Source organism: Lithobates pipiens, unplaced genomic scaffold, assembly GCF_037356315.1.
Source record: "Lithobates pipiens isolate NorthernLeopardFrog02 unplaced genomic scaffold, aLitPip1_a1.2 Scaffold_18, whole genome shotgun sequence".
Classification (NCBI taxonomy): Eukaryota; Metazoa; Chordata; class Amphibia; order Anura; family Ranidae; genus Lithobates; species Lithobates pipiens.
Genome location: NW_027507758.1, coordinates 54,602,965 through 54,747,143, shown reverse-complemented (window position 1 = coordinate 54,747,143; position 144,179 = coordinate 54,602,965). Strand labels below are relative to the sequence as shown.

Below are 144,179 nucleotides of genomic sequence, written 5' to 3'. Positions count from 1 at the left end.
TCTTGCCATCGCAGAGGGAGCAGAGGATGAGACATCTGCGGGAGGCCTTGCAGAAAGGTCTGTGCAACGTGTTCCCAGAGACTGGGAGGTTACAAACTCCTGGTCCTGGACAACGTGTTGCTGAGGCATCGGTCAGAAGGAGCGGTGGAGAAGGTGGCCGTCTGACTGATGCTTTCAGACTATTTTTTAGTCCGCAGCCCCAAGGTATGATCGGTTCCAGCAACCATCGCCAGCGTCTGATTTACATGGTGCAGGAATACCTAGGGGCAAGGTCAGACTTGGACACCTTTCCCACCAAAAATCCTCTGGCTTACTAGGTCTTGAGGATGAATCACTGGCCAGAGCTTGCACAGTATGCAATTGAGCTACTGGCCTGTCCTGCATCCAGCGTTCTTTCGGAACACACCTTCAGTGCTGCTGGTGGCTTTGTTACCGATCACAGGGTGTGCCTGTCCACCGAATCAGTTGATCGACTGACCTTCATCAAGATGAATCAGTCTTGGATAACCCACAGCTACCAAGCACCTGAAGCTGATGTAACCGAATAATTTTTTTTAAATATCACATCCCTTCAAGACTGCCTATGCTGATGCTGAGTGACTGTCCTGTTATGTTGATTGTCTATCCTCTTCCTCCTCCGCTGATATGTTGGAAGAACATTTCTGGTTCTGGGTGATGTCATCAGCCCAACTTTTCCGCCCCTGTTTAACAGGGGCATTTAATTACAATTTTTGATGCAATGCTTTGCAGCAGGGCCAATTCCTGCAATAAAACTAGAGTATATGGGAGAGGTTGCAGTGTGGTGGCACCAGCACCAGTGCCATCAGCCCAATTTTTCTGCCCCTGTTTAACAGGGGCGTTTAATTACAATTTTTGATGCAATGCTTTGCAGCAGGGCTAATTCCTGCAATAAAACTAGAGTATATGGGAGAGGTTGCAGTGTCGTGGCACTAGCACCAGTGCCTAAGGCCCAATTTTTCTGCCCCTGTTTAACAGGGGCGTTTAATTACAATTTTTTATGCAATGCTTTGCAGCAGGGCTAATTCCTGCATTAAAACTAGAGTATATGGGAGAGGTTGCAGTGTCGTGGCACCAGTACCAGTGCCTAAGGCCCAATTTTTCTGCCCCTGTTTAACAGGGACATGTAATTACAATTCTTGATATAATATTTCACAGGAGGGCCCATTCCTGTGCCCACCCAGAGTAACTGTGAGGACTTATAGTGTTGTGGCACCAGCACCACAACCACCAAAGGTCAATTTTTCTACCACTGTTCAACAATGGCATGTAATTACAATTCTTGATATAATCGTTCACAGCAGGGCGCTCCAGCGCCCACCAAGAGTCACTTTGAGGGCTTACAATGTTGTGGCAAAACCAACACCTTGTTCCGTCATTTCTGCAGAGCATATAGAGCAGGTCCCTACTTTCAAACATCCAACTTACAAGCATCTCCTACTTGCAAATGGAAGGAGACAACAGCAAGTGAGATGAAAAAAGATGTACGACAAAACAAATTATACAGGGGTGATAACCCTTCCCAATGTTTTCCAAAAAGCTTAAAAATAGTTTTTTTGACTGGAGCTACACTTTAAAAATGTACCAGTTGAAAATTACAAACAGATTCAACTTAACACAACAAACCTACACAGTCCCTGTCTTGTTTGCACTGCCTGTATACTGCTGTTCTGAGTATAAAGGGCCTGGGGGCCACACGCATTTCCTTTTTTTAATATGGGTACGGGGTTCCCCTTAATATGTGTACAAGACCCAAAGGGGCTGGTAATGGGCAGGGAGGGCTACCCATGCCATTTTTCTCAATGATTTTCAACCATATTGCAGGAACCAGATATAACATTAAAATCGCAAGCAGTTTTAAATGATGTTATTTCCGTTTAATGTCATTTTGTGCAGGGACTGTTCTAAACACGGGAAACACGTGGCACTTCACAGGCATACTACAGACACCCCCCAGGCATTTAAAGGAATATTTCACTTTTTTTTTTCCACTTTAATCGTCATTAAAATCAGTGCTCCCGCCAAAACAGCCATTTTTAAAAACATTTTAGGCATTGACCTATGTCCCCTGGGGCAGGAGCCAGGTCCCCAAACCCTTTTTAGGACAGCATCTTGCATATTAGCCGTTAAAATTAGCACTTTTAATTTCGAACGTTCGAGTCCCATAGACTTCAATGGGGTTCTAACGCTCGTACGAATTTGGGGTCCGTTCGAAAGTTCTGGTGCGAACCGAACCGGGGGGTGTTCGGCTCATCCCTAACCGCCGGCTTCATTCTCAACACTGATGCTCTGGGATGAACGATCCGCGATCCAGGCTTGCCAATCAGCCATCCCAGAGCAGGAGGCTACGGGCCACATCACATGTGGCCCCCGGCCACTGGTTGGGCACCCCTGCTCTAGATGATCCACGAAGTAACCACTCGCAACTGGATACTTCACCTGTCGGATAAATCCTGGTTTATGGATTTAGCAGCCAACAAGTGATTCAAACTTAGCAAAGTCTCTGCCACAGACTTGGTTATAAAACTTTAGATGAACACAGAAAGTCTGTCACAGGAACTTAGTTGTAACCAAAGGATGCAATTAGGAACTTTCTTACAGTACCAGTATCTTGCAGCCAGTCTGGCGATACCGTAAGAATGCAGATTTACTTGGTGTCCTTTCAGCTTAGCTTCCAGGCTCTTACCGAGCAGCCATCCTCGTGCATGGCCCTCTTCTGAAGAGTCCTCCCCTGGTTGAGTTTTGAGTTGCTGGGCCTCTTCAAACCCGAGATGGTACCAGACCACCTTGAAATCCTCCTTCCAGTTACTGTGCCTCGGACTAGCCAGTCTCGAGACTCGAAAAACGGATGGATCCGCACCCCAGGCCATGAGGGCCTCTGGGGGCTGGTCAGGAGGACCAGGACCATGGAGTCAGAACAAACTTCTGGACCGGAACCCAGAACCACGTGACCTCAGCACCTTAAGTACCCTCTCCCGGAATACACAACGAGACAACGCACCCACTGATTGGCTCCGAGAGAGAGATTGGTACCCAATACGTCCAACTAGACTGCTTTCCAATGCCTGTCAGAGATGATACATGCACCTATGACTAGGCAGAACATATTACAGTCCAGCCAAACTGATGCCAGAATCACAATTTACATAATTTAACCCCAAGACCCAACTATGCTCTTAGAAAAAACTAAATTTACAAAACATATGCATTAAGATAAAAAAAACTTTCTGCGTGCAGCAGCCCCCCTCAGCTCCCCTAATGCTTAACTGAGCCCCATCTCGATCCAGTGATGTTTCATGAGAACCTTGGCTGCCCGGGACTCTGCCTCCTAACTGGCAGCATTAGCTCCCGCTGCTGTCAATCAAAGTCAGTAAGCCAATGAGGAGGGGGGCTGGGGCCAAGCCACAGCTCCACGTCTGAATGGACACACAGAGAAGCGGCTCGGCTCGAATGCCCCCATAGCAAGCTGCTCAACTTTATTATCACTTTAAAGAGGACCTATACTGTGCTCAAAATGGCAAAAAGGAGGCCAAAGGACATGTCACCAGTATTGCCAGTGGGCTTCCCACAGTAAATCTTTTTCCCACAGCTGACCTAACATTACTGGTTCCGCAATGTGGGTCTGTTTAAGGCAGCCATCTTGGTGGAGCCAGGAATTTGCTTCTTCAGTTCAGATCTGTCCCCTTGAATACTGGTGATCTGGTGGCTAGTGGAATAATAAAACAGCTGGAGAGATGGAAGATCCACAGAATGTATAAAGCACCAGTAGGGAGATGCATGCGGTGCAGTTCCTCTGATGCACAGCTTCCTCTCCAGCAAAGCAAAATGTGAACAGTAGTGACATCACCAAATCTCATCAGACTAGCAGTCACAGGCACCGTGCCTCTGACACTGCAGATATACAGCCAAGGGGCTGTAGGCAATAGAGTACATAGACACACTTACATGTCAAAGTGCACTACTATTTTTTGGGAAAAATTTACAACAGATGAGTAAAGGTTAGGGTACTGCTTCGGCACAAATCACATTTTCAGATATAACCTATAACAGTGGTCATCAACCCTGTCCTCAGGGCCCACTAACAGGCCAGGTTTGCAAGATAACTGAAATACATCACAGGTGATATCATTTTCTGCTCAGTGATTGCAGTATGCGAGTCTGCATCTCCCCAAGGTAATACATAAAACCTGGCCTGTTAGTGGGCCCCGAGGACAGGGTTGATGACCACTGACCTATAACATAGCAAATCTTAACATATTGATTTCAGGTCCACTTTAGAGAATCCCTATCGGTGTTCACATTCCTTCTGCCAATAGATTATCTTGCAGAAATGCATGCAAATGTCTAGGAAATGATCAGCCATGTTTTATCACACAGGAATGCAGAACAGACACATGTTTATTCACAGTATGTTTAGGCTTGGGATGGGATAGATATTTCATTGTTCAGGTTGAGATGATAAAGAAGACATAGATGGCCACAGCTTATATAAAATACTGTACAAACTTAGTGAAAGAATGGTAACCAAAAGTGATAATACAAAGTTCCAAGTGAAAAATTTTGTTCAAAAACTTCATGCAAGTATCCCAACGGCGAACAGGATGAATGGTTGAAAAGAGAGATACCACCACCGAAAGCTGGGAGGCTTACCAGAATGTTTGAACCCACAACAACGTATGTTCAGTGAGTCAAACAGACTTATGCAGTATAAACCGCCGATGAATGAATAATGGAATCCCCAGATGATTGAAACGGCAACACCAAGGTATCTTCAAACTGGTTAATGTTGATATAAATGTATCTCATGGGGGACAACACTCAAATGTCTGTGGAAGCAATATATATGAGGGGGAGAACAAAGAAGGGTCACATAGCATAATTCTGTTTAAATGAAGTGGACGGAGAGGAAGATGAGGGCACAGCAGTCTTTGGGAGAGAAGATGAAGAGCCTTATGTTTATGTTGTGTTTGGTATTTACTATAAGATTACATGAATGCAGATTTGCCAAATCAGAAGTGTTGGGAACCATTTTTGATCTCATTTTGAGAATCATTCCTGGAGCTGCCATGTTTTTTCAAGAAATTCAGTATTTGGTTTGATGACATTTATTTCACTGGTGTCATTACTTAGTTAAGAAACAAGAGAATACCCTTCAAAATGCTGGACTATTGTAGGCAATACGGACAAATAACTTCTGAGGCACAAATATATAAAAATACCAATTTTATTGGAAAACAGAATAGAACCGTCTAAGAAAGGGAATAGGGAATAGGGATTAGGTATATACAAAAGCAGCACATTGATCAAAGGAACCTTTTTTGATTTCTTATTCTTCAGTTGTTGTATGAAGGTTTTCCTTTGATCAATGTGCTGCTTTATTATATATACACCCAATCCCTATTCCCTTTATCCTTCTTAGAAGATTTTATTCTGTTTTCCAGTGGTTATTTGTCCGTATTAACTACGATAGCCCCGCATTTTGGAGGGTATTCTCTAGTTCTACTTCCATTGGGATGATGACATTCTCACAGCTCCCTACCATATATCTCTTTTTTAATCAAGTCATTTTTTTGTTTTATTTTCAATTTACCATAAAACTCAAAACACACAGAGCATTCCCACCAATCATATATCTCTTTACTTGAGGTTAAGCACACTCGTATTAAATGTATTACCATAATTATAGAATGCTTCTAGTGGAACCATAATCTTTATATATAAATATACTTTATTATTATATATTTATATTATTATTTATATATTTATGTATAAATATTTATATACTGATAATAACACATAGCATTTTTATATTATTCCTCATTTAATTCACATTCACCATTATAGAAGTTGTGTAATATTAGCTCATATTCTCTTTGCAAAACCCACAAGCCACTCTGCACATTCCATAATACACCTCTGTTCATTTCTTTACAATTTACTAATTGTATCCTCTATTATTTATTTCACTCTGATAACAGCCCTATAGAAGAGGATTGGTTTTATCCCATAAGTGTAGGATCATTTGTATTTCATTCATAATAAAAAGATTATATTTGGATTGTTTCCTTTTTGTGCCTGTATTCTTTTAGTGGTGCTCTGTTATACTGATCAATGTGATTTAATATGGCGAGGTTAGATCTGAAAGAATACAAAAATTCCTCAGTAATTGATCCAACTCTTCAAAAAAAAAGAACCCCAAAAAACATAAAAACTTTGAAACATTTGGGTAATATTGCTGTAATAAGACAACCCTGCAAACTGTGATCCTTAAGTCTAAACTAATTGAGCTCCCAATCTGTAACTTATGCAGTACTGTAGAGTACCATTTTTTCATGTAGCCAGCTGCACAGAATCCTGGCAGCAAGTAGGAGTGGGCTTCAGATGTCCACACTAGTAATGGCCGCTGATATTAGATAAAAATCTTGCACTTAGCTCAAAGTGTTAAAAATTGGACTACTGCAACTTTAATAACCAAGACACTGGGTCAAAAACAAATATTTAAAAGAAAACAAAAGTGCACTGTCCTTTTAAATCTTATACCGAATGATCCAATCAAACCAAAATCAAACTGTGATACTCTTATCATGAAACATTATACTTAAAGCAGAGTTCCAACTGTATACAATTTTATTTTATTTTTTTAAGATTAATATCTTTGGATTAGAACTCATATATATGTAATGTTTTTATGATCTATCGCCGCTCAATTGCCGATTTTCAATCAAAACATATCTTTTATTATTGTCTCCTGGCATTATCCATTTTTCTTGTGGGAATGTGAAGCCCACAAGCACTATCTTCTGGGATACAGTGCTCCTGAGCGACCAGCATGCACCGCCCATTCTCGCGCATGCACAGTGTGTTTGGTTTGCAGCGCCATCAACTTGTGACATTGACAACACAACGGACGGGGTTGTCGGAAGTACCAGCCCCTGTTGTGATGGCAACTGTCGTCATTGTGTCACTTCCAGTTTCGGAAAATATCACAATCACGAGTGGCTGCCATCCACACTGACTCCTGGGAATTATGACACAAAACTCCCAGGAGACAGTGCGCCGCCAGATATGACGGACATATCCGACTGTATCAGAAGCCAGAAACCGGATGGAAAACAACAGTATCTGGGTAAGGAGCCATTTTTTTTTTTACAATGCTTTATCTATATGGTTTAATAATCATTTAGAGAAAAAGTTCTAAAAGTGGGTGGAACTCTGCTTTAATGTAGTGTAAGATAAGGCATATTATGAAGCAAACAATATAGCAACATATTCATGTCAATCAACCAATTATTGAGAAAATAAAACAAACCAATGAAAAATAAAGTCTCTGAATGCAACAAGTCCTTATATATTCACTGATGACTTGAGTGCTCAGTGCTGACGATCTCTCTTTTTCTTTTTTTTTAATTGTATTTTTATAAATTTTTGTGAAGCATACATAACAGAGAGTATGATTCAAGTATGAAAAGCAAATAGAAAACATGACATCCGTCAAATAACATAACATTGGAAGATATTAATACATCATGGCTTAATTCTCAAAACTGTAGGTACAACATTGCAAACAATAATGCATAAGAAAATAAAACTAGATGAAAAATAAAGAAAATGGAGAGTACCAAGGAAAGTACATCCAATACAGATCAAATTCTGTATGCACAAGAGGTATCTGTCTACAATTCCGGGGGGACCGCGTCAGGACAGTGGTCAGAGTCATCCCAAGCCTTCCATACTTTATTAAACCTTGGCAATGAACTATCAATCATTGCAGTCAGATAAAAGAAAACAAGCTATAAAAGCTATGGCAGACAGAAATTGCATAAATATAGGGGGGAAGTACACATCCAATATCATGATATAGCATGGTTTCTGAAGATAATTCTTAAAAGTACTTAAAGTGCTCCCTAAGGCCGCGTACACACGCGGGGACTGTTCGCTCAACTTTGTCCGTCAAACAGTTTCAGCGGACAGTCCGCTCAAAATTAGCATGGACGGACTTGGCCACACACGACGAACGAACAGTCCGCTGAAACCGTGCGCGATGACGTGAACGGCACGTACGACGGGACTAGAAAACGACGTCCTATACACTGCAATGCAAACTTCGGCGTGTAAATCCTTTCTGAGCATGCGCGGAACTTAGTTTGACGAACAAGCCTACACACGAGAGAACTGTTCGCTGAAACAATGTTTCAGCGGACAGTTTTTCGGAATTTCCGAAAAACTTTGTTCAGCAGACTGTCCGCTGAAACTGTCCGCTGAAAGCCCACACACGAACGGACTGTCCGCCGAAACACTGTTCAGCGGACAAAGTTGAGCGAACAGTCCCCGCGTGTGTACGCGGCCTAAGAGAAAAATGTCCGCTTACCATCCAATGTTGATCCAAGTTATAACAGTATTCTATTTATATTGTGCAAATAAAGGGAATCACAGGGGTGCTTTTTGCAGAAAACTGCAAAAGAGACTGGAGCTTAACTTTAAAGTAGATATTTTGGATATAGTATAGGAGTGTTATTAACCCTGTAAAGTTCATTTTTGTCATCTTTGTCCCATTTGGAGATTTACCTGCACTTCCAGTCCCATAACCAAAACAGGAAGTGAGAGGAAATCCCTGCGAATTAGGAAATCTTTTACCAACCCCCAGGTCCCTAGAACTAGTGTCCCAATTGGAAAATTTCCCCTCTATTACTTTTCTGGGGACACCCCAAAATTTGGGATTTTCTTTTACGTTCACTTTCAATGAAAAAAGGCAAACAAGACAAATTGAGAGGGTGAATCTCCCTAACGGGCGCACAGACAGAATTAAAGACTAACAGGGGTTCTAATGCCTCTCCACTCCATCCAAAACAAAAATAAAAGTTTTGTCTTTAGGTATACTTTTAGAATGCTTTCATAAATAGAAGTATTAATAGTTTATTTTTAGCAATTGTGGAAAAATGGAGCAATGGAGAGTAAATGAACAGAAGAGAAATTCAAATCAAATCATCAAATATTTGATAGCTTGAAGTTAGTATCATCCTCCCTAAAGGTACCAGAAGCACATACTCTCAAACAAAAAACTGGTAAATACCCTCTCCACAGGCCAGTGGCAGCTGGTGCTCAATTTTCTTGGGGGGTGGCCCATGTTCCCCACCCAGCCAGCAAACCAACCACCCCCACCCCCTGCACTTACTCCATCCAGGTCACGGCTTCAGCGGCTTCCCCCCTGCGGCTCCGATCGAGTCCTGGACGTTGATTCTCCTCCTGGCCAATCAGGACTTAGGACTTGCGGCCAATCGAGTCTCAGGACCCGCTTCCTGATTGGCTAGGAGGAGAAGCAGTTAGACATTAGCGAATATTAATTCGCTAATGTCACACAGTTGGGTGGACTCACCCCGAGCCCACCCTTTTTGAAGCCAATTAGAGCCTCAGGCTCTAATCATGTGCATCAAAAAAAAAAATGAATTGAAATCCAATGCGCCCAGTGCCCTGCATGTAGATTAGGGGTCGAGCACATGAATTAAGGGGGCAGCACCCCTGCGCCCTGTGTGAGCGGTGGTCACAGACATAAACAGAAATCACTGGGACACTGGAATATTTCTCCTCACCTCTTATGAAAGAGTAAAATTTCTCATCAACGGTAATTTACCATCATCTTCTTCCCTGGTGACAATAAGCATCAGGACAATCAGAGTGTGGAAATCTCCCCAGCGAGGGATCAGACAGGAATAAAAATGTTATAGGACTTTTAGCCATTTCCATCTGTAAAAAAAACTAGACAATGTGTTTTTAGATAAATATTAAATAAATAGATAATTGAATATTAAATAAAAAAAAATAAAAAAACTATCAGGTAGGATTTTTTCTTAAAACTGTTTTTATTGTATAGTAGTAACACAAAACATCAAAGATAATACAGTACTTTCCATATATCAATATATAAAGGTACAAATAGAATATACAGTGCCTTGTGAAAGTATTCGGCCCCCTTGAACTTTTCAACCTTTTGTCACATTTCAGGCTTCAAACATAAAGATATAACATTTTTATTTTTTGTGAAGAATCACCAACAAGTGGGACACAATTGTGAAGTGGAACGAAATCTATTGGATTTTTTAAACTTTTTTAACTAATAAAAAAATGAAAAGTGGGGCGTGCAAAATTATTCGGCCCCCTTGCGTTAATACTTTGTAGAGCCACCTTTTGCTGCAATTACAGCTGCAAGTCGCTTGGGGTATGTCTCTATCAGTTTTGCACATCGAGAGACTGAAATTCTTGCCCATTCTTCCTTGCAAAACAGCTCAAGCTCAGTGAGGTTGGATGGAGAGCGTTTGTGAACAGCAGTTTTCAGCTCTTTCCACAGATTCTCGATTGGATTCAGGTCTGGACTTTGACTTGGCCATTCTAATACCTGGATACGTTTATTTGTGAACCATTCCTTTGTAGATTTTGCTGTATGTTTGGGATCATTGTCTTGTTGGAAGATAAATCTCCGTCCCAGTTTCAGGTCTTTTGCAGACTCCAACAGGTTTTCATCCAGAATGGTCCGGTATTGACTGCATCCATCTTCCCCTCAATTTTAACCATCTTCCCTGTCCCTGCTGAAGAAAAGCAGGCCCAAACCATGATGTTGCCACCACCATGTTTGACAGTGGGGATGGTGTGTTGAGGGTGATGAGCTGTGTTGCTTTTATGCCAAACATATCGTTTTGCATTGTGGGCAAAAGTTCGATTTTGGTTTCATCTGACCAGAGCACCTTCTTCCACATGTTTGGTGTTTCTCCCAGGTGGCTTGTGGCAAACTTTAGACGAGACTTTTTATGGATATCTTTGAGAAATGGCTTTCTTCTTGCCACTCTTCCAGATTTGTGCAGTGTACGACTGATTGTTGTCCTATGGACAGACTCTCCCACCTCGGCTGTAGTTCTCTGCAGTTCATCCAGAGTGATCATGGGCCTCTTGGCTGCATCTCTGATCAGTCTTCTTCTTGTCTGAGCTGAAAGTTTAGAGGGACGGCCAGGTCTTGGTAGATTTGCAGTGGTCTGATACTCCTTCCATTTCAAAATGATCACTTGCACAGTGCTCCTTGGGATGTTTAAAGCGTGGGAAATCTTTTTGTATCCAAATCCGGCTTTAAACTTCTACACAACAGTATTACGGACCTGCCTGGTGTGTTCCTTGGTCTTCATGATGCTCTCTGCGCTTTCAACAGAACCCTGAGACTATCACAGAGCAGCTGCATTTATACAGAGACTTGATTACACACAGGTGGATTCTATTTATCCCCATCAGTCATTTAGGACAACATTGGATCATTCAGAGATCCTCGCTGAACTTCTGGAGTGAGTTTGCTGCACTGAAAGTAAAGGGGCCGAATAATTTTGCACGCACCACTTTTCAGTTTTTTATTTTCTAAAAAAGTTTAAATTATCCAATAGATTTCGTTCCACTTCACAATTGTGTCCCACTTGTTGGTGATTCTTCACAAAAAATTAAAATTTTATATCTTTATGTTTGAAGCCTGAAATGTGGCAAAAGGTTGTAAAGTTCAAGGGGGCCGAATACTTTCGCAAGGCACTGTAGTGGTCCAAGATGTTATAAGATGTTTAAGAAATAACATAGTCCATTAACCAAATGGCAATCATAAAAGTTATGGGTGCCCTGGAGAGACTATCACCGGACAATTATCCTGTATGTCCATAAGTTTGGCAAGTACTGCATCACAACAGAACATTTAAAGAAAACATAACCATAAGTATTCCCCACGGGTGCGGATTCAACCAGGAAAAAAAAAATAATAATAAAAGAGAAAAGAAAACTGGACTGAGACAGGTAGACAAATTTGTCCCTACCACCCAGAGATGGTAATTAGGTATCAAGAGGTAAACGCATATATTGAGCTCAAGGGTCCCAAGTCTTGACTCAACTGCTTGACAGTATCCCTCAAAATTCTAACAAATTTTTCATGGCTTATGATCCATGATATCTTCTTCTTAGTTGGTGCAAGGTACACTGAGGGCTGTTTTCATGCTCTACCAACGGTCATTTTGGCAACTAAGAGGATGAAAAAGAGGATTAAAAAGATTAAACGTTGAGAGCTTGTAATAATCTTAGCAATTGACGCCTTGAGGAGAGCGATTTGCTTCCTCCCACCCTCAGGTGCCACATTTGGCAACCTTTGAGGGAGGAACGGGTACCTGCTTTTGACAGGTAGATGTCCTCACTTCCAGGAGACCTGGCTGCGATGAGATGCGGCGAAGTCCCCCAGAAGTTTGGCCCCCCTCCTCCTTCCTCCACTGCCGGGCCAGTTAAAAAGTTCAGCACGCTTCCTGCATGTGCAGTAGGGAACCAGCTGTGAAGCTGAAAAGGCTTCACTGCTGGTTTCCCTTACCACAAACGGCGGTGACAGCACCTGAGAGCTGATTGGAAAATCGGCTGGGGTGTCGACATCGCTGGATTCCAGGACAGGTACGTTTCCTAATATTAAAAGTCAGCAGCTACAGTATTTGTAGCTGCTGACTTTTAATTTTTGGAGCGGGGAGGTGGCTGGAGCTCCACCTTAAGGGGAAGATACCTTTCCAATAGCATCTGATCTGTCATTTAGGATTTTTATGACAGAAGGGACTTTTTCGGTTTCGTCTGTCATATCTGCTTTTCCCCACCTGTCAGTGCATTCGCAGCTCAGTGTACATTTACGACACGTCTCTTTGCTGTGATGATGTGACTCCCATGTGCAGTCCAGAGAGCCAAGAGTCTGAACCTATAAGAAAAACTGTGAGAAAATGGAAGCCCCTATGACTGGAGGGGAACATTTGGCAGGTAAGTCTGACATAATGTCCTAAGATGCAGTGCATACACATTTTTAAGCATTTTAGCATAAAGCCACCAGGGGATATATTTATATACATTTATATATATATATATATATATATATATATATATATATATATATATATATATATATATACATATATAAATTTTTTCGTGCAGAGGTTTTATACTGTTTTAATGTACCACATATTTCTGTGCTCTATAAGCAGTTTTAAATCTTGCTCTCTTCAGGTTGCAATGCTCCACAAGACGTTTTGAGGATTCCATTCCATTCCTCTAGTCATAGACCTAAGGTGGTCTTCACAGTGGGCAGACCTACAGTGTGCAGTGCATTTAAACCCCCTTTTAAAGCCTATTAGACCTACTAGAAGGAAATAATTACAATCATTGCCATGGAATACACACAGCTGTCTAGCTATTTGTTGTTAAAATAATGATTGCTTTCAGATTATAATTCCCATGAATAATACATTTTCTGCATTAAATTTTGAAACACTGGACACGTCTACAAGTCACAAAAGCTGCCAATTAATTGAAAATATTTGCAGAGCTCACAGCAGTGTACAGGCTTTAAGAACTTCCAGCAGCATGCTATATAGTGATGATTTATTCGCAGCTCAGGAAGAAAATGAAATAGTAAAAAAAAAAAAAAAAAGAAAAAAAAAAGACGTTTGCAGACAATAATTCCATGCTGGATGTGTTTTCTTTTTGTCAGCGTGAAGCCCAATCCTGAAAAGACTCATTATCTTCGGCTATACATACTTCATACAGGCCCCCTGCCACTTCCTTCTCTTTGAACATTCACCTTAATCAATGGCGGTGTTTTCCCAAGTGGAAATGGGGATATAAATAGAATACAAACTCTTTATTTTTATATGAAGTACATTTCTCAGAGGAACTTTGCTTGACTTTCCATTCAATAAAACTGACAAGAATTTCCAGATTTGAGTGAAAGATCAAATATTGATACATTTACTTACACTATTCTACTTACTCATACTCTGTCTACTTACTTACAAGTTTTGTATATTTTTATTTTCCATGCGGTATACACATTATTAGCCACTGCGTTACATAGTTAGTAAGGTTGAATAAAGACGCCGGTCCAACCTGAGTGAGTGCGGGGGTGTGTCTACACTTGTCCCTATCCCTGTACATTGTGTCTCATTAAGATGCTCATCTATTATATTATTATTTATTTTAAAGTACCTATATAGCGCCATCAATGTACACAGTGCTCCACATATACATTGTTAAATAATTATTATTGTTATATTATTATTATTATTGTAATTATTATTATAAATTGTGATGATTTGCTGCTCTAGAAAGATGATGTGCCTTTAAATAATAAAGAAATGTGTATAGAGAGCTCCCTGTGTATGGGAAACCTTCCTATTAACTATTTTGTGACTATAGTGTCAGTCAACCAATAATCAACAATAACCACTAGGCGTTTGCTCTATAGCCGAAAGACGGCTGCAGAGCGGACGTCAATTGCTGGGAGGCCGTCCCTGGACTTCCTCCTGTTTACTTCCGTAATGCGCGCTGGCGCGAGCACGCATCGGGTAAGTCCTGTGCTGGCTGTGTCCCCTGGACATAGCCAGTCACAGATCGCTGTAAATGGCAAATCACAGCGGCCGTTTACAGCGATCGGCGTGCCCAATGAGAGATGATCTCATATGTAAACATATGAGATCATCTCTCATCGCCGGCTCTCCCTCCTCACTAGTGATGGCCGAACGGTTCGCCCGGCGGTCGTTTCGCGGCGAATTTCGGCTGTTCGCGGTCCGCCTGTTCGGCGGACTATTGGCGCCGTTTGCCCGGCGGACTTCTGTGTTTACTGTGTAAAAGAACTTTGACCTATGATGACACATCCATCATGGGGTACAGGACAGCCAATTGAGACATTATAGCACATGGACACTTGGATATTCCCCCGAACTTATAAATACACCCGATCCGGCGGCCATTTTACATTCTTTCTTCTGTCACTATAGGGAGAGGTTGCTGTGTGGAGCAAGGAGAGATTACAGTGACCCAAATCGCTAGCTATTTGGTACACAAAAGTTCTTTTCAGGACTGGTATAGGTGTTAGGTGTAGTTCAGGATAGGCAGTGCTGTGCTAGTGATTGTTGCAGCAGCCTGAGTGTCTTTTGTCAGTGTAGAGAAAGGGACAGGACGGTGTGTGCTGCAGGGACAGCCAGTTTAGTCATTAGCTGTTACTATCAGGTCCACAAAAGTGCTATTTCAATTATTGTTCCAGTAGCCTCTGTTTTGTCAGTTTATATAGGGACAGGCAGGAAGCAGTGTGTGAGGCAGTGAGAGTCAGTTTAATCAGTAGCTGTTACTATTAGTTCCACAAAGGTTCTTTTCAGGACTGGTATCAGTGGTATGGTAATAGGCTTGTACACGTATAATATTCTTTCTTCCAAATATAGAAAGAATATTATACTTGACTGCTGCCCTTCTGCTGCAGTCTGCTAATCATTCACAACCCACTTGTTCCACAAAGCTCCTTATAAGGACTGGTAACTTGGTCTGTCTAGGGTGCTACAGTACATAGGGTTGAGTGAGGTACAGTCTGCCATTCTATAAGGACTGGTATAGGTCCACAGTACATAGGGTTGAGGTGCACTACTGCTGACCGCTGCCCTATACTGCAGCAGTCCTTCATCGGTATAGGGACTGACGTACAGTCTGCTAATCACTCACACACAACCTACTTGGTCCACAAAAGTCCTTATAAGGACTGGTAAGGTATAGGGTGCTACAGTACATAGGGTTGAGTGAGGTACAGTCTGCTACTCTATAAGGACTGGTATAGGTCCACAATACATATGGTTGAGGTGCACTACTGCTGACCGCTGCCCTATACTGCAGCAGTCCTTCATTGGTATAGGGACTGACGTACAGTCTGCTAATCACTCACACACAACCTACTTGGTCCACAAAAGTCCTTATAAGGACTGGTAAGGTAAAGGGTACTACAGTACATAGGGTTGAGTGAGGTACAGTCTGTCATTCTATAAGGACTGGTATCGGTCCACAATAAATAGGGTTGAGGTGCACTACTGCTGACCGCTGCCCTATACTGCAGCAGTCCTTCATCGGTATAGGGACTGACGTACAGTCTGCTAATCACTCACACACAACCTACTTGGTCCACAAAGGTCCTTATAAGGACTGGTAAGGTATAGGGTACTACAGTACATAGGGTTGAGTGAGGTACAGTCTGCCATTCTATAAGGACTGGTATCAGTCCACAATAAATAGGGTTGAGGTGCACTACTGCTGACCGCTGTCCTATACTGCAGCAGTCCTTCATCGGTATAGGGACTGACGTACAGTCTGCTAATCACTCACACACAACCTACTTGGTCCACAAAGGTCCTTATAAGGACTGGTAAGGTATAGGGTACTACAGTACATAGGGTTGAGTGAGGTACAGTCTGCCATTCTATAAGGACTGGTATCGGCCCACAATACATAGGGTTGAGGTGCACTACTGCTGACCGCTGCCCTATACTGCAGCAGTCCTTCATCGGTATAGGGACTGACGTACAGTCTGCTAATCACTCACACACAACCTACTTGGTCCACAAAGGTCCTTATAAGGACTGGTAAGGTATAGGGTACTACAGTACATAGGGTTGAGTGAGGTACAGTCTGCCATTCTATAAGGACTGGTATCGGTCCACAATACATAGGGTTGAGGTGCACTACTGCTGACCGCTGCCCTATACTGCAGCAGTCCTTCATCGGTATAGGGACTGAGAGTTTTGTCACAGGGTCATTTAAAAAATGACGGGCAGAGGAAGAGGCAGGCCCTTCCGCAGGGGTGGTAGGGGAAGGGCAGGAGCAACAGGCTTGAACCAAAGTGGGAAGTTGCAGAAGGTGCGTTCAATTACTTTAAAGGACGCACCAGACTTGGTTGAGTGGCTCGCTCAGCCTTACTCTTCTGCACCCTCCTCATCCTCTCGATCTGTACCCTCTTCTTCACTCTCTGCTATGTGCACCCCCAAAGACACTACCACCAACAACACCACCACCACATACCTTCCGCTTGAGTCACAGGAATTATTTTCCGATCCATATCAAGACATTTCTGATGCGCAGCCACTCTTGGTATTGGATCAGGAAGAGGAGGCAGCAACAACCGCTACTCAGCAGTCTGACGACAGTACCCAGATCAGCCCAAGGTGGAGGTTGGTTCCCGGTGTTGCTGCCTACTCCGAGATCTCTACTTATAGCGGTGGGGAAGGTGACGTTGATGATGACGTGTCTAGTGATGTCACGTGGGTGCCCACAAGAGAGGAAGAGGAGGGGAGTTCAGAGGGAGATATGGACCAGCAGATAGGGAGGAGAAGCAGGAATAACTTACATTGCACAGGAGGGACAAAGCAGACTGCAAATGTATCAGGAGCGAGTCGTCGACCATGTACGGTCACATCTGGTGCTCCCAGGACACTGGCACATGGCTCCGCAGTGTGGGCTTTTTTTAACGTGTCCGCTGCTGTAAAAAAATGATGACGCCGGATAACCCTCTTGCCCAACGGTTGACGGCTGGCTTGTCAGAACTCATAGCCCGCCAACTACTGCCATATAAACTGGTGGACTGGGAGGCCTTTCGCAAATTTGTGGCCATTGGAACACCACAATGGAAGGTCCCAGGAAGGAAGTATTTCTCAGAGAAGAGCATCCCAGAGCTATATGGCCATGTTCAGCGGCAAGTGAATGTATCTCTGGCACACAGTGTCGGTGCCAAGATACATCTGACCACAGACACGTGGTCTAGCAAACATGGGCAGGGAAGGTATATCACTTTTACTGCCCACTGGGTGAATCTTCTGACGGCCGTCAAGCATGTAACCCGTGGCACCCGTGTAGATTTGGTTTTACCGCCACGGATTGCATGCAGGCCTGACTCTTCTTCTCCTCCTCCTCCTACTCCATCCTCCTCCCTCTCCTCCTTGGCTGACTCCTCCTTTTCCGCTGCTTGCGTCTCTTCCGCTGCGCCGCCCAAGCTCCCCAGAACCTATTCGGCATGCCAGGTGAGACGTTGCCATGCCGTGCTGCGTCTGTTGTGCCTTGAAGCCAAGGGTCACACTGGCCCGGCACTCCTTTCAGCTTTGCGTTCACAGGCAGATCAGTGGCTAACACCGCTCAATTTGACAGTTGGTAAAGTGGTGTGTGACAACGGTGCCAATCTGCTTAGTGCATTGAAACAGGGCAAAATCATGCACGTGCCATGCATGGCACACGTCTTAAACTTGGTCGTGCAGCGATTCCTTGTCAAATACCCTGGGGTCCAAGACATCTTGCGGCAGGCAAGGAAAATCTCGGCCCATTTCAGAAGATCTTACACGGCCATGGCTCGCCTTGCTGACATTCAGCGGCGACACAATCTGCCGGTCAGACGTCTTATTTGCGATTGCCCGATGCGATGGAACTCAACCTTCTATATGCTTGATAGGCTGCTCCAGCAGAAACGTGCAGTTAACGTCTACCTGTATGAACTCTGCGGCAGAACCGGTTCTGGGGAGCTGGGTTTTTTTTCACCGCGCCAGTGGCTGCTCATGCGCGACGCATGCAGACTTCTGCGGCCATTTGAGGAGATCACCAAACTGGTCAGTCGCAGCCATGGCGCCATCAGTGACATGGTACCTTATGCCTTCTTTATGGAGCGTGCATTGCGTCGTGTCATTGATCAAGCTGTGGAGGAGCAGGAGCGGGAAGATGAGGAAGTCGCAATGCTGGATGAATTCCCAGGGGGGGCTACTCTATCTGAGACAAGTCAACAACAGGAGTCTGAAGAGGAGTCAGAGGAGGATGGTGCCGGGGTGGATGAGGAGGAGCAAGAAGAGCATGCTTTAAACCTTTCTGGGATCCCTGTTGTGCGTGGATGGGGAGAGGAGAATGAAGAGAATGACATTATCCTGGATGATGAGCAGGAGCCAGGCCACAACACCGCTTCCACTTTAGTGCAAATGGGGGCCTTCATGCTCCAGTGTTTTAATAGGGACCCCCGTATAAAAAGCATAAGGGTCAAGGACCAGTACTGGGTGGCAACGTAGTTAGACCCCCGGTACAAACACAAAATGGCGGAAATGTTACCGCCGTCACAGAGGGCTGTCAGAATGCATCACTTCCAGGCCTTGCTTCAAGAAATGCTGCATTCTGCTTTTGCGTGCGCTGGCAGATGAGCAATTCTCACTCCCAGAGAAGGAGTTGCGGGTACCAATCCAACAGCGCCTGCAAGAAGAGGCCGGTTTGAAGATGTGTTGGTGACTTCGGATATGAGGTCATTCTTTCAGCCGACCCATCGACAGGTGTCATCCGGATCCAGCATCAGGGAACGCCTAGACTGTCAGGTGTCCGACTACATCGGTTTGCCCAATTTGCAATCGAACTGTTGGCTTGCCCCTCATCCAGTGTCCTGTCCGAAAGGACGTTCAGCGCAGCAGGGGGGATCGTGACCGATAAGCGTACTCGCCTAGCTCACGACAGTGTTAACTACCTCACATTTCTAAAAATGAATGAGGCATGGATCTCGGAGGAATTCAACACATGTGACCAGTAGACCATGTATATGTCTATAAACAATTTTTTTAATCGAGCACAGAGACCTTCTTTCTTCATTTGGCTCACTTCCTAGTCCAAAAAAAGCACACCGTACTATATGCCCGTTTCCTCCTCTTTGAAGAGGTTGAGCGGTGTCATATTTCTACTGGGGCTGCTTATTATGAGGGGCTCCCACCATCCCTGTGCTGTGCTGACATCCTCCTGGGGCTGTACCTCTGCTGTGCATATTATGAGGGGCTCCCACCATCCCTGTGCTGTGCTGACTTCCTCCTGGGGCTGTACCTCTGCTGTGCATATTTTGAGGTGCTCCCACCATCCCTGTGCTATGCTCATTATGAGGGGCTCCCACCATCCCTGTGCTGTGCTGACTTCCTCCTGGGGCTGCTTATTATGAGGGGCTCCCACCATCCCTGTGCTATGCTGACATCCTCCTGGGGCTGCTTATTATGAGGGGCTCCCACCATCCCTGTGCTGTGCTGACATCCTCCTGGGGCTGTACCTCTACTGTGCATATTATGAGGGGCTCCCACCATCCCTGTGCTGTGCTGACTTCCTCCTGGGGCTGTACCTCTGCTGTGCATATTTTGAGGTGTTCCCACCATTCCTGTGCTATGCTCATTATGAGGTGCTCCCACCATCCCTGTGCTGTGCTGACTTACTCCTGGTGCTGCTTATTATGAGGGGCTCCCACCATCCCTGTGCTATGCTGACATCCTCCTGGGGCTGCTTATTATGAGGGGCTCCCACCATCCCTGTGCTATGCTGACATCCTCCTGGGGCTGCTTATTATGAGGGGCTCCCACCATCCCTGTCCTATGCTCATTATGAGGGGCTCTCACCATCCCTGTGCTATGCTGACTTCCTCCTGGGGCTGCTTACGGTGCAGGTGTCAGTGCTGTATATCACGGTGCTGATGTCAGTGCTCTCTGTCACGGTGCTGCTGTCAGTGCTGTATATCACGGTGCTGGTGTGAGTGCTTTATGTCACGCTGCTGATGTCAGTGCTCTCTATCACGGTGCTGGTGTCAGATCACTCTATCACGGTGCAGGTGTCATTGCTGTATGTCACGCTGCTGATGTCAGTGCTCTCTATCACGGTGCTACTGTCAGTGCTGTATATCACGGTGCTGGTGTTAGTGCTTTATGTCACGCTGCTGATGTCAGTGCTCTCTATCACGGTGCTGTTGTCAGATCACTCAATCACGGTGCAGGTGTCATTGCTGTATGTCACGCTGCTGATGTCAGTGCTCTCTATCACGGTGCTGCTGTCAGTGCTGTATATCACGGTGCTGGTGTGAGTGCTTTATGTCACGTTGCTGATTTCAGTGCTCTCTATCACGGTGCTGCTGTCAGTGCTGTATATCACGGTGCTGGTGTGAGTGCTTTATGTCACGCTGCTGATTTCAGTGCTCTCTATCACGGTGCTGCTGTCAGTGCTGTATATCATGGTGCTGGTGTGAGTGCTTTATGTCACGCTGCTGATGTCAGTGCTCTCTATCACGGTGCTGTTGTCAAATCACTCTATCACGGTGCAGGTGTCATTGCTGTATGTCATGCTGCTGATGTCAGTGCTCTCTATCACGGTGCTGCTGTGAGATGACTCTATCACGGTGCAGGTGTCATTGCTGTATGTCACGCTGCTGGTGATCATCTCCTGCACCCTCTTCTTTGCCTACCCTGGTCCCTGACCTTCCCTCTCCTCCATTGCCTTCATGCGCTCCACAGTCCTGAATTGTCACAACAATTTCCCATATAAAAAAAGAATGCTTGTAGTTGTTGATCCCAGATTCACCTCATACATGTGTTATGTCATTGGCCATGTGGTGGGACTATGTTTGCACAGCTATTAATTATTTTGTGGCTGCAAATTTGACCTGTAGGTTTGCGAAGTTCGCCTCCCATTGAAGTCAATGGGGCCCGCCACGAACGTTCCGGTTATCGGCCGCGTTCGCGGTTCGCGTTCGCGAAACGTCCCATCGGAAGCTCGTCCGTCACTACTCCTCACACAGACAGCGTGCAAGGAGGGAGAGATTAGCGGCTGCAGCGGCCATAAGTAATCTGTCCCCAGTGTGCCATCTGTCCCCAGTGTGCTAATAAATCTGTCCCCAGTGTGCCACCTGTCAGTTCCATTTGCCCCAGTGCCACCTGTCAGTGCCATTTGCCCCAATGCCACCTGTCAGTACCATCTTCCCAAGTGCCACGTATAAGTGCCATCTGTCATCAGTACCACGTATAATGCCATCTGTGATCAGTGCCACATCAGTTCCACGTGTAATCAGTGCCACATAGTGCCATATGTCATCAGTGCCATATCACTGTCACGTGTCATCAGTGCCACATATTAGTGCCATCTGTCATCAGTGCCACGTATTAGTGCCATCTGTCATCAGTGCCACCTCTCAGTGTCACGTGCCATCTGTTATCAGTGTCACGTGTCATCAATGCCACGTATCAGTACCATCTGTCATCAGTGTCAGTGCCACGTATAAGTGCCATCTGTCATCAGTGCCAAGTATTAGTGCCATCTGTCATCAGTGCCACGTATTAGTGCCACCTGTCAGTGCCATGTATTAGTGCCACGTGTCATCAGTGCCACATATTAATGCCATCTGTCATCAGCGCCACGTATTAGTGGCATCTGTCATCAGTGCCACATCAGTGTCACGTGTCATCAGTGCAACGTATCAGTGCCATATGTCATCAGTGCCACGTCAGTGCCACTGTCCTGGTGCTCCAGGGCCTTCAAAAGTGTAATAGTTAGTCAACAAGTTAGATGTGTAATTTATGCTCCTAGAACACGTGATGGCGCTCCCTGCATGTTGGGCCTCTCTAAGTGGCCAGGCTGTGGAAAAGTCCCACACATGTGGTATCATAATACTCAGGAGGAGTATCAGAATTTATTTTGGGGTGTCATCTGTGGTATACACATGCCATGTGAGAGGAATGACCTATTACAATGACAATTTTGTGAAAAATCAAAAAATCAAAAAAAAATCTTCATTTTGCAAAGAATTGTGGGAAAAAAATGACAACACCAAAAAGCTCACCATGCCTCTTACTAAATACCCTGGAATGTCTACTTTCAAAAAAGGGGTCATTTGGGGGGTATTTGTACTTTCCTGGCTTGTTCGGGTCGCAAGAAATGAGATAGTCCACCAGTACATCTGATGTGATAAATTTTGTATGATTTGCACCATAGATTGTAGACTCTCTAACTTTCACAAAGACCGAATAATATCCACTAATTTGGGTTATTTTTTACCAAAGATATGTAGCAGTGTAAATTGTGACCAAAATTCATGAAAAAAAAATAATTTGCAAAATTTTATCACAGAAACAAACAAAAATGCGTTTTTTTTCAAAATTTTCGGTCTTTTTTCATTTATAGCACAAAAAAAAAAAAAAACCAGAGGTGATCAAATACCACCAAAAGAAAGCTCTATTTGTGGGGGAAAAAAAAGGACAAAAAATTCATTTGGGTACAGTGTTATATGACTGAGTAATTGTCATTCAAAATGTGAGCGCACCGAAAGCTTAAAATTGGTCCGGTCACGAGGGGTGTTTAAGTGCCCAGTTGTCAAATGGATAAGTAATGTGCAAGTACATCCACATAAACATCAACAAAAACATCAAAAATAATCAATAATATGGAAAAAAATCAGAAAAAAGTATCAATAAAAGTCAGTGATATATAATCTTCATATTAGCAAATAAATCGTCCATCATGAAAAAAAAAAGTGCCAAAGTGCTTGTTATTTCAAAATAAAGTACAATTCGTGCCCCCCTTCTGTGTGTCCACACACTCACCAGCTGCTATGGACTCCCAGTGATAGGAGTCATTTTCGCTTATTGAATGTCCTATGTGTGTCTTTGTAGTTCTCCTCCCTATCCTTGTTCCTCCTTATTCCTCGATATTTAGGGCATGCATGAATGCATGAATAAATGGCAGAAGAAATCCACATAGTGTAATTCCCTTATTTATGATAAAATTCAGCAGGTTAAAACATATCCACTCACACTGATTTGGTAATAAACAGGCATGAAAAACCCGGAACCGTAAGTTCACAACGGCATGCGTCTCACCGGCCAGAAATGAAGTCACCACCTGAGGTCAACTGATGCATTTCGCCTTTCCCACAGGGCGTTATCAAAGGCTGTCCCCTTAGAGCTCATAGTCTATATACTAGTATTTAAAGAGGAAGTCTTTTACTGACTTTTACCTAATGGTAAACCTATAATAAGGCTTACATATAGATAGTGTAATCGTCTCCTAAACATGTACCGTTTAGGAGATATTTACATTATATGACATCACTGACACATGTGCTCTGAAGGAACAGCCACCGTGCCGTTCCTTCAGAGCCCTGTGCCGTGAACAGCGAAGTGACGTCATCGCCGCACTGGACAGTCACAGAACCCACAAAGCAAGATAGGTGAAGATGGGAGCCCCTACAACACTGACTTTGGAGCAGCTTCGTTTTAAGGTAAGTTTCACATAATGTGCTAGTATGCAATGCATACTAGCACATTGTGACTTTACCTTGCCAGGGAAATAAAAAACGTCCAGCAGTATACAACCGCTTTAACATGAATATAATTTAACCATCATGTGGTGCCATACATATTTGTGTTGCATTTTCATCAGCGGTGTTTGTGCAGTTCTTAAGCAGGCCGAATGATGTTCGTGCTCAGGGCTCAGGGTGGGCGCTGATGTCTGTAATGAAAAATACAAAGTGTTATAGAACTTGGGGAACTAATTATAAGGAGTTAATGTAATATTAAAGTCTTGTTTTTTTTTTTGTTTAAAAATAGCAAACATGTCATACTTACCTCTGTGTAGTGGTTTTGCACAGAGCAGCCCAGATCCTCCTCTTCTCGAGTCCCTCGCCAGCAGTGTTGCCAACCTACCAGATTGAAATTTACAGACTCAACACCCGAAATTTACTGGCACAGCCAAGTTTTTACTGGCATTTCCAAAAATAACAAAATTACAGTTTTAATACAAATTTCAGTATTTAGGCTACAAACAAGTACAAGATGCAATTAGCAATGTGATTTAAGGTAGATTTTAAGGCAAAAACACATTTCTTATTTTATTTTCAATATAGTAAGTAGGTCAAGGACAGGACTCGAGAGGCCAAGAAATCAGAATGGGTATGACACCTCACCGATGCAACATGTCTCTCTTCATGCCAGATGGTCCCTTCAGTCCACTCCAATCTAAACATCACTGAGAGTGCCACTCCCGTCTTGCCTTGCTCATGTCCCACAGACCTGTGCATGAGGCTCCGGCCACTGCGCTTGGCTCCCTTGAACCATGACATCACATGACACGCTTAGACAAGACAGGCTCCACCCAAACACACTATAGCAAGCACTTGGATAGTCTCAGCCGGCTCCAGATGAAGCGCATGAGCAGAGCCAAGTGTCATAGCCATATTTTTAACTGTCACTGACATTTAATGGCAGGGGGAAAGTGACAATTTTTTACTGGCTGCCAGTAAAAATACTGACGGTTGACAACACTGCTCGTCGGTTCTCCTGACCCCTCCCTCCTGCCGAGTGCCCCCACAGCAAGCAGCTTGCTATGGGTGTACCTAAGCAGAGCCACTGCTCTCTGTGTACATTCAGAAATGTGGCTTGGCCCCCTCCCCTCTCTCTCCTCATTGGCTCACTGACTTTAATATACAGCTGAAGGATGCAATGCCTGCTGCTGTCTCAACCAAAAAGGAGGGAGAGTCTCAGACAGCCAAGGCTCTCGTGCAACATCGCTGGGTCAAGATGGGGCTCGGGTAAGTATTAGGGGGGCTGCTGCACGCAGAAGGTTTTTTTATCTGCCGTCAACTTTGCATTAAACAGCAGTTTCAGGCTACCTTTTGGAGCATTAGCAAGCATTATCTCTGGGTCCCTACTTGGGAGCAGTAAGCTCCAACAACAAGTGTCATCATGTGATAGTGCTCCAGAGTGCCAGGGCACCCTGCTTGAGAAAGTCTACTCTAAGGCATAGCTGCTCCCAATGTATTCATTGCTTTACATGTCCTTAGATAGAAGTCCCTGTTAGGGACAAACTCAAGGCAGAGGTGCCTTGACACAACAGAGTGACGTCACATATATTCAGGTCAGAATTTTCTATAAGTCATGCTAGGCTCCTGCCTAAAGGCGCTAACTTCATAGAGGTGCCTGAGACTGCCGGGACCAGCTGTCATTTTGACCTGGTCTGTGTTAATGATGTTAGCATACAAAACCACTTTGCTGCTTAATTTATACAGTACTTATTTAGGAGCGCTGGGAGCAACTCTTGTATAACAGAAGCCCTAAATGCAGTGGCGTCAATTCCGATCAGTAGCAGATCCATGAGCAGACTTTTCTGCTGAATCAGAGGAGAATATAATGGATCTCCCTTTTGTGACATCAGGTTATTCCTCCAGCCCAAAACCAGACCCATATTATGTCTATAGACAGGTAGATGTAAAGAGATGAACGTCCATCTGTAGACATGTGTGGTTCGTTTTGCTCCGAATCGAAATTCTGTACATTTTTTAGTTATTCGTAAATTCAGATGTATCCAAATTGCAATAGTAATGAATTTAAACAAATACAAAATAACAAACCAAAATTTGGATGAAATTTGAAGCTAATTCTAAAACAAATTTGAATTGAATTAGAAAACAAATTTGATTAAAAATGTAATGAATTAGATATCGATTTTTGAAAAAAGAATATAAAATGATAAAGCAATAGAATAAAAATGAAAGAAGAGTTAAGCAGATTGTTATAAATTATTTCTATTTTATTCTATTTTGTTGTTTTTCTATTCTATTCTTTTCTATTCTTTTCTATTTCATTCTAATCTTTTCTATTCAAATTTGAATTCATTCTTTTCGCTATTCAAATTTCGGAAGATGGATATATATATTAATTCTTATTCTATTCTTTTCTATTCTATTGTTTTTCTATTCTATTCTTTTCTATTATATTCTCTTTTTTTCTATTCTAATCTTTTCTATTCAAAATTAGAATTAGGGAAGATGGTTATATATTTTTTCTATTTTATTCTAATTTTCGAATTGTCAGACAGTCAGTATCAATAGCCTAATGCAACAGCTGCATTAAAATCGAATTTGAATGTGTTTTCAAATACTGATTCGCACATTTTTTTTTTAATGTGGTCAAATTTTTGGGAATTCAGTTGAATTTTTCAAATTTGAATACAAAAGAAATTCCAAAAACAAATAATAGCATAAATGTAATGAATTTAGCAAAACGAATTTATTTAAATAACGAATCAAAACAAAACAAAACACATTTTTCGTGTCTATCCATCTGCATTACTTTACCTCTAATGCATCACATTGAGGCCCAAAAAATGGAAATATATGCAAACTTCTTTTTTTTTCTGACCTAGATGGACTCTGAAATACTGACAGCCAGACGTGACCTGAACGGCCATGTGAAAGGGCCCTAAGGTAAAGACCAGGGTATTTGCAAATGTTAGGAATTTATGTGTAAAAACATTTAAAATATCCCCTTTGAAATAACAGGTAACTATAGAATCCAAAGGAATAACAGTTTAATATCCATCGTTTTTTGATACAGGGTTGCATGGTCAATTTCAATCTTGTGCTAATGAACAGTTTAACAAACATGTTGACAATCACTGAGTAAGGTAAAAACTGCCATATCTAAAAGAAAAAGAAAAAAATAGAAAACAAAGTTACAGTGCATATGTTAATAAATTCTCCTACTTATATCAGAACTATATCCAGTTAACCAACACAAACTTATAGTTCTTATGCTGCTATCCTTATTAAATAGATAGGAAGGTATATTGTATTTATTTGTTTTAAAAAAAAAATTATTTTTTTATTTCTTCAGTTGTTTCCTGGTTCCTGGCCTAGACCAAAAAAATGGCATACATCCTAGGAGTCTTCATGGGCATTTTTTTTCTTTGAGGAGAGGAGGAGGGGCTTTCTCAGCTAAGCACACCCAGCACAACAGTTTGGTCATAAAACCCTCCGACAAAGGGGGGAACATTGTGGTGATGGACATAGAACACTGCAAAAGTATGTGTATGAAAATAGTATTCCCGAGATCAACAATACTCAATCATCAAGGTATTATCTCTCAACAGATTTGGGAATACATCCTTACACCATTTCCGTGGGAGGCATGTTTCTATGCCTTGCCTAAGACACACAAGAATGTGAAGGACCCCTCGGGTCGTCCCACTGTGTCCGGAAATAGATGTATAACCAAAAATGGCAGTCGCTACATCGACTCTATTTTATGTGTGCTGACCATCCCCTCTTATCTACGCAATACCTTGCATCTTTTACAAATACTTGACGATATGCAAAGTTCCATATGCAAGTTCCAGCCTTGGCATTATTGGTTAATATTGATGTTGAGGCACTATAATGCAGTATCCCACATAAACAGGGCATTGATGTAATCAACTCAATTCTCATTCAGATGGACTGGCGAGAGGGTCAATTTCATAATTTTGTGGCAGATTTACTATTTTTCATTTTGTCCCAAGATGCCTTTTGCTTTGCAGTCTCCCACTGTCTCCAGGTGCAGAGCGTCGCTATGGGCACATGTTGTGCCCCGGTGTACGCCAATCTGTATCTGGGGGATGGGAGCGACATATTTTCTCAGGCGATGGTCTTGTGAAGTACCTGTACCATGTCCTTTCATGGCACAGGTACATTGACGACATCTTCATTGTGTGGGATGGCAGTCTGGAATTTCTACTTGAATTTCTCACAAAATTTAATTCCAATGACTTGAAATTACAGTTTACTATGATCTGTGACTGTAATAAAATTCTCTTTTTTGATATAATGGTTCATAAAGATGAGAATGGATATTTATCCAGTGGCTTATACCGCAAGCCTACATTAGGCAACACTATTCTATTTTGCGCTAGTGCTGGTCCTGCACCCCTAGTGCATTCGATACCCTATGGACAGTACCTTCGGCTAAAGCGTAACTGCAGTACCACTGAAGCCTTTGAGATTGAGGCAGGCCTGTTGAGAGCTTGACTCAGAGTGAGAGGATATAGAGAAAAATGTTTAGCTAAAGCATATAAACAAGTGAGACGCAAGACTAGAGATTCATTATTGTTCTATAAAAAGGTTGTAAACACAAGCGGTAATGTTCGCTTTGTTACACGTTATAGCTGTCAACATGAGGGCTTTAAAACTGTACTTCAAAAACACTGGTATCTGTTGACTAGTGATCCAGTTATCTCCAGGTTTGTCCCTCCACAATCGTTGGTAGTGTACCAACGGGCCTCATCTTTTAAGGATAAGTTGGTGCACAGCCACTTGGATGGACCAAGTTCTAAAACTCATTCACTCAAGGGCACTTTCCAATGTGATGGATGCCCGTACTGTAAGTAAATCAATACGGGCCAAAACCTGATCTTACCGAATGGGAATAGATATTTCCCCAAAAAATTAGCAAATTGTCAAACTGAGGGGATTGTGTACCTCATAACCTGCGAATGTGGGGCGTCCTACATGGGGAAGACCTTTAGGGAATTTTGGAAACACATTTACGACCGTACTTATGCCATTGAGATATGCGATCTATACTCCCCTATAGGTAGGCATGCTGCCCAGGACCATACATATGGTTCTCCCAAAGTCCAATTTTTATGCCTTGAACATATCCCACAGGATCCATGTGGAGGGGGGGGGGGGTAAAGGGATAGGGTTATCCTCCAGAGAGAAATGAGGTGGATATTCTCACTAGTAGCCACCAAGGCCCCTGGTTTGAATGAAGCCACCTCATTCAAGTCCTTCTTACCCATTTAGGGTGTGGTAATTATGTAATGATGTACTATTGTATATGTTTGTTAACTGTTTTTCCATTTAGGGACCTGTGCTATGTGTCATGCATGATGCTGCCTTCTACTCTGGGCACATGATAGTGTAGCCCATGGGGAGGATTTCTCTTGATGCCATAGGTCTCCTTCTGCCTAGGCATTTGGAGACAGGTAGGATTGGTGTCCTCTTTTTTCTTTGCCCCAAGTGCCGTGCTCACTATTCCGTGGACATGACGTCACTACACTGGCGCTCACACTCCAGCATGACGTTAGCATGTTGAAGTCGCACCACATGCACTGTGTGGGTGGGGCCAACCCAGCGGTCTGGACTATTTAGTCTGCACCATACCTTGGCCACAGTGCAGCCTGCCAAGTTACAGGCCACCTGATGTGTTGAGTCTGTCTTCCTCTCAGAGTAAGTTATCTTGCATTTTAAGGTCTATAGGCCTATGAGTGATTGGTCTCTGGGTCTACATAGGAGAGATCTTACTAATTATATATACACTGGGTCATAGGTCATTCACAGTTGCACAATTTATTTTTGGAGTATGTTAAATTTATTTCTAATTTCATCATATAATTATTTTATCTCATCACGTTAGCACATGGGCACCTTCATCACATATCCATTTATTTTATTTTACACAATATTATTATTATTTTTGTCATATTCTTTGGATTTATATTCATTGTTTGGTTAGGTTTTCATTTGGTCTATTTTATTGATTGTTTAGCTGTGGGTACTTCTCTCTGTGGGACTGATATCCTTCTCCCAGGCTCCGGCTTCTCATTGGGTTCCATCTCCCCGCCCTCACACAGCTCCTGGGGGGAAGACCGGTGGTAAGGGTAGCATTCTATGCATTCAAGCATCAATTTTTACTGTTGTTCTGTTTTGAAGTTTTCTTTTAAAATTTAGGGTGGTACACCCACCTGAATACATCGATTTTGTGTCCACTTTATAGCTAGTCATATACACGGCGCTAGGAGGCCAGGATTTTTTCATCAAAGTGGAACATATTGGACACTATGTGTGAATATTTGGAATCCCCCTTTTTCCCCCTCCCTTTTTTTGCACCGGTTTACTTATTAATTATGCCCTTGAGCTCCAGGCATCTCTCTGTACTTCTCCGAAAGAAGCGAGACTCCTCTTGTGAAACTCATCAAGACCCAGCACAGCTGTCCTAGACTGTTGGCAGTCACTTTCATGACATATCCAGGTCTTACGAAAAAGTTTATTGCATGAATGTAAAATCTACTAATATGTTGATGTTTAGTATATTTTCTTCTTTCTGTATTATGTGTTTTTTTTTAATATTTGTCAATAAATCATTTACAAATTTTACTTTTTGAGGTGTGCTCTTTAAAAGTCTCATGGACAATTTAGTTTTTTGTTGTGTGCAACAGAATAGCCATTGTCTGCTTTTGTCTCTGGATTCCATTGAAAGAATGGAAACTCCTTGTCTAGAAATGAGAGTCATATTAATATCGTCAGACATATTGGGACCACAGTTTCTGGGATTTAGAAAGTAAAGAGCTCTGAAATGTGGAAATTCCTTAAATTACTAACCATAGATTGATTTTTTTTTTTTTTTTATGAATAATAGATAACAATATTTAAAAGGCCTTTTTTATATTAAAATCTCTCAGCAACTTTGTAAATATATTTGTTTACCTGCTTTTTTCCCCCCTCCTGAGCACGGAGATCTGCCCCTCCAGGCTCAAGCAGTTGTAAACATTTCATTGTTTATATACAGCCTGTCTGCAGTCTGCACTGATCTGCCCAATCTCCATTACCAGGAATTGGAAGGTTAACCTGCTGGTATGAACATAGAGGTGGGCTTACACATGCACTGGCTTGCTATCTATGGGGATACATGGCACAGCAATCAAATACAGAAAGGTTTCTTCAAAGTAAGAGCTGTGAAAATGTAGAATAGACTCCCTCCAGATGTGGTTCTGGCCAAGCTCAGTAGATTGCTGGATTCTCCCCTAAATGTACTTAACCAGTTCCCAACTGGCACACGCCGATATACGTCGGCAGAATGGCATGGGCAGGCATATTGGAGTACAGGTACGTCCATTTTTAAATGCTGCCCTGTCATTGTGTGTGTGCCGACAGCGGCGCGATTGCATGCTGGTCGGGACCCCCGTGAGTCCGGTCACGGGTCCCGTGGACTCGATCACCACAGGGATACCCACGATCGTCTCACGAGACGACTGAACGGGGAGATGCTGTTGTAAACAGCATCTCCCCGTTCTGCCTAGCAACAAGTGACGCTGATCTCTGCTCCATGTGATTGGAGCAGAGATCAGTGTTCACTAACACAAAGTCCAGCCCCCCACCGTTAGTAACACGCCCCTAGGAACACTTAACCCCTACACTGCCATCCCCTGGTTAACTCCTTCACTGCCAGTGTCATTTACACAGGAATCAATGCATTTGTATAGCATTGATTGCTGTATAAATGACAATGGTCCCAAAAATGTGTCAAAAATGTCCGATGTGTCCACCACAATGTCGCAGTCACAATAAAAATCGCTGATCGCCGCCATTACTAGTAAAAAAATAAAAATTCAAAAATGCCATAAAACTATCCCCTATTTTTTAAACACTATAACTTTTGCACAAACCAATCAATAATCGCTTATTGCGATTTTTTTACCAAAAATATGTAGAAGAATACTTATCAGCCTAAACTGAGAGAAAATTTTTTTTTTTATATATTTTTGGGGGATATTTATTATAACAAAAAGTAGAAAATGATGTGTTTTTTTCAAAATTGTCGCTCTATTTTTGTTTATAGCGCAAAAAATAAAAACCGCAGGGGTGATCAAATACCACCAAAAGAAATCTCTATTTGTGGGAAAAAAAGGACGTAAATTTTGTTTGGGAGCCACGTTGCATGACTACGCAATTGTCAGTTAAAGCAAAGCAGTGCCGAATCGCAAAAAGTGGCCTGGTCTTAAGCTAGCAAAATGGTCCGGTCTGAAAGTGGTTAATATAACTGTTTACTGACATTTATAGGTAAAGTTGAACCAGGGAATATTTGATTTACTCTCGGAGGATCAGGGGGGAAAGTTTTCCCATGCTGTAGCAAATTGGATCAGGCTTTTCTGGGGTTTTTCGCCTTCCCCTGGAACAACTGTGGGTATAGGATTGGGTATATGGGATTATATGATTTTTTATTTATTTTTTTATTTATTGGTTGGACTAGATGGACTTGTGTCTTTTTTCAACCTGATGTAACTATATAAACAATTACCAAATGAGAACAAAAATGGGGTGGGACTGTACATGTACCTTGCAGGGTCTAATAAATACACATACCAAATAGGTTTTTAGGCCTATTTGGTATGTGTATTTATTAGACCCTGCAAGGTACATGTAAAGTCCCACCCCATACTTTTTATATATATTTTTTTTCCAAAATAAATTTTATTGAAGAAAAGTTCAACATAGCAGGATTACAGAATCAACATGCAGTCATTTTGATATCATATAATAAGTGAACAATAAACAATGGTTGTTATGAGCGAATAACGAGAACCCAAGGAATAAGAATAAGACATACAGTATCTGCTAAACATCTAGTCAACACCTAGGTTCTCATGCGCACACAGTATAGGATCCAGATGGTGGGCAGATGTCAGGTATGGTAAAATGCATGAAATCGAGTCAACCGTATAATAGGTACTACTCGGTACCGTAGCTCATTGATCTATCTTGTTGTTCAGTTATTCAGGGGAGAATCTGAGAGATAGGACAACAGTACGGGTGTCTGCATGATGATTTGGTCTGTAAGAGTGTGCATTTGCCGCTTGGGTGATCCAATTTGGGCACCCGAGCTGCAACCGGCAACAAAACTAGGTTTGGTATGATGGGGAGAGACAGGGGAATGCAGGGACAGGGTGGAAGGTAGGGGGAGGTTTTGGGGGTGGGAGGCGGGGCTAGGTAGGGCGGGCCAAAGGGGGTTGAGGGGACAGTGGTTGTCTCCTCGGTCTCTGCTAAATGGCGGATGGTTTAAGTGTTCCATTGCTCTAAGGTGGTGGGGGTTAGGTAAGTCAAACACCTGGCGACAGGGAAGTCCCACCTTAGAGGGATAGCATTGACATGTGGGCTCCCAAACTCATCCCTTGGGACGAGGTGGGAGGCCGGAGTCACCCAACAAGCGCACCCTGAGAGGGAGGGTGTAGGGTATTGTACTCAGTTGATTTTTATCATACTAGAATAGAACGTGTGCATGGGTTAGATCATCAATGTTCGATATCTATCAGTTGTTCTAAAGTGCATCCAGCAGGCCCATGTTTTAGAAAATTTGGCTGGGGAATCTCGAGCAATGAAAATAAGTTCTTCCATGTCAGCTATTTTGTTAACTTGTTTAAACCATTCTGGAATGGTTGGTACTTGAGGCGAGCCCCAGTGTCTAGGGATACATAATTTGGCAGCATTGAGTAAAGGTAGGATCAGGGTCTTGCGATACTGGTGAGCTGATATATTTGAGTGATGGAAAAGACATTGTGCTGGGGTGTGGTCTAAAGTGTATGTAGATATCGATTCTGTGAGCTCCCGTACTTGGGACCAGAAGGGTTGGATTGCCGGGCATGACCACATAATGTGTAGCAACGTGCCCAGACTGTCATTACACCTCCAACATTTGTTTGGATAGGAGGAGTTGTATTTGTTTAGAATTGCTGGGGTTTTGTACCAACGTGTGATCGTTTTATAGTTATTTTCCTGAATGGAGACATTTAGGGAGCCTTTGTGAGCAATCGTGAATATACGTTCCCATTGGTCATCTGATAGGTCTATTTGTGTTTCTCGCTCCCATGACTTGGGTGCTTTCCCTTCCTTAGGAGAGATATCTTCAAATAGCATGGTGTATATTTTGGAGATCAAATGTTGTTAGGGGCTGGATTGGGAGCATAGACGTTCAAATGGGGTTAATGGTCTTGTGATGGAGGAGTCGCGGTTGATCCCTTGTAGGAAGTGGCGGATTTGAAAGTAGGTCCATAGTGGGAGGGGATTTTCGGTATGGGAGGGTACCAGCGCAAGGCAATCTAAGAGAGAACCATCTTGGAAAAATTGGTGTGCAAGTACTTCTGGAAGTTGCCAGTGCTGTGATAGGAACTGTGCAGACATACCAGGAGGGAAGGCCGGGTTAAGTCTTATAGGAGTTAAGGGTCCTGGAGCAGAGGAGATGCGCAAGTTTTTACAAGTTTCCTTAAAGGAGCAGAGCGTTGGGTCAATGAGAGGATGTTCCTTTAGTGTGGGGGGGATGTGTTCGCGCGACAGCCAAGGAGCTGATCGTAGTGGATAGGGGGACAGTGAGTTCTCTAATCTGACCCAATCTTTACTACGGTCGTGAAGAGTCCAGTCAACTATTCTAGCGAGATGGCAGGCCCAATAATATTTTTTGAGGTCCGGGAGTCCTATGCCCCCTTTTGGTTTCGGCCACGTAAGGATGTCATATGCGATTCTCGGAGATTTGTGTTTCCACAGAAATCTTGTAGAAAGCCTTTTGAACGATAGAAAGAAGGATGAGGGGAGTTTTATGGGGACAGTTTGAAGGATATATAAGATATGGGGAAGAATATTCATTTTCAGGATAGCTGCACGACCAAACCAGGAGAATTGTGGTTTGTTCCAACGTTTGAGATCCTCAGCTATAGTCTTGAGAATGGGTAGGTAGTTTTTGGCGAAGAGATCTGAAAGGTTTGTTGTAAGGTAGATTCCTAGATAATTGATCGCATCATGTCGCCATTGGAAGGGGAAGTTAATTTCACATTGCGTGACCAACTCCTGTGGAATGGTCACATTAAGGGCGTGGGATTTGGAGAGGTTGATTTTGAAGTTAGAGAGATGCTGGAAGAGTTTAAAATCTTTTAGTAAGTTTGGGATTGAGATATGGGGCTCACTAAGGGAGAGTAAAATGTCATCAGCAAACGCTGTCAACTTATAAGTGTGCTTTGCTATGGGTATTCCTTTGACGTTCTCATTGTTTCTGAGGCAGTTCAAGAGTAGTTCCAGGGTTAGCACAAAAAGGATAGGGTAGAGTGGGCATCCTTGTCTAGTCCCATTGGTTATGGAGAAGGCGTCCGACAGATGGCCATTAACCCGGACCCTAGCTGATGGTGTTTTGTATAGGGACATTATTGAGTTAAACATTCGGTCTTGGATACCTATGCGTTTCAAAACTGCTCCCATGTAGTCCCAGGCCAGTCTGTCGAACGCCTTCTCCGCGTCCAATGACAGGAAGAACCCTTTGTGCTTGTTGGTGGTCATCCAGTGATGTAAATTAATGGCTTTAATAGTATTGTCCCGTGCTTCTCGCCCCGGAATGAAACCTACTTGGTCTTTGCCTATAAGGGATGGTAGGAGGGGAAGCAAGCGGTTGGCAAGGATTTTAGCATAAATTTTTAGGTCTACGTTTAGTAGAGAAATTGGCCTGTAGTTAGTCACTAGTGTTGTGTCTTTACCTTCTTTTGGAATGACAGTAATGTAAGCCTCGAGAAGTCTGTGGAAAGGGAGGGTGGAGGAAGCGAGAGAGTTAAAGGCCTTGAGGAAAGGGTCAGTTAGTACCGTTTTGAAGGTTTTAAAGTAGGCGGCTGTGAACCCATCTGGGCCAGGACTTTTCCCTGTTTTTAGCTGGTTAATGGCCGTTTTTAGTTCGTCTTCCGAGATGGGGTTTTCTAGTTGGCGTGCATCTTCCTCATCTATGGGTTTCGGACAATGATCTTTTAAAACGTTTTTGATAAGGGAGTGTCGAGTGTGATCTGTATTGTCGACCTCCGACTGCTGAAGGTTATAAAGATTGGAATAATATGTCTCAAATTGGGAAGCTATTTCTGGTGCTGTGACTCTGGGTCTACCTTGGGGGTCGTTGATCGTATGAATATTGGTCTGAGTTTTGCTGGCTTGTATGGCTTTAGCTAGGTATTTACCGCTTTTGTTCCCAAATTCATAGAATAATTTATGTTGTAACACAAACTTACGTTTTGTTTTGTGGGATAGCTCCTCCCGTAGGAGTTCTCTGGCTTGTATAAGATCCTGGTATGTCTGTTGGGCGTGGGTTTGTTTATGCACCAGTTCTAGGGTTTTAATTTTTTGGATCAAGTCTGCGATCTTGGCTTGATGGGCTTTTTTCCTTGAGGTTTTTAAAGCTATAAATTTGCCTCTCAGAGTGCATTTGTGAGCCTCCCATTGTGTTAGCGGAGCGGTTTCTCCATTAGCATTGTCTAGGAAAAAGTCGTGTATGGTTTTCCTAACGTCCTCGATATCCGCTTCTGAGGTCAGAAGGGCGGAGTCTAAGCGCCAGATCTTTGTGAAGGTGTTCCTGTCTGGAAAGGTCAATGTCATAGTGATTGGGTGATGGTCAGAAAGCAACATTGGTTCAATAGATGCATGGGATAGGAAAGGTAAATCTGTTTGAGAGAGGAAGATATAGTCGATTCTGGAGTATTTGTTATGAGGGGCAGAGAAGAAAGTATAGTCCTTTTCGTTGGGATGTAGAGTGCGCCATGTGTCATGTAGGAGTAGGTCTTGAAGTCGCCTTTTGATTCGGCTTAGGTTTTTGTAGGGCAGCGAAGTGGTCCCTGAGGAGGTATCTATGAGAGGGCAAAGAGCGACATTAAAGTCCCCTCCAAGTATGGTCATTCCAGACGCGAAGCCTATCAGTAGTTGGGATATCTGTCCAAAGAAGCTTGTCTGTGCAGAATTGGGGCTGTAGATGTTGGCCAGGGTTACAGGGCGGCCTAGGATCTTACCTTTTAAAAATAAGTATCTGCCTTCCTTGTCTATTAGCGAGTCGATATGTTCCCAGTTCAGATTTTTGGAGATCAAAATTGAGACTCCTTTTGTTTTTGCTTGCGAGTTGGTGGAATGGTATGAAGTTGGAAACATATGGTTTGTGAGCTTGGGGATCTTGTCCGTACGGAAATGTGTTTCCTGTAGGAAGATTATGTTGGCTTTTAGTTTTTGCATCAGAGAGAGAACCTGGCTACGTTTCTCTGGGATGTTGAGCCCTTTTGCATTCAGGGACGAAACTTTCAGTGTGCTGCGTCTAGAGATAGGCCTTGTATGTGCCATGTCGTGTAAGAAATAAAGCTTTGCGAAAGCAGGGGGAGCTGAGGTAGCCGTCTACTCTTTCACTTAACTGTGGTTGTGGATGGGTTGTGGGAGTATGGATAACCCGAAGGGCTAGGCTGCGGACTGGTTGTTAGGGTGGCAGAGACCGAGGAGACAAGCGAGAGGTTGGGGAGGGGATCTGTGGGGGGGGGGGCAAGCACAGGGGGCAAGGAGGTGAGGACAGATGGGGACAGTAGATGGGAGGGAGAAAAAAAAAGGGGGGGGGAAGGGTACTGTCGAGAGTGGGGGAAGGAAGTTATCCGGAAATAAGGAAGGGTGTCTTGACCCTCCTTATGAAATTTCACTTGATCCGGTAGGGGTCAACAGGAAGCTTGGGTTCCCGTTGTGTGGAGAAGCAGAAGGCGCTGGTGTGCAATGAACGGATGAGAAAGTGAAGTCCTCTGGCCTTCAGAGGTATGTGTTAGGTGTGTGAGCCCTTAGGATGTGAGACTGTGTGTGCAAGCTATAGTTTGACAATGGGGAGTTTGGTGGCAGGGTGGTAGGAATTAATACAACATAGAATAGTATGTGTTCAACTGGGTGCTAGGAAGTATCCGAGGGGGACATCCTCCAAATGGTGAGAGTGAGCGTCCGACATGGAGGGATAACTTGGGTTAGTTCCATCATAGGAACAGAAGTACTTTTTCTTTTTCCTTATTTCCGGATAACTTCCTTCCCCCACTCTCGACAGTACCCTTCCCCCCCCCCCCCTTTTTTTTTTTCCTACGTTACTTCGTGTAGGCCCTTAGCAACCGAAACTTCTACCAGAATGTAGTATTCAAACTTGGCAAGATGGTATCTCTGACGTGTGCGGCCGAGTCTCCGATGATTAGGGATGTGTATCCAAGAGACGGTTATGAGCATATCCCGTGTTGGCTCACCTGGCTACATGCTTGCTGGAAAATCGGGAAGGTATAAAGCTAATGGTAGGCAGGGTGTAGAGGTCAGCCGCACACAGCAGAGATCCACCTAGATTTTTCTGCGAAGTTTCTAAAGACAAATCAGGAAATCATCAAACAATTATAACAATTAGACAATATTAACTATGCAAACGTTGGTCTTATATGCTAAAGTGTTAAAATGCGTCAATCACTAATATAACTGGATAACCATAAACAGTGTGTAATAACACTACCTCTCAGGATTCCTGGCATGGCTTAAGAATTTGTCTCAGCCACAGGCCGTAGTTGATCCCATTAAGGGCCTTTGTGTTTAATGGGGGGGGGGGGGGGTGACCTCACACAGAAGAAGCTACCATGGGGGCAGGGTATCTTCATGGAGTAACCAAGTCAGCAATATACATGTCCCGGTTACACCATGTATTGTTGGCTGCTTGCTTCAATTTAAGAAGAGGTTGGGGGTCAAAAGGTGTTTCCAGGGATACCCTTTCAGTAGGGGGGGAGTTGCTTGTGAAAGCATAGCATAAGGGGGGAATTGAAGCCGAAAGGGGCTTCGATCACTCAGTGTCTAATGCTCATGACAAGTTTTATGGTAGACACCTGTGGAATTATACCAGATGGTTTAGGGGATCAAACAGAGTTCTTAGAGATTGGTTACCTCATGGTGGACCCGCTAATGCCAGCGTGACAAAGTTCATCTCAGTGGTAAGAAAATTGTCATGTAGAGATTGTCACTCGTTACTTCCATGGTGAGTGCTTAGGTATCTTAGCGGGTGTCTTTGTCTCGGGTGGATGCTGTATGTTGATGAGAGGAGAGGATTAACACTTGGAAGTGAGCAGGTCAGACGGTTTGCGTGTAAAGTAGTAGTTGAGTACAGCGCGCTGGGGCAACATTAGACTGGTCACTTGGGACATGAGTCAGGTCATTGCAAAATGCCGATATTTGCTTGTAAGTAGCTTCATGGAGAAATTTCTGGGAAATTAGTTAACTGGTGGGCTATTCACAAAATGTCAGATTGGAGGGTCCTGGGTAATATAAGAGAGAGTAGCAGATCAAACTCTACTCTGATCCTCCGTGGTGGGGTCTTCTGTGCGCAGGGGATGCTGTGGGGCTATTTGCAGTATTCCTGGGTCCCGCGGATGTGTTGGTTCTGGGCGAGTTGGATCTGCGTCTGCGGATGTGGAACTCGTCTCGGACAGGTATGGCATCTGTTGAGGCTGACCTCCTGAGAGGAGGAGATCGGAGGGGCCTGTACCAGTCAGGTAGTTCGATGAGGGGTATGTGCAATGTCTCGCAGAATGCAGTGAGATCCTCTGGTACCCTGAGGTTGGCCGTGCGTCCTTGCGCCGAGGCCGAGAGGCAGAAGGGGAACCTCCAGCGGTATTGGATCCCGTTTGTACGTAGTAGGTCAAAGAGGGGGCATAGGTCCCTTCTGTTTTGAAGAGTGACGGGCGATAAGTCCTGAAAGATTTTTATATCAGTGCCTTGGTATAATAGGTTGCGACGATCCCGGGACCTATGCAAGATTTCCTCTTTCAGCTTAAAATTGACTAGGCAGCACACTACATCTCTGGGAGGGTCAGTGTCTCTTCCCCTGGGTCTGAGAGCCCTGTGGAGACATTCAAATTCAATAGGGGATTCGGGGGGTCTGCCTAAAAGATCGTTGAACACAGCTATAGTGGCCTGGGCAATTTGGGTGTTGTCGATCGTTTCTGGCATGCCTCTTACCCGTAGATTGTGTCGTCGACCACGATTGTCCAGGTCCTCCATGTATCTGTGTAAGTCTCTGATCTGTGTATTGTTCGTTTGGGAGGAAGCTTGGAGCTGATGAATGGCACTTTCATTCCTCCTTGTTGTTTCTTCCATGTCATCCATGCGTGCAGCCATGGACTGGATGTCCCTTCTGAGGTCCGTGATGGCTGATGCTAAGGAGGCTTTTATGTCCTCTGCCACTGACCTTAGGTCCCTCATGTTCAGGGGCTGATCAGGAGCCTCGTTTGGTGTAGGGGAGATCGCCTGGTGTCTCCCTGAGGGGCTGTGGCTGGAGGCTCGTGCTGAGGAGGAGTAGGCCCGAGATGAAGCCGGGGCCTCGCGTGGCTGCGTCCGGAACAGGTCCGGAATGCTGCGGTTCGCTTGTGCGTCGGGTCCCCTCGGGGATCGGGACCGGGACGGGGATGTGTTCCCCTTATGTTTCCCCATGTCAGCGGGGGCGGATGGCTCGTTTTAGCTGCTTGTTTTTCCCTCTGAAGGCCGGAGCTCCGGGATCAGGCGTCCATTGCGGTCCGGCTCCAAACCACGCCCCCCCCCCCCCCATACTTTTTTAACATATGTAACTATGTAGCAAGCGGTGTGTAGGCTGGTGTCTGGATATCCTCTGTCCCTGAATTGTGAAAATTTGATTCAGATCTAAGATTACTTACCCCTTCTGGAACACTCAAAAAAAGCAAATGTAACTGATTGGTAATGCAACACACACAGTGCCTTGCAAAAGTATTTATCCCCCTTGGCTTTCTTAAATGGATTGTTTGAGGATTTGCATAATTTAATTTACAGAACATGCCCACAACTTTGAAGATTTATTTATTTATTGTGAAGCAAACAACAAATAGGACAAAATAACAGAAAAAGTCAATCTGCATAATTATAAAGTCAATACTTTGTAGAGCCACCTTTTGCGGCTATCACAGCTCCAAGTTGCTTTGGATAAGTCTCTATGAGCGCGCCATATCTTGCACTGGATTTTTGCCCATTCCTCCTTGAAAAACTGCTCCAGCTCCTTTAAGTTGGATGGTTTGTGCTTGTGAATAAGGATGAGCTGAACACCCCCCCAGTTCGGTTCACACCAGAACATCCGAACAGGCAAAAAATTCGGAAGAACACACAAACACCATTAAAGTCTATGGGACACGAACATGAAAAATCAAAAGTGCTCATTTTAAAGGCTTATATGCAAGTTATTGTCATAAATGTGTTTGGCCCAGGTTCTGCCCCAGGGGACATGTATCAATGCATTTTTTTTAAACGGCTGTTTTAATGCTTAAAGTGAAACAATAAAAATTTAATATTCCTTTAAATATCATGCCTGGGGGATGTCTATAGTATGCCTGTAAAGTGGCACAGTTTTCCCGTGTTTAGAACAGTACTGCAGAAAAATGAAATTTCTAAAGCAAAAAGTAATTTAAAACTGATCGCGCTGTAATGAATTGTCTGGTCTCTGCAATATAGATAAAACTAATTGGAAAAAAAAGGCAGTCCATTACCAGGCCCTTTGGGTCTAGTATGAATATTAAGGAGAACCCTGAACTAAAAAAAATTTAAACTTGCACAAAAATCCATACCAGGCCCTTCAGGTCTGGTATGGATTTTAAGGGTAACCCTGCGCCAAAATAAAAAAAATTACGTAGGGCCCCCCAAAATCCATACCAGACCCTTTTCTGAGCACACAACCTAGAAGGCTGCAGGAAAAGAGGGGGGTGAAAGAGTGCCCCCCGTCCTGAACCGTACCAGGCCACATGCCCTCAACATGGGAAGGGTGCTTTAGGGTCTGACCATGTTGATGAGGACAAGGGCCTCATCCCCAAAACCCTTGCCTGGTGGTTGTGGGGGTATGCGGGTGGGGGGCATATCGGAATCTGAAAGCCCCCTTTAACAAGGTGACCCCCAGATCCCGCCCTCCTTATGTGAATTGGTAACAGGGTACATTGTACTACCCCTACCATTTCACAAAAAAAGTGCCAAAAATTGTAAAAAAGACAAGAAATAGCTTGGGACAAGTCCTTTATTAAAAGATAAAAAATAAAGATGTCCAGCGATGTCCATTCATCTTCTATCACAAATTTATAAAAATACCGCAAAACACCTCCATGGGAGGCTCCTGCCAAGTAAAGCTTCCCATTGGTTACAGCTGTTATATAGCTGAGGGCGGGGCCACCCGGTGACGTAAATGAGTGATGCCCGCCCCCCCTCTGATGCCATGGGGCTTCCCCATGGCTTCCCCGTGGTGTCAGAGGGGGCAGGGTCACCCGTTTACGTCACTGGGTGGACCCACCCTCAGCTATATAACAGCTGTCACCAATGGGAAGTGAAAACGTGCAGCGCTAAATAAATTACAATTTAAAATGTAAAAACATTTTTTTGTAATAATAATGAGTGATAGTGAAAAGGTTCTCAATTAAGAAAACTAAGGCAATTACCCCATACAAATTACTGTAAATGGTCAACCAATAAATAATAAAACAATAATTGATATATTAATAAAAACAAAAATAAAGAAAATTCATTCAATAAATAGTGGTGAAAAAATACTCACTTAATAAAACGAAAGCAGATACCGCAAAAAAAATTATGTTAATATTAGGTGATAAATCATAATCCATAAACCATTAATGACAATGGTAGTGACAATGATGGATAATAATAAACATTAAAGGTGAGTCCATATCAATAAAAAATTATTTAAAAAATTCTATTAAAAAAATTAAAATAAAATAAAAATAATAATAGATAAAGTGCAAAAAGGTAGAAAAATCTAAAAGAGTCCGCATAAAGTGCAAAAATGACAATCCGACCACAGATGAGTGAAACCACATCCTGTATCCAAGATAGTAACACACCACAAGTGAGTATTAATGCCCCTTACCGACTCCAGGTGACCACCTTACAGTGATCTCACCAAGCACAGGGACGTTTTCAGGTTTCCCAAAAACCTATGATAGCTCCTTTAACCGCCACTGCATTCGTAACACTCAGAAGACAAAAGCAGAAATTGCTCCCATAGTGTAATGGTTTAAAGGAGAGATTTATTTAAACAATAAAAGTTGCACTTACAAGAAATTCATCCAATATAAGCGGTATAACAATGGAGTAGTGGTCCTCTTGTGAGGAAACGCATAGGGTGGGGCCTGTGACACTGACATCATTACGTTCCTTCTGTAGGAGACTGATGGGAAGCAAAGAAATAGCAGGAAGCCTATGGCTTTCCCTGTGATTTCAGAGGGGGCGAGGTCACCCGGTTAAGAAACGTATCCCATTACCATTTCACACAGAGGGGGGCCAGGATCTGGGGGTTTCCTTGTTGAAGGGGGGCTTCCAGATTCCGATAAGCCCCCTGCCTGCAGACCCCAACAACCACCGGGCAAGGGTTGTGGGGATGAGGCCCTTCTCCCATCAACATGGGGACAAGGTGCTTTGGGGGGGCGCTACCCCAAAGCACCCTCCCAATGTTGAGGGCATGGTATGGTTCAGGAGGGGGGAGCTCTCTTGTCCCCCCCTCTTTTCCTGTGGCCTGCCAGGTTGCGTGCTCGGAGAAGGGTCTCGTATGGATTTTGGGGAGACCCCTATGCATTATTTTTTTCATTTTGGTTCGGAGTTGCCCTGTGGGGGAATCCCATGCAGTTTTTATCAATGAACTTTTATGTGTATTGCCGGACTGACAATTCATTATAGCCGCGAGTAGTTTTAAATGACTTTTTTTCCTTTAGAAATGTAATTTTGCTGTAAAAATGTTCACGGGAAACATGCGCCACTTTACAGGCATACTATAGACACCACCCAGGTACGAAATTTTAAGCAATATTACACTTTTATTGTTTCACTTTGAGCATTATTAAAATCACTGCTCTCAAAAAAAAAAACAGTTTTTTAAAAAGTTTTTTTGCATTTATACATTGATACATGTGTCCTGGGGCAGGACCCAGGTCCCCAAACACTTTTTAAGACAATACCATGCATATAAGCCTTTAAAATTAGCACTTTTGATTTTTCATGTGTGTCTCCCATAGACTTTAACAGTGTTTGTGTACCATAATTGTGAACAGCAATCTTTAAGTCTGACCACAGATTTTCTATTGGATTGAGCTCTGGGCTTTGACTAGTCCATTCCAACACATTTACATTCTCCTTAACCGCTTAAGGACCACCTCACGACGATATACGTCGGCAGAATGGCACGGCTGGGCACAAGCACGTACAGGTACGTTGCCCTTTAAGTGCCCAGGCGTCTGTCCTGAGCTCCGTGATCGTGGCTGCGGGACCCGCGGACCCGATCACTGCCAGTGTCCCGCGATCGGGTAACAGAGCTGAAGAACGAGGAGAGGTAAGTGTAAACAAACCTCTCCTCGTGCTTCCTAGTGAGGCTGTCACTGATTGTTCCCTGTTATAGGGAAAGATGATCAGTGACATCACATGTCAAGCCACGCCCCCTACAGTAAAAAAAACACACACACACACATTTGCCCCCTACACTGCCCCCTAGTAGTTAACCCCTTCACTGCCAGTGAAATTTTTACAGTAATCAGTGCATTTTTAATCGCACTGATCGCTGTATTAATACCAATGGTCTCAAAAATGTGTCAAAATTGTCCCACGTGTCCGCCATAATGTTATAGTCACAATAAAAATTGCTGATCGCTGCCATTACTAGTAAAAAAAAAAATTATTAATAAAAATGCCATAAAACTATCCCCTATTTTGTAGACGCTATAACTTTTGCGCAAACCAATCAATAAACGCTTATTGCGATTTTTTTTACCAAAAATATGTCGAATAATATGTATCGGCCTAAACTGAGGAAAAATTTTTTTTTTTATATATTTTTGGGGGATATTTATTATAGCAAAAAGTTAAAAATATTGCATTTTTTTCAAAATTGGTGATATATTATTGCAAAAAATAAAAACCGCAGAGGTGATCAAATACCACAAAAAGAAAGCTCTATTTGTGGGAAAAAAAGGACGCTAATTTTGTTTGGGAGCCACGTCGCACGACCAATTAAAGCGACGCAGTGCCGAATTGCAAAAAGGGGCTTGGTCCTTTTGCTGCAAGATGGTCCGTGGCTTAAGTGGTTAAACCACTCAAGTGTTGCTTTAGCAGTGTGTTTGGGGTCATTGTCCTGCTGGAAGGTGAGCCTCTGTCCTAACCTCAAATCACACACAGAGTGGTACAGGTTTTCCTTAAGAATATCCCTGTATTTAGCACCATTCATCTTTCCCTCAACTCTGACCAGTTTCCCAGTCCCGACCACTGAAAAGCATGGTGTTCTTTGGGGGATGTGATGTGTTGGGTTTGTGCCAGACATAGGGTCTTCTTTGATGGCCAAAAAGTAAAATTTTTGTCTCATCAGACCAGAGCACCTTCCTCCATACATTTTGGGAGTCTCCCACATGCCTTTTCTCAAAATATGCCATTTTGTTTTTTGCTGAAAGTAATGGCTTTCTTCTGGCCACTCTGCCATAAAGCCAAACTCTATGGAGCGTACGGCTTATTGTCTTCCTATGTACAGATACTCGAATCTCTGCTGTGGAACTCTGCAGCTCTTACAGGGTTACCTTAGGTCTCTGTGCTGCCTCTCTGATTAATGTCCACCTTGCCCAATCCAGGAGTTTTGGTGTGCGGCCGTCACTTGGCAGGTTTGCTGTTGTGCCATGTTCTTTCCATTTGGTTATGATAGATTTGATGGCGCTTCTAGGGATCATCAAAGATTTGAATATTTTTTTATAACCTAACCCTGACCTGTACTTCTCAACAACATTGTCCCTTACTTGTTTGGAGAGTTCCTTGGTCTTCATGGCAGTGTTTGGTTAGTGGTGCCTCTTGTTTAGGAGTTGCAGCCTCTGGGGCCTTTCAAAAATGTGTTATATGTAATGACAGATTATGTGACGCTTAGATTGCACACAGGTGGACATCATTTCACTAATTATGTGACTTCTGAAGGTAATTGGTTGCAACAGAGCTTTTTATGGGCTTCATAATAAAGGGATTGAATACATACGCACATGCCAATTATCAGTTTTCTATTTATGAAAAATTGTTTTATGTATATATTTTTCAAATTTTACTTTACTTTACCAACTTAGACTATTGTTTTCTGATCCGTCACATATAATTCAGATTAAAAAAAATATTGAACTAAAGGCTGTAATGTAACAAAATAGGTAAAAAGCCAAGGGGGTGAAAACTTTTGCAAGGCACTGTAATCCCTCTCTCATAACTCCCTACAGGAGGAGTCCAGACTGGTAATTTCATAATGACATGTAGGCATGTGTTATTAATTTCATGTTAGGTTGTGTTAGGAATGCCTTAATTGTCCTAATAAGATTGTAGAGCCTTAAAGTGCAACTGAATGTATCCTAGTGGTATTATATAGCAGAATGTCTACACAACCAGCTCTATTATAGAAAGCCCACTGCAGATTTTAATTCAGTTAAAGGTTATAATTATGAAAAATTACTTTTGAAAACAGCTTTTATTGTGCAGCTGTCTGTGCTTAGGATAGTCAAGTTACTGCAACATCCTGTAGATGTTTTCTTCAAAAGTTATATTAAATTAGTAAAATAATATGTTATATGTTAGTTTCATAAAAAAATGGGCCACTTACCAGCCCCTTTTTTAACGATGTTATTGAGTGACTTTAGGTTCACTTTAGTTAAAGTATCTCTAAAGCCAAACTTTTTTTTAGTTGTGTTTTTGCTATCCTTGTCCCATTGGGGACAATTACCTTCACTTTATTTTTCACAGAAAGGAAGAAGATATCTCTACAAAATATGGGAAAACTCCTTTCAAGACAGTTGTTAACACAATAAGTCCCAATTGGAAGATTTCCACCAGTTATGGTCTGCCTGAACTTTTGTAAACATTTGTGAAAATGTGAAAATAAGGTTTTCTTCACTAAAAGTCCCATTCGAGTCAGTGGAAATCCAGGCCAGGCAATTAAAATGTGTATTACAGAGCAGCAAACGGTGCAAAATTGTGCAGAAAAGCTCCTGTCAGCCATGCCTGATGAGGTGATATGGCCCAATAAATAGCATGGGCCACTTAATATCAAAATTCTATCCGGAATCCTACAGTGTATTTTCATGTTTGTAATCAAATTTGAGAAAACTCCACTTTATGTTTACAGTAATAGAAAACCTTGGGTTGCACACTATTGGTATTAACCACTCAAAGTGAAAAATTGTACCTCTACGATTTAGCCCAATCTGGGTGAAATGCGAAGTAGGGATGTGTACTGTAGCCGAAGTTTGTACTTTCACTTTGAGACATGGTAGATACACATAGAGTGTAGCCCTGGGGTTTGTATTACTGTAGATGGATAGAGCAGGACCTGCTACCTGAGGGACCAACACCTAGAGAGAAGAGAATGCTGGTGGGATGGCATACAGGATGCTTTGAGTGGCACCATACTATTATATTTCAAACCTTTTAGACGTTTCTGAGGAAAAGGTTCCATGGCTGACTGCAAGCATTTCTCAGCTAGCTCAGTGTGGTTTGTCCCAATAGCTGGGCTGGCGACTGCCTGACTCCAATTTTTATTATCTTATATTATCTTTGGCAGGATCTTTGGCAGGATCATGCTAGCACCTGAGCCTAGGCCCAAGGCAGAACCCCCCCAGACTAGGAGGTACTCCTCAGGACCACCGACAGCCTCCTCAACACTGCATCTCCATCTTCCATCTTCCAATCCACTGCCACTGCTGGCATTATCCATGTCTATTTATGAGGTTATCTCAGTCCCCTGCCAGCCCACTACTGAGAATTGGCTGAGGCCTCATAAATATGCATGGCAGATCCTCCTAACCCCCATCCTCTAATTCTAGAAGAATCTCCAACCTTCCAGAAATCAGGGGGAGGCACCAGAGAACTGCCATAAAGAGTCATCCAGCCCTGAACTCCAATAACCCTGACCCAATTATAGACTTGCAAATTTACAGCAGGGGTCAGGATATGGTTTTCCTACTCTATTTCTAGCACACTCTAGAGGGTGTTACAGTAATTTTTTAAGTTTAAATGGGGGAAAAAATGTAAAAATATGTAAAAAAATATTAAATGCATTATCCCAAGTTGGCTTAAAAATGGTAAATACTCTTTAACCACTTTCTGACTGCCGCACACCGATTTATGTCGGCAGAATGGCACGGGCAGGCAAAAGGGCGTACTTGTATGTTCCTTTGAATTTGCTGCCTAGCGAGTCCTGTGAACTCAATGTTCACCAGCGGCCCGCGATTGCAGCGAGGAGAGGCAGAATGGGGAGATGCCTATGGAAACAAGGCGTTTCCCTGTTCTGCCTGGCAACATGACAGGGATCTACTGATCCCTGTCATCGGGAGCAGTGAGCTCTGTCATGTTGTAGTGAGCCCATCCCCCCTACAGTTTGAACACATCCAGGCAACACAATTAGCCCCTTGATCGCCCCCTAGTGTTTAACCCCTTCCCTGCCAGTGTCATTTATACAGTAATAATTGGCTACTTGTAGCTCTGATAGCTGTATAAATGTCAATGGTCCCAAAATAGTGTCAAAAGTGTCCAATCTGTCCGCCATAATGTTGCAGTCCTGACAAAAATCGCAGATTGCCGCCATTGCTAGTAAGAAAAAAAATTAATAATAAAAATGCCATAAATATATCCCCTATTTTGTAGACGCTATAAGTTTTGCACAAATCAATCAATATACACTTATTGTGATTTTTTTTAACAAAAATATGTAGAAGAATACATATTGGCCTAAACTGTGGAAGAAATTAGTTTTTTTATATATTTTTGGGGGATATTTATTATAGAAAAATGTAAAAAAATATAGCTTTTTTTTCAAAATTGTCTGTTTTTTTTGTTTATAGTGCAAAAAAAATAAAACACAGCGATCAAATACCACCAAAAGAAAGCTCTATTTGTGAGAAAAAAGGACATCAATTTTGTATGGGTACAAAGTCACACGACCGCGCAATTGTCAGCTAAAGCGACGCAATGCTGAATCGCAAAAAAATGCTCTGGTCAGGAAGGGGGTAAATCCTTCCGGGGCTGAAGTGGTTAAGATAGGACCTTGTGACACTGGTAGTCAAGCTAACGATGCTCAGGCAATTGCAGAAGTATATATACTGTAAGGCAGAGACAGCCTTTTATCAAATGCTCCTTGAAAATCCAAAGTACCAAAAATAAAACACTGACATTTAGGTTTGGCAAACGAAATTAGAATTCTGAAAAAAGAAAAAAAAACGTAAAAAATAAGTTTTGGCTTTATATATGCTGTACCTGGTTATCTAAGTTGTTCTCCAGCAGAAGTTTCATTGTTAGGAAGAGTTATACTCAAAATATTCCAGCCTAAAGTTTATGTGAATTATTGAACAGAATTGCATTTTTGAACTGCAAGCGACAAGCCACTTTATGGTAGATTTTTTTTTGCAAGCTGCAAATGTTTAGCTTGTATTTTGCAAATTTTACTTTCTCAGCACTTTGCTGTATTTTATTGTACTTATTTCCCATTTTTTGCTAGATGAAACAGGAAAAAGCCATGAAACATTCATAAAGAGTTCAAATGAAGATATTTATTTTTGAAATTTCGTTGATGTCTATGGCTTGAACTTTTTATTTGCAGAAGGCTTTTAAGTCCATTTTGGAAAGAGAATCTTCGGGTTCATGAATATTCTAAAATTGATCTTCACTTGTGCCAAATTTGTGTAAATCTTTTAGGCTGTCGTATCAAAATGTTACTTTCTTTGCAGTCATTTTACTGGTGGTCAGGATGGCTTTCTAAATCTTGTGGGGTTATGCAAAATTTTTCCTTTGAGGTTTGCATAAGACACAACCTAACTTTGAAAAATGTAATAAAGCTGAGCTTCGGGCTACCAGCTAAACACACAGAACAAATGAATAGAAGACAATTTTAAAGCTATATATTTATTTCTCTAAAAATACAATAATATCATTATTAGCAAACACAAATTCAATATAACTCACAGAATTCCTGCTAAATCTAAAAGATAAAACTGAGTTAATAAGTATAAATGAAGATGGGATGAAAAAAATATACAGGCTGGGCAGTAGGAGCCCCTGGGATCAGAGAGACAGAGAAGATGAGAGGAGGGGAACTGCAAGGAGAGAAACAAAGTTACAGAGGTAACAAACTCACCCAGCAGAGCTAACATGGTGGGGCTTACAGGTAGAAGGAATAGTGCGGGACGACTGTCTCTTTCTCAGCAGATAAAAGCTGGCAGCAGGGAGAAGGGGAGAGACCTGCTTCCAGCTGCTGGAGGAAAAGATCTGTAATTGTTGTCCATCACTAATTCCCCTCCCTGTGTGGGCCCCCCTGTGTGCTTGGCCCCCCTACAAGAGGACTGGTGGTCCCCTCCTATCAGCAGTCCTGGTTAGACCCACAAGTGCTTTTTTTTTCATTACTATTTATACTGGATTTTGACATTTACAAATGCAGCAATTTTGAATTTGAATGAAAGGTTTAGCACTGGGAAACACTTGAAAGATAAATAGGGCATTTTATATACAAATCTAAATATAAATCAGACCAAAATGAGGGACAAATGAGGAGGAAAGAGGGACAGGGGGACTCTGTTCCAAATCAGGGATAGTCTTTCAAAATCAGGGATAGTCTTTCAAAATCAGGGACAGTTGATGTGAGTTTGCGCTGTTTATTTTATACATTCTATATGGATCGCTTTTGTATGTTCTTGCCCATTTTTTAAAATAAAATACTACACTATATACTTTTCTTGTTTGGGCCCCGTGGTGTGAGCTTTATATGCAGAAGAATGGTCACCGCCATCTGAGATTTGGATTCCGAAGACTACCTGGCGACTTAGGTTGGATGTGTATATGCCTTACTATCTCATCTATCTGGTGAGTGCATTTAGGAGGTGGAGGTTTGGCGCACTGCTGTTGACAGAGTGGATTATACTTGCACTTTAGAATTTATGCATGAATTTTCTGAAGAAGAAGATTGGCGTTTATTTATATGCTGCTTTTGGGACTTTTTTTTTGCACTGCAAGCACTTTATAAGGACTATTGTGGTTTGATTGTATTATTTTTATTTATTTATTTACAGTTGTTTTGGGTGTCACTGATTTTAACACTTTATGTTTATACATATGTTGATGTGTTTGTTTATAATATTATAAGCGCTGCACTGTCACTTTCTATTCTTTCACTGATAATATGATCTGTAAATGGGGAAGAGAATCCTGTGAGTGATCAGACTCTCCTCCATTCACAGATCATGTTACAGGCAGTATAATCAGTGAAAGAACTTTTATCACTGGAAGAGAGGGCAGGGATGGGGGATGTCCCCATGGGATCATCTTTAGTGCAGTTGAGGATGTAAACCCAAAGCTGTTAACCTCCACAGCGCTGGAAGTTGAGCAGCAGGAAGAGGACGGGCATCCCTGCAGTGAAGATTTCTATGGAATCCAGCAGCGTGCGCATTGTGGGACATACTTCATTATAGGTAAGTAATGTTTGATTGTGATTTGATTTGATTGTGTTTTGATTGTGGTGACCGTAGATGATGTTACCTGCTTGTTTGGATGAGTCACATACCATATGCTTGTTTTTCATCTGTTTCTGGTAAGAAGATATATTGTCAGCACAGTGGTGTGTGTTTATTATGCACTGAAGTTGGTGAGAGGTTCTTCATTTCCATGTTCACCTGTATCCACCGTCTCTTCATCTGTCTCTTACCCCCAGCGCTGCATATGGACTTAACTACTTTTTAAAATACACTGCAATTAATTTATTTTTTGCCAGCTGCTTTTATTCATTGTTCGATATTCATGATACATCCTAGCGCAGATATTATCCCTTGTTTTATATAAATGTAGAGGGGAGATGGCTGCAGATACAGGTACATCTCAAAAAAATAGAATATCATCAAAAAGTTAATTGACAGTATTTCAGTAATTAAATCAAAAAAGTGAAACACATATACAGTGGTGTGAAAAAGTGTTTGCCCCCTTCCTCATTTCCTGTTCCTTTGCATGTTTGTCACACTTAAGTGTTTCGGAACATAAAACCAATTTAAACAATAGTCAAGGACAACACAAGTAAACACAAAATGCAATTTGTAAATTAAGGTGTTTATTATTAAAGGTGAAAAAAAATCCAAACCATCATGGCCCTGTGTGAAAAAGTGATTGCCCCCTAAACCTAATAACTGGTTGGGCCACCCTTAGCAGCAACAACTGCAACCAAGCGTTTGCGATAACGTGCAATGAGGCTTTTACAGCGTCCTGGAGGAATTTTGGCCCACTCATCTTTGCAGAATTGTCCTAATTCAGTTACATTAGAGGGTTTTCGAGCATGAACGGCCTTTTTAAGGTCATACCACAACATCTCAATAGGATTCAGGTCAGGACTTTGGCTAGGCCACTCCAAAGTCTTCATTTTGTTTTTCTTCAGCCATTCGGTGGTGGACTTGCTGGTGTGTTTAGGATCATTGTCCTGCTGCAGAACCCAAGTTCGTTTCAGCTTGAGTACACGAACAGATGGTCGGACATTCTCCTTCAGGATCTCTTGGTAGACAGCAGAATTCATAGTTCCTTTTATCACGGCAAGTCTTCCAGGTCCTGAAGCAGCAAAACAGCCCCAGACCATCACACTACCACCACCATATTTTACTGTTGGTATAATGTTATTTTTATGAAATGCAGTGTTCCTTCTACACCAGATATACTTGGACACACACCTTCCAAAGAGTTCCACTTTTGTCTCATCGGTCCACAGAATGTTGTCCCAAAAGTCTTGGGGATCATCAAGATGTGTTGTGGAGAAATTGAGACGAGCTTTGATGTTCTTTTTGCTCAGCAGTGGTTTTCTCCTTGGAACTCTGCCATGCAGGCCATTTTTGCCCAGTCTTTTCCTGATGGTGGAGGCATGAACGCTGACCTTAACTGAGGCAAGTGAGGCCTGCAGTTCCTTGGGCGTTGTTGTGGGGTCTTTTGTGACCTCTTGGATGAGTCGTCGCTGCGCTCTTGGGGTAATTTTGGGCGGCCGGCCACTCCTGGGAAGGTTCACCACTGTTCCATGTCTTCGCCATTTGTGGATAATGGCTCTCACTGTGGTTCGCTGGATTCCCAAAGCTTTGGAAATGGCTTTATAACCCTTTCCAGACTGATAGATCTCAATTACTTTCTTTCTCAATTGTTCCTGAATTTCTTTGGGTCTCGGCATGATGTGTAGCTTTTAAGGATCTTCTAGTGGACCTTACTGTGTCAAGCAGCTCCTATTTAAGTGATGCCTTGATTGTGAACAGGTGTGGCAATAATCAGGCCTGGGTGTGGCTAGAGAAATTGAACTCAGGTGTGGACAACCACAGTTATAGTATGTTTTAACAAGGGGGGCAATCACTTTTTCACACAGGGCCATGATGGTTTGGATTTTTTTTCACCTTTAATAATAAACACCTTCATTTACAAATTGCATTTTGTGTTTACTTGTGTTGTCCTTGACTATTGTTTAAATTGGTTTGATGTTCCGAAACACTTAAGTGTGACAAACATGCAAAGGAACAGGAAATGAGGAAGGGGGCAAACACTTTTTCACACCACTGTATTATATAGATTCACTACATGCAGAGTGATATATTTCAAGCATTTCTTTCTTTTTATGTTGATGATTGAGGCTTACAGCTAGTAAAAACCCAAAATTCTGTATCTCAAAAAATTAGAAGTACATAAGACCAATAAAAAACAGGATTTTTAATGCAGAAATGTTGGCTTACTGAAAAGTATATCCATGTACAGTATAGTATGCACTCAATATTTGGTTGGGGCTCCTTTTGCTTGAATTCCTGCATCAATGCGACGTGGCATGGAGGCAATCAGCCTGTGGCACTGCTGAGGTGTTATAGAAGCCCAGGTTGCATTGATAGCAGCCTTCAGCTCATCTGCATTGTTGGGTCTGGTGTCTTTCATCTTCTTCCTGACAATACCCCACAGATTTCCTATGCGGTTTCGTTCAGGCGAGTTTGCTGGCCAATCAAGCACAGTGATACCATGATCATTAAACCAGGTATTTTTACATTTGGCAGTGTGGTTCAGGTGCCAAGTCCTGCTGGATGAAAACAGCATCTACATAAAGCTGGTCAGCAGAAGGAAGCATGAGGTGCTCTAGAATTTACTGGTAGAGGGCTGCTCTGACTTTGGACTTGATAAAACACAGTGGACCAACACCAGCAGATGACATGGCTCCCCAAATCATCACTGACTGTGGAAACTTAACACTGGACCTCATGCAACTTGGATTCTGTGCTTCTCTACTCTTCCTCCAGACTCTGAGACCTTGATTTACAAATTGAATGCAAAATTTACTTGGGACCACTGAGTAATAGTCCTGTCCTTTTTTTTTCCTTAGCCCAGGTAAGATGCTTTTGACACTGTCTCTGGCTCAGGAGTGGCTTGACGCAAGGCATGTGACAGTTATAGCCCATGTCCTGGATACGTCTGTGTGTGGTGGCTCTTGAAGCACTGACACCAACTGTAGTCCTTGTCAGGGCTGGGCTCAGCCCTTCCTTCTCAGAGCTGGCCGCTCAGCTGTTGGCTAATTGTCAGTTCCTATCTCTCTACAGTTACTCAGCTGTTGATATCCTGCTTGTCAGTCCTGCCTACTTAAGCCATTCAGCCCAGTGGATCACTGCCTTCGCCTTGGTCAACATCCTTTCTGGCTCCAGATCCTGCTTGCTGTTCCCCTACATTGATCCCTTGGCTGACTATCCGTTCTGGTTACTGAACTTTGGCTATGTTTTGACTATGTTTTTTCTTTTTACTTTTATTATTAAACATGTGTGATTTAACTGTACTTCTGTATCGATCTGATTTCATGGTTTCCGAAATTCCACTCCTTGTGAATGTCCCCCAAATTCTTAAATGGCCTTTGCTTCACAATCCTCTCAAGGCTGCGGTTATCTCTGTTACTTGTGCACCTATTTATACAACACTTTTTTCTTTCCACTCAACTTCCCATTAATATGCTTGGATACAGCACTCTGTAAACAACCAGCTTTTTAGCATTTGTGACTTACTCTCCTTGTGGAGGGTGTCAATGACTGTCTTGTGGACAACTGGCAAGTCAGCAGCCCTCCCCATGACTGTGTAACCTACTGAACCAGACTGAGACTATCGCAAAAAATGGCCTGGGTTGGAAGTGGGTAAAACTTTCCAGAGCTGAAGTTGTAAAGTAATCTAGGTTTTAATTATATTTAACACTTGTTAAATATAGCCAAATGCACTAATACTGGGATTTACATAGTTGGATCATCTCTGAGCCAACCTCTCAGTCCTGGAAGTAATTGCTGACTCTGGACGATACCTAAACAAAGGTTGGCTCCATCCCTCTAAAATAAAAAGCAGATGAAGGATTTGTCAGCGGTGTACTGTGTTCTCTGTGAGAAGTAATAAGTACCTGAATGTGTAAAGCCATGTACTCATAGTCACATTATTGTGTTGAATTGTTTTGTATGTGTTCTTTCATTTCTGAGCATGCCTAGTCTTGCTCTTCATATTTTTTTTGTCAGAAAACCGTACTAATGAAAAGAAAATTGGATGTTGTGGACACATCAGACAAAACTTTTCAAGCCTGCACATCCAGTTTTTGTCTGCCAAAAATTCATAATCGGCTATCAAAATCAGCATACTAATCATAAAATCGGCAGATCGTTCATCGGATGAAATTTATTTTGAGATTTTCTGACTGTGTATATGGCCTTTACACTTAGCCCTTGTACATACAGTCGGAGATTCCGACAACCAAATCCGGTAATTCCGGAAGTGATGTTGCATACACACGGTCGGACTAAGTTGTCGGAAAATCCGATTGTACATAACGTGATGACGTTATTTCGTTACGACGGGACTATGTTCAGGCTAGTAGCCAATAGCTTTGGTCTAGGAATTTGATCTGAGCATGCGTGGCACTTTGTCCGTCGGAGTAGGCTACACATGATCTGAGTATGTCCGATTGGAGCATTTTGATGGAAAATTTTACCGCCAATATGGAAAATTGGATCCGTCAGATATTCCGACGGGAACAGTCCGATGCAGACCACACACAGTCGGAATATCCGACAAAACGGTCCGATAGGAAACATTCCGTCGGAATCTCCGACTGTGTGTACAAGGGCTTACACATATTTTTGCATGAAAATATATCTGATGCTAGGTCCACATAAAATGCTATATAAAAGAGCAATAATTGTAATGAAACCCCCAGTACCAAATTAACCCCTTTCCAGTGTGAATTGTGGGCCCTACAATAGGACATCAGTTAGTTTTATAAATCCAAAAACATGATAAAAGTTCCAGGAGAAAGAGAAGGCTATAATATGAAAGGTATATGCCTGTTGCTTGAACATCAGTTGTAATTAGTACTGGCTTTATCTAAAACTGTTCATAACTGTCAGTTTGTTCATTCTTATGCCCTGTACACACGGTCGGACTTTCCGATGGAAAATGTGAGATCGGATCGTGTTGTCGGAAAATCCGATTGTGTGTGAGCTCCATCGGACTTTTACCGTTGGAATTTCCGACACACAAAGTTTGAGAGCTGGAGCTAAAATTTTCCGACAACAAAATCTGATTGTTTAAATTCCAATTGTGTGTAGACAATTCTGACAGAGAAAGTGCCACGCATGCTCAGAATAAATTATGTGACGAAAGCTATTAGCTGCTGGCCCGTTTATAGTCCCGTATTCTGTATTCTACGTCACTGTGTTCAGAACGATCAGATTTTCCGACAACTTTGTGCGACCGTGTGTATGCTAGACAAGTTTGGGCCAAAATCCGTCGGAAAAAATCAGACGGATTTTGTCGTCGGAAAGTCCGACCATGTGTACGGGGCATTACACTTTAAAGTATGTGTTAAATAACCAATCATCAGGACTCTTTCATCTTCCAAAGGCACAACAGTCAGAGACCACTTTTACAGGCCGGCTTTTTATTTAATTTTTTTGGTGAAGTCACTGATTTGTTGGTTTGGGGAAGATATACCTAGCTCTGCAGAGCAGGATGCCAGAGCAGCTGTGAGATGTAAATGGCACTCATCCATAGGTTATAAATGAAGGGCAGAGACAGGCCATGCATATACACAATGGACCCCACTGAGATCATAGAAGGAAGCCCCTGTGTGCTAGGCAACAAAGTGCAAAGGATATACTTTGATTTATCTATGTGATGTTGGGTGGCACCTATCTTTCCCCCAAACCCACCACCCACACTTGTCAATGGCCCAACTATGATGGAAACATACAGATGCTGGGACTGCTTGCTAGTTTCTGATGTGTATGTCAATGCTGTGCTCAGTGATAAGATGGACCTGGCCCACCTTTGTGCTAAGCACTTTTTTTTTTAATTCTTTTTATTGCAAATGTAAAGAGTAGTTCAGAAAAAACATGCACACAGGGACCAATACGTAAGCAGACTTTGCAAAGCTGTAATTTTTTTGGTAATTGGGCCCCATATTGGTTCAATAACTCAGCCCCTGGACCAGATCTGGAACTACCAGGGAGACCTAGAAAGGTCTAAAACCAACTGTACTCCTGATCAGGCTTACTGGCCAAAGACCTGCTGGAACCTGTAAGTGAAATAAAGCTTGAGGGATGGAGTTGACCCACCAGGTCCCATCCCTTAAAAAATGTCGTGTTTTTGGTGCCAGGAACTGGCAAGAGACCTTGGCCACTGGGTAGCCGCTTCGTCACACTCTTCCAAATGGTTATGAAAGCCAGTAGTGAAAACTACTACAGGTCTTACTGGATATAGCTAGACCATGAATGAAACCATCAAAAGTAGGTTTCTACTTTCACATCAATATTACCAAAACTTTTATTATTTGAAGCAATTCCGTTTTTATTCAGCTAAGAAAATACATACTTTTTCACAAGCTCTTAACAAAATGTTTATTCGTTCTTACAAAAAGCCAATGTATACAAACAGAAGGAGATTTGTCTTTTCAGGTACACCACAGTTGGTACCCTGGCCTATTTTTATCCTTCTGAACATGTTATTTTGTCAATAAAGCACTACAGGAAATCCAATTGGCTCCACCTGCTGTGCACTGGCAGAAGGGCAGTTAACCTCTAATTTTCTAATGAAATTACAGTGCTGTTGCTTCAAAAGCTACATTATGTCCTTCAAACTTCTACATCCAGTAAATCATGCTGGGATTAGTACAGCTGGCCTCATAGACCCCAGTGCTTTGATTGTGCCTCAACCTCCCACTCCTCCCGACCATTCACAAACTGCAACCTGTTGTTGTGTGTTTTGTAAAGTGTAATATACTGTAGCTTAACAATCCTTTGCTATAGTGGCTGCTTTCTCTCTCTTTTCTTTTTACATTTTATTTGGCTTTTTACCTCTACTTTTACCTAATGATCCTGCCAGCTCAGTGTAATGTATGGAGGAGCAGTGTTGTTGCCTTAGGGCAGGGCTACAGAACACCTCCACCTCTTCTCTTTTCCAAGACATAGTGAGAGGTGTTTTGTAGTTTACAGGGATAGCTGTGAACACTGTAACTGGATAACAACTAGCAAAGGCAGGGAGAATTCATCAGCTCACAACATTTCTGGCAGGAGCAACAGGTATTTGTATGCACTTATTTAACAGATATTATAAATGCTTTCAGTTGTACATTTAACAGACCAAAATGGAGCAAATTTAGTTAATTGTTAGGATTTACATACACTCTAAATACCAATCCTTTCCAAATATATAAAAACACTTTTTTAATTAAGGTATTCATTCTTAAAAAAAAAAAAAAAGTTTAGCCAATGTAATTACCCAAAGTCATATAATGCCTGTGCCTCCTTACCCACAGTGCTTGCTGCCCAGATAGTCCGGCTGGTTTGGGGAAAAATGTGACACTCCACTGTGATTGGCTGTCACAGCGTACTAATCCCAATGCACACGTGCACGTAGAATTGGCTGTGCAACTAAGTGAGTGTTATAGCAACCAACAGCTGGAACCGTGTCTAGTCAATGCAACAAAAATCTCACCAGCACACCAAGGATCTCCAGAGTGGGTCCAAATCTTTAAAGCAGAGTTCCAGGCTAAACTCAAACTAGGTGTAAACCAATCAAGCACCAATAGAGCACCCCACCAGACTTCCATCCTACCTCGTGGTACATCATCTCTGGATTTGCATTGGCCCCTCCTCCCTCCCCTACTGCCTTCTGGGACCTGTGCGTGTGTCCCAGAAGACGAAGCGGCCATTCAGAAAGCACAGGGTGACTCGCACAAGCGCAGTAGGAAGGCTTCACTGCCGGTTTCCCTTAGTTACAATACCTGCTGCCGAAGCCAATAGATGAATAGGCTTTGGGGGGCTTACATCGCAGGATTCCTGGACAAGTAAGTGTCCTTATATTAGAAGTCAGCAGCTACATTATTTCTAGCTGCTGAATTTTCTTATATTTTTTTTAGAGGCTGGAACTCTGCTTTAATTAGCGATCACATCGTTACAGCAGATATAATTTCAGAGCCACGCAGGACCCCTTCATCAGGCATGTGACGTCACATGCCTGATAAATGGGTCCTACGTGGCTCCAAAACATTGTTATCTGCTGTAACAATGTGATCGCTGATTAAAGATTTGATCCCATTCTGGAGATCCTTGGTGACATTTTTTTGCTTTCATTTTTTTGCTTTGGCTGTCACAGAGGTCACATGATTGGAAAGTTCCCAGTTGCTGGTAAGTTTCTGGAGCCTTCCGGTCCCCGCTGGTGTCTATTCTAGGAGCACCAGGGCGAGTGCTCTCAGCATGGACATTTTTTTACATAGGGCGGGAAGAGGTTAAATGAAACCATCCAAATGCCTTGATTGGTGGGTGTCAGTATGGAGAAGTGGGCATTCCTAGGCAGAAGGCATTTGCTTGCAGGTCACCCTGTGTAATGCCCATATGTGATGCTGAGACTCCATGAGGCACTAGATTCCAATGAATGAAAGGGACGGGCCAGGGACAGTCAGGAAAGGAAAGAATATGTTAGCTAATACTGGAGGTCCTCCAGGGAGGGAATGAGGCAAACTCTATCCTTTTTGCTTCAGCTTCTAATGCACATTGTATGAGGCTCTCAAAGAATTTCAGTATAGGAGATGAGTCTATACAACTGTGTAAAATAAAGGTACGGCTGGAGTTCAGGTTTAACAGCAAGCCAGCACAAAGTTATATTACGATACAGTGAAATAAATCGCAGTATATCCTTATTTTTTTATTATATTTTTGCAATTCTGCAACACTCTATGTTATTGTATTACTATAAAGGTAATAAACCAAATACCTTGTTAACAAAGTGTTTTCAAAAGAGACACCAAAGATAAATTACATGGTAGTTTATGCACTGTAGGCGTAAATGAGTGGAAGGAGAGAATGATTATATGAATCAGATATAATGGTAAAGAATAATTGTACTTTTAGTGTATAAAGCTTTCATTGTCCATGCATACTGTAAAAAAATGAAAAAGAGGTCTGTGTACTTTAATGCCTTTACTTTAAAGAGCATGGCCTGCAGCCCCCTCCTTCTGCTTATGTGCTCTGCCTGAAGTTGTTGCAGCCAACTACCACTAGAGGGAGAACTTGCGAGACAAGAAAGTGCCTCTGCCTTGAAATTAATGATAACCCAACTGCTGTCTCCTAAGAGCTCCCTCTATTGGTGGCTCTTCAGTAACACAACAGGATATAAACTGCAAGTGGTAGGTTGCGGGTTGTGGAGTTGGAACACATTGATTTTTTTTTATGCAAGATAGAGAGCCTCATTTATCTGTGTAGTATACACAAGCAGCCACAGCTGCCTCGTGAAGGAGGTGAAATAATAAGGTGAAATTATTCTTTAAACACGTATCTCAAAAAACATAGGTCAATAAGGTATCACATCCATGATATAACTAGAATGTAGAGATAATGAAAACAGGCTTCACTATAAAAAATCTATTTTTTTTGCTATTGATATGTCAAATTAAAAATACTACACTCATTTTTATAAATAAAAAATTACATATCTAAATAAAGCGTACAAAAACTTATTTAACTATATGTATAATTTACTTTAAAATTCTGTATATCCCAAACATTTTATTTTAGTTAGGCATATTGTTAAAAAAAATCTTTGTATGCTTTATTCAGATATGCTAGTGTTTTGAAAAATATGTGGGATTAAAGGTTGATACAAGATTAATGTTTGTTTTTTCTTTTCAATGTGTATTTAGTGTGGAATTTCTATTCCATCTTGAAGAAACAAAGTCTGTGAAATGCGTAGAGATGGCATGCCAATGCACCATTGATTACACCAGTATTTTTTAACCTTTTCAACACAGAGGAACCCTTGAAATAATGTTCCAGTCTCAGGGAACCCCTGCTATAATGACTGTATCTACAACTAATACATTACTGAGATAGTCTGTGGAAAGAATGCTCCTTACTCCTGTGGTCATTGGGAAGAATTACCCCCCTTACAGTTGGCTAAAAAGAATAGTGGTGTCAATGGGAACTTAACTGAGAGGCGGAAATTCCTCATTGCTCAAGGAACCCCTAAAAACCTCTAGGCCAGTGATGGCGAACATTGGCACCCCATATGTTTTGGAACTACATTTCCCATGATGCTAAACTACACTGCAGAGTGCATGAGCATCATGGAAAATGTAGCTCCAAAACATCTGGGGTTGCAAGGTTCACCATCACTGCTCTAGAGCAGGGATATGCAATTAGCGGACCTCCAGCTGTTGCACTACAAGTCCCATGAGGCATAGCAAGACTCTGACAGCCACAAGCATGACACCCAGAGGCAGAGGCATGATGGGACTTGTAGTTTTGCAACAGCTGGAGGTCCGCTAATTGCATATTCCTGCTCTAGAGGAACCTTAGGGTTCCATGGAATCCTGGTTGAGAAACCCTTATTACACCATTGAAAATCATAGGTTCTAATAAGATATTGTAGCTGTAGAAAGGGTTTTTGATATGATGGTGTTAGGTGTACCTATTGGAATGCAACTGTAATTTTCTGCTTTTCTAAGTTGCTTTGCATTCTTAAAAACACAGTTGACTTTCTAACCATTAGGAGAAATCTATTAGCTGTCATTCTAGTACATCTTTTTTTTTGCCTAAAATGGCAGTAAGAGTAGCCCAACAGGCTAAGCAGAAATGTTACATTAATGTGGTATACTGTATATCAGCTTCTACATATAGTGAACATTATTAGAAGCTCTTTTACATAATGCAACTCCTTAATGTCACTTAGATTGCTCCTACAAAAATATGAAGCTATAGGTTGAACTGATTGTACAGAATTATCAGTAGTTCATGGCTACATTTGCCTTTATTAAAACATTCACTTGAAAGGTATCTAAAACAGGCAGCACTAAAATTGTAACTCCATCAAAAACTACCTACATAATTTTAGGTGGACAACACAAAGGGCAATGGCTTGTTGGCTATTCCAAAGATATGGACAGGCCAGAGATGAAACCTTCCCATGCTATACCAATATCTCTACCCACCATGGCAGTAACCAGCTCAATTTATCATCCAAAATCAACCTTACAGGTTATTACAGAGACTCCTGCAGTGACCAGAGCCGCATTTGAAAATCATAGGGTCATGTATAGCTTACCTGACAGGGACCTCTTGAACATCCAGAGGACAATAATTAGGCACCATTCCAAGCACGCAGTGGTGAATTGTGAGTATGGAAAATTTGTAAAACCATTGGGAAGAGCTTAAAATTGAGCCTACATGCAGAGTGCAGGTGTCAGGAGTATCTATCATACAGAGTTCAGGTTCAGAAGTATGTTATGTACAGAGTTCAGATGTCAGGAGCTGAGTCACTTAATATTACTTCACCTGCTCCCAAAAGCCCAAAAAAGTACACGATCTGGCCTGGGCCCGCCTTCTAATCTAATGGGATCCAGGAGAACATTACTATAAATGCTAGGAACCATGGCCCACAATAATAATCTGCCTGCACCCCACAAAAAAATAAATTCCCCTCTTCGCTTTGTGATCCCCAACTAGGCTAATGGGGTAAGGGCCCAGTACAGGAGGACAGACTCTGCACTCCATCAACAGCCCAGGTAGTAACACTCCATCCTACTATTAAAGGGGAGCTAAATATATCTTAATGGGTCAAACTGGAAGTTTGGATATGGAATCTCAAGATTTTTTTGAAATGTTGGTAGCTAACTGTATCTACTGAAGAACAGTACTTAATTTTGAATCAATTTATTCAAACACATTGCAGTGATCAGAACACCCCATTTGTTTTCTCTAATTGTTCTATTGAACACAATTTAGTACAATAAAACTCAGGGGTTCATTATGTATAAAACAAGGCTAAGCAAGGACTTTACTGCAAGAGTAATTGATGGGCAATTTGCAGATAATTGATAGTGTTGCCAAACTATCCCTTTAATTACTAATATATCTAAGTTATACAGCTTCCCCAGTAATTAGATTTACTCAGTGCCTTACCTGCATTTAATCAGCTATAGAACCCAGGTAATCCATTTGGATCAGCAATCAATAGGATGGATTAGCAACCTGAATGGCTGTTATTAGATACTGCATTTCATTACTGACTATGCTACAATGGGGAAAATAAGTATTTGAGCCCCTGCTGATTTTTCAAGTTTGCCCACTTACAAAGAAATGAAGGGTCTATAATTTTCATCATAAGTGTATTTTAAATGATAAAGACAGAATATCAACCAAAAATTCTGAAAAAAACACATGATACAAATGTTATAAATTGAGTTGCAGTTTAGTGAGTAAAATAAGTATTTGATCCCCAAGAAAAACATGACTTAGTACTTGGTGGAGAAACCCTTTTTGGCAACCACAGATATAAGACGTTAGTGACCATGGTTGCTCCTGTGCGAAGCTCAGTGACAACAAGTCTGACCTGAAGTGAAATCCCGATTAATCACAACAATGGCCAGGTGGGCATGGAGTCACCTCAGCTGCTTTAAGGAATTTGTTAATTAGCTCATGTTAACTTGTTTCTGGTTACAGGTTTATTGTTAGAGTAATATGAAAAGGAGGGGGAAGCTCCTCTTCAACTGTATATAAGACTGTATTCTTGTTCTAATAAACAGTCGATGTTCACCAACCAAATGAGTATTGTCTTGTTAGTGGTTGGGAGCGGTTGGAAAATCTGATATCTATATTCTGACTGGGAGGAAGCGGTATATGACTAAAGAACTCAAGCGTAGGGTGGGACATTTTGTTACACACGGATCCACCGAATTCGCTACATACGTGTATTATGTTCTTTTCCATTGTTGTATTTTCAATCTTAAAGCCAATGGACAAATGTTATTACATTCTTTTAAGGTTTCTCCTTTTAAAAATACTGGAGCCTTCTGTCTGATATATATGTGAACAGGGGCGGACTGACCATTGGGCCACTCGGGCACTGCCCGAGGGCCCCATACTACCAGGGGGCCCCATTGGGGTTGCCAGCCTCAGTAAAAACAGGGACAGTATCCCCTCAGTCCACAACCCCCCGCCCCACCCCCTCCCCCACCTAGCCACCCCCCGTCCCCACCCCCCCTCCCCCCCTCCCCCCTGCCCCCCCCTCCCTCTCCCGCCCCCCCCCCCAATAGAAACATGTCTGTGTATACTGTGTGATTGTATGTGTGTGTTGTGTCTACTGTGTGGCCCCATAGTCTCTGATTGCCTGGGCCCCATAATCTCCTATTGCCCGGGGGCCCCATGAGTTGTCAGTCCACCCCTGTATGTGAAGTTGTAGTCTATCGAGAAAAGAAATAAATAGAGATAATCCAAGTGGGGACAAAATAACATTTCATAGGATAAAATAGTGATTCATGAGAAATATGGTTTTGTAGTGGTTATATAACTATTTCAAGTGAGAAAGAAATGATTTAAAAATATGGGAATTATATGGTTTAAGGAGAAAAAAACCATGGGAAAAAATAATGAATACCGTTGACTCATGCAGCTTAGCAAATTTACCCTTATATCAATTAAATATAGTTAATGAACTGGTGGTAAAGAAGTGATATAGTTGTGCAGAGTAGTGCAAAGAACATACATTGAGAACTTCACATGTCCTGTAAAATGAAGGAGAAATACCCTTCAAAAGAGAAGTTATTTTCTAAAACACTCTAATCTGGTGTCCCGGTTCTAGGCAGAAGTGCATTTATGCTTGGGCTTGGAGAAAAAATGGTCCCATTCACCAAGTATCTTCTTATATAGTTAAGTAGGAGCGGGAGCTTTGTAATAACATTTGGTGTTGTTAAGGTTGGCATTAGTAACCTTGCAGATGTTGGGTCTTGTGGTCAGTTATCACAAGGGACTTTATCTGCATGTTCTCCCCATTTGTGAAATGTGAATGCTTGGTTCAGGTTACTGACTCAAAGAATTGAATGTAAACTAACATGTTCAAGTAGGCTTAAAATATCCACCACTTATATATTCCCTTTTGTATAGGTTTATTAAAAAGGTTAGTTCACTTTTTCAGAAATACTGAATAAGTTGAACTAACAGTTTACATGCTTCCCACTCCCCGATTCCTTCTGTATTTACCTCCGTAGGTGATGAGCTGTCTGTGCACATACAGCTGGAGTAGCAGTCTGAGGATCTGAAATCCGTACTCTTCTTCCCCTTCTTGTAGGGCTTCTGGGACAGATCAGAGAGATTCTGATTTGTTCAAGTCATCATATGTCAAGGCTGACCAATCAGAAATGCTCTGATCTGTTCTGTAAGCCCTATAGAAATTAGGGGAAGAAGAGTGTGGATTTCAGAAACCCTGGGCCGCTACACCAGATGTGTTGACACAGACAGCTCATCACCCATGGAGGTAAGTACAGCGTGGACCTGGGTGAGGGGTGTTGAGTTTTATGCTGGCAATACATGTTCAATCTTCTTGTACAACTTCCTTTAGTTTAACCTTGAAATATGCAGTGCAAGGGCCTGCCTAATTGAAAACAATTGAAAATTGTTTAGTTTTGACCTCATATTACATATTTTTTAGCAAATCCAAAAGAAGATTGTACCAGACAATTGAACATGTAAGGTCAGCCTTAGTCCACCTTTTCATTTTTCCTGAAAGGGTAAAATATCCCTTTAACTAAAACAAACAATTAAAACCCCAACTCCTGGAAGATAAAAAAATGTAATGTTACAGTAGCCAAATGCCCCCCCCCCCCCCAGCACCACAATGCAAGGGTTAAATGCTGCTTTTGGTCTAGAGGAATTGGTATAAGCAGTAATACTTCAATATTTATCTAATTCCTTTCACCTGCAAGCTTCCTACCCACTGTACAAATGGTCCATCAAAGCCTCTCCCATTGCTCATTGATTGCAGACTCTCTTACATCATAATGTACAATACAGGACCAGTGGGAGAATGGACAAGAGCACTGGCTCTCAGGGAAGTGAGGAATAAGATAAGTGTTGCTTTTTATTCCAATCCCTCTGCCCAAAGTGAGCATTTCAAGGGTATTTTTTAAAGCTGGCTGGAGCTTTAAAACCAATGGAACCAATGTTGGATTATATCAGGGATGAGATGGATGACACTGTGCTTCCTTACTTGTGCTGCCTGTTAGATACTGAAATTGAAGTAGAATTGACTACCATTGCGTAATAAAATAAATATATAACAAAGCTTTTGATCCTATTGACTTAAGTATTCATTCGATAAAGTCCTGCCATACCTGGCAGATTTAAATTTCAGTTCGTGATAACACTGTACAAAACTGTGGTATATGAACGTTATAGGCAAGGCCAGGAGAACAATCCCGCTGACAACACAAATTCCACCGAGTATCCTGCCAGGGACAGATATTGGGTACATGTCCCCATAGCCCACTGTGGTCATGGAAATGATCACCCACCAGCAGGCCGCCGGTATGCTGGCATAATCCTCATTTTTTGTTTCAAGGTCCAGGCCGTGCTCCAAGAGCTGAGCAAGTGCACCAAATATTGCCATTGCAACGCAAATAAACACCAACAGCATGACCATCTCCCGATAGCAGCGTTTCAGAGTGAGGCCTAGCGTCTGGAGGCCTAGGAAGTGTCTGGCGAGTTTTATAACCCAAAATATTCTCATCATCCTCAGGACCCTCAGCGTCACCCCAGCCCTCTGCAGTTGCGGGTTTTCGTCAGTGAAAACAGCCATGAAGACGGAGACATAATAAGGAGAGATGGCCAGCAAGTCAATGATGTTCAAGGGCTTCCTGACAAAGTCACATTTATTCTTCGAGACAATGAACCTGACGATGCACTCTGCCGTGAACCAGCCAATGCAGATAGCTTCAATTATCCTGTGAAAAGAAAACGTACTGAATAATTTATTTCCATAGGAACATTAAAAGGTCAACATTCTCTGCAATAAAATAGTTTTATTTATATTTTTCTAGATTAGGCAACCTATAAAAGCCTGCAACACAGCATACTGAAAAGTAGCATATCAATTAAATGACAGAATAGCTAAAAGGAAAGTATATTGGTTTTGTATATATGTTTCATTTTAGACAAAAAAAAAAAAAAAAGTATAATTTTTAAACTGGTATGAAATATTTTAATATGAATAGTTTAGTTTTGCTTTTTTATGTGTTTCCAGGCTATCCTTACTTGCTTTGCTGAAAAAAAGTTCTGTTTACATAGCTTCATAGCTCAAGCTGAAATTTACACAGATAACTAAATATGTCTGTCTGCTTCCTTTCCACCCCTTTACCTGTGAAAATGCTTCACTGGAAATTTTAAGCAGATGAGGGTCTGAAAGTAAACTGCTTCTGCTATACTCTTTCTCTTGATAAATACCATAGTCCTTAGTGTGCATAGTGCTTTTTGTGTTTTAAATGTGTATTTATATTGTATATACATACATAAAATATCAGTTTAAAATAATATAAACCTAAAAATAAAATTGATCCAAAACAATAATGTTTTCTCTTTAAAGTGATTGTAAATTCCGATTTTTTTTTACCTTAACCACTTAAGGACCAGAAGGATTTGCCCCCTTAAAGACCAGGCCATTTTTTGAGATACGGCACTGCGTCGCTTTAACTGACAATTGCGCAGTCGTGCGGCGTTGTACCCAAACAAAATTTATGTCCTTTTTTCCCACAAATAGAGCTTTCTTTTGGTGGTATTTGATCACCTTTGCGGTATTTATTTTTTGCGCTATAAACAAAAAAACGATAATTTTGAAAAAAAAAAACAATATTTTGAATTTTTTGCTATATTAAATATCCAAAAAAACTAATAAAAAAACCCAAAAACAAACTACTTCATCAGTTTAGGCTAATCTGTTTTCTTCTACATATTTTTGGCAAAAAAAAATTGCAATAAGCATATATTGAGTGGTTTGCGCTAAAGTTATAGCATCTACAAAATAGGGAATATAGTTATGGCATTTTTATAATTTTTTATTTTTTTTTACTAGTAATGACAGTGATCTGCGTTTTTAATTGGGACTTTAACATTGCGGCAAACAGATCGGACACTTTTGACACTTTTTTGAGACCAGTGACAATTATACAGCGATCAGAGCTAAAAATAGTCACTGATTACTGTATAAATGTCACTGGCAGGGAAGGGGTTAACACTAGGGGGCCATCAAGGGGTTAAGTGTTCCCTAGGGAGGTGTTTCTAACTGTGGGTGGGAGTCAACTGACAGGGAATAGAGAGAGAGATCGCTGTTCCTGATCACTAGGAATAGCAGATCTCTCTCTACTCCCCTGTCAGAAAGGGGATCCCTTTGATTACATTGACAGATCCTCATTCTGGCTCTCTGAGGAGCGATTGCGGGTCACCGGCAGACATCGTGGCCGCTGGTCATGCCACAGGCGTGCGTAAAGTGGCCAACGTACACCTACGGCAATTCACGCAACCGTGCCAACCTGCCGCAGTATAATTACGGTGGCTGGTCAGCAAGCGTTTTATTGCATTCTATGCATTAAGACAGGGGTAGGGAACCTTTTTGAACGCCACATATTTTAAAATGTAATTCCACGAGAGCCATATAATATGTTTAAAACTGAATTATAATTTTTTTTAATCGATTAATCGACTAATTTCAATTATAACTGTAATATCCACGTCATCTCCCCCACTGTAATATCCACATCTCCCCTACGATTTTCTGCTTGCTTACCACTACACAGGCAGGCAGATCCACGAGCAGTTGAGGCGGGTGCTGATGACGTCAGCGTGCCACTCACCTAGGCCGCCGCTGGGTGTGCCAAGATGGCCACAGCTCCGGAGCTAGGTCGAAGCTGCGGCCTTTCCTATGGGCTCAATCCACGGATCCGTGGATTGAGAGGTGAGAGCCAGATGCAGCCATCAAAAGAGCCACATCTGGCTCGCGAGCCATAGGTTCCCTACCACTGCATTAAGATGTAGCAGAGTCGCCGGCCCCCAGAGGCCTAATGGTGACCTCAAGAGTTAGGGAGACCTGACATTCTTCCTTGTAAAGTGGGATACCAGGCATGGTGGGTGTAATACAAGACGAAATGATGGGCGCCAGTCACTTTTTGAATGCGAGCAAGAGATTTATTGTCTCTTAACAAGAACTGTGGGTGTGGGTCAGAGTCAGGACTAGTGATGGACGAACTTCCGACGGGACGTTTCGCGAAAGCGAAATGCGAACGGACCCAAACGTTCGCGAAACCGAACGTTCGCCGCGGGCCCCATTGACTTCAATGGGAGGCGAACTTTGCAAACCTTCATGTCGAATTTGCGGCCACGTGGTAATTATTAGGGGGTAAAACGTAGTCCCACCATCTGGACAATGACATAATACATGTATGAGGTGAATTTGGGATCGATAACTACAAGCATTTTTATTTTATTTGGGAAATTGTTCTAACAATTCAGGACTATGGAGCTAATGAAGGCAATGGAGGAGAGGGAAGGTCAGGGACCAGGGTAGGCAAAGAAGAGGGTGCAGGAGATGATCACCAGCAGCGTGACATACCGGAATGACACATGCACCGTGATAGAGGCATCTGACAGCAGCACCGTAATACAGAGCACTGACAGCAGCACCGTGACATACAGCGCTGACAGCAGCACCGTGACATACAGCGCTGACAGCAGCACCGTGACATACAGCGCTGACAGCAGCACCGTGACATACAGCGCTGACAGCAGCACCGTGACATACAGCGCTGACAGCAGCACCGTGACATACAGCGCTGACAGCAGCACCGTGACATACAGCGCTGACAGCAGCACCGTGACATACAGCGCTGACAGCAGCACCGTGACATACAGCGCTGACAGCAGCACCGTGACATACAGCGCTGACAGCAGCACCGTGACATACAGCGCTGACAGCAGCACCGTGACATACAGCACTGACAGCAGCACCGTAAGCAGCCCCAGGAGGAAGTCAGCACAGCACAGGGATGGTGTGATCCCCTCATAATAAGAACCCCCAGGAGGAAGTCAGCACAGCACAGGGATAGTGTGATCCCTTCATAATAAGAACCCCCAGGAGGAAGTCAGCACAGCACAGGGATATCATAAGCAGCCCCAGTAGAAATATGACACCGCTCAACCTCTTCAAAGAGGAGGGTAGGGGCATATAGTACGGTGTGCTTTTTTGGGTCAAGGAAGTGAGCCAAATGAATTAAGAAGGTCTGTGTGCTTGATTAAAAAAATAGTTTATAGACATATACATGGTCTACTGGTCACATGTGTTGAATTCCTCCGAGATCCATGCCTCATTCATTTTTAGAAATGTGAGGTAGTTAACACTGTGGTGAGCTAGGCGAGTACGCTTATCGGTCACAATCCCCCCTGCTGCGCTGAACGTCCTTTCGGACAGGACACTGGATGAGGGGCAAGCCAACAGTTCGATTGCAAATTGGGCAAGCTCTGGCCAGAGGTCAAGCCTGCCCACCCAGTAGTCTAGGGGTTCATCACTCCTCAGAGCGTCCACATCGGCCGTTAACCCAATGTAGTCGGACACCTGACGGTCTAGGCGTTCCCTGATGCTGGATCCGGATGACACCTGTCGATGGGTCGGCTGAAAGAATGACCTCATATCCGAAGTCACCAACACATCTTCAAACCGGCCTCTTCTTGCAGGCGCTGTTGGATTGGTACCCGCAAATCCTTCTCTGGGAGTGGGAATTGCTCCTCTGCCAGCGCACGCAAAAGCAGAATGCAGCATTTCTCGAAGCAAGGCCTGGAAGTGCTGCATTCTGACAGCCCTCTGCGACGGCGGTAACATTTCCGCCATTTTGTGTTTGTACCGGGGGTCTAAGTACGTTGCCACCCAGTACTGGTCCTTGACCCTCATGCTTTTTATACGGGGGTCCCTATTAAAACACTGGAGCATGAAGGCCCCCATTTGCACTAAAGTGGAAGCGGTGTGGTGGCCTGGCTCCTGCTCATCATCCAGGATAATGTCGTCCTCTTCATTCTCCTCTCCCCATCCTCGCACAACAGGGATCCCAGAAAGGTTTAAAGCATGCTCTTCTTGCTCCTGCTCATCCGCCCCGGCACCATCCTCCTCTGACTCCTCATCAGACTCCTGTTGTTGACTTGTCTCAGATAGAGTAGCCCCCCCTGGGAATTCATCCAGCATTGCGACTTCCTCATCTTCCCGCTCCTGCTCCTCCACAGCCTGATCAATGACACGACGCAATGCACGCTCCAGAAAGAAGGCATAAGGTACCATGTCACTGATGGCGCCATGGCTGCGACTGACCAGTTTGGTGATCTCCTCAAATGGCCGCAGAAGTCTGCATGTGTCGCGCATGAGCAGCCACTGGCGCGGTGAAAAAAAACCCAGCTCCCCAGAACCGTTTCTTTCGCAGAGTTCATACAGGTAGACGTTAACTGCACGTTTCTGCTGGAGCAGCCTATCAAGCATATAGAAGGTTGAGTTCCATCGCGTCGGGCAATCGCAAATAAGACGTCTGACCGGCAGATGGTGTCGCCGCTGAATGTCAGCAAGGCGAGCCATGGCCGTGTAAGATCTTCTGAAATGGGCCGAGATTTTCCTTGCCTGCCGCAAGATGTCCTGGACCCCAGGGTATTTGACAAGGAATCGCTGCACGACCAAGTTTAAGACGTGTGCCATGCACGGCACGTGCGTGATTTTGCCCTGTTTCAATGCGCTAAGCAGATTGGCACCGTTGTCACACACCACTTTACCAACTGTCAAATTGAGCGGTGTTAGCCACTCATCTGCCTGTGAACGCAAAGCTGAAAGGAGTGCCGGGCCAGTGTGGCTCTTTGCTTCCAGGCACAACAGACGCAGCACGGCATGGCAACGTCTCACCTGGCATGTGGAATAGGTTCTGGGGAGCTTGGGCGGTGCAGTGGAAGAGACGCTAGCAGCGGAAAAGGAGGAGGCAGCTGAGGAGGAGAGGGAGGAGGATGGAGTAGGAGGAGGAGAAGAAGAGTCAGGCCTGCATGCAATCCGTGGCGGTAAAACCAAATCTACACGGGTGCCACGGGTTACATGCTTGACGGCCGTCAGAAGGTTCACCCAGTGGGCAGTAAAACTGATATACCTTCCCTGCCCGTGTTTGCTAGACCACGTGTCTGTGGTCAGATGTATCTTGGCACCGACACTGTGTGCCAGAGATACATTCACTTGCCGCTGAACATGGCCATATAGCTCTGGGATGCCCTTCTCTGAGAAATACTTCCTTCCTGGGACCTTCCATTGTGGTGTTCCAATGGCCACAAATTTGCGAAAGGCCTCCGAGTCCACCAGTTTATATGGCAGTAGTTGGCGGGCTATGAGTTCTGACAAGCCAGCCGCCAACCGTTGGGCAAGAGGGTTATCCGGCGTCATCATTTTTTTACGCTCAAACATTAGGCCCACGGAAGCCTGCCTTTTTGCAGAAAAATGTGAGCTTGGCGTGATGGAAGGTGGAGTGGAGGACAATTGTGAGGAGAGAGGAGAAGGAGAAGTAGAAGACGAGGCTGGACGGTGAGAGCCTGCAGTGTGGCTTTGTGTGTTCCGTTGCTCCCACTGGGCTCGGTGATGGCTGCTCATGTGCCTTCTTAAGGCGGTCGTCCCTAGGTGAGTATTGGGCTTACCGCGACTAACGCGTTGACTGCAAAGATTGCAGATGGCAACGCTATTGTCAGCAGCGGACACGTTAAAAAAAGCCCACACTGCGGAGCCATGTGCCGGTGTCCTGGGAGCGCCAGATGTGACCGTACATGGTCGATGACTCGCTCCTGATACATTTGCAGTCTGCTTTGTCCCTGCTGTGCAATGTAAGTCATTGCTGCTTCTCCTCCCTATCTGCTGGTCCATATCTCCCTCTGAACTCCCCTCCTCTTCCTCTCTTGTGGGCACCCACGTGACATCACTAGACACGTCATCATCAACGTCACCTTCCCCACCGCTATAAGTAGAGATCTCGGAGTAGGCAGCAACACCGGGGACCAACCTCCTCCTTGGGCTGATCTGGGTACTGGCGTCAGACTGCTGAGTAGCGCTTGTTGCTACCTCCTCTTCCTGATCCAATACCAAGAGTGGCTGCGCATCAGAAATGTCCTCTTGATATGGATCGGAAAATAATTCCAGTGACTCAAGCGGAAGGTATGTGGTGGTGGTGGTGGTGGTCGTGTTGTTGGTGGTAGTGTCTTTGGGGGTGCACATAGCAGAGAGTGAAGAAGAGGGTGCAGATCGAGAGGATGAGGAGGGTGCAGAAGAGTAAGGCTGAGCGAGCCACTCAACCAAGTCTGGTGCATCCTTTAAAGTAATTGAACGCACCTTCTGCAACTTCCCACTTTGGCTCAAGCCTGTTGCTCCTGCCCTACCCCTACCACCCCTGCGGAAGGGCCTGCCTCTTCCTCTGCCTGTCATTTTTTAAATGACCCTGTGACAAAACTCTTAGTCCCTATACCGATGAAGGACTGCTGCAGTATAGGGCAGCGGTCAGCAGTGGTGCACGTCAACCCTATCTATTGTGGACCGATAGCGGTCCTTACAGAACAGCAGACTGTACCGCACTCAAGCCTATGTACCGTAGCACCCTATACCAAGTTACCAGTCCTTATAAGAACTTTTGTGGACCAAGCAGGTTGTGTATTAGTGTTTAGCAGACTGTACGTCAGTCCCTATACCGCTGAAGGACTGCTGCAGTATAGGGCAGCGGTCAGCAGTGGTGCACGTCAACCCTATCTATTGTGGACCGATAGCGGTCCTTACAGAACAGCAGACTGTACCGCACTCAAGCCTATGTACCGTAGCACCCTATACCAAGTTACCAGTCCTTATAAGAACTTTTGTGGACCAAGCAGGTTGTGTATTAGTGTTTAGCAGACTGTACGTCAGTCCCTATACCGCTGAAGGACTGCTGCAGTATAGGGCAGCGGTCAGCAGTGGTGCACGTCAACCCTATCTATTGTGGACCGATAGCGGTCCTTACAGAACAGCAGACTGTACCGCACTCAAGCCTATGTACCGTAGCACCCTATACCAAGTTACCAGTCCTTATAAGAACTTTTGTGGACCAAGCAGGTTGTGTATTAGTGTTTAGCAGACTGTACGTCAGTCCCTATACCGCTGAAGGACTGCTGCAGTATAGGGCAGCGGTCAGCAGTGGTGCACGTCAACCCTATCTATTGTGGACCGATAGCGGTCCTTACAGAACAGCAGACTGTACCGCACTCAAGCCTATGTACCGTAGCACCCTATACCAAGTTACCAGTCCTTATAAGAACTTTTGTGGAACAAGCAGGTTGTGTGTTAGTGATTAGCAGACTGTACGTCAGTCCCTATACCGCTGAAGGACTGCTGCAGTATAGGTGAGCGGTCAGCAGTGGTGCACGTCAACCCTATCTATTGTGGACCGATAGCGGTCCTTACAGAACAGCAGACTGTACCGCACTCAAGCCTATGTACCGTAGCACCCTATACCAAGTTACCAGTCCTTATAAGAACTTTTGTGGACCAAGCAGGTTGTGTATTAGTGTTTAGCAGACTGTACGTCAGTCCCTATACCGCTGAAGGACTGCTGCAGTATAGGGCAGCGGTCAGCAGTGGTGCACGTCAACCCTATCTATTGTGGACCGATAGCGGTCCTTACAGAACAGCAGACTGTACCGCACTCAAGCCTATGTACCGTAGCACCCTATACCAAGTTACCAGTCCTTATAAGAACTTTTGTGGAACAAGCAGGTTGTGTGTTAGTGATTAGCAGACTGTACGTCAGTCCCTATACCGCTGAAGGACTGCTGCAGTATAGGTGAGCGGTCAGCAGTGGTGCACGTCAACCCTATCTATTGTGGACCTATAGCGGTCCTTACAGAACAGCAGACTGTACCGCACTCAAGCCTATGTACCGTAGCACCCTATACCAAGTTACCAGTCCTTATAAGAACTTTTGTGGACCAAGCAGGTTGTGTATTAGTGTTTAGCAGACTGTACGTCAGTCCCTATACCGCTGAAGGACTGCTGCAGTATAGGGCAGCGGTCAGCAGTGGTGCACGTCAACCCTATCTATTGTGGACCGATAGCGGTCCTTACAGAACAGCAGACTGTACCGCACTCAAGCCTATGTACCGTAGCACCCTATACCAAGTTACCAGTCCTTATAAGAACTTTTGTGGACCAAGCAGGTTGTGTATTAGTGTTTAGCAGACTGTACGTCAGTCCCTATACCGCTGAAGGACTGCTGCAGTATAGGGCAGCGGTCAGCAGTGGTGCACGTCAACCCTATCTATTGTGGACCGATAGCGGTCCTTACAGAACAGCAGACTGTACCGCACTCAAGCCTATGTACCGTAGCACCCTATACCAAGTTACCAGTCCTTATAAGAACTTTTGTGGAACAAGCAGGTTGTGTGTTAGTGATTAGCAGACTGTACGTCAGTCCCTATACCGCTGAAGGACTGCTGCAGTATAGGTGAGCGGTCAGCAGTGGTGCACGTCAACCCTATCTATTGTGGACCTATAGCGGTCCTTACAGAACAGCAGACTGTACCGCACTCAAGCCTATGTACCGTAGCACCCTATACCAAGTTACCAGTCCTTATAAGAACTTTTGTGGACCAAGCAGGTTGTGTATTAGTGTTTAGCAGACTGTACGTCAGTCCCTATACCGCTGAAGGACTGCTGCAGTATAGGGCAGCGGTCAGCAGTGGTGCACGTCAACCCTATCTATTGTGGACCGATAGCGGTCCTTACAGAACAGCAGACTGTACCGCACTCAAGCCTATGTACCGTAGCACCCTATACCAAGTTACCAGTCCTTATAAGAACTTTTGTGGACCAAGCAGGTTGTGTATTAGTGTTTAGCAGACTGTACGTCAGTCCCTATACCGCTGAAGGACTGCTGCAGTATAGGGCAGCGGTCAGCAGTGGTGCACGTCAACCCTATCTATTGTGGACCGATAGCGGTCCTTACAGAACAGCAGACTGTACCGCACTCAAGCCTATGTACCGTAGCACCCTATACCAAGTTACCAGTCCTTATAAGAACTTTTGTGGACCAAGCAGGTTGTGTATTAGTGTTTAGCAGACTGTACGTCAGTCCCTATACCGCTGAAGGACTGCTGCAGTATAGGGCAGCGGTCAGCAGTGGTGCACGTCAACCCTATCTATTGTGGACCGATAGCGGTCCTTACAGAACAGCAGACTGTACCGCACTCAAGCCTATGTACCGTAGCACCCTATACCAAGTTACCAGTCCTTATAAGAACTTTTGTGGACCAAGCAGGTTGTGTATTAGTGTTTAGCAGACTGTACGTCAGTCCCTATACCGCTGAAGGACTGCTGCAGTATAGGGCAGCGGTCAGCAGTGGTGCACGTCAACCCTATCTATTGTGGACCGATAGCGGTCCTTACAGAACAGCAGACTGTACCGCACTCAAGCCTATGTACCGTAGCACCCTATACCAAGTTACCAGTCCTTATAAGAACTTTTGTGGAACAAGCAGGTTGTGTGTTAGTGATTAGCAGACTGTACGTCAGTCCCTATACCGCTGAAGGACTGCTGCAGTATAGGTGAGCGGTCAGCAGTGGTGCACGTCAACCCTATCTATTGTGGACCTATAGCGGTCCTTACAGAACAGCAGACTGTACCGCACTCAAGCCTATGTACCGTAGCACCCTATACCAAGTTACCAGTCCTTATAAGAACTTTTGTGGACCAAGCAGGTTGTGTATTAGTGTTTAGCAGACTGTACGTCAGTCCCTATACCGCTGAAGGACTGCTGCAGTATAGGGCAGCGGTCAGCAGTGGTGCACGTCAACCCTATCTATTGTGGACCGATAGCGGTCCTTACAGAACAGCAGACTGTACCGCACTCAAGCCTATGTACCGTAGCACCCTATACCAAGTTACCAGTCCTTATAAGAACTTTTGTGGACCAAGCAGGTTGTGTATTAGTGTTTAGCAGACTGTACGTCAGTCCCTATACCGCTGAAGGACTGCTGCAGTATAGGGCAGCGGTCAGCAGTGGTGCACGTCAACCCTATCTATTGTGGACCGATAGCGGTCCTTACAGAACAGCAGACTGTACCGCACTCAAGCCTATGTACCGTAGCACCCTATACCAAGTTACCAGTCCTTATAAGAACTTTTGTGGAACAAGCAGGTTGTGTGTTAGTGATTAGCAGACTGTACGTCAGTCCCTATACCGCTGAAGGACTGCTGCAGTATAGGTGAGCGGTCAGCAGTGGTGCACGTCAACCCTATCTATTGTGGACCGATAGCGGTCCTTACAGAACAGCAGACTGTACCGCACTCAAGCCTATGTACCGTAGCACCCTATACCAAGTTACCAGTCCTTATAAGAACTTTTGTGGACCAAGCAGGTTGTGTATTAGTGTTTAGCAGACTGTACGTCAGTCCCTATACCGCTGAAGGACTGCTGCAGTATAGGGCAGCGGTCAGCAGTGGTGCACGTCAACCCTATCTATTGTGGACCGATAGCGGTCCTTACAGAACAGCAGACTGTACCGCACTCAAGCCTATGTACCGTAGCACCCTATACCAAGTTACCAGTCCTTATAAGAACTTTTGTGGAACAAGCAGGTTGTGTGTTAGTGATTAGCAGACTGTACGTCAGTCCCTATACCGCTGAAGGACTGCTGCAGTATAGGTGAGCGGTCAGCAGTGGTGCACGTCAACCCTATCTATTGTGGACCTATAGCGGTCCTTACAGAACAGCAGACTGTACCGCACTCAAGCCTATGTACCGTAGCACCCTATACCAAGTTACCAGTCCTTATAAGAACTTTTGTGGACCAAGCAGGTTGTGTATTAGTGTTTAGCAGACTGTACGTCAGTCCCTATACCGCTGAAGGACTGCTGCAGTATAGGGCAGCGGTCAGCAGTGGTGCACGTCAACCCTATCTATTGTGGACCGATAGCGGTCCTTACAGAACAGCAGACTGTACCGCACTCAAGCCTATGTACCGTAGCACCCTATACCAAGTTACCAGTCCTTATAAGAACTTTTGTGGAACAAGCAGGTTGTGTGTTAGTGATTAGCAGACTGTACGTCAGTCCCTATACCGCTGAAGGACTGCTGCAGTATAGGGCAGCGGTCAGCAGTGGTGCACGTCAACCCTATCTATTGTGGACCGATAGCGGTCCTTACAGAACAGCAGACTGTACCGCACTCAAGCCTTTGTACCGTAGCACCCTATACCAAGTTACCAGTCCTTATACGAACTTTTGTGGAACAAGTGAGTTGTGAATGTTTAGCAGACTGCAGCAGAAGGGCAGCAGTCAAGTATAATATCCTTTCTATATTTGGAAGAAAGAATATTATACATGTACAAGCCTATTACTGTACCACTGATACCAGTCCTGAAAAGAACCTTTGTGGAACTAATAATAACAGCAAGTCTTTAAAATTACCCTCACTGCCTGACAACACTGCTTCCTTCCTGTCCCTATACAAATTGGCAAAAAAAGAGAACGATTAGTGGTTACTGGAACAGCTCTTTTGTGGACCTTGATAGTAACAGCTAATGATGATGATGATGATGATGATGATGAAAGACTAATCTGGCTGTCCCTGTAGCATACACCGTCCTTTCCCTTTCTCTAAACTAACAAAAGACACTCAGGCTGCTGCAAGAATCAGCAGCACAGCAAACCTATCAACACCTAACACCTATACCAGTCCTGAAAAGAACTTTTGTGTACCAAATAGCTAGTGGTTTATCTCTCCCTACTCCACACAGGAACCTGTCCCTATCGTAACAGAAGAAAGAATGTAAAATGGCCACCGGATCGGGTGTATTTATAGGTTAGGGGGAATGTACAAGTGTCCATGTGCTGTCATGTCTCAATTGGCTGTCCTGTATCACATGATAAACGTGTCACCAAAGGTTAAAGTTCTTGTATACATTAAACACGTAAGTCCGCCGCGGCGAACGACGGAAAAAGGCGTTCGAACGTGCGGACCGCGAATGTCGGAAATTCGCCGCGAAACGACCGCCGGGCGAAACGTTCGTCCATCACTAGTCAGGACACCCTTAGGTAGATGCAATGTTAGTTAGCAGACTCCAAGACGCTATAGGAAGACAGTTACACAGGGAAACACCTCCAGCCGGATGCCACGTCTGTATAAGTAGGACTGCTGTCTCCTTTGGCACTGAACTTGTAACAGTCACTAAAGGTAGTTGCACATAACTCTTGGTAACACAGAACAGTTCATTTCTTATCTTAAAGTATCCCACTGTAGTTCTTCAATCACTGAGCTCCTAGTCTCTCACTAGACTTCCAAAACCCAGTCATCACTGGATCTCCTGAGCTCTTCCACAGCTATCCCGCTGTATACTCCTCAAGTGTCACCCCCAATAACCTGCTGGGTCCCTGGCTTGGCACTTGCTGAAGCTGTCCCACCATCCCGGCTGGTGAGAAGAATGCTCTGGTACTTGCTCAAGCTTACGCACTGTAGTCTCCAGTAATAAGCTGGATGGTCCTGTAGTGGTGACTGCTTCCCCTTTACCTCTGACCACAACTGATTCCCCGTCCGGCTGAACCTTCACAATATGGTTAGACTCCAGTCCTGTAGCTCCAACCCATGCTGCTTCTCCTGCCTCTGGATAGGCCTCAGGAAGCCTGCAGCCAGGTGTCCCCCGGGACAACATAACACACGTCTACCCAGACAGCCATCCAGGTGGCACAGAACCCGATCACCCGCCTCCACCCAAATAAATAGGCTCTCCAAGCAGGCAAAGGGACTCAAGAAACCCCTTCCTTTTGGCTGAGACACCCCATCCATTCATTAACTGTTCTTGCTATGCACTTGTTTATCAGGAGGGAGAGACTCAGGAGAACCTTGGGTCTCGTGCATGTCGCTGGATGGAGATCAAGCTTAGGTAGGTATTAGTGGGCAGAAGGGGGAGTTGCACACTGAAGTTTTTTTACCTTCATGCATTGAATGCATGAAGTTAAAAACCTTCAGCCTTTACAACCACTTTAAGAAAACAAATTTGACTTAAAACCATTTTTCTTTTTGGACAGTAAAAACCAAACATTAATTTGAATAAAATGTTTAATAAAATATCAGGTTCATGGTATCACTTCCATTTTGTTTATAATATTACTTCCCTGTTATTAAAGTGGAAGTAAACCCATGGGATTTAAACAGTTTAAAAAAAAGGCATCCCGGGAATGCTAACTGCACATTGGCTGTGCTCTCAGCCAAACTATCAAACCATCCAATGGCTGGTGTCATAACAAATCACATGTGCAGCACCATAGCAGTTGAAGATTAAACAGAGGCAAAGATGGCAGCTTTCTTGGCTGAAAACGATAGGGGAGATTACTTCCACTTTAAAAATATAATATTCTAGCATTATAGTAAACATTGCTCTCTTCGCTTTTATAAAGCAATGTTTAGGCCTCTTTCACACGGACTGTCCGTTCAGGTCCGCCTGTTAGTTTTTTAGGCGGACCTGAACGGACACTCCATAGACCTCTATGGAGTGCCTGATGTCAGCGGTGACATGTCCGTTGACATCCGACCCGCTCCGATCCGAAAAAGTGTAATGGAGAAAAAACCTACTTTTCCATCCATCTGAGGATCGGATCGGGTGATGACGGGTTCTACGGTCCATCCTCATTCGATCCCATAGGGGAGAGCAGCGCTCTGACACGTCCTTCCCTACACAGTGTGCAGAGACGGACCTGTCATCTGCCTGCTCAGCGGGGATCGACGGAGCGATCCCCCGCTGACACGTCCGTGTGAAGGAGCCCTAATACTTTTTCCATGTTCTATTCAGGTGCAAACCTGCAAAAGAGGCAACGCCAAAGTGATAATAAAGCCCAGACTTCCTGCAATGTGTGATGTCAACTCCCTGCTCCCCAGCTTCAGCTGCACAGACTTCTGAGGGTCCATTAGTCAATATGTTCTTATTAATAATGAATTAATTAATAACCAGAATTTATTCTCTTCTTTCACCAAACAAATGCAAACCTTCCCTGCAAATTTAAATAATATTGGTGGATATGGTGAAATAATTCCATTTCTTAGTTAGAACACATTGATACATGAGGCTCTTTGTGCAAGTTGTCTCAGAAGACTTCACGGTAATTATTGCTATAGAATCCAGACTATTGCTATAGAATCCAGACTGTCATGATTATTCACTAAAACAATACTGAGAAGCAAAGTGCCATAGATACCTATGACAATCAGTCAAAGACTTTCTTTTCTGGTTTGCCTCCAGTAACATTCAACTGAAGGGTATAGGTTTTTGCAATGTGCACTTGCTCTGTTTATTGAATGACCCTGTATAAGTAAACTAGACAGGCTTAGTATCAGTTCTTGTATGTAGCTATGCCATTTGAAATTGGATACAGTTTTTTTTATTTTCAAAAAGATTTTATTGAGATATCACAATAACAAGCATGCGAAAAGAACATATTGTATACCAAATGTTGAAAATCATACAATGGTAGGACCCAAGATACAGTCACATAATATGTTTTCAGCAAGGAATGTATGTCACTAGTACCTAGGATCATAGGCTTAGGGCCCTGTAGCCAAGATCCGTGAGCAATGGGTGAAAAGGTCCGGTAAGTCCGGAGGTGATCCATCCCCCCAGACACCCCTATGGGCTGTGCCTAGGGGGGATGCAACACCACCTATCAATGACAAGACAAGTATGATAATGTGTAAAAGGTAGTCCCTCTATATCTAAAGGGTAACTGCTGAAGATATCTAAGAGCTACACGTGGAATCTAGCTAACTTATAACAAATATATAAGTAACAAGAGAACAACAATCAGGTGATTCTCACTGCCGGCTCTATCTGGTCTGGGTATAATGCTAAAGAGGTCATGTGAGGGTTATGCAGCCAGGGTGGGCCAGCCAGGAGGACCAGTGTTTGTCAAATCTGGAATTTTTCATGTGAATTTTTGAAAAAAGAAATTCCATGCGACAATGTTCATTGAGGATGGCTATGAGCTCAAAAAGGGATGGAGGAAGGGGGTTTTTCCATGCACGTGCAATGAGCAGGCGTGCTGAGATTAGTATATGGTGTATCAGAGGTAAACTGACGATGGGCCAGTGGTGAGAGTCCAGACCAAATAGAGCCATACGTGGAGACAACTGTTGGGAAGAGTTGGTCAGAGACTGTACAAGGGAGGATACTTGGTTCCAGAAGATAGCTATAACAGGACAGCTCCACCAGATGTGGAACATATCCCCTGTTGAGTTGCAGTTCCTCCAACATTGTGGAGAGTGAGTGGGGAAGATAGCTGCTAATTTATCGGGTGTGTAATACCACTTATGAAAGATTTTCATGAGTGTTTCCCAATGGGAAATGTTCCTGGAGTAAACTAGCGGGGTGCGTAGAACTCGATGCCAATCTTCTATCGGAAAGGAGTATCCTAACTGCGATTCCCAGTAGATCATGTTTGGGGGTTTAGCAGAGGTGGTAGGATTTGGCGAGAAGAGAGTAGATGAGGGATATTCCTTTAGTAGCACAGAGGGGACGGTTGTAGTATTTAAGAAGCTCCTTGGAGGTGTTTTCTGTCGAAGTCAATACTTTGGAGAGAATATGTCTGATTCTGAGATACATGTAGAAGTCCTTATGTGAGAGCCCGAATTCCGTGGCTAGTCGTTGAAAACATTTTAGGTCTGAAGAAAGATAGAGATCTCCAATCGTTTTGATTCCAGCTGTATGCCAATGTTGGATAGGGAGGTCTGGGGACAATAATTGTAGCGCCATAAAGGGAAGATTTCTTAATGATTCTCCATGTATACCCGGTGAGGCAAGACAGATTGCAACCCATTGCTTTAACAAAGCATGTACTGTGGGGAAGACAGGTCGTGTGATGGGCAGGGACATCCAGAGTGCTGCTAAAGACAGTTGAGGGCTATCAGTAAATGCTATCGATTCTATTTGTTTCCACCTCGATTCCGAGCTGGACGACCATAGTTGCTTTCCTTGATCCAATATTACTGCTTTATAATATTTTTTAACCTCTGGTGCTCCCATCCCACCATGAACAGTGGGTGTACATAAGACAGATGACTTTACGCGGGGCTTACGCCCGGCCCAAATGAATGAGTCCAGGATACGCTGGATTCTAGATAGATCTGCAGTCAGAATGGGAAGTGGAAGAGTACGAAAAAAATAAAGGATATGCGGGAGAAGAAACATTTTAGTAAGGGCAATCCTACCAACCCATGAAGCTTTTATGGGAGCCAAAGTCGAGGTCAGACTGTTCAGCTTCCCCAATAAAGAGGCTAAATTGTTCCTAAGCATTACAGAGGAGGGGGAAGTCAGTTGAATGCCTAAATACATCATGGAAGCACTGGGGGCCCAGGAGAAAGGAGAGATTTTGGATATTTCCAATTTCAGCGATGATGGGATATTAAAGCCGAGCATAGCAGATTTTGTGTGATTTAATTTGTACATGGAAACTTCACTAAAATCATGCAAGACATCAGTCAGGACGGGTAACGACTTATCCGGGTCAGTGAGAGCTATGATTACGTCATCTGCATATAATCCTATCTTATGACATGTATCTTTCACATTTATACCTGTAATCTTAGGGTGTAAGCGAATCGTCTGGGCCAGCGGTTCCATCACTAGAGCAAAAATCAATGGTGAAAGCGGGCATCCCTGCCTAGTACCATTAGTAATTTTAAATGGGTTGGAAAGGATGCCCGAAGTACGAATCCTTGCCGTGGGTGTTGAGTACAAGCCCATGGATACAGTTTTTTTTATTGCAATGAATCCCTATGTAGTTTCTAATGAACCTGTGCTATGACTTCAAAGTAGCTTACATAGGGCTGTGGACTTCTCTGCGCAGAGACCACTGGGTGCTTGTCATTATTTGCAGGACCTCTGTTTGGTCTTCCAGGATTCCTCTCAGGTTCTCTGCTGGAATTTCCAGGATTTCTGAGACCCCCCCCCCCGCTACTTCACAGTACGTTGATGTCTTCCCAGTGATGTTGGGTGTGTCCTATGGCCAAAAGGGTATTTAAGTACCAGTCTTTGAAGTAGATGATGCAGTGTCTTGTTGTCAGCTTACCTTTGAACTAAAAGTGCTATAAAATCTACCTGCTAGTTACCTGTCTGATGCTCACCTGAATTGACCTTTGTAAACTCTAGCTTGCCTCGACCCAAGCTTGGATCTAACTATTCTCCCACATGCCACAACCCCTGCCTGAAAACCTTGACCCCTCTATTGTCTACAGTCTTCACATCATAGCCTTTCTGTTCCAACCATCCCCTTGGTGGGGCAACCTTGATAGCCATGACCTAGTGCCAGTTTTCAGCAAAGAAAACCAGGACCACTAGGGTACCAGCCCATCTCCGCCATTAGGGGCTCTACTAAAGACCAACTGCCATTTATACTTCAGTTCATGTCATCACTATAACAGTGCCTAAGAGGCCAAATGCCAACCAACACCACTATTACCTGGGGTGAATTGGAGTGACTGACATGCTCCCCTATACCAGAATGTATGGAAAAAACAGATGGTAACAATCTGTTGTTGGGGCTGCCATTAAACTTATCCTTTTGCTATAGCCCTTGTTGGCAAAGGATAGGTTGCCTTTAGGCTGCTCAGGATATAACATCTCTTTTATAAAACCTATTATTATAGACATTGCGAACGCAAGCAAGAAAGAACATAAATAAATAAATAAAGTGTACAGCTAACAAATGCCCTTCTGTACAACCATTAAAGCTGTTAATATAGTGTAAAAAGGTTGGGATATATGAATTGTTCCTGCTATACACCTCACTCAACCATCCTATTTTACCTGTACCAGCAGCAGCACCACCTATAGCTGAAATGTGGCAGTTCAGAGGTTTATAAGGGGTCTAATTTTAGACTACAGTACAGTAACTCAACTATGCTAGGATATTAGTTCACATGTACAAACTCCTAAGCTCATTTTGAAGTTTCATCTGGATGATCCAGCACAGACTAATTGAGTTCACTTTAATAAGGGAGCTATGACCAATGCCAAGCCCTGCAGACTTTAAAGGCGAAGTACAGCCAAAGTTAATTTGGCTATACTTCTCCTGTGAATTACAGGAGTGCAGATTGTTCTGCACTCTTGTGACGCATTTTCAGCAGACAGTGGGCTGAACCTGCTGTTGGCTGACATCATAGAGCCGGTCCAGGCTGTGGCAAGATTGCAACAATATGGTCGGGATCCACCCTCATGCCTGGACCGGCACCCGACACAGGCTCTCAATGAGAGGCTGAGTCGGTCATTCCAGCCCCCTCCACAGCCCAGTGCACCAGCTCTCTGCTCATGGGGCTCTGAGAACCAAGTGGTTAGAGGTCTTTGATCACTTGGATCTGAGCCTTAGAGCTGGCAGGGGGACAGTGCAGCATCGGATCGATGCTACTGTACATCCTCCTTGGTAAGTATGATTCCAAAAAAAAAAAAAAAATTCCCATATTTCTCTTTTAAGGGAATGTTCAATCTTTTTAAATTTTTTTAGATGTGCAAGTGAAAGAGATCACCCAAATGTAGCTCATGTTTTCCATACTTACATTGTGGCAGCCATATTTGCTCATTGCATACGTAGACGTTTACTTCCATTAGTCTTATCTTACACACTATATGGACTAATGTTTATGACACCTGACCATCATATTGAGCATCCGATTAAAAACTATGGGTATTAATATGTCATCATTGTATGTTTGCAGATACCACTCTTCTGGACAGGTTTTCTCCAAGACTTTGGAGTGTGTCTGTGTTAATCGGTGCCAACTTAGTCAAATTAACATTTATAAGGTCAGGCACTGATGCTAAACAAGAAAACCTGGTTTATAATCACCATTCCATTTCATCCCAACGCTGTTCAGTGTTGAATTGTTGGCTTTATACTGTACCAGGTACTTCCAAATGAAACTGTCTAACCATGTTTTTATGAAGTTGGCTATATGCACAGGGGCACAGTCATGCTGGAACAGAAAGGGACCTTCCCCAAACTATTGCTACAAGGTTGGAAGAGCACAATTATCTAAAATATCTACCTATGCTGCACCTGATCTCAATAATTTGGAGAGGTATCTACATACTGTTTGCCATACAGAGTTGGTCTAATGGTCAGGTGTCCACAAGCTTTTTCGCAAAATAGTGTAAATGAGGGCAACACACTATTATAACCGAAGAAGTGGAAGAAGTGGCTTGGAAATGCTACAAAATGTCCTCAACATTAGCCAACAAGCCTACTAGAATGCAGTAGCGGCTGGTGCTCAATAGTTGGGGGGGGGGGGGGTGGCAAACAAGCCTGCCCCCATCATGGGAAAGCGGCAATCGGACAGCGGCCATCCATGTCCTTACCTTAGAAGGTGGTGCTGGATCTGGGGTAGGGATCCTGGAAGTTGCCCCTCCACCTGCTGCAGCTTGCTGAGGGAAGAGCTGGGCTGTTCCTTCTCCTCCTGGCCAAACAGGAAGTGGGTCCTGAGACCCGATTGGCCGGGAGTCCTACTGGAGCAGCCGCCACTGCTAAAATGTGACTTACCAGTACTAGTACTGACTTATATCAATGAGAACTTTAACAGACATTATTACCATTTTTAACAGACAAAAAATAAATAAATGAATAAACAAAAACATTCTGCTTTTGTTTTTTCCAAAAAGTAATACATGGATGTTAGTTTACTAAAGGCAAATAGGCTGCTCACTTTATTACAGTAGTGGCACTTTGCAAGGGAATTTACGCCAGAGCTTAGTAAATTAGGTGAAGCTCTGCTGACTTCCATCATCCAATCATGTGCAAGCTATTTTTTTATTTTCCTTGCACCTGATTGGGTATTCTTTGCAAGTGAAACTTCACCACATTCACTAAGTTCTGGGGCAAATTCCCTTGCAAAAGTGAACAGCCTATTTTCCTTTGGTAAATCAGCTTCATAATGTATTAGATGCTACATGTCCTATTTTACTTACTAGTTGGATAGTTGCTAACAAAGTCAGTGACTTGCTAACTTTTCTTTATGTCCTAGAGACTCTGATAATGAGATGTCCAATAAAATCACAACATTGAGAGTGGTCCATCTCTACTGTAGCACACGGTAGAGCTGGGAATTATGGTGAAGATATTGTACTGTTGGAACCACCAAGAATATAGAAAACTGATTGGTGAAATTCACTAGAAAGTGATCATTTCATTTTGGGTTGACATAACCTTTAAAGTACACCTGTCATGAAAAAAGATATGTATAATTTCTTTTCTGACCGCTCTTGAAAATGCTAGCAACCTACCTATCACACTGATGCTTTGTGACATCCATTTCATAAGCTATGGTTGGAAAGGTCAGAGATATACCATATGTATTGAGTTCCAGGGAGTCCTTGAAAATGAGCAAGATCTTAAAGTCCTTTGTGAAGCCTTTTAAAGGTGTCAAGTTTTTCGTTGCAAGGCCATAGTTCCATGTTGTGACTTCTCACACTCATAGTTTTTTTACATCTTATCTTTTAAGGCTATGTTAGTTTACATTCATTCAAGAGTATGTTATTAATATTTACACATCAGCTTTCTGCTTTATAAATTCTTAGGTAGCGACCGGTTTAATGTACACTGTCTAGTCTATCCACTGAGATGCTAGTGGTGGAACTAATAAATAGCTTCTATGGAATTCAGAGAGAAAGGCATCCATAATTAGATTCTTCAGTCTTTCCCACTAGAATCCTTATCTCATGATTCCTGTAAGCTTGAATGAATAAAAGTAAATCTGAAAAAAGTCAACATCATTTTTAATATCTACTTAAGACCCCTTTCACACCACACTGCCCTTTGCGTCGGCGGTAAAACGCCACTATTTTTAGCGGCGTTTTACCGCCGGATTTGCAGCGGGTTTGCGGCGCATTTCGGCCACTAGCGGGGCGCTTTTACCCCCGCTAGCGCCCGCAAAAGGGTTAAAACCGCTGGCAATACGCCGCAATGGCGGCGTTTTGCCGGCGGCATTACAGCGCTGCCCCATTGATTTCAATGGGGAGCAGCGGTGGAGGAGTGGTAAACACACCGCTCCTTCACCGCTCCAAAGAAGCTGCTGGCAGGACTTTTTTCTGACGTCCTGCCAGCGCACCGCTGTAGTGTGAAAGCCCTTGGGGCTTTCACACTACACACAATGGTGCAGCTTCTTTAGGGCGGATTGCAGGCGCTATTTCTAACGCTATAGCGCCAGCAAAACGCCCTGGTGTGAAAGGGGTGTTAAAGTAGATACATTTAATTTATATATATATATATATATGTGTGCAGTGTGTAGCACTAATCCCCAAAGAAGCTGGTGATTATTTTTGGGCTAACCGTTACCTTCCGTTCTCCTTTTGACACATCTAGGGGATGTCCCGTGGTAGATGACCCAGTAACTTGAGACTGACAATAGATCCACTTGAATGGATTTTATTTGCAAAACTCAAACCATTGAACAGTCTTTCAACTTGGAATCAGAGGGTTGGAAAAGGAAGTTCAGGCACTCTCAATGTCAAAGTCCAAAAATGTTAAAGAACTTGCTTACTTTGACTGCATCCAGAGAATAGCCATTCACAGCTGGATGAGCACTCAGGTTGGACAGTCCCTCTCTCACAAGGCCTAGCAGCCAACAAGGTACTTACTCAGGAACAAAGTCTTTGTAACAGACGTTGTTGCAGAACATGTAGGGAAACTAAGCTTTAGAACACTTGTAGGATACCTGGATCTTTCAGTCTGCTTGGCGATATCCACAAGACTGGATTCTTTTGGTAACTTCAGCCCTTCCAGGATCTTGTTAAGAAAACCAACCCGTATGTGGTGTTCTTCTAAAGAGTGCTCCCCTGGAATACTCAAAGTACAATGGGTCTTTCCCGAACCGGAGACGGCCCCCAACCACCTCAGAATCCTCCTTTAGTTTCCTTGCCCTGGGCTAGCCAGCCCCGAGGCATTACAATAGGGTGGATCCGCACCCTAGGCCATAGCCTTTCTGGGGGCTGGTTAGGAGGACCAGGACCAAGTAGTCAGCACATCATACTGGACCGGAACCCCGAACCACGTGGCGTCCGCATCCTAAATACCCTCTCCCAGAGGGCACATCGGGAGGGCCACTCCCACTAACCTGACTCCAAGGGAGAAAGTAATTTTTTTTTAAAATCAGAAACGGTTCTTTATTTTGTAATGGTTTGCACAGAGTACAATCACAGTAAACAATATTCAGTCATAGATCAGTGAGATCAGAATAAGCCAACCAACAGTGAACATACATCTAAGGCATTACATTATAAGGGTCTGTGCAAAACTTTCTCCGATTAACAATGTTAGTATCATAGCATGAGAAAATAAAAAAAGCAGCATACAGTTACAGCATATATATAGAAAAAATTAAGATAACAAGAAAAAACAACCCGTGTCGAGCTTCGAGCCAGTCCAATCCAACACTATCTTATAGCTTGAGGAATTGTTTATGGTACCTCTACCCCTAGACCTCCTGCGTTATTTTTGTATGGTTTGCATAGTCCCTCATATATGGTATCTATTCCTACATTGTCAGTCATCAGTCATCACCCCAACAATAGTCTGTCACTGATTAGTTGATGTGGGGCCAAACCAGGAGTTTCCAGCCATGGTTGCCACATAGCTTGAAACTTACATGAGGCGTTTCTGTGTTGGTATGTTAGTTTTTCTCTTATTAATAATTTGTTTACACTCTCCAACCATTTTTTCTTAGAAGGTATCCTTGGGGTTATACACAGTTGTGCTATCATTTTACGCGCCACATAGAGTAGGCGTAATATCGCCGTGTGGGTGGGGGGGCTCAGCGTTTCCTCCTCCAACGTCCCCAGTAAACACACAATCGGATCCTGTGGTATTGAAGTAGTACCCCTGATGATGTCAGACTTTGACGAAACGATCGTCGGGTAGCCACGCTCACCCTTTGTGCTTTCAGCATTCGTTTATTTTTTATTTATTTTTTGCTAGCAATTTGTTGATTTTTAAACGATACGTTTACTTTTGTACGACTCGTTGGAGTCATTTTTTAGCGCCTAAACCATTCGGTTGAATAAGAATAAATTTGTTCAAACTTTATTACACGATTTGGCGCACTTTTTGTTTTTGTTTTTTGGTGATTTGCTTCAAGGCTTGTGAGAGGATCGGAGCTGATCTGGTGATTACGAAGCATTCGAGATAGTTTGTCGTCTTCCGGCTTCCTGCATGTTCGCATCCGCGCAGACCGGCTTACGAGAGGATTCGACCCGATTCGAGGATTACGATATATCCGAAGAGGTGGGCCGGTTCTGGCTTTCTGCATCGTAACGTCTATGTGTCCGTATCTGCACATACCGACCGGTGATCTGGTAAGCCTCCATTCACTATTGATTTACAGAGTTGAAGGGTCCACGTGGTCAAGCACTATTTTTTTTTTGAACAAACAAGATCGACTACACTTTTGTTGTACAGTCACACGGGATATTTTACACTGTGTTGCACCGTTATACATATTTTTTTGACTTTACGATTTTTGGTTTTGTTTTTCAAATTTATTGGACATTTGAGTTACAGATTAATGTTCTTTATTTGATGATTGATTTTTTGAAAGTATTTGAAGATTGATTTTTGATTGTATCTTTCACTAAACGATTTCACATTATTTAGATTCACAATATACAGTTCCCCATTATTGAGGTTTTTTACAAAAATGTATAAATTTCCTTAATAAGTCACATTTATACTCAGAGGTTAAGCGCTGCACTTTTATCTTCTCCATTGAAGTAGTAAAAACCTCGGATACTGTGTCAATAATCTTCTTCCAGTACCTGAAGAGTTTAGGACACCTCCATGACATGTGAAGGAGATCTCCGTTGTCACGTTCACACTTTGGGCACAGGGGTGAAGCCCTGAGCCCTCATTTGTAAAGTTGTAGGGGGGTCCTATATGATCTATGCAATAAGTACAAGTGGGATAGTCTCTGTGATGATGACACCGAAACCAGGGGTGCAGCAGAGAGGCATTTCGCCCACGTCTCCCCATCAATGGGTCCTATGTCACTTTTCCACTCCTTTCTGCAGGGGAGAAAGTAATTTAAACACCTGACCAGACCTTAGTTCCACGCCTGCCAGAAGAGACAGTGCCCCCTGTGGCCAGGCTGAACATTTCACAGTCCAGTCAGACTGATACAGAAGTCAAATTTAATTTTGAAAAACACATCAGGACCCGCCGCTACACACACACACAGAGATATATATATATATATATATATATATATATATATATATATATATATATATATCAGTAACCCCATGGAGGCTGCTGTGTTTGTTCATTACCTTTTTGTCAGATGGTTCTGCTTTCTGTTCTCCCCATGCAATTACATGACACCAAACAGTCAACTCTGGATTTTATAAGACTTTATTCTGGGTATACATTGGTGGGCTGTTCAATAGAGTGTATGAGATGCCCCATCTGACCCCAGTTTTAGGTCAAAGAGGGTACTAATCTGTAGCTGTAGCATTTGTTAGTTAAAGAGGGATTCCACCTAAAAAAAAAATATTAAAAGCCAGCAGCTATAAATACTACAGCTGCTGACTTTTAATAAATGGACACTCACCTGTCCCGGGTTCCAGCGATGCCGGCAGCCGAGGTCGATCAATCGCTCGGCTCTCGGCTGCTGTCGTCACCATTCTAGGTGAGGGAATCAGGAAGTGAAGCGAATCGGCTTCACTTCCCGGTTCCCTACTGCGCACCCGTGTGTCCCAGCAGACAGCGTGGCAGGACAGGAAATGACATAGACTCCCATGGGAGTCTATGCCCAGAAGTGGGTGTAAATACCTGTCTTTGACAGGTATCTCCACCCCCTCCCCCCTGTAAGGTGCCAATTGTGACACCGGAGGGGGGAGGGTTCCGATCAGCGGAAGTTCCACTTTAGGGTGGAACCCCGCTTTAAGTCCCTTCTAGCGATCCTTTCTTGATTCCAATTTCTCAGGTTGTACTTCCAATATGGACAGATAAGCATCACTCCGAATAATGCTGTGAATGTTGACCCTGTCGTAGAAATTAGGCTGCTATGCTATGCACACAGCCTCATATTCTGCTGTGCTTCCAATAAGCACCCATTTCCATCTTAATGATATAATACTTTAAGCTTACCTTTTCCAACTCATTCATCCCAATGACCAGACATCCCCAATGCAACCTACATCCTCATTTCAGCCTGGCTGCTCCTCAGCCAGGCCCCTCTGGTTCCCCAGTAAAGAGCCATCACCAGCAGTCTTTCATTCTCCAAACCGTCAGCAAGTCTTTGCTCACATTGACCAAAGCTTTATTTATTTACCTTTCCCACTGGAAGCCACGCCCTGGAGGGTTTGCCTCCAACAGCTGAACACCTCCCACAAAGGGTGTGACCTCACAGCAGACTGACTAAATGCTTTCAATGATGGAAAACATACAAAACCAATGAACGATGACTATAATTCCGTTGATATAGATCCTTAATATACATTGTTCTCTGGAACAATGTATAGTTGGATTATTCTACAGCTTCTTGCGAATGGAAAGCTATCTACAGATGTGCACTGCCCATCTCCATGTGGTGATCAGACACAGCAGAGACAATGAGCACACATCCGCACACAACCAATCCCCGCAGAGTAAGCATATGCCCCCAGACGATCGTCTGTACAATGTACAGGGGCCCTTTTGCTAGCGGACATACCCCACTCTGCAAACACCTTTTTTCCAATCCCAAGATATTATCCACTACCTAACGGATCTCAACCAGCATCAGTCTGCCCTAGTCAGCTCTTTTAGAGCGGGCTGGGGGAGAATGAACACAGGAGGACTCTTATGACAATACATATAATAAATACATCTAAAATTTTCCACAACAACCGTGGAGTCACAGGCCACACTGCCTATTTCCATGACTTATGTTGTCAAACTTCTCTCAGTCCTGGAAAAGTGCTTGATACTGTGTTCCTTGGATACACAGTATTAAGTTAAAGGCTAATCTTACTGGGTTGCACTCCCGTTGCTCTCTCCCAATCAACAGTCCATGTTCTATTTACGAAAAGTAAATTACCAGTTTTCTTCTTCCGCTTAGTTCCTACTTCCTCCTCCATGCTATCCAGTACATCCCCGCACAGTACGCCCAGTCTTCCTGCAGAGCTACATGTTGAATTCTCCTCCAGGGGCCAGACTTTAGCCTCCCTGGAGGAGAAGTCAGCAAATGTGTGTATATATATATATATATATATATATATATATATATATATATATATATATACACACAGTTGTGCTCATAAGTTTACATACCCTGTCATGATTTCTTGGCCATTTTTCAGAGAATATGAATGATAACAAAAAAACTTTCCTTTCACTCATGGTTAGTGTTTGGCTCAAGCCATTTATTATCAATCAACTGTGTTTACTCTTTTTAAATCATAATAACAACAGAAACTACCCAAATTACCCTGATCAAAAGTTTACATACCCTGGTGATTTTGGCCTGATAACATGCACACAAGTTGACACAAAGGGATTTGAATGGCTATTAAAGATAACCATCCTCACCTGTGATCTATTTGCTTGTAATTAGTGTGTGTGTATAAAAGGTCAATCAGTTTCTGGACTCCTAACAGACCCTTGTATCTTTCATTCAGTGGTGCACTGACATTTCTGGATTCTGGATTCTGAGTCATGGGGAAAGCAAAAGAATTGTCAAAGGATCTGTGGAAAAAAGTAGATAAACTGTATTAAACAGGAAAGGGATATAGAAAGATATCCAAGGAATTGACAATGCCAATAAGCAGTGTTCAAACTTTATTTGACAAGTGGAAAATGAGGGGTTCTGTTGAAACCAAACCACGGTCAGGTAGACCAACTAAAATTTCAGTGTTACAAGGGAAAAGTCTGCTCTGTCAAGTTAGTTTTGGTTTAAATCAATATCAATGGGTGTAACCATTAAACGGAAAAGTGAATCCCTACACCTTCCTCCCTAAGTGAAAAAACAACCAGATGCTGCAATAAAAAAACCTAAATACAAGATTTAGCTATAAATACAAGAAAACTTCAATCGCGCAACCTGAATGGGTTAATCAAATGAGTGCTTACATGAGTCTCCGGAATACAAATTTCCATGCCGAAACTACTATACCCTTCATTCTCACCAAAAAATCAATAATTAATTAATCAGTGATAAAAAAACACACTCAGTGATAATAACAAAAGTATCCCTGTTGTGCCACTCATGAAATGTGTAAAAATAGTGAATCTATATATCACACAGGCCAGCAACAAAAATAATTAAATCAGTGAATAAACCACTGAAAATACAAATTTTCAGTGTCCACTGTGTTGTGCCAAACACTCTCACTCAGTGGAACTACAAGTGACAATGAACCATTACTAGTGATAAATAATAAATCATTTTAAAAAGTCCACATTAATCAACTAGTGTAAAAAAAGAGTCCGTATAATGCACAGATCAAATGGATATTGAACTTCAAACAAAGTTGTTTCTCCAGAAATGTAGCAAAAACTGACACATTAGCAACAGTCTATCTTTCAGCCCTCTCTCCATGCAGCGGTAGCACACATCTCTCTGCAGGTAATAGCTTTACAGGAAAGGAGAAATATGACCGATTGGTCACTTACCAGATCCCAGATCTGTGCATTATACAGACTCTTTTTTTACACTAGTTGATTAATGTGGACTTTTTAAAATTATTTATTATTTATCACTAGTAATGGTTCATTGTCACTTGTAGTTCCACTGAGTGAGAGTGTTTGGCACAACACAGTGGACACTGAAGTTTGTATTTTCGGTGGTTTATTCACTGATTTAATTCTTTTTGTTGCTGGCCTGTGTGATATATAGATTCACTATTTTTATGTTTTTTTATTTTTACACATTTTATGAGTGGCACAACAGGAATACTTTTGTTATTATCACTGAGTGTGTTTTTTTTATCACTGATTAATTAATTATTGATTTTTTGATTTTTTTGGTGAGAGTGAAGGGTATAGTAGTTTGGGCATGGAAATTTGTATTTCGGAGACTCATGTAAGCACTCGTTTGATTAACCCATTCAGGTTGCGCGATTGAAGTTTTCTTTTATTTATAACAAAATTTTCAGCCACAACTGCCAGGAAAATTGTTCGGGATGCAAAGAAAAAAACACAAATAACTTCAGGTGAAATACAGGACTCTCTGAAAACATGTGGTATAGCTGTTTCAAGATGCACAATAAGAAGGAAGATGGGCTGCATGGTCGAGTCTGCAGAAGAAAGCCATTACTACGCAAATGCCACAAAGTATCCAGCTTACAATACGCCAAACAGCACAGAGACGAGCCTCAAACCTTCTGACACAAAATCATTTGGAGTGGTGAGACCAAAAGTGAGCTTTTTGGCCACAACCATAAACACTACATTTGGACAAGATTCAACAAGGCCTATGATGAAAGGTACACCATTCCTACTGTGAAACACAGAGGTGGATCGCTGATGCTTTGGTGATGTGTGAGCTACAAAGGCACAGGAAATTTGGTCAAAATTGATGGCAAGATGAATGCAGTATGCTATCAAAAAATACTGGAGGAACATTTGCATTCATCAGCCTGGAAGCTGCGCATGGGACGTACTTGGACATTCCAACATGACAATCATCCAAAACACAAGGCCAAGTCGACCTGTTATTGGCTACAGCAGAATACAGTGAAGGTTCTGGAGTGGCCATCTCAGTCTCCTGACCTCAATATCATTGAGCCACTCTGGGGAGATCTCAAATGTGCAGTTCATGTAAGACAGCCCAAGAATTTGCAGGAACTGGAGGCTTTTTGCCAAGAGGAATGGGCAGATTTACCACCTGAGAAGATAAAGAGCCTCATCCACAAATACTACAAAAGACTTCAAGCTGTCATTGAAGTTAAAGGAGGCAATACACGGTATTAAGAACTGGGGTATGTAAACTTTTGATCAGGGTCATTTGGGTAGTTTCTGTTGCCATTATTGTTTTAAAAGAGTAAACACAGTTGATTGATAATAAATTGCTTCAGCCAAACACTAACTATGAGTGAAAGAAATGTTTTTGTGTTATAATTCATATTCTCTGAAAAATGGCCAAGAAATCATAAATTCTGCCACTGTATGTAAACTTAGGAGCACAACTGTATATATATATATATATATATATATATATATATATATATATATAATTTGCTGTGTACTAAAAATAAACTGTATATACAGTATGTATATTTATGCATATGTAAAACATTTTCAGTTTAAGTGATACCCTTTTTACCAACTTAAAATGTTAATAACTTAAGGTGATATCAAAGGCAAGGTTTTTTTTTTTTTTTTTTTTAATAAAAAAACATTATACACTCACCTGCTCTGTGCAGTGGTTTTCCGCAGAGCAGCCCTAACCCTTCGGTTCCTCTGCCGGCATCCTCGCCCCTCCCTCCTGCTGAATGCCCTTTCTCATTGGCTCACTGGCTGTGACCGAGGAGGAAGATTCCCTGGAGAGCCGAGGCTCATGCGCACAACGCTTGATCGCGATGGGGCCCAGGTGGGGGGGGGGGGGGGGGTGCTGCACACAGAATGTTTTATATAGAATGCATGAAGTAAAAAACCTTGAGCCTTTCAAGCTTTTGAGGGAACTTTTGGGATGCCTTCTCCAGGCTTTATACTGTATATTGAGTCTAGGCTGTGAAATGTGTAACGCCTGAAGAAGCAATATAAGTTATAAAGAAGGATTGCATTTTATAATTTAAAGTAGCCAATAAAAGGTATCATTAACCTCTGGGGGCATATCCCCAAACCCTGGGCCTCCATCATTTAATTGCACCCAACACACTCGTCACCCTGCTCCCTCTGGCAGCAGCGGCAGTCCACACAAGTTAGTTCCCATTCCTCTTCTTCCCAAAACCAGACTCTCCTTTTCCTTCGCCCTCTAGAATGCCCGCTCTGTCTGTAACAAACTCACGTGTTTCCACTGTCTTTTTATTAAACTCTAACTCATTTAATCTACTCATGGTTGCTGAAACTTGGCTTCATGAATCTGACACTGCATCTTCGGTTGCCCTTTCCCATGGCAACATTCTCTAGGCTCACTCCCCAAGGCCTGGTGGACGTAAGGGAGGGGGTGTGTGAATCCTTCTATTGCCACATAGCAGCTTTCAGGTACTTCACCCACCTCCCTCTCTGTCACTCTCCACATTTGAGGCACAATGCATTCATCTTTTCTCTCCAGTTCCTCTAAGGATAGCTGTGATCTACCCCCTGGACCAATATCAGCCTTTCTTGATGACTTCTCTGCCTGGCTACCCTACTTTCTCTCTTCTGGAATCCCCACAATCATCCTCGGTGACTTCAACATCCCTGTTAATACTAACACAATCCTGCTACTTCCAAACTTCTCAGTCTAACCTCCTCCTTTGACCTGAAGCAATAGATATATGCTTCTACTCACTCTGATGCCAATACCCTTGACCTGGTTTTCTCCCACCTATGCACTCTGTGCAACTTCTCCAACTGTTCTTTACCGCTCTCTGACCACTACCTTATTAGTTTCACTATCTCCCTCTCCTCCACCTCCTCTCCCTTTAACCACCTAACAGTTACCCGTAGAAACCTTTGCCATCTCAACCCTTCTCTTTTCTTCTCTACTCTTCCACTTACCACCTCTATGACAAAATCTCACCTCTGCCCTGCCCCAACCTAACCACTTCTACCATGCTTCACTGTAATCCTCTCTGGACACACTAGTGCCCCCACTACACACAGGATCAGAATCAGGCTTTGACCCCTACAATCTTGGCAAGAAGTCAGAAAAAACATAGCCACGCTTTTGAGCGCCTGTGGCGTAAGACTAACTCTCAGTAAGATTTCAAACAATATAAATCTGCCCTCCTAACTTACAATTCCTGCCTCCTCACTGCCAAGCAGACATATTTTATCACTCATATTAACAATTTATCATCCCGTCCCGTCAACACTTCTCTACCTTTAACTTTCTATTTCGTCCTCCACTGCCTCCACTCACTAACTCAGTCACTGCCCAGGAGATTGGCAGTCACTTCAAACATAAGACTGATGAAATATGTGAGAAAATCTCCGCTGTACAGATTCCCGCTTCACTTAACACTCCATGTCCACAGGTACAATCATTACTTCCCTCATTCATCCCCACCACTATAGACAAGGTTGCTAAACTTCTTTCTGCCCTCTGCACCGTGATCCTTCACAAATGCTAAGCTCACCCTCTGGCTCTTTTCTACACTCTCTAACTAACTAATATCATCAATCTCTTCCTCTTACCTACAATTCTACCTCCTCCTCTCCTTTTCCTTTTTCTTTAGGGGTCCCCCAAGGTTCTAATCTTGGACCTCTCCTATTCACCATCATAACCTCCTCCCTGGGTCAACTGATAGCATCCCAAGGCTTCCAATACAATATCTACGCCGAACACACCCAAATTTATCTCTCTACCACTCAACTCACTCCTTCAGTCCCCTCACACATCACTAATTTACTAACAGACATATACGCCTAGATGTCACACCTCTATCCAAAATCAAGCTCATAATTTTCCCTCTAATGTGCCCCTTCTCTGTTAGACCCTTTTCGCACCATGCCGCCCATAGCGTCGGCTGTAAAACGCCGCTATTTTTAGCGCTGTTTTACCGCCGGATTTGCGGCGCTTTTCGGCCGCTAGCGGGGTGCTTTTATCCCCGCTATTGGCCGAGAAAGGGTTAAAACCGCTGGCAATATGCTGCAATAGTGGCGTTTTGCCGGTGGTATTACAGTGCTGCCCCATTGATTTCAATGGGGAGCAGCGGTGGAGGAGCGGTAAACACACCGCTCCTTCACTGCTCCAAAGAAGCGGCTGGCAGGACTTTTCCTGATGTCCTGCCAGCGCACCACTGCAATGTGAAAGCCCTCGGGCTTTCACACTACAGCCAATGGTGTAGCTTTTTTAGGGCGGATTACAAGCGCTATTTCTAACGCTATAGCGCTTGCAAAACGCCCTGGTGTGAAAGGGGTCTTAAGGTTGATGGCACAACTATCAGCCCATCCTCGCATGCCAAGGTTCTATGTGTAATCCTGGACTGTGAACTATCCTTTTGGCCCCACATCCAATCACTGTCCAAATCTTGCAGCCTCAACCTCCACAACATCTTACCAAGGACACCACTAAGCTCCTAATTCACTCCCTGGTCATCTCCCACCTCAATTACTGCAACTCCCTCATTGGATTATCTTTACATAGGCTATCCTCCTTCAGTCCATTATGAATGCTGCTGCCAGGCTCATCCACCATCAACCACTCCATGTCTGCTACTCCTCTCTATCAATCCCTCCATTGGCTCCCACTAACCCAACTAATTAAATTCAAAATATTAACAACTTACAAAGCCAACCACAACTCTGCCCCCAATTACATCACTAACCTAGTCTCAAAATACCAACCTAATTGTTCCCTTCATTCCTCCCAAGACCTCCTGCTCTCTAGTTCCCTTGTCACCTCCTCTCATTCCCACCTTCAGGACTTTTCCTGAGCCTCTCCCATCCTATAGAACTCCTTACCCCAATCTGTCCGATTATCTCCTACTCTGTTTGCTTTTAGACAATCCCTGAAAACCCATCTCCTAAGAGAAGCCTATGCTGCATTCACCTAATGACTGTACTTTAATTTCCTCCATCACCTCCTCTCCCACAGCTATTAACTTTTGTATCACTTGACCTTCCCTCCTAAATGGTAAGCTCTAACGATCAGGGCCCTCTGATTCCTCCTGTATTGAATTGTATTGTAACTTTACTGTCTGCCCTCATGTTGTAAAGAGCTGCGGAAACTGTTGGTGCTATATAAATCCTATATAATAATAATAATAATAAAACTCTGAACTTTTTGCATTAATTGATAACTAACATAATGCAATGCTCTACTATTGCTATGTATGTATTTAAAATGTAACTCAGATAAATGAAAAATATTAGATAATTAAATTAGAAGGACTAGGGATTGATGAGAAAATGAGGGGAAGGAACAAAACATGCCTATCAATATCATTATAGAATATATTTATTCATTGGAGCCAACAACTGTGCTACAGAATAGTACATTTAGAATGCTGTTTCTTATACAACTATTTTTTTATTACCTCTTGCAGCAAAAAAGGTGGAAAGCTCCAAGCTAGAGTGACATCTTTCTCAAGTTTATTTTATAATTTTGCTGTTAAATATAACAAACAGAAAACCTCAGAAAACACCAAATGCTGAATAACTCAGAGGAAGGAGATATCGCTCTTCCTATTCTCAAGCAAAGATAAAACCATTTGGTTTAATCAGTTACCGTATATACAGCATCTCACAAAAGTGAGTACACCCCTCACATTTTTGTAAATATTTTATTATATCTTTTCCTGTGACAACACTGAAGAAATAACACTTTGCTACAATGTAAAGTAATGAGTGTACAGCTTGTATAACAGTGTAAATTTGTCATTCCCTCAAAACAACTCAACAGCAATTAATGTCTAAACTGCTGGCAACAAAAGTGAGTACACCCCTAAGTGAAAATGTTCAAATTGGGCACAATTAGCCATTTTCCCTCCCCGGGGGTCATGTGTCTCGTTAGTGTTACAAGGTCCCAGGTGTGAATGGGAAGCAGGCATGTTAAATTTGGTGTTATTGCTCTCACTCTCTCATACTGGCTACTGGAAGTTCAAGATCCAAGGATCTGAAAAAAAGAATTGTTGCTCTACATAAAGATGGCCTAGGTTATAAGAAGATTGCCAAGACCCTAAACTGCTGCAGCATGGTGGCCAAGTCCATACAGCGGTTTAAAAGGGCAGGTTCCATTTAGAAAAGGCCTCCTCATGGTTCACCAAAGATGTTGTGTGCAGTCAGCGTCATATCCAGAGGTTGCCTTTGGGATATAGACATATGAGTGTTGCCAGCATTGCTGCAGGGGTTGAAGGGATGAGGGATCAGCCTGTCAGTGCTCTGACCATACGCCGCACACTGCATCAAATTGTTCTGCATGGCTGTCATCCCAGAAGGAAGCCTCTTCTAAAGATTATGCACAAGAAAGCCCCCAAACAGTTTTCTTGAAGACAAACAGACTAAGGACATGGAACTGGAACCATGTCCTGTGGTCTGATGAGACCAAGATAAACTTATTTGGTTCAGATGGTGTCAAGCGTGTGTGGCAGCAACCTGATGAGGAGTACAAAGACAAGTGTGTCTTGCCTACAGTCAAGCATGTTGGTGGGAGTGTCATGGTCTGGGGCTGCATGAGAAGTGCCGGAACTGGGAAGCTACAGTTCATTGAGGGAACCATGAATGCCAACATGTACTGAGACATACTGAAGCAGAGCATGATTGGGCTGGGCCGCAGGGCAGTATTCCAACACGATAACGACCCCAAAAACACCTCCAAGATGACCACTGCCTTGCTAAAGAAACTAAAGGCAAAGCATGTCTCCAGACCTAAACCCTATTGAGCATCTGTGGGGCATCCTCAAACGGAAGGTGGAGGAGCGCAAGGTCTCTAACGTCCACCAGCTCCGTAATGTCATCATAGAGGAATGGAAGAGGACTCCAGTGGTAACCTGTGAAGCTCTGGTGAACTCCATGCCAAAGAGAGTTAAGGCAGTGCTGGAAAATAATGGCGGCCACACAAAATGTTGACTCTTTGGGCCCAATTTGGACATTTGCCAACGGTTTAGACATTATTGGCTGTTCGGTTGAGTTATTTTGAGGGGACAGCAAATTTACACTGTTATAGAAGCTGTACACTCACTACTTTACATCACAGCAAAGTGTAATATCTTCAGTGTTGTTACATTAAAATATATAATAAAATATTTTCAAAAATGTGAGGGGTGTACTCACTTTTGTTAGATATTGTATAAGCTATCAAAAAACATGCAGGCTGACCTGGGCTTTCTGATTAGAAAACAAAGCACGGTTTACAATCAGAGTGCAATGGGTGCACCCCATAATAAACATTTATTAAAATTATATAAAATATACATTTACAAAATCAAAATTGTACAATAAAATTGCTTCTAAATTGTTTCCTCCAGTATTTGTACTGTAATAAAATGTTTGCTTCACTTTTCTAAGTAGGTCACTTAAACCGCCCACACTGCATTGTGAAATGTCTAGTACTCTGTGTACATTTTTCTACAATATGTTCAGCATTAAGAAATAATAAATTTTAATTATTTTTTCTAAATTTCTCTTTACAGGTAAAAGACAGGTTAATATGAAAGATTGCACATGCAACCAGCAGGCACTATCCTTAAGAAAGTTCTTTACCAGAGATGTCAAACTCAAATGCTTAGCGGGCCGCATCAGCAGTGTGATTGCTCTCAAAGGGACAGTTTCAGGATTACACTACGTACAGAATGCAGGGTTTGAGGGTGCACTAGGTACAGAGTGCAGAGTTCAGGGGTATGCTATGTACAAAATGCAGCATTTAAGGGTGTAGTAGGTACAGAGTGCAGCATTCAGGGGTGTGCTTTGTACAGAAAGAGAAGCCCGGAACAAAAGGAAATTAAATTACATAAGGGAAGGACAGGGTTAAGCAGGGCTCAGAGGGAATAGAGTTTATGTAAAAGATTGGTAGATTGGTGGGTTAGGCAGGGGGGAGGAGCTAGCTGCATGAAGCAGCACGTGTATCCCTCCCCAGATCAGTGGTAGCATTGGGAGTGAGCTTACCACCCTCCCTCCCTTGAAGAAGGTTTGTGTAGCACCCTCTGCCTAAGGGTAGGTGCTAGACTAGGATTTTTCCCAGCTCAGGATATGTGCAGGTAAATTTAGGCACGCTTATGCTGCTTTCTGGGCCTGTCTGTTTTGATTTTGGGAATGGGAGTGTTCAGGGTAGTGGTGGGTGTGGTCACCTGTGCCCTGATTCAGAGATGCCTCTTCTTATTCCAGAAAGATGGTTCTGGAATAGGGGTTAGACCTGAAGTCTGATTGGCAGGCAGCTCATGTGAGGAGCCCTGACCAATTATCTCTTGGTATTGGCAGGGGGCAGGCCTCTCATATAAGCTGGGGTCACGTGCTGCCAGGGAGGAGTCGGTAGTGCAGGAAAAACAGCATGGAGTATTGAGGTAAAGGTATCAAGCTGCTGTAACCAGGGAACACAGGACTTGCATGCTAAGAAGATCAGTACGGGAGAAGTAGCAGTAAAGTGGAAGAGAGTAAATTAGCTTTCTGTGACCGGGGACACAGAACTACCAAGTAGCTAAAGGTCAGTTTTACCAGAACAAGAGAAGCTATCAAGAGTAGTGCGGAATGCTGTGGCCGGGGGAACATAGCATTGACAATAAAGGACTGGCTGAGAACAGTAGTCCGCCTATTACCATGTGCCAGGCCATCAGGGGGAGATACAGTGTTATCTCTGGTTTGGTTAGCACATTGGTAATACCTTCCAAAGACTATATGGCTGTCTGATTCATTGATCCATCTGGGAGAGGCTGTGTAGGCCTCTGGGTATTTGATTTGCTGAGGCAATAACATTATGGTTTGCAAGCAGTGGCGGCCCGCCCATAGGGGGCGCCCGGGCGCCGCCCCCCCCCCTCTCCCTAGGTGTAAAAAAAAAAAAAAGTTAAAAAAAACAAAAAAAAAAAAGTAAAAAAACAAACAAAAAAAAAAAAAAACGGGCCCTTTAAGACATTTAAAAACAAAACAAAAAAACAAAACAAAAATGTCATTTAACAATTTAACATAGTGTACTGTGGCGCCGGTCACAGTGCACTATGAGAAGCGCCACGTCCATGCAATCACAAGATTGCATCCATGGCGCTTCATTTGCGGGTTAAAAACCCGCCTTGCGGCGCACTGCAGAACGCCGACTAGCTTCCGCCCGTAAAATCACTGTGATTCTACGGGCGGGAGCATTGTCATTCTTAGACAGGCAGTCACTTCCGGCTTTCGGCTGCTTCACGAAACCCGGAAGTGACGTAGGCAGCTCCGTTCCTTAGCCCGAGCGGAGCTGCCAGACAGTGAGAGGTGAGTCACCGCATAAAGGCTTTCTAGCCTCTACTTTGTGGAGAATGTTCGTGCATTTAGCTGAATGAATGCAAAAAGCTTTCACAGCCAGAAAGGTTTCCCCAGGCCAGGCGACTTTTGCCGTGGCCAATCAGAGAATGAGCTCTGAAGGGGGAACTCCACGCCAAATTTCTGAAAAAAAATTTGACGTGGGTTCCCCCTCCGAGAGCATACCAGGCCCTTAGGTCTGGTATGGATTCCAAGGGGAACCCCCTACGCCGAAAAAACGGCGTGGGGGTCCCCCCCAGATCCACACCAGACCCTTATCCAAGCACGCTACCCGGCCGGCCAGGAAAGGGGGGCGAGCGAGCGCGCCCCCCCTCCTGAGCCGTACCAGGCCGCGTGCCCTCAACATGGGGGGGTGCCTTGGGGAAGGGGGGGCCGCGCGGCCCCCCCACCCCAAAGCACCTTGTCCCCATGTTGATGAGGACAAGGGCCTCTTCCCGACAACCCTGGCCGTTGGTTGTCGGGGTCTGCGGGCGGGGGGCTTATCGGAATCCGGGAGCCCCCTTTAATAAGGGGGCCCCGGATACCGGCCCCCCACCCTATGTGAATGAGTATGGGGTACAATGTACCCCTACCCATTCACCTGTGAAAAAAAGTACAAAAAAAAACACAACACAGGGTTAAAATATTTTATTTCACAGCTCCGGGGGTCTTCTGTCTTCGGGGGTCTTCTCGCCGGACTCCTCCGCTATCTTCTTGTAGCTCTTTTGCTAGCGGAGGAGTCCGGCTTTCTTCCTCGCCGCCGGCCTCTTCTCCCGACTTCGGGGGTCTTGTCCCCCTCTTCGGTTCTTCTGCCGGGCCACCGCGCCTTCTTATAGCTCTTTTAGAGGCGGTGGCCCGGTCTTCTTCTGCTGCCGCCGCCGCCGCCCGTTCTTCTTCTTCTTCTTCTTGATGTGGGTTCCCCCTCCGAGAGCATTTCAGGCCCTTAGGTCTGGTATGGATTCCAAGGGGAACCCCCTACGCCGAAAAAACGGCGTGGGGGTCCCCCCCAGATCCACACCAGACCCTTATCCAAGCACGCTACCCGGCCGGCCAGGAAAGGGGGTGGGGACGAGCGGGCGGCCCCCCTCCTGAGCCGTACCAGGCCGCGTGCTAGCGTGTCACCTATAGGCCTTATCGCAGTGTCGGATTGGGTCATGTGATAAGCTTGAGGTTTTCCTGCAAAGACCAACGCAAGTATGTAACTGATGGGTGGTGGTTTAATGTTTGTTTAATAAAGTTATGTAAATTTACTTGAGTGTCAATAAAAAGTTTTTGGCTTAAACAGGACAATAAAGGTTCTGAGGGTTAATTATTGTAGGTAGGCCTAACACCAGTCTGGCCAGGCTATGTTTGGAAGTTCTGCCTGGTCATGTGAATGGTGAGGTGCACATGACAAACTAAAACCAAGTCTGGTTGGATGTTTTGGTATCGGCCCTCTCGGAGCCAATCAGCGGGAGTGCCTGGGCCCGCTGAGGAGTCTGGCAGAGGGTACTTAAACAGGTGTGGGTCACGTGTTCAGGGTTCCGGAGTTGTTCGAGAGTCCCGTGTGGTCTGTTCTGGTTCCAGGACTGGGGTAGCCCTGTGAGGGGTCCCGGTCATGGGGTGTTCGACATCCCGCAACATGTTCCTGTCAGTGGCCCCTGATAGACCCGCCTGGTCTGGGGTAGGGATCCGTCTGTTCCCGAGTCTTGGAACCGGCTGGTCCGAGGCGCAGTAACTGAGGGAGGATCCAACGTGTCCGGGTGTGCTCTCGGCTTGGAGGGACACCACAGTTCGTGGAAGTGACCGGGGGAGGACTCTTCGGAGGAGAGCCGGAAAGTGGCATCCTGAGAAGTGCCTGGTTACTGAGTTGGGAAGGATATTGATGAATTCACAATTTTCCAGTACCATAAAGGAAGCGGGAAACGGTACGGTTGGAAAAAGGTTCCTGTATACCCTCAGTTGATTTTTCAAGTTTGAGTCAATGTGCTGACTGCCATGATCTCTGGCTAGAGATCTGTTCAGCCTCGAAGTACCCAGCTGCGAGTGGCTACTCTCTGGGTGGAAATAGAGACTTTACTAAACCTGCAGTTTAAGGTGCCTGAGTTCTTCACCCGTGCCCTCTGTTCCCTAAGAGACTGTGTTTGTGAAAGTTCTACTGCAAAATAAACCTTTTTGAAAGGACTTTATCTGTGTCAGTATACAAGTCGTTGGGTATCAACCCTGGGAAGGAGCAGGCCAGGAGAAGGTAACTGGTAAGCCCAACAAGTCAAGACCGCACAGCAAAGGTTGTGGCCACTACATATATATATATATATATATACACGTGGTTACATTTTCACGTGTAGTTGCGCAGAAGTTACTTTTAATTCATCCTTCCAGGTAGTGTCAGACTGCGTCTGCTCTCTCCACCACATACGTTCCTATAGGCTTATCACTATGATAGACGACTTTATTAAATGGTAAGAATATGTGGGAGGGGATGGTAAAGAACAAAAAAATTAAAACTGAACAAATGTATCTTATGCAGACCTAGGCGATTTGAATTGCAAGGGAGAATCACCATGATTCTGCATGCGATTCCAGAATCGCGGCAAAACATGATGCGGTGCATGACAACACCATTTTATTTAAAATTTTGTGAAGACAGATGCATTTTATCTTATATATTTTTGTGGTACAGAACCTTGAAAAAGTATTCATACCCCTTGACATTTTCCACATTTGGTCATCTTACAACCAAAAACGTAAATGTATTTTATTGGGATTTTATGTGATAGACCAACACAAAGTGGCACATAATTGTGAAGTGGAAGGAAAATGATAAATGGTTTTCAACATATTTAAGAAATAAATATGTGAAAATCGTGGAATGCATTTGTATTCAGCCCCCCTGAGTCAATACTTTGTAGAACCTCCTTTCACTGCAATTACACCTGCAAGTCTTTTTAGGGATGTCTCTGCCATCTTTGCACATCTAGAGAGTAATTTTTTTGCCCATTCTTCTTTGCAAAACAGCACACGCTCTGTCAGATTGGATGGAGAGCGTCTGTGAACACCAATTTTCAAGTCTTGTCACAGATTCTCAATTAGATTTAGGTCTGTACTTTGACTGGACCATTCTAACAAATGAATAGGGATGAGCCGAACACCCCCCTGTTCGGTTCGCACCAGAACCTGCGAACAGACCTAAACTTTGTGTGAACTTTAGAACCCTATTAAAGTCTATGGGACTTGAAGGGTAATATGCAAGTTACTGTCCTAAAAAGTGTTTGGGGACCTGGGTCCTGCCCCAGGAGACATGGATCAATGCAAAAAAAAGTTTTAAAAACGGACGTTTTTTCAGGAGCAGTGATTTTAATAATGATTAAAGTGAAACAATAAAAGCATCAGAGGGGCTGGGTCAGGTGACGGGTGGCCCCGCCCTCCTAATATAAGAAACGTCAGCGCTGGGATCTCCGCAGTGTCTCCGCACTGGAGACAGAAGACGGATGTATGGACAGCGCTGGACTGAGAGATCCCCCGTCGCTGGATATGATCATCCATCGCTGGACCCCGGAGATTCGTCGCTGGATAGCAAGAGTGGATTAGCACCGCTGGAATCTTTTTTTAAATTTTTTTTATTTTTAATAAAGGAATTTTTCAAAAGTGTGTTTGTCTTATTTAACCATTTTTACACTTTCTTTGTGAAATGGTAGGGGTACTTTTGTACCCCCTTACCATTTCAAACAGGGGGGGCCGGGATCTGGGGGTCCCCTTGTTAAAGGGGGCTTCCAGATTCTGATAAGCCCCCCGCCCGCAGACCCTCACAACCACCGGCCAGGGTTGTGAGGATGAGGCCCTTGTCCTCATCAACATGGGGACAAGGTGCTTTGAGGAGTCACAGACCCCCAAAGCATCCTCCCAATGTTGAGGGTATGTGGCCTGGTACGGTTCAGGAGGGAGGGGGGGCGCTCTCTCGTCCCCCCCCCTCTTTTCCTGCGGCCTGCCAGGTTGCGTGCTCGGATAAAGGGTCTGGTATGGATATTTAGGGGGACCCCCACGTCAATTTTTTTTTTAATTTGACACGCGGTTCCCCTAAATATCAATGTCAGACCTGAAGGGCCTGGTAATTGAATTTAGGGAAACCCCCACGCTTTTTTTTTTTTTTTTTTAATCGATGAATGAATGAATTGTCGGCTAATACAGAGAACACTCATTGAGTGTTCTCTGTATTACGGGGAGCCGACAATTTAGCCGCAAGTGATTTTAAAATACTTTTTTTCCTGCACAAATGAGACTTTGTGCAGGGACAGTTCTAAGCACCAGAAACATGCGCCCCTTCACAGGCATACTATAGATACCCCCCAGCTACGAAATTTAAAGGAATATTACACTTTTATTGTTTTACTTTAATCATTATTAAAATCACTGCTCCTGAAAAACGGCAGTTTTTAAAACTTTTTTTTGCATTGATCCATGTCCCCTGGGGCAGGACCCGGGTCCCCAAACACTTTTTAGGACAGTAACCTGCATATTACCCTTTAAAATTAGCACTTTAGATCTCTCCCATAGACTTGTATAGGGTGTTCCGGCTTTTCGAATTTGATGCGAACAGCCAAAATTGTTCACTGTTCGCTGAACAGGCGAACAGGCAATGTTCGAGTCGAACATGAGTTCGACTCGAACTCGAAGCTCATCCCTACAAATGAATATGCTTTGATCTAAACCATTCCATTGTAGCTCTGGCTGTATATTTAGGGTTGTTGTCAGTGGCCTTGCTAGGGGTTGGCTTTTGGGGCTATAGCCCCGAATCTGGGGCCCATAGCCCTGAGTCCCAGGGGTCCCCAACCACAGGCTCTGCAGCCAAGCGGCGGGCAGCATGGGAGCCAGACAGTGTGCAGGCATCACGGGAAAGCCAGGCAGGTGATAGAACATAGAGATGACGTCATCTCTCACCGCCTGCCCTGCATTGCCGCTGTTCCGGCCTTACTGTGCAGCCACAGGCAGCAGAGAGATTACATCATCTCTCACTGCCCGCCCTCTGTCTGGTTACCCTGATGTAAGGAGCAGCTCTTTGGGGACTCTGATATAAGTGGGTGGGCTCTCTGGGGACCCTGATTTAAGGGGAAGGCTCTATGGGGACCCTGATGTAAGGGGGGCTCTCTATGAACTGATGTACAGGGGATCTCTGGGGACTCTGATATAAGGGGGGCCCTCTGGGGACCCAGATGCAAGACTGGGGCTCTCTGGGGACTCTGATGTAATAGGGCTATCTGGGGTCTCTGATGTAAGGTGGGCTTTGTGCGCACTCTGATGTAAGAAGGGGCTCTCTGGGGACCCTGCTGTAAGGGGGGGGGGGGCTCTCTGGAAACCCTGATGCAAGGAAGGGGCTTTCTGGGGACTCTGATGTAAGGGGGGGGCTCTCTGGGGACCCTGGTGTAAGAGGGGAATTCTCTGGGGACCCTTATGTAAGGGGGGCTCTCTGGGGACCCTGATGCAAGGGGGAGGCTCTCTGAGAACTCTGATGTAAGGAGGAGGCTCTCTGAGGACTCAGATGTAAGGAGCGGCTCTCTGGGGACCCTGATGTAAGGGGAGTCTCTCTGGGGGGCTTTTTGGTGGGGCTCTCTGGGGGCCCTGGTGTAAGGAGGGGCTCTCTGGGGGCCCTAATGTAATGAGGGGGCTTTGGGGAACCGTATGTAATAATATATAATGTTCTATATATACACATACACACACATGTGTATGCCCGTCTAAGCGTATGACTCTCTTTACTTCATTGCTATGGGCTCTAGCCCCAGATCTTTTTAAGACCTAGCAACGCCCCTGGTCATTGTCCTTCTGGAAGGTCAACCCCAGCCCCAGTCTGAAGTCCTTTGCAGATTCTAACAGGTTTTCTTCTAGGATTTCCCTGTATTTGGCTCCATCCACCATCAACTCTGACCAGCTTCCCTGTCCCTGCTGAAGAAAAGCATCTCCACAATATGATGCTGCCACCACCATGTTTCACGGTGGGGATGGTGTATTCAGGGTGATGTGCAGTGTTAATTTTCCGCGACACATAGCATTTTGTTTTTAGGCAAAAAAGTTAAATTTGGTCTCATCTGACCAGAGCACCTCCTTCCACATGTTTGCTATGTCCCCCACATGGCTTCTTGTGAACTACAAACAGGCTTTCTTTCTACAATGGCTTTCTTCTTGCCACTCTTTCATAAAGGTCAGATTTGTGGAGAGCACGACTAATAGTTGTGCTGTGGACAGATTCTCCCACCTGAGCTGTGGCTCTCTGCAGCTCCTCCAGAGTTATCATCTGCCTCTTGGCTCCTTATCTGATTATTGTTCCCCTTGCCCAGCCTGTCAGTTTAGGTGGACGGCCATGTCTTGGTAGGTTTTCAGTTGTACCATACTCTTTCCATTTTCGGATGATGGATTGAACAGTGCTTCGTGAGATGTTCAAAGCTTGGAATATTGTTTTATAACCTAACCCTGCTTTAAACTTCTCCATAATTTTATTCCTGACCTGTCTGGTGTGTACCTTGGCCTTCATGATGCCGTTTGTTGACTAAGGTTCTCTAACAAATGTGGCAGCACGCAGGTAAAGTCACCTGGTTGTATCCAGGATGGGAAATATGTGTGCCCTAGATTCAGGCTTTATGCAGACTTGTACAACTAGAGGGGAAGAGTTAATGAGCCCAGCTGAAGTAAGTGGGCTCATTAAGACCTCTACAAAAAAAAACAGCATGCTTAGGGAGATGCTCCATCCTGGAACCAGTTTTGTGTTGTATAGACTGGGGAGTGTGACACTTGTTCTGTGCGGTGAGTTAACGCCTGTGTGGCAAACCTCTACAACAGAGACAGGGACTGGTGCTGTACAAGGCTGCACTCAGTTGTTAGATAGGGAATCTAAGTGTGTAGTTAGAGGTCAAGCTGACCAAGGATTTATTTTCATGTTTTATTTTTGTTTGGCTGTTATATGTTTCACTGCATGCAGCATAAATAAACCGCATCTTTTGTTTTTTTGCACCTACAACGCTGTCTGCTGTGCCTGATTTTGTGTTGTGAACCCATCCAGGGGGTCACACACACCCGCTGCCGAGCTAACCCCTCACAGTTGGTGGAGAATGCGGGCAGTTTTTTTTTTTATTTTTTTAAGGCCAGCATGGAGGAGATACTGAGACAGCTGGCTCTAGCAAATGCAAATCAGCAGCAAATAAATGTGGGTTTACAAAGGAGCCTTGCAGCTCAACAACAGAGCCTTGCAGCCCAGCAGCAGACAAATGCAACTTTGCAGCAGAGTCTGGAAGCTCAGCAGAAGGCTCATCAGCAGAGTCTGGAAGCTCAGCAGAAAGCTCACCTGCAGAGTTTGGAAGCTCAGCAACAAGCCCAGCAGCAGACAAATGCAAATCAGCAGCAGACAAATGCAACTTTGCAGCAGAGTCTGGAAGCTCAGCAACAAGCCCAGCAGCGATCTGAAGCCTGCTTCATAGACCTGTTGCAGAAGCAAGAGCAGAGTTTTCAACAGCAAATAGAGACATTGATACAGCAACGTCCGCAGACCAATGAAGCAAGTGGTTACAATAATACCGCATCCTTTGGTGTGAGCCGTTTACTGACAAAAATGACTGGAGAGGATGATCCGGAGGTGTTTTTGACCACATTTGAAAGGACTGCTGAAAGGGAAAAGTGGCCTAAGGAGCAATGGGCTGGACTGGTGGCCCCTCTGTTAACTGGGGAATCGCAGAAAGCTTATTATGACCTAGAGCCTGACCAAGCAAAAGACTATGTGGTACTAAAAACAGAAATATTGGCACGGCTGGGTGTCACCCTGGCCGTCCGGGCTCAGCGTGTGCATAATTGGACTTTTCAGGTTGGAAAACCCCCCAGATCTCAAATGTATGATCTCATTCACCTGAGCAGGAAGTGGCTGCAGCCAGAGATTTTGACCGCACCAAACATTGTGGAACGTGTTGTTATGGATCGTTTCCTGAGAGCTCTTCCTACTGCCATCCAAAAATGGGTAAGCCATGGAGACCCAGAAAATGCAGATAAAGTTGTGGATCTGGTTGAGAGGTACTTGGCTACAGAGAACTTGACCACCTCTTCCAGGGACTCATGGACTTTCCATCCTAAGACCAGATCATCCCCAGTGGCGGGTAAGATGACTCCAAGGGGTGAGGGTGGAGAGAGTGAGAGGATGGGAGTTCTACCTAAGGTTTGGCGGGAGCAGCCCGGGAAGCCCAGGCTGCAAGAGGCAGCGAAAAAGATTATTTGCTACCTCTGCCGGCAAGAGGGACATATTGCAGCCAATTGCCCAGTTGTAGATGAGCCTATGCAATGTGACTTTATAAGGGAGAGACGTCAGTCGCTGTTTGCGACAGTTGCATGCACTGCCATTCGGGGACCTGAGAAACATTTATGTAAAATGTGTATTAATGGTAGAAATGTTGATGTGTTGCTGGATTCAGGTAGCCTGGTAACATTGATAAAAGCTGAATTAGTTACTACAGAGGTCTCTGGGAAGAACAAGGTGGCTGTTATTTGTGTGCATGGGGACACCCGAGAGTATCCTGTAACTTCAGTGTTTTTTGAGACCCCCAAAGGTAACCTCTCTCATCAGGTGGGGTTAGTGTCTCACTTACCACATGATGCTATTGTGGGAAGGGATTTTCCAAAATTCTGGGAACTCTGGGATTGCCCTGAGCCCCCCACTGGTGCCCCTATAAACCAGGAAGATGACCAGAATTCCTCTGGGAGTGGTGAGGACTCTCCTGAATTTCCCTTGTCGGTATTGGCGGGGGAAACTCGAGAAACTGGGGAGGAGCCAACATCCTCAGATGAAAACATGCCGTCTGTGGAGTTTTCAGATCTTGAGGTTCACAGGGAAAATTTTGCCACAGAACAGTTAAAAGAGCCCACCCTAATAAAGGCACGGGAAAATGTGGTGAAAATAGATGGCGAGTTAGTGAACTCAGATAAGACTTGCACTTATCCGTACTTCACTATGGAAAGGGACCTGCTGTATCGAGTGGCTCAAAGGGCAGAAGAAACCATTGAGCAACTGGTGGTGCCCAAACCTTACAGGAAGTTGGTGTTAGAATTCGCCCATGGGCACATTCTGGGAGGTCATCTGGGGACCGAAAAAAACAGAGAGAGGGTACTGCAGAGATTCTATTGGCCTGGGGTCATGAAGGAAACAGAAAATTATTGTTCCTCCTGCCCTGTGTGTCAGAAGTCGGCACCTATGCCACATTTCCGTAACCCGCTGGTACCTCTTCCTATCATTGAGGTCCCCTTTGAGAGGATCGCAATGGATTTGGTAGGTCCGATAATGAAGTCTGCTAGGGGGCATCAGTACATTTTGGTTATATTGGACTATGCTACCCGTTATCCGGAAGCAATTCCTCTTCGAAATACCTCGGCCAAAACCATAGCCAAAGATCTATCTCTTGTTTTTAGCCGTGTGGGTATTTGTAAGGAACTGCTTACGGACCAAGGTACACCCTTTATGTCCAGGGTTATGAAAGAACTATGCAAGTTGTACAAAGTCACACAATTGCGTACATCTGTGTATCACCCCCAAACAGATGGGTTGGTTGAAAGATTCAACAAAACCCTAAAACAAATGTTAAAGAAGGTGGTGGATAGAGATGGAAAGAATTGGGACTGTCTAATACCCTATCTGATGTTTGCCATTAGGGGAGGTACCCCAATCCTCTACGGGTTTCTCACCCTTCGAGTTGCTCTATGGGAGACACCCAAGAGGGCTGCTGGATATCGCCAAGGAAACTTGGGAAAATTAGAGTTCTCCTCACAGGAGTGTGATTGAGCATGTCGCCCTGATGCAAGATAGAATTGCACAGGTAATGCCAATTGTAAAGGAACATTTAACCCAAGCGCAGTTAGCACAGCAGAGAGTGTACAACCTTGGGGCCAAGACCCGTACTTTTTCCCCGGGGGATAGGGTCTTGGTGCTAGTCCCTACGGTTGAAAGCAAATTTCTGGCCAAATGGCAAGGTCCATAGGAAGTAATTGAAAAAATTTGTGAGGTGAACTACAGGGTTAGACAGCCAGGAAGGCGAAAGCCTGAACAGATCTATCACGTCAATCTGCTGAAAGCCTGGAGGGATAGGGAATCCCTAGTCGCAGAGACTTTGTCACAAGTACAGCCTGATTGCTTAGTTCCTGAGGTTGGAATAGCAGACACCTTATCGAAACCCCAACAACAGGAGGTTAAAGAGTTTGTACTTCGTAACAAAGAGATTTTCTCTGAGCTTCCGGGACAAACATCTGGTGTAGAGCATGACATTATCACCCCGCCAGGATAAAGGGTAAAACTAAAACCTTATAGAATACCAGAGGCCCGACGGGAGGCAATACGTGGGGAGGTTCAAAGGATGCTGGAATTGGGTGTGATAGAGGAGTCCCAGAGTGACTGGTCCAGTCCTATCGTACTAGTGCCCAAACCTGATGGGAGCTGGCGGTTTTGTAACGATTTTCGACAATTAAATAAAGTTACAAAATTTGAAACCTACCCCATGCCGCGTATAGATGAGTTGATTGACCGGCTGGGAACAGCCCGATATATGACAACTCTTGATCTCACCAAAGGGTATTGGCAAATTCCCCTGGCCGAGTCGGCCAAGGAGAAAACTGCGTTTGTAACCTCAGATGGGGCATTCCAATATAAGAGAATGCCGTTTGGGTTACAGAATGCACCGGCAACATTCCAGCGGAAAATGGATAAGATTCTGAGGCCCCATCAGAAATATGCTGCAGCTTACCTGGATGATGTGATTATCCATAGCACAGACTGGGTCTCACATTTGCCAAAAGTACAAGCAGTCCTAGACTCTATCCGGGAAGCTGGGTTTACGGCCAATCCAAAGAAGTGTACCATTGGACAGGAGGAGGCCAAATATCTTGGGTACACTATTGGGAGGGGGGTGATAAAACCCCAAGTCAATAAAGTCGAGGCCATACAGAGTTGGCCACGTCCCAACAGCAAGAAACAGGTACGAGCCTTTCTGGGGATCGCTGGCTATTATCGACGATTCATTCCCCATTTTGCTTCTCAGGCTGTGCCCCTCACCAACCTGACAAAAGGGAAAGAGTCGGTCATGGTTAAATGGTCCCCAGAGGCTGAAGAAGCATTTCAGTCCTTAAAAACAGCCTTATGTAGCCAGCCAGTGTTGTACTCACCAGACTTCTCTAAGGACTTCGTGGTACAAACTGATGCATCAGACGTTGGGTTAGGAGCAGTGTTATCCCAGGTCTGGAACGGGGAAGAGCACCCAGTCATTTACCTCAGCAGGAAGTTGAAGTCCCATGAGGTAAATTACTCCACGATTGAGAAGGAATGTTTAGCAGTGAAGTGGGCTCTAGATTCCCTTCGGTACTATCTGCTAGGTAGGCACTTTGACCTGGTGACTGATCACGCTCCTTTAAAGTGGATGGCTCAAAACAAGGAGACCAATAGAAGGGTAAATAGGTGGTTCCTGGCCCTACAGGAATTTAACTTTACAGTTAAGCATCGCCCTGGTGTTAAAATGGGGAATGTGGATGCTTTGTCTCGGATACATGCGTGTCTGACTGCTTGTGTTACAACCCCAAGGTTGAAACAAGGGGGGGGTATGTGGCAGCACGCAGGTAAAGTCACCTGGTTGTAGCCAGGATGGGAAATATGTGTGCCCTAGATTCAGGCTTTATACAGACTTGTACAACTAGAGGGGAAGAGTTAATGAGCCCAGCTGAAGTAAGTGGGCTCATTAAGACCTCTACAAAAAAAAACAGCATGCTTAGGGAGATGCTCCATCCTGGAACCAGTTTTGTGTTGTATAGACTGGGGAGTGTGACACTTGTTCTGTGCGGTGAGTTAACGCCTGTGTGGCAAACCTCTACAACAGAGACAGGGACTGGTGCTGTACAAGGCTGCACTCAGTTGTTAGATAGGGAATCTAAGTGTGTAGTTAGAGGTCAAGCTGACCAAGGATTTATTTTCATGTTTTATTTTTGTTTGGCTGTTATATGTTTCACTGCATGTAGCATAAATAAACCGCATTTCTTTTGTTTTTTTGCACCTACAACGCTGTCTGCTGTGCCTGATTTTGTGTTGTGAACCCATCCAGGGGGTCACACACACCCGCTGCCGAGCTAACCCCTCACACAAACATCTGAGGGCTTCACAGAACACCAGTATTTATAATGAGATTAAATTACACCCAGATGGAATCTATTTACTAATTCTGAAGGCAATTGGTTCCACTAGATTTTAGTTAGGGGTATCAGAGTAAAGGGGGCTGAATACAAATGCACGCCACGCTTTTCAAATATTTATTTGTAAAACATTTTGAAAACCATTTATCATTTTCCTTTCACTTCACAATTATTTGCCACTTTGTGTTGATGTATCACATACAATCCCAATAAAGTACATTTACTGTATGTTTTTGTTTGTAACATGACAAAATGTGGAAAATTTCAAGGGGTATGAATACTCTTTCAAGGCACTGTATGTGCTGTCAGTGGCACATGCATTCTCCGTGTGATTTCTGGCTGGTATGTGTAGCTTCACAAAAGTCAATCTGTCTGCGTTTTGTATACAATTCAGCGAGGTGTCTGCGGTGTGTACATACTATGCAGTAAGCCAGACACGGTAGTAAAACAGATTTCTCCAGCACAATACAGAACCTTTTTTAAAAGGATGCTAACAAGGCAGTTGGCAGGCAAGGCAGAGGTTAAATAGATGGGATCAACCACTTTATAAAGTACATTCTGCAAACATTCTGCCCCAGGAAAAGACGTTTCCCTGAATTGTTAATGGTTTCTATGGATTGCGCTGAGTCTGTAGATAAATACATTAGACTGTCCAATGTTCTCTTCACAGTTTGCAGTCTCTGCTCATTTACTGTGAAAGCACTCAAAATGAAAACATATTAATAAGCAGGACAGAGCCAGTCCTGAGAAAAGTCTATTTGTTTTCCAGTTTGGGCTCTTCCTAGGTGGCAACTAATATGAACGAATCCTTCATCCTCCCATCATTTCCTTTCTGGAAGTGTATCCAAATACAAAGCCCAAAACGTAATATATAACAGATTATCAGCCCATGCATTCGTTTTTTGTTTTTGTTTTCAGGCCTTTTCCCTTAAATTTTACCTGGTGATTATGCAAATAACACACTTCCTGTACCTTAACCATTCCAATACCAGGCACTTTTACCCAGGACAATTTTCAGCTTTCAGCGATTTGAATAATAATTGCGCGGTCAAGCAACACTGTATCCAAACTACATTTTTATAATTTTCTTAGAACTTTCTTTTGGTGGTATTTGATTACCTCTGGGAATTTTATTTTTTGCTAAACAAACTAAAAAAGGTCGACATTTTTGAAAAAAAAAATGTTTTTCTTTGTTTCGGTTTTAGAATTTTGTTTTCTCCTTCACTGACAGGCACTGATGAGGCAGCACTTATGGGCACTAATGAGGCGGCACTGATAGGCATTGATGAGTTGGCACTGATAAGGTGGCACTGATATGTAGAATTGATGGGCACTGATAGTTAGTACTGATATGCAGCACTGATGGGTACCAATAGGCGGCACTGATATGCAGCACTGATGGGTACTGATAGGCGGCACTGATGGGCACTGATAGTTGGCACTGATGGGCACGGATAGGCGGCTGTGCTGGGCACTGATAGGTGGTACTGACAAGTGGCACTGATGATGAGGTACTGATGAGTTTCTGACAGGTGTTAGGCCCCTTTCACACGAGACAGATCAGTAATGATCCGCCCCGTGATGATCCGCTCGCTCAGTGGGGATTGCTCCATTGTCCCCGCTGAGCCGGCGGCGGACAGGGAGGTCCCAGCACACTGTGCAGGGACCGCCCTGTTAGCTCTCTGCTCTCCTCTATGGGGTATCGGATGAGCACGGACCGTCTGTCCGTGTTCATCCGATCCGCTCTGCAGACGGATAGAAAAATAGGATTTTCCTCCGTCTGCAGAATCGGACAATAGCGGAGGCGGACGATAGCGGGTGTCTATGGATGTTTATCCGCAGACACCCGCCATCCCATAGGAATGCATGTATGTCCGTATTTCATCCGCAAACAGATGGATGAAATACAGACATACGGTCCGCATGTGTGAAAGGGGCCTTACTGTAGGGCACTGTAATGGGCACTGATATGGACACTGATTGGCACTTTGATGGGCACTAATTGGCGCTGATATGGACACTGATTGGCACTGTGATGGGCACTAATTGGCACTGATATGGACACTGATTGGCACTGTGATAGGACTTTTTTGGCAGCTGTGGCGGCACATCTGATGGGGGCTGTGCTGATAATCAAGGTGCTGATTATCAGCACAAACCCTCCTCTGACAAGGAGAGCCGCTGATCGGCTCTCCCTGTCAGCACGAACCAAGGAATGCTGTTTACCGACACTTCCTGGTTCACGTGATGATCAGTTGTGATTGGTCACAGCTGCTCACGTGGTAAGAAGCCTCTGTCAGAGGCTTCTTACCATGATCGGAGATCACAATTGCCGCACTCATGATCGCTGCGCTGAGCGCCCCCGCGAGTGCCCCCGGCATGTTATCCTGCCGGACATCATATGACGCCCAGCCAGGATAACAGAACCACTTCCCGGCCGTCAATCTGCTATAGGCGGGGAGGGAAGTTGTTAAAGCATATCTAAACCCAATAAGCAAACATTTTTGATTTTTGCAGCTTACCAAATCTTAGCTGTTGTGGCTGCACATATTTTATTTTTTTAGACTTTTTTTCCTTTATTTTCATTGGTAATCTGGCCAGTAAGTCTGTTTTTTTTTAACTTTCTTTAACCACTTGCAGACTGCCCACCGTAGATATACTGCAGCAGGGCAGGTGCGCTGCACCAGATCACGTACCTAGTAGGTGATCTGACTCTTCTGGGACTGTAGCACATGTGAGCTTCACCGGTGACCTGCTCCCGATGTGATTAGACACAGAGAGAGCCCAGCGGCAACTACCGCCGATTACACAGTACACAGGCAGAACGACAATATGTCAAAGTAAACAAGGCAGATTGTCGTTCTGTCAGAAGGGAAGGTATTGATCCTGTGTTTCTGCTAAGCAGGAACATGAATCTCTGCCTTCCACCTGTCAAAGCACCTCCCCCACAGGGAGTAAGCACAACCTAGACAAAGTTAACCCTTTGATCACCCCTACTGTTAACCCCTTCCCTGCTAGTGTCATTAGTACAGTGAAAGTGCATATTTTTTTAGCACTGATCACGGTATTAGTGTCATCGGTCCCCAAACAGTGTCAAAAGTGTCAGAATGTCCCCTGCAATATTGCAGTCCTGCTGTAAGGCACTGATTGCCGCCCTTACTAGTAAAAAAAAATATCCTATAGTATGCAGACGCTATAACTTTTGTGCAAACCAATCAATATACGCTTATTATAAAAAAATATGGAGCAGAATACATATTTACTTATATTTATGAAGAAATTTAATTTTGTAAATTTTTTTTATTGGATATGTTTTATAGCAGAAAGTAAAAAAAAAAAAAAAATTATATATATATATATATATATATATATATATATATATATATATATATATATATATATATTCAAAATTGTTTATAGCGCAAAAAATGAAAAGCTGCAGAGGTTATCAAATACAACCAAAAGAAAGCTCTATTTGTGGGAAATAAAGGACAAACATTTTAATTGGGTACAATATCCCACAACTGTGCAATTCAATTGTCTGTTAAAGTAACGCAGGGCTGTATTGCAAAAAATGGCCTAGCCAGGAAGGGGGTAAAGCTTCTGGAGATCAAGTGGTAACAGACCAAGCTGTCCAGCAAAAGTGGCAGTTAGAGGGTTGAGACAAACCATTTACCACTGACCAGGGTGTTGACTATGGTCAGCTTTTATTTATTTCTGTCTTAATGTTTTTAAATCTAAGTATCTTTTTCCTGATCGATATACAGCTGTCACATGATCCAGCTCTTTCCCAGCCTGTCTGCAGAGAAACATAATTAGGAGGAGCTTCTAGTCCCCTGCTGCTGGTCACATGTTCAAAATAAATGAAAACAGCCTTTGGAATATAGAGTAAAAATAAATAATTAATATCAATAAACGGTTTTAAATTGTCATGCAAATATATATTTGAAATCTAATCTTTATTATTTTTTGGCAACAACATTGGCAGATTTCTGACAGTCACAGGAGGTGTCATACCTCTCAAGCCTGTGTCTTGGGAAAACAGGGAGGAGAAGCTTCCATCAATCTACCACTGTGTATACAGGAAAAAAACGGGGGGGGGGGGGGGGGGGGCAAACTGCGCTACAGGATAAGATAAAATACCCAACAACCCAAAACACAGGGTCTCTCGGAAGCTGCAACTCTACTGTACACCAAAAATACACATAATCGAATAGGAAAAAAAGAGAATTGCGCTAACCTGTAAACACTATATATGAATATAAGTGTAGACTCAAAAAGTAACAAACAAATGTGAAGTACAACTGAATGTCTCCAGTTATCACGTCAAAAATAAATAAATCACCTACAGAAATGTATATAAATATATGTGTAAACCCAATCAGTAACAATCAAGTGTGAAATACAGCTGAATATCTCCAGTTATCACGTCAAAAATAAATAAATCACCTACAGAAATGTATATAAATATATGTGTAAACCCAATCAGTAACAATCAAGTGTGAAATACAGCTGAATATCTCCAGTTATCACATCAAAAATAAATCACAATAAAGTGCTAAAATAAATCCCCATGCGAAAGTGACAAAAATTAATAATTATCTCATATAAAAATAAGTGAATAAATAAATAAATGGGTGAAAAGCTAAAATCAATTAATACACAAATCGATAATAATATAAATAAATGATTAAAAATATAAGGTGCAATAATAAATGAATATAAATAAATTAAATTAAGTTAAGAATGATATATAGTGTCCATATAGTTGATCGACCACCCGTGATAAAGTTGCAATAAATAACTGGATAAGTAACTGGGTTCCAATCAAATTCTCCAAGTGCAAGCGTGCTCTCGCCATCACCACACATATAAGTTGGCTCCTTACCGACTTGGTATGACCCCCCCGTTACAGAGGGTCACAGCAGGTGAAAAAGAACTTTCACGTTATTGGGCTGTTTTTCAGGTTCTATATCTTCCACAAGATGGAGCCAGATCAATCGATCCTCCCCTCCCGTGCACCACTCTCAACTCAACGCGGTACCACATAAAATATAAAGGCTCCAGATAGTGTAAAACCTTCAACTTTAATTCATATCAAAAATACAGTAATGCACTTACAGAAATAGCTTGGCATCAGGCTTAATAGCAAGTGTGCACTGGCTGGACGCACACAAACAAACCAACCCACGCTTCCTGGTGATTGACAAACGAAGACCGAGGTGATGTGACTGTGACTGTGTATACACCCACATGTGTCTATAGTCACATGGGTTGCTCAGATGTCATAGGGAGGAAATGCTCAGTATAGAAACTCACTGAAAACTGAGCATGTGCAGAGCTGCCAACACTGCTCTGCAAAATCCCTAGCTGAATTGGGGACATGGACAGAAGGTGGAGATAGAGAGCAGCAAGATCAACCAGTTTTTTTGCAGAATACAGAAAACAATTCTCATAGTGAATAAGTATGAACAGCACATAATACACCATGCTTTGATAGTTTTTTATGATGTGGGTTTAATGACACTTTAAAGTTTTAAAATAGGAGAACAATACATCAGTAAAACTTTGATGGTAAAATCCTGCAGTGCACATGTAGGCACATCTGGTAATCTTTACTGTGTAAACTACTAGTCCCTTCAATCCACCATGAGCAAAGACAGGCATGTTTGAAGTCCTTATGCTCCGTACGGAAAATGTTCGATGGGAGCTTTTTGTCGGAAATTCCGACCGTGTAGAGGGCTCCATCAGACATTTTCCATCGGAATTTCCGTTGCACAAAATGTGAGATCTGGTTCGTCGGATTTTGTTGTCGGAAATTCTGATCGTGCGTACACAATTCCGACACACAAAGTTCCATGCATGCTCGGAATCAAGCAGAAGAGCAGCACTGGCTATTGAACTTCATTTTTCTCGGCTCATCACACAGTACGTGTTGTATGTCACCACGTTCTTGATGTTTGCAATTTCCGACCGACTTTGTGGAACCTTGTGTATGCAAGACAAGTTTGAGCCAACATCCATCATCCGTCAACATCCATGGATTTTGTTGTCGGAATGTCCGATCGTGTATACGCGGCATAAGTTTGAGCTAGAGACTGCACTTGGACCAGTAGAATGGTTCTTGATAGATATTACCGTATATACTCGAGTATAAGCCGAGATTTTCAGCCTCTTTTTTGAGGCTGAAAGTGCCCCCCTCGGCTTATACTCGAGTCATCGCTGTCTGCCCGCTCGATCAGCGTGTCGAGCAGACAGACAGCGGCCATTCTATAGTTCAAAAGCCGCGCCTCCGGCTCCGCCTTCGCCTGTGATAGGCGGAACACTGAATTTCCCAGCAGCCTGTGTTCCGCCTATCACGGACATCGTATCATCCTCGTACTACGGACGAGGATGATACGATGTACGTGATAGGCGGAACACAGGCTGCTGGGAAATTCAGTGTTCCGCCTATCACAGGCGAAGGCGGCGGCACAGCTTTTGAATTTTACAATGGCCGCCGAGGCGCCGACGAACGAAGAGGGCACGGGACGGAGGCAAGGCAAGGCACGGCACGGCACGGGACGGGACGGAGGCAAGGCACGGCGGCTCGGCACGGAGGCAAGGAGGCTCGGCACGGGACGGAGGCTCGGGACAAAGGCTCGGGACACAGGTAGGCTGGACACACACACACACACACACACACACACACACACACACACACACACACACACGGATGGATACACACACACACAGGGATGGATGGATGGATGGAGACACACACACACAGGGATGGATGGATGGATGGATGGAGACACACACACACAGGGATGGATGGATGGATGGACACACACACACACAGGGATGGATGGACGGACACACACAGGGATGGACGGACACACAGGGATGGACGGACACACAGGGATGGACGGACACACACACAGGGATGGACAGGCATGTCTTACCCTCGGCTTATACACGAGTCAATAAGTTTGCCAGTTTTTTTGGGGGTAAATTGGGGGCCTCGGCTTATATTTGGGTCGGCCTATACTCGAGTATATACGGTATGTGGTTCCTCAGGTGAATGATGGTGTTGATCTTTCTATGGTGATATGGGCTGCTACCTTACTGGTGTGACAGAACTGTCTCTCCAGCGGAAAAGATACTTGAGTAGGGAGAGATGAGCTCCTGGTGTCCAGAATAAGGAAACTCTTAATGAAGAATATAATCTTTTATTGGAAGTAAAACATCTACAGATCAAACCAATGCGTTTTTTGGGGGAATCAATGTTTGAAATCCAACCTGTATGACAATCATGGCTGATTTCATACATACAGTGGAGAAATAAGCGTAGACATTAACCATTTGCCGACCTGCTCACACAGATATACTGCGGCAGGTCGGGTCTCCTGCGCAAACTGATATACCTGTGATCTCATGCTTTCCAGAGCAGAGGAGATATCTGGGATCTTATTGACCTCAGATCTCTCCATAAGGAGGACCTGTCATGCCTTATTTCTATCACAGGGGGTTTACATTTCTTGTGATAGGAATAAAAGTGATCAACAAAAAAACGAAAGGGACAGTAAATGATGTTCGCACCACACATGTGAGGTATCGTTGCAAATGTCATAGCGAGAGCAATACTTCTTCCTAAACTAGTAACCTGTAAAAAATGTTTAAAGCCTCCCCTATGGAGATTTTTGAGCACCGTAGTTTGGCGCCATTCTACGAGGAAGCGCAATTTAAAAGCATGACATGTTAGGTATCTATTTAGTTGTCATAACATCATGCTTTATACTTTACAAAAAAAAAAAAGCTTTAGTTCTGCTTTAAAAAAAAAAAGCAACGTTTTGGGATAACTCAAACTAGTCAAATTTTAATTCAGTTTGTCAAACTTTATATGGCCTGACAATGGGATCTGAATGAATCTGAAAGTTTGCATCTTTAACCACTTTCAGACTGCCGCATGCCGATATACGTCCTAAGTTTGAAGAGGAATATCATTGTTATGGCAGCAGCTAGCTGCCATAACCCCGGTATCCTCTTTTTTCGGCCGGCGGTCCGGTTTTCGATAATAGTGGTCTCTGCGGCGGATTCACCGGGAGATCACTTTTCTCGGCGGGAGAGGGCCCCCCTCTTGCCGCACTCTGATGTCCTCTGCCACTTACCAGATCCGTCGGCAGTGGCGGAGGTGATCAGATGTTCTTCCATGCTAGGTATGGAGATGAGTGGGGGGAAAATGGCCCCCACCGGTTTCCAGGACATTGCAGGGCGGAAGCAAAGTCAAAACGTCACTTCCGCCCCAAAGCTCTTAAAGGGCCATTTTTTTTTTAAATTACAACTTTTTTTTTATTGCATATTAGTGTTAGTATGAGATATGAGGTCTTTTTGACCCCCAGATCTCATATTTAGGAGGTTCTGTCATGTTTTTTTCAAGATTACAAGGGATGTTTACATTCCTTGTAATAAGAATAAAAGTAACATAATTTTTTTTTAAAGAACAGTGTAAAAAAAATAAAATAAAAGGTAAAATAAATAAGATTTTTTTTTTATTATTTGAAACTTACCCGTCCCGCCGAGCTCACGTGCAGAAGCTAACGCATATTTGAGTAGCACCCGCATATGAAAACGGTGTTTAAACCACACATGTGAGGTATCACCGTGATTGGTAGAGCGAGAGCAATAATTCTAGTCTTAGACCTCCTTTGTAACTCAAAAAATGCAACCTGTGGAATTTTTTAAACATCGCCTATGGAGATTTTGAAGGGTAAAATTTTGTTGCCATTCCACGAGCGGGTGCAATTTTGAAGCGTTACATATTGAGTATCAATTTACTTGGCGTAACATTATCTTTCACAATTTAAAAAAAAAATTGGGTTAACTTTACTGTTGTCTTATTTTTTTAATTAAAAAAATACGGTGTGACAGAAAGTATTGCAACGACCGCCATTTTATTCTCTAGGGTGTTAGAAAAAATTTATAATGTTTGGGGTTTCTAAGTAATTTTCTAGCAAAAAAAAAAAATGTTTTTAACTTGTAAACAACAAATCTCAAAAAGAGGCTCGGTCCTTAAGTGGTTAAAGCCAAAGTATATGTTTCCTTTTGCTTTGAATTAGTTTGTTCAGGCTAAGAATTTCCATGACTAAGATATTCAGCAGCTGGGAGCGCTCTATAATACTGGAGTAGCATTAGTTGGGTCTCAACCATTCAGAGGAAGCCTTATATTTTTATTGATGAAAACAAGGCTACCTCGGTTTGGCTGAGGAGGAGATTGTGATGGGTGATGCCAATCAGAGGGAGCTTCATCTTCACTGATCAAAATACAAGGCTTTAAATGGCTAAGAAACACTCAGCCGAGCAACAGATGGGAAGTTATCCACACTGAAAGCAAAATCCTTATCCTAATCAAGTTAAGTACAGCCACCGGAGCTCAGTCTTTTGGCTGCTGCTGCTTTCACATGGGCTGTCCGATCAGGTTGGCCTGATTGGACCCTCCAGTCTCCTCTATGGAGCGGTGGGCATCAGCAGACAAATGTGCGCTGACACCCACCGCCATCCGATCTGATTCTGCCCACAAAATACAGATGGATAGCAGTCCTATTTAAAATCCATCTGGCGGTTGTTTCCATCAGATTGGATCTGATGGAAACAAAGAGGCAGTCCGTTTCTACCTGATTTCCCCATTATCGGGCTGTGTCTGTGTTCACTCTGCACAGAGGAGCAGACAGAGACTCGTCGTCCGCCTGCTCACCGGGGAATGGCGACCGCTGAGCAAGTGGAACCCACTTCACGAAGGCGCCCGTGTGAAAGAGTATTTAGCCTTGTAGAGTCTGAATCTTGATAAAATGCTGGCACTTCAGTAAAATCTACAAGCAGATAAACTTTATGCAGGAAGAACAAACACATAAAATACACACAAAAGGCAAATGCGTTTTGGACATTAGGCCTTACTGATTGCCATCATGGAAGTTAACCTTATGTCTAGGGTTGCCACCTGTCCAGGATTCACCTGGACAGTCCAGGTTTTACATCATTTGTCTGGGTTTCAGACCACCTGAAGCCCGGACACAATATTCAGCATGGACTGTCGCTCCTTAAGGGACAAAGTACCACAATCGCTGAATGCATAGGTGTTCACATGGGCCCCACCACCATACACGGACAGGAGAGAGAGCTTCATCTGCTCCTCCTCCTCCTGCTCCTACCCCTCTGTCTGCCCACCCACACTCCAATCCCCGGTGTTCTTGTGCCTCAGAAAAAGGATGTGTGGATGGGAAGTTTGAAGCTCAGCAACTGGAAGATACATTGTGGATGAAAGGCGTCGATGCCTGAGCCTCCATCCTCTGATGAGTAAGCTCACCGTCCAATGTCTGTGACTGAAGTCTCCACTCTCCCTCCCTTCTCTCTCCTGCCTCCAAGTGAGTGAGTGCACTAAGGTAAAGGGGGACTCAGAGGTAAGGGGTGCCTTGTGGACTCTGATGAGTGGGGGGCTTTGGGAACCCTAATTTAATGGGGCATGCTGGAAACTCTGATGTAAGTGAGAGGTTTGGTGAACAGAAACCCCCCTTACATCAGAGTTCCCCTTTACACCAGAGTCCACAGAGTTTCCCCTTCAAAATAATATTTTTCCATGTACGGATAAAGTGTTGGGGTTTGGCTTGAAGAAAAGGTGGCAACCCAACTTACTACTGCAGAACATAGCACTGCGTACTGTATGTAGCTGATACCACAGTACCATTCAGCACTCACAGCAGCCAAATCACTTAGTAATGACCCAAACAAAATATTTAAAGTGGCTTTAGTTACTGCAGTTAGCCAATAAAGGGTATCACTTGAACTCCAGACTTTCTAACCAAAGGCTAAAAAGTACAGAACTCTACTACTTTTTGTAATGCATACTAAAGAGCTTGGGAGGATGGGAGGGTGCAGTTTGGCATTCCCACCTTGGGTGTCAGAGAGCCTTATCTTGGCACTGAGTTCCAGTTTCAGGGCATTACAAGTTGTGTAGCCTCATGCACAATGACATGCCCAACCAGACTAGCACTGCTCCTGGGGTCAGATGAAGGCAGTGGGCACCCTATGATAGGAGCTTCAAGGGTCTACCATTGTCCCTTTCACCCTACTTCTTCTGCTTTAACAATTTTCAAGTCTTGCCACACTGTTCTGCATATGTGGATCATTTAATAATTCATTTTCCAATAGCAATTTTTGTTCAGTTCCTCAATCATTGTAGAAGTACATAAAGAAAACTGTCTGAAATAACTTTATTTTATAAGCATTTATTAAATTCTCAGTGTCGAAATTGTCCTTTCTAGCTCAGTTAGCAGAGATCCTCTATGGAAAATCCATGTTTATTGTAGTGCTCTAGGCATAACACTGTTTCCGAGAGATCATACCGCATCATTCTCATAAAAGCGTCCTCTTATTTAAAGTGGCATTCCACAGAAAAAAAAAAAAAATCATTAAAATTCCTAAAAAAAATAAAAATAAAAAAAAACATTTGGATTTTTTTTTAACTCACCTCTAAGTGCCTGTTGCTAGGGGGTCCCTTGTAGTCTGCCTCCTTCAGTGCCTGCGCTGGTGACATCACTTCCCCATCAGCGCAGGAAGGGCTCAGCTCTGCACCCTCCCTCTTGTCAGTCACCTGGGACACGTGACAGGTCCCAGATGACTGTGCGTCCAATCACGGAGCACGGCGCCGCTCACGCATGTGCAGTGGGTGCCCGGCTGTGAAGCCACAGCTGGGTGCCCACAGTTAGAATGCTGGCGCGGCCGAGCGGAGAGGGGAACGAGTGGGGCTTTGTTCCCCCGCACCGCTGGACCCTGGGACAGGTAAGTATCTGATTATTTTTATTTCTTTAAGGGGAACACCTGTTTAAAGTGATACTAAAGGATCATTTTAATTTTTTTTTTAAATAACAAACATATCATACTTACCTGCACTGTGCAGCTCGTTTTGCACAGAGTGGCTCCGAACATCCATTTCTGGGGTCCTGCGGTGGCTCTTGCAGCTCCTCCCCACATTAAATAACCCCTAAGCGCTCTCCAAAGGGGATTACCTTGCGGACGGGCTCCCAAGTCCAGCATTTGCGCCCATAGACATGAATGCTGGACACGGCCCCGCCCCCCAGCGCCTGCATCATTGGATTTGATTGACAGCAGTGGGAGCCAATGCCTGCACTGCTATCAATCTATCCAATCAAGAGCCAGGGACCTATGGAGAGAAGGAGAAGCGCCGTCCTGTGAGGCTATCCAGCGCTGTTCAGTGTTGAGCCTCCATATTGCTTCACCCAGTGGACATGTGCTGTCCATTTGTGAAGCACTACGTGCTGGTGGGCGTGGTGGGCGGGGCCGAGCTCGGGCACGTGGCTCTTCTAGTCAGCGTGCCGGGGCTGGGTGGCATGCGCATCGCTCAGGGGGATGGATAACAACCCTGTTCTCCTCCCATCCCCTTACAATCGGATGAGTCTACAACAGCTGATTGGGGAGGGAGGAGGATTTATATTCAGCTGTGGCTTCTCGTCCTCACATCCCCTTCATTGTATTGATGGATGTTGAGGTGAGCGGTCACAAGAAAATACACCACCAAGGTAAATTAATCTTATTGAAACTCTACCCCATATGCATTAATACTCTAATATATTCTAGCTTTTATATACAAGCCCCGGAAATATTTTTATATTTAATTTCTTTCTTTTTTTTTTTTTATATAAAAAACACTTTCACTTACTAAAATTAGTGGCGTTAATTTACCTTTTTTTTTAGATTTGCCGTTATATGTTCCTTTCCTTTTACCTACTCTGTGCAAGAAATAGCTCCACCCTTAACAGGCATTAATACCATATGTTTATTACAACTTTACAGTAATGCACAAAAAAAATTGGTTTCACAATTTCCCTGTTTATATTTCACATGGCCTTTCTTTCCAACCCCAAAGGGGTCCTCAGGCTCTCCCTACCCCTCTACTCTAGGCCATCCCTCCCGTTATGAAGGAGGTGGGGTCTTGGGCCAGCAGTGGGCTCCTCCCCTGGGTGTGACATCTGTGAATATTTATATACATATAAATGTACCTATAGGAACCTGTGCCCTCGTTTGCTTTTAAGCTTTGGAATGTTGATTATATAAATAAAACAGCTGTAAATGCTTTCTAATTTTCTTGATATATTAGTAAAAATGTTACATGCATTATAATGTATTGCTATCTATATATACTTATTTATTCATGACTTCATTTTAGAAATATGGTCTCTTCTCGCATGTACCCCCGAAGAAGGAGGCAACCTAGCACTCTGAAACGCGTCGGGCGAGAGAGACTATCAACTGTATTGTATAATTTTTTTATGTACAATAACACATAGATTTATAGATATGCTCAAACATTCCTTGCTTTGTTATATATTACTGTTTGTGTTTATATATTTTTTCAAGAAATGGTATTTGTAATTATTAATACATCTTACTATAATTTTGGAAGTACTATAGTGCCTTAAAAGTCCACTCAATAGGGGACTTTTCTTGTTTCTATTTAATGCTGGATGTGGCTCTTGCCTTTGCACAATGACACTGGCCTAGCAATTTTTCTCTGTGGAGAGAGGGACAGCGTGGACGCGCCACCGGAAATTGGAGGCTCGGGTAAGTAAAAACGGGGGGGGGGGGGGTGTCTGGGGGGCTGGTGACTGCAAGGTATTTTTTCACCTTAATATATAAAATCCCAATAAAATACCTGAATGTTTTTGGTTGTAACTTGACAAAATGTGGAAAATTTCAAGGCACTGGATCTTTCCTCTGAGCCTGTAAAGTAAAGCATGCCGGGTATGAAATTCAGACACAGAGTGCTAACTTTATGCTGGATCTCTAAATATGTCTGCTGAGAAATGCAGGATAATTACATTGGCCAGGACTGGGAGTTTTCACAGTATACAGTCTCAGCGGGAGGAGGGGTACGTGCTGCTACTTATTATTTATGTTTTCCACTGCCGAGAATGAGGCTCCCTAATAAATTGCAATGAACGTCTAGCTATTTGCTTTTCTACCCTTAAAGTGGTACTAAACTCAAGACCAAAACCATAATATATTGCGGCTTACTAATCATTAAATGGGGTGGCTGGCTGCATTAGTTTTCTTTAGGGTTTCTTCCCTCTGTTTTTACCTGGTGATGTGGCCAGTAAAAAACCTCCTGAATTAGTGAGACACAACTCTGGATGAAGGAGCACAGGGGCAGATTTGGACAGCAGCAATGTCAGTCTGAGGGGAGGGGAGTGTTAGATGCATTAGCAGTGCACTAACAAATTGAAGCCAAATTCCAGCTAATACTTTATAATCAGTTACAGGAAACAGTTTTTTCCTTTTGGGATAAAGGAATTACATGAGTAAATAAATGCTGATCATTTTAACCACTTGACGTCCGCGCTATAGCTGAATGACAGCTAAAGCGTGGATCTGAATTTCCGGGAGGCCATCATAGGGCATCCTCCCCTGCAGGCAGAGTCACCGATCCTGGCCCTTTACCACGTGATCAGCTGTCAGCCAATGACAGCTGATCTTGTGTGTAAACAAAAAGCTCAGTAATTGTTTTTTTTTTCTCCTCACGCTGACAGCATGAGTAGAAAAAAAAGCCGATCACCGGCTTATGCTCAAGGGATATCTGTCCTGAACAAGAAGGAGGCACATTTGCCTTCTCCTCTGTGCCTGCCAGTGCCACCTGCCATTGCCACCTGCTAGTGCCACCTATCAATGCCCACAAGTGCCACCTATCAGTGCCCACCAGTGGTGCCAATCAGTGCCTCACCAGTGCCACCTAGCAGTGCTGCCTTTCAGTGTAACCTACCAGTGCTGATCAGTGCCCATCACTGCCACCTATCAGTGCCCATCACTGCCAGCTATCAGTGCCACCTATCAGTGCCACCTATTAGTGCCACTTCTCAGTGCCCACCAATGTCACCTATCAAAGCCCTTCAGTGCCGCCCATCAGTGCCACCTCCTAGTGCCGCCTATCAGTGCCCACCAGTGCAGCCCATCGGTGCCCATCACTGTAGCCTTATCAGCGTACGTCAATGAAGGAGAAAAATTACCTGTTTGCAAAATGTTATAACAAAATATAAAAAAAATATATATTTTTTTTTATTCGGTCTTTTACATTTTTTTTTAACAAAAAGTAAAAACCGCAGAGGTGATCAAATACCACCAAAAGAAAAACCCAAAATGTAGTATCTCAGAAAATTTGAATATTGTGAAAAAGTTAAATACACTATGTAATACAGTATATGAGTTTCAATTTTTAAATTGAATTATGGAAATAAATTACCAGATTTATCGGCGTATAACACGCACCTTAACTTTAAGAGGGAAGTTTCATAAAAAAACTTAAATTTTACAATAAGGGTCAGTGCCTCTCAATGCATCCTCATCAGAGCCCATCTGCAGCCTCATCAGTGCCCATAAATGCAGCCTGATCTATGTCCATTTGCAGCCTTTAATATGCCCATTATTGCAGCCTGTTTAGTGCCCATCTGCAGCCTCTAACATGCCCCTCTGCAGCCTGTTTAGTGCCCATCATTGCAGCCTGTTTAGTACACATCTGCAGCCTGTTTAGTGCCCATCATTGCAGCCTGTTTAGTACACATCTGCAGCCTCTAATGTGCCCATTATTGCAGTCTGTTTAGTGCCCATCTGCAGCCTCTAACATGCCCATCATTGCAGCCTGTTTAGAATACATCTGCAAACTCACCTTTGCCGATGATTGCAGCCAGTGCTGAATTACACAGATCCGCTATCTCTTGTGTATCCAGTGCTCAGCCACTCACAGTCCCGTCTGGAAAATATGATGCACAGAACAATGGTCCAATGCCAGACCAGGGGGTCAGGACTGTGTGTGATGGAGCACCGGGTACACAGGAGATCGTGGCTCGGTGAAATCCGGCGGTGCTCGTCCCCTCCAGGGATCGGCGTAACACGCACACATGATTTTCCCCTGACTTTCAGGGGGGAAAAGTGTGTGTTATACGCCGATAAATACAGTACCTTTTTGATGATATTCACATTTTTTTGAGGTCCACCTGTATATTAGATCACTCCAGCCTCAGGGGGCCCCTGCTAAAAAAGACTATAACTACAACTCATGACACATTAGTGTGATGGTCAGTGGGAAGAATGGTCCTTACATTTGTGGTCATTGGGAAGAATTACCTCCTTACAGATAACTAAAAAGATCAATGGTGTCTGTGGGAACTTATCTGAGAGGCAGAAATTGCTCATTGGCCCTAGAAACCTCTGGAGGAACCCTGATTGAGAAACCCTGGGTTACAGTCTACTAGCAGGGAAGAATGGAAGTAGGTATTTGTGAATAAAGCCTTTTTTGCCTCATCTAATTTATATATGGCTTTCCTATTTAAAATGGAACTTCACTCTCTCAATCAACATTGAATATTTGTAATCCTTATGCTGCTAACATTAGTAAATAGATAGCATAGTTGCCAACTGTCCCGACTTTCCCAGGACATTCCCGGGATTTAGACCCTTTTCCCAATTGAATCAATGTCCCGGGAAATTATTTTTTTCCTGATTCTCGTCACCGGCCGCTAGAGGCCGCCATTTTCCACCATTTTCAAGAAGACCATAGAAGTAGGCTTGATGGATGGCTACAATAGAGATTGAGCTGCGGCGCCGCCCACCCCCGCCCCGCTGCCAGTCTCTGTGACCTGTAATGGAAAGGGGCGGGGAATGGGCGGTGCCGCAGCTCAATCTCTATTGTAACCACTCGGCAACTTTGTCTGGAGGAGCCATGGGGGGAGCCAGTCTGGATGTCAGGGGAGGCACGGGGGGCAGTCTGGATGTCGGGGGGCCACGGGGGGCAGTCTGGATGTCGGGGGGGGCACAGGGGGGCCAGTCTGGATGTGAGGGGGGCTGTCTGGATGTCACAGGGGGGCAGTCTGGATGTCAGGGGGGGCCAGTCTGGATGTCACAGGGGGGGCAGTCTGGATGTCACGGGGGGCAGTCTGGATGTCAAGGGGGCACAGGGGGGCCAGTTTGGATGTCAGGGGGAGGCCAGTCTGGATGTCAGGGGGAGGACAGTCTGGATGTCGGGGGGGGCAGTCTGGATGTCACAGGGAGGCAGTCTGGATGACAGGGGGGCAGTTTGGATGTCAGCGGGGCCCAGTCTGGATGTCACGGGGGGGGGGGCCCAGTCTGGATGTCACGGGGGGGCCCAGTCTGGATGTCACCGGGGGGCGGCCAGTCTGGATGTCACAGGGGGGCAGTCTGGATGTCAGGGGGGGCACGGAGGGCCAGTCTGGATGTCACATGGGGGCAGTCTGTATGTCAGGGGGCCACAGGGGGGGACAGACTGGATGTCACGGGGGCCAGTCTGGATGTCAGGGGGGCACGGGGCAGTCTGGATGTCACAGGGGGGGCACCAGATGTAAGGAGGACTGATGGGGACACCAGAAGTTAGGAGGACTGATGGGGACACCAGAAGTTAGGAGGACTGATGGGGACACCAGATGTAAGGAGGACTGATGGGGACACCAGATGTTAGGGGGACTGATGGGGACACCAGATGTTAGGAGGACTGATGGGGACACCAGATGTTAGGAGGACTGATGGGGACACCAGATGTTAGGAGGACTGATGGGGACACCAGATGTTAGGAGGACTGATGGAGACACCAGATGTAACTGATGGGGGCACAGATGTTAGGAGGACTGATGGGGACACCAGATGTAAGGAGGGGTTTCCGCTGCTGGGGACACAGATGTGAGGAAGGTTCCGTTGATGGGGCACCTGATGTAAGGAGGGACTCTGCTGGGGGCATCTGATGGCATCTGGTGGCAGGCAACGTGGCTCGTGACACGCTCATGGCTCACACTGATTCTGCATTATGGTGAGTTGAATGATTTCATTTTATATTACAATGTAATAATAGAAATAATGTGCTTCAATCATCCTGACACCACCATGGCGCCGGGATATTGCTATTGTGATGTAGGATCTGGGGCTGCTGTCCCTCCATCCCTCCCCCCTCCCCCCCATCTCCCTCTCCATCCCGCATTCATCTCAGACTCTAACCACACCCTTTGAGCCACGCCTATTTAAGCCACTCCCGCCATTTTGCGTAAACCACGCCTATATTTCGCCATATTTTCCCCTATTCCACACCTACAAATGCATGCCCCGCCCCCTAATTAAAATACAACTCTGCCTACAGCCAAAAAAGTGTCCCGGGAATGTTTTTTTACAATGTTGGCAACTATGAGATAGGGAAGTATATCATATTTACTTTTATATTTCTTCAGTTACTTCCTGGTTTCCGGGCCTAGGCAAATTACATCATACACCCCAGATGCCTTCAGGAGGGGAGGAGAGGAGGAGAGATTTTCTCAGCTAAACCCACCCTCCAGCCCATATGCATAAGCTAAGGGCAGATGGATTCCAGGAAATAAATGCTACATGAATCATCTGCCCTTATTCAAGATGGCCATGGGCAGAAATACTAGTGGGTTGTTTTTCAAAGTGATTTCTCAACAATAAAATGCAAAAAAAAAAATGTAAAAAAAAAAAAAAATGTATTAAATAGTGTTTTTGGTTTGTGGTGCTCAGATACAGTGTAGTTCCACTTTAACCGCATGCCGACCAGCCATCATCGTTATACGGCGCCAGGTCAGCTCTCCTGTGCAAATCATAGTAGCTGTACGGCGGCTCACGCAAGCGCAATAGTGAGCGGGCTGCTGCCTGCTGCGGCGACCTGTGATCACCTATTACAGAGGCAGAACGGGGAACTGCCTTTGTAGACGAGGTGATTCCCCATTCTGACAGGTGACATGACAGGGATCTACTGTTCCCAGTGATCGGGAATAGTGATCCCTGTCATGTTCCAGTAAGCCCATCACCCCTACAGTTAGAACACACCTAGAGAACACATTTAACCCCTTGATCGCCCCTAGTGTTAACCCCTTCCTTGCCAGTGACATTTACACAGCAAACAGTGGCTATTTGTAGCACTGATCCCTATATAAATGTAATTGGTCCAAAAAAAGTGTCAAAAGTGTCCGTTCTGTCCATCGCAATGACGCAGTCCTGCTAAAATTTACTAGTAAAAAAAATAAAAATAATAAAAATGGCATAAATCTATCCCCTATTTTGTAGAAGCTTTAACTTTTGCACAAACCAATCAATATACCCCTGTTGTGATTTTTTTTTTTTTTTTTTTACCAAAAATATGTAGAAGAATATATAACAGCCTAAACTGAGGAATCAGTTTGTTTTTTTATATATTCTTTTGCATATCTATTATAGCAAAAAGTAAAAAAAAATTGTTGTTTTTTTCAAAAATTTACGCTCTTTGTTTGTTTATAGCGCAAAAAACAAAAAACGCTGAGGTGATCAAATACCACCAAAAAAATCTCTATTTTGTGGAAAAAAAAGCATGTCAATTTTGTTTGGGTACAATGTCGCACGACCGTGCAATTGTCAGTTAAAACAACACAGTGCCGTATCGCAAAAAATGGCCTGGTCATTAAGGGGCCAAATCCTTCCGGGGCTGAAGTGGTTAAACAATTTTTGCAGTATTACAGTGTTACGGCATTTTTTGTCCTCTTGTACCCTGAAAGCACACATTCCGATGGCTGGTCATAGTAATAACAGTAATTACTAAACAACCTCTGGCACAGCAAGGATTTCCCTCCCTCCACTCCTACCACTCATATTGCCAGTGGGCTTAGCTGTGTCCATCCATCACAAACATTAACCATGTTACATATAATAAATCAATGTATTCTTCCTTCCCTTTATATGAAGCTGGTCAGCTGCCCACTCTTTGTTAGATATCTGCAGGGTCTTAGAAATCATTAGCACTGGGATGATTCTCTAAAGGAGTAAATATTTAAAAAAATGAAAGAATCCAAGAATCAATGACAGTATAGAGCAGCCTTTCTCAAACTTTTTTTTTTTTTTTTACTATAGAGGAACCATTGAAAAAAAACTCAGATCTTGGGGAACCCCTGCTAATACCAATTTGTTGGGGGTCAGTGGGAAGAATGCCTTCTTAATGTGATCATCGGAATGCCACCCTTAGAGATATTTAAAAAGGTCATTGGTGTCATGCATTTGTGTTGTTGGCCCTGGGACTATGCAGGCACCATCAAATAGCAGGTCAATTAACCCTGGTTGAGAATGACCGGTATACAGGTAGTATAGGGGCTTCCATGACTGGTTTCTTTTTGCATCTCTGGTCTACTTCTGACGATGCTAGTCCCTTGGCTCTCATGCTGATTACCATATTTATCGGCGTATAATACGCACTTTTTCCCCCTTAAAATCAAGGGAAAATCGCGGGTGCGTGTTATACGCCGATCCTCCACTATTTTGGAGCCTCTGGGCGGCTTTCAGCTGCTTTCGGCCCTTCTCGGCAGCTTTCAGCCGGCTTCAGCCCTTCTTGGCGTCTTTTGGCGTCTTTCGGCTGCCTTCGGCCCTTCTTTGGCCGAAAGCCGACAAGAAGGGCCGAAAACCATTGAGAAGGGCCGAAGGCGAACGAAAGCTGCCGAGAGGGGCTGAAGGTGGCCGAAAACCGTTGAGAAGGGCCGAAAGCCGACGAGAAGGGCCGAAGGCAGCTGAAAGCCGACGAGAAGGGCCGAAAGCCAACGAAAAGGGCCGAAGGTGGCCGAAAGACGACGAGAATGGCCGAAGGCGGCCGAGAACTACAGAGCGCCGCCGAGATACACAGGATATCTTGGCGGCGCCATTTTTAAAAATAAAAGCTGAATATAAAACCGACAAGGCTGAAAATGACACTGACAACGATGGACAAGGCTGCATGACAAGGCTGCAATGACAGACAGGCTGCATGACAAGGCTGCAATGATGGACAAGGATGCATGACAAAGCTGCATATGACACTGACAAGGCTTCAGATGGACACTGATAAGGCTGCATTGATGGGCATTTAAAAGTATTTTTTTTTCCTTAAACTTCCCTCCTCAAAGTTTTTTTCCTTATAATTCTCTCCTAAACTTGGGGTGCGTGTTATACGCCGATAAATACGGTAGTTGTCTTCAAATTATTCTTAAGCTGGTCATACACCTTTAGCAGGGTGGGCAGGAGGGGGGACTGCCTCTGGCACAGTCAACTTATGTGAGGCGGGGGGGGGGGGGGGCGCCACATTGTGTGTTCTTGCCCCTGTAGAATTTTAGTTCTGTAAGTTTCATGTAGGGATGGGGGGAATTGTATTGGAGACAAATAGGGGGGAACGGATTTGTGGTAGCAGCGGGGATTTGAAAGAGGCATTTGACAGGCGGTGACAAGGGGAGATTTGTGCAAGTGGGGATTTGGGGAGTTGATCAATTTTGTGCTAGGAAAGGGGGCTCGGGGACGGGAAATTTGGTGGGAGAGGATTTGTACTAGGAGAGGTGTTTTATTTTTTATTTTTTTTAGGTGGGTGGGGGGGACTTGTGCTAGTGGGAATTTGAGTTGGGAGAAGGAAGGGGGTTTGCTGTGGCATAATGCTCACACTTTGTCATCTTCGCCCTGAGCACTAGATGACATTGTCCCAGCACAGAAGTGGATTCTGGAATCCCCACCACCCAGACAATGGATTGTGATGGCAACACCCACAGCTGAAGCCATTGATCGAGAAGAGCTATCCAAAATGTCCCTTAGACAGAAGTCAATCTAACAATCAATGCCTTTTGAAATTACCACACAATAATCTAAAATTGTTTGGTCCCTGCTGAACCAGCTACATTTTGATCAGTATATGGGCAGCTTAAGTCACTGACGCAAAATAAATATGCAAATCAAGAGTCCCGACTTCATTCTGACTTTCCTTATCTGCATGCTTGTTCCAGGTCATTCAGAAGAAAAATGCAGACAGCCAGGCAACTGGTATTTTTTGGAAGTCAGCAATGGCAACCTTCACATCTTTTCTATTTATATAGGTTTCCTTCAAAAGGAATTTTACTTTAACTTTGCTGCTGCAAGGACAGGTTGTTCCTCTCGCCCTGACAATTCAGTTTTTGTAGTTGGCACATTCCTGTGACCTGGTCTCCCACATATTTGTCCAGGCATTTACAGTACTGCGAAAAAATTGTTTCCATGTTTTCGTACATAGTTGAGTCACTTAGCCTTGTTTCCATGTCGGAGGTATGGCTCTTTGGCCACAATTCTTCCATGAAGATCACTTCTGGTCAGACTTCTCCACGCAGTAGATGGGTGTACCTAGGTCCCACTGGTTTTTGCCAGTTCTGTGCTGATGGCACATCTTCCAAAGTCAAAGGGAAGCAAGTATGATATGTCTATGGTCCACAACATTGCCCGTTTCCTTGTGCTTCTTCAATAGAGCTTAAACAGTGCATCTTAAAACCCCAGTCTGCTTTTAAATGTTTTCCTGGGAGAGACCTTATTGATGCAGTAGAGCTACCTTGTGTCTTGTTTCTGTGCTTGGGCTTGCCATGGTCTATGACCTGGGACATGAAACTGTTTACCGCAACCTCACCTTAGTAGCAGAGTTTGGCTGTTACTCACCCAGTTTTAAACCTCTTACACAGCTGTTTCAGTTAATGACTGAGTTTCAACCTATATATTAAATTGATGACCATTAGCACCTCCTTGGTATAATTGGTTAACCATACACCCAAAGCGGGCAAGAGTAAGAATTGATACTGGTTTGAAACCAAACGGTAGTTACAAAACATATTGATTTGGATTAGATTTTGCTTCTATTCACTCACTTTGCATTTTGTAAAACAACAAAATAAATATATATTTTTGAAAGCAATCTTACAGCATTTCTTCACAACTGCCTAAAACTTTTGCACTGCACTGTATATTGCCAAAACTGCAAGACTCAAATTCTTGGATATGAACTGAATGGTTTGAAAATTGATACTGAAAGATGAAATCATTGTGGAACTGAATTTTCCTTTTTTGCATTTTGATGTCTGAATGGATAGAGATCATCCAGCACAGTAGCAAGACTTTAAGACCCTGTTCACACTGAGGCACTTTACAGACACTACAACGACGATAAATTGCTGCTAAAAATAGCGGCGCTTTACTAACGATGCCCGGGCACTGTGAGTGTGAAAGGGCTCCATAAGCTGAATTTGCCTAGAGGCAACCAATAGCAATTTGCTGCCTGCAGTGGAAATGTATTGCTCAAATGCAAATTTCTATGCATGTAGCAGGTAACCCTTGCTCCAACTTTTTATCCTTTTCCCAGGAGTAGTTGGCCATGGTGTTTCCTGCAGTTTAAATTTAACACCTCTATTGTTGGACAATCCCGCTGGAGTAGGCAGCTATCATCTAACATCTGTGGTCACCTTAGCATGAACTGATCCGTCTGACTTAATTTGTCAGATAATCAACCCTCGTGAAGACAAGAATAACAGGACTGCCATCACACTTGAGGAAAGTCGCTAAAACACCAGCTTGAAGCTTTACACATTCATTAAATGTGTAAAGGGTCTAAACAACATTCTAGTGGAAAGCATGTATCTAGACCAACAGGAGATTATTATTTTATAAAAAAATAAAATAGTATTCGCCATCTGAATCAGGCTTATAGCAAACACAGTAGTTAAAGGCAGCAGGCAAAAGTACATAGACATCCCTGATATGAGTATGTATATATCTTGTAGGTACCTATCAGAGGTGGGCATACCATATGTGCAGATTGTGTAGCTTGTACCAGGATCCTAAGCCCCTGTACACACGGTCGGAGATTTCCACAACCAAATCCGTCGGATTTTACCCGTCGGATTTTGTCCATCGGATCTTGTCCGAAACTGTTGCATACACACGGTCGGACAAAGTTGGCGAAAAATCCGATCTTTCAGAACGTGATGGGACTACATTCAGGCTAGTAGCCAATAGCTTTGATGTAGGAATTTGATCTGAGCATGCGTGGCACTTGGTCCGATCAAAATTCTCTATACATGATCGGAGTATGTCCGACCGGCCCAGTTGGTTGGGAAATATTTCCAACATGTTGGAAAATTGGGTCCGATGGATATTCCGACGGAAACAATCCGATGCATACCACACACAGTCGGATTATCCGACGACACGGTCCGATAGGACACATTCCGACGGATTCTCCGACCGTGTGTACAAGGGCTAAGGGTTTTATTTTTATCAGATGCACATTCGATGGGTGCTGGGATCCCACAGATCTTGGACACTGCTTGCTTAAATCTAGCTGTCAATTTATACATAACCCAGTAGGTGCCCAAAAATGGGTCTTTCACAGTGCACCCTTGAAGACTCTGTCCACCTTTGATATCTTTAAATCAATAAGATCAAGTCGTCTCCTCGACTTTGGAAAGTCTGCTAAACACAGATTATTACTGATGTCCTAAAGTGAAGATTTTGACTAAATGATTTTAATTTCTGGTCAACTGTAACAAAGATTTAGATTGGTTCATATAAGCAAAAACTGTACTTCATTGTTTTGCCCATATTCTCATGAATCATCCCAGTTGCCATACAGGCTTCTACAGTAGGACAGTATATACACACATGTATAATATATATATATTTGCTAGTATCTGAGAAAAGTTTGAGAAAAATTGGTCTTGCACAGAGGTCCCTTGATAACTCTGTCCACCTTTGATATCTATAGACCAGGATGATCAAGATGTCGACTCTACTTCAGAAGTCTGCAGGACACAGATTACTACTGATGTCTTAAAGTGAAGAATTTGGGAAAGGGATTTTAATCTCTGACAAACCGTAACTAAGATTTCGATTGGTTTATATAAGCAAAAACTGGACTATGGTTCCATTTTTTTGCCCATATTCTCATGAATCATCCCCGTTGTTGTACAGGCTTCTACAATAGGACAGTATATGCAAACGTGTAATTGAAATAAATACATATTTGCTAGCATCCAAGAAAAGTGTAGAATCTGTTGTCAGTTTTCAACAAAAATATTTCAAATATTCTCTATGCAGGCGTATACAATACAACCAAATACATACCTATGGACATAAGGTGCCTTCTGAGAAAAGATACCTTTATAAGAGTGGTGTTCTGTGAGTTAAAACAGTCTAAGCAGCGTTAATGATGTTGTGCACAAGCAGCATGACGGCAAGGAACATGTTAATGCCTAGTATGTGACTCCCTGGTAAACACGCAGAGGTCTGATAATGAGGTCTATCAGGATCACTGTATAAGCGTTTCTATGTGATGTAATCCCAGAGCTTGAAGAATGTTTTGAACTCTGCTAACTTCTAGTGTAGCAGTCTATTGCCTATCCAGCTAGAGAAAGAAAGATGGTGCTAATTGCTGCACAAGCCCTGGCTTATGTTTGGTTTATACCCTCCTGTCACATGATTGTCTTGTAATATAAGCAGAGCCCCCCCCCCCCCCCCCAGACAGACGTACACTGATAATACTGAGAATGACTGGTCGTACCCCGAAGGTTCCCACAGACTTGCTGTATACCTGTGCTCCTCCGCGCTCCTATTCTCTGCTGTCTTCCAATCGGGCAAGGTGCTGGCACAGAGGACCACCATGGAAACAATGACAAACAGTATGGACACCACCGCCAAGATCTGGGCTGCCAAGGATGAGGTGGGCTCCTCAAAAGTCCTTCTCATGCGCTCCAGCCACTTCTTTTCCTCAGGAGGAGGCGGAAGGTTCTCTTTCACTGTGCTCTCGTCAGGTTTGCTCTCATCGGACAGGTAGGTGTAAGTGTCTGACATGCGGTCATCAAGCCTCCTCTGGCAACAGTACTCTAGTTGGGAGCACTCCAAGCCCCAGTAGATCATCTCGTTGTAGAAGGACAGCTCGCACATTTGGGGCACGAACCTCAATTTGCCATACTTTACGTACATCATGATAAAGCCAAAGGCTTCAGAATGCCTGTCGAAAAAAAACTCATTCCTCTCCTGGTCGTAGTCGTCGCACACCTCCAGAAGATCCTTCTCCGAAGAACAGCCGTGTAGCCTGCTAACCCGTCGTAGAGGGAAATCCTTAATCAGCTCCTGAGAGAAGGAATACTTTGCACCCCCGACATTGAGAGTAAAGGAATCTCGGGAAAAGTTCATTGCGGTGGCCGAAACGTCGGTGCTATCCTTCAGTACCACCCCAAACCTTGGAGGTCCTGCCACCTTAAAGTTTTAGCTCTGTTTCCACCTCCAGATTCCTTACACCCTGTCTGTCTGGGTGGGTCCAGGCAAGTAAAACATACAGGGCACAACATGATGAATTAACTGATGAGGATAAAGAAAACTTCAGCAGTTCTTGACCCAAAAAAGGTCCAACATCCCTCTAAGGCTCTTCCTAAGCTACATATTTCTGCCACATCATTGTCTTGCAGTCCTTTGCAGTCATCAGGTCTTTCCTCTACAATGTATTTTCAAGGAAACTCTCGGGAGCTAATGAAATGAAGAGATGGGAGGAAGAGGGAGAGTGCTAAGAGCTACCAGCTCTACTGCCTGCTCTGTGTCTGGTGAACTTTACTCAATGTGAGAATCACTCAGAGGCAGGCAGGGAGGGGAGGGAGAAAGGAGGCGATAGGGGAGGTGGAGTGGCTTGTGTCTGCTACACAAATCTACTAGGTACTTTCCTATAAAGCTCTGTTACAAGATGACTGTAGCGTTACTGTATACATGCTGCACACTGTGACAGCTGTTCTTCCCTTACTAGTCATTATTGCAATAAAAGCATCAGTAGAGGGGCAACTGGAAGGTGCAGATGAAGCCAACTTTGTCATTTCATCGTTTCAGTTTCCGTCACTTTTCTTCTGAGAAAAATATCTAAAAGAAAAATGTGGAGAGTTAAATGAAAAGACTTTGTATTCCTTTCCATGATTCTCTCCAGTCTTCTCTCACCCTCTCTTTTTCTGTCTCTTTCTCTCTCTCCATCACACATGAAATAATATAATAACCAGTCCGTAATTTAAGAAGTATGGTGTCAGCATTCAGTTGATTGTGTTGTAATTCTCATGACAAAATATGCATTGTGCTATTCATTTTTTTAGAACAATACAGCAATGAATGAACTCATCGATGGGATGACAAGGGGAAGATTCCAGCCATACAGAATATAAATGGTAACTTCTGCTGCTCCAGCTGCTAGTACATTAAACCATTCTTTGAAGCATTGATGTTCCCAGCCAATACAGTGCACACAGCGCTCTATCTCCACCACTGTGCTGCCACAAAACATAGTTTTCTTTGAATTACAGTGCGGTTGTGCATACTGTCAGTACTTCGTATAAATAAATTACAGATATCTATCTAACCAAAGTTGATGGATGCATTGGATTACTTTAACCATTAAAGCGTACAACAGATTAAGAAAAAAAATGTAATCCTTGTACGCATTTATTAAAATGTTGCTATGTTAATTTTTACATGTAAATATAAAAATGTATATATTATAATATTAATTAATATTAATTAATATAAAAATTGTGCAGCGCTATCAATGATAAAGCACAAAATGCTTTATTATGTATAGCATAATAAAAGTGTTAAGGAAACTCATCCAAAATAAAACATGAATACTTCAACTATCTACTCTAATGTGTATAACAGTAATCACAATAAAGTACAAAGTGTATATATATATATATAGAAAAG

The 144,179-nt window shown here is 43.7% G+C and overlaps 1 protein-coding gene across 2 annotated transcripts; it reads right to left on the bottom strand.

Annotated features, from left to right (window-relative positions):
* Positions 1 to 64,666: 64,666 nt before the first annotated feature.
* KCNG3 (potassium voltage-gated channel modifier subfamily G member 3) lies at positions 64,667 to 143,110 on the bottom strand. Of its 2 annotated transcripts, none has more exons than XM_077485685.1 (2): positions 142,006 to 143,110; positions 64,667 to 67,304 (listed from the first exon to the last, which is right to left on the bottom strand). In XM_077485685.1, the coding sequence occupies exons 1-2, from the start codon at positions 142,638 to 142,640 to the stop codon at positions 66,656 to 66,658; spliced, it is 1,284 nt and encodes a 427-aa protein (XP_077341811.1). In that variant the 5' UTR covers positions 142,641 to 143,110; the 3' UTR covers positions 64,667 to 66,655. The 2 variants fall into 2 exon arrangements, with proteins under 2 accessions (XP_077341811.1, XP_077341812.1); XM_077485686.1 differs by having other exon boundaries at positions 142,036 to 143,108.
* Positions 143,111 to 144,179: the final 1,069 nt, after the last annotated feature.

Excerpts from the sequence above, each read along its gene's own strand:
- KCNG3 (XM_077485685.1), bottom strand. The coding sequence starts at position 142,640 with ATGAACTTTTCCCGAGATTCCTTTACTCTCAATGTCGGGGGTGCAAAG. Across the intron at positions 67,305-142,005 it reads AGTCTGTGGGAACCTTCGGG|GATAATTGAAGCTATCTGCA; the intron begins GTACGACCAGTC and ends TTCTTTTCACAG.